The sequence below is a fragment of the Asterias rubens genome, chromosome 17 (assembly GCF_902459465.1).
Source record: "Asterias rubens chromosome 17, eAstRub1.3, whole genome shotgun sequence".
Lineage (NCBI taxonomy): Eukaryota > Metazoa > Echinodermata > Asteroidea > Forcipulatida > Asteriidae > Asterias > Asterias rubens.
Window position 1 is genome coordinate 11,083,720 of NC_047078.1, and position 144,179 is coordinate 11,227,898.

The window sequence follows — 144,179 nt, forward strand, 5'->3', positions numbered from 1 at the left end:
AGGCCATCGTGACCGCACTTGGCACATGCCCTGTCAATCTGAAACCAGACCAGATAAAAAAATGAAATTAAGAAGTGATGAAAAATAACCAAGCATTGAAAAAACAAATTTGTAATAATGCGGCTAAAAGGTAGGGCCATAAGTTTTTTTTTTTTTTTCACTGATTAATGGACAAAATATAGAAAGATGAAATAAAACCGTGAAAGTTTCAGCAAATTAGGTCTAATGGTTCTACTTACTGAGAAAACAGAAAGAAGCAAAACCCTGTCACAGTAGCGATGAATCCATCCGAGGTAAAGATATCGATTGATCAACAAATAACGTTTGCTTTTTTCCCAAACATTAAAAAAAAAACGGCCAGAGGTTTCCTTACGGGTGGCGAACCCTTTGTCATTGATTTTTGCTCCTCTGTTTTCAAAGGTAAAATAGAAAAAATTCTGAAATAAAACGAACCTATTTGTATATCAAAATATTTGGGGGTTTAGTTATTGTTCAAAATTTACCAATGTCAACTTTTAATTTGAAGTGCCGCATTTTTCAATCAAACACAGTTACAAAATTGGCCAGGGGTTTCCTCACGGGTGGCGAACCCTTTGTCACTGAATTTTTGCTGTTTCGTTTCAGAGTTAAAAATATAAAACCAAATATTTGGGGGCTTGTTTTTCAAAACTTACCAAAAGATAAATCACCTAATATGAAGTGGCGCATTTTTCAATTAACAAACACAGTTAAAAAATTGGTCTCCTCATCAGTAAGACATCTCTCTGGCATCAGGACAACTATGTCGTCGTCGTCCTCGGTGGTGATTTCATCTCCTTGTTCCAGTGAGCTCTTGCCTCGAGTTCCTCTCAGTGTAGACTGATCCGAAGATGTTGATTCTCTTCAGGAGTACTCAATCTCTTGATGCTTGTAAATCAAAAAAATTAATAAAAATTACTTTTACATACAAAAATTAACCTTTGACCCTAACCATCCTGGGGTCTATTTCACAAAGAGTTAGGACTGGTCCTAACTTAGGACTGGTCCCAGGAGATATTAAAAACTTAAGGCTAGTCCTAAGTTAAGACGAGTAACTTGTCCTAACTTGAGATAAGACTAGTCTTAACTCTTTGTAAAGTCCACCGTAGATCGCAAAGAAAACAGGGCTGGGTCGCCAAAATTCACTTTGCATTTGCAGCAAGAATGAACCAAGCTTAAGTAGTGATTAACTTACTTGCATGATGGGCAGAAATAGAAGACGGTTTGTCCTTCATCAGTGACAGTGTTTGCCTGGTGTGGAAATGAAGGCCATCGTGACCGCACTTGACACATGCCCTGTCAATCTGAAACCAGACCAGATACAAAAATGAAATTAAGAAGTGATGAAAAATAACCAAGCATTGAAAAAACAAATTTGTAATAATGCGGCTAAAAGGTAGTTTTTGGTTTTTTCACTGATTAATGGACAAAATGTAGAAAGATGAAATAAAACCGTGAAAGTTTCAGCAAAATAGGTCTAATGGTTCTACTTACTGAGAAAACAGAAAGAAGCAAAACCCTGTCACAGTTGCGATGAATCCATCCGATGTAAAGATATCGATTGATCAACAAATAACGTTTGTTTTTTTCCCAAACATTAAAAAAAACGGCCAGAGGTTTCCTTACGGGTGGCGAACCCTTTGTCACTGATTTTTGCTCCTCTGTTTTCGAAGGTAAAATATAAAACCTATGAAATAAAACACACCTACTTGTATATCAAAATATTTGGGGGTTTACGATATTTTTCAAAATTTACCAAATGTCAACTTTTAATTTGAAGTGGCGCAATTATTCAATCAAACACAGTTAAAAAATTGGCCAGGGGTTTCCTCACGGGTTGCAAACCCTTTGTCACTGAACTTTTGCTGTTTCGTTTCAGAGTTAAAAATATAAAACCAAATATTTGGGGGCTTGTTTTTCAAAACTTACCGAATGATAAATCACCTAATATGAAGTGGCGCATTTTTCAATTAACAAACAGTTAAAAAATTGGTCTCCTCATCAGTAAGACATCTCTCTGGCATCAGGACAACTATGTCGTCGTCGTCCTCGGTGGTGATTTCATCTCCTTGTTCCAGTGAGCTATTGCCTTGAGTTCCTCTCAGTGTAGACTGATCCGAAGATGTTGATTCTCTTCAGGAGTACTCAATCTCTTGATGCTTGTAAATCAAAAAAATTAATAAATAAATAAAAATTACTTTTACATACAAAAATTAATCTTTGACCCTAACCATCCTGGGGTCGATTTCACAAAGAGTTAGGACTGGTCCTAACTTAGGACTGGTCCCAGGAGATATTAAAAACTTAAGGCTAGTCCTAAGTTAAGACGAGTAACTTGTTCTAACTTGAGATAAGACTAGTCTTAACTCTTTGTAAAGTCCACCGTAGATCGCAAAGAAAACAGGGCTGTGTCGCCAAAATTCACTTTGCATTTGCAGCAAGAATGAACCAAGCTTAAGTAGTGATTAACTTACTTGCATGATGGGCAGAAATAGAAGACGGTTTGTCCTTCATCAGTGACAGTGTTTGCCTGGTGTGGAAATGAAGGCCATCGTGACCGCACTTGGCACATGCCCTGTCAATCTGAAACCAGACCAGATACAAAAATGAAATTAAGAAGTGATGAAAAATAACCAAGCATTGAAAAAACAAATTTGTAATAATGCGGCTAAAAGGTAGGGCCATAAGTTTATTTTTTTTCACTGATTAATGGACAAAATATAGAAAGATGAAATAAAACCGTGAAAGTTTCAGCAAATTAGGTCTAATGGTTCTACTTACTGAGAAAACAGAAAGAAGCAAAACCCTGTCACAGTAGCGATGAATCCATCCGAGGTAAAGATATCGATTGATCAACAAATTACGTTTGCTTTTTTCCCAAACATTAAAAAAAAAACGGCCAAAGGTTTCCTTACGGGTGGCGAACCCTTTGTCATTGATTTTTGCTCCTCTGTTTTCAAAGGTAAAATAGAAAAAATTCTGAAATAAAACGAACCTATTTGTATATCAAAATATTTGGGGGTTTAGTTATTGTTCAAAATTTACCAATGTCAACTTTTAATTTGAAGTGCCGCATTTTTCAATCATACACAGTTACAAAATTGGCCAGGGGTTTCCTCACGGGTGGCGAACCCTTTGTCACTGAATTTTTGCTGTTTCGTTTCAGAGTTAAAAATATAAAACCAAATATTTGGGGGCTTGTTTTTCAAAACTTACCGAAAGATAAATCACCTAATATGAAGTGGCGCATTTTTCAATTAACAAACACAGTTAAAAAATTGGTCTCCTCATCAGTAAGACATCTCTCTGGCATCAGGACAACTATGTCGTCGTCGTCCTCGGTGGTGATTTCATCTCCTTGTTCCAGTGAGCTCTTGCCTTGAGTTCCTCTCAGTGTAGACCGATCCGAAGATGTTGATTCTCTTCAGGAGTACTCAATCTCTTGATGCTTGTAAATCAAAAAAATTAATAAAAATTACTTTTACATACAAAAATTAACCTTTGACCCTAACCATCCTGGGGTCGATTTCACAAAGAGTTAGGACTGGTCCTAACTTAGGACTAGTCCCAGGAGATATTAAAAACTTAAGGCTAGTCCTAAGTTAAGACGAGTAACTTGTCCTAACTTGAGATAAGACTAGTCTTAACTCTTTGTAAAGTCCACCGTAGATCGCAAAGAAAACAGGGCTGTGTCGCCAAAATTCACTTTGCATTTGCAGCAAGAATGAACCAAGCTTAAGTAGTGATTAACTTACTTGCATGATGGGCAGAAATAGAAGACGGTTTGTCCTTCATCAGTGACAGTGTTTGCCTGGTGTGGAAATGAAGGCCATCGTGACCGCACTTGGCACATGCCCTGTCAATCTGAAACCAGACCAGATACAAAAATGAAATTAAGAAGTGATGAAAAATAACCAAGCATTGAAAAAACAAATTTGTAACAATGCGGCTAAAAGGTAGTTTTTGGTTTTTTCACTGATTAATGGACAAAATGTAGAAAGATGAAATAAAAACGTGAAAGTTTCAGCAAAATAGGTCTAATGGTTCTACTTACTGAGAAAACAGAAAGAAGCAAACCCCTGTCACAGTAGCAATGAAGCCATCCGAGGTAAAGATATCGATTGATCAACAAATTACGTTTGCTTTTTTCCCAAACATTAAAAAAAACGGCCAGAGGTTTCCTTACGGGTGGCGAACCCTTTGTCACTGATTTTTGCTCCTCTGTTTTCGAAGGTAAAATATAAAACCTATGAAATAAAACAAACCTATTTGTATATCAAAATAATTGGGGGTTTACGATATTTTTCAAAATTTACCAAATGTCAACTTTTAATTTGAAGTTGCGCAATTATCAATCAAACACAGTTTAAAAATTGGCCAGGGGTTTCCATACGGGTGACAAACCCTTTGTCACTGACTTTTGCTGCTCTGTTTCACAGGTAATATATAAAACCTCTGAAATAAAACAAACCTATTTGTTTATCAAAATATTTGGGGGGGGGGGTTTACAATATTTTCAAAATTTACCAAATGTCTACTTTTAATTTGAAGTGGCGCAATTTTCAATCAAACACAGTTAAAAATTGACCCGGTGTTTCCTTACAGGTGGTGAACCCATACATGTATCAAATCTATTTTTGCTCGTCTTAAGAGTTAAATATAAAACCTCTGAAATAAAACAAATCTATTTCTAACCAAATAATTCTTTTTTTGGGGGGGGGTTAATTTTCAAAAATTACGAAATTATAAAAAATCACCTTTTAAAATAGAGTGGTACATTTTTCAATTAAACACAGTTAAAGGAATACGTTGCCTTGGATCGGTCGAGTTGGTCTTTGACAAGTGTCCTGTAACCGTTTGTTATAAAATCGATATGGTTAGAAAGATGTTGTAAAAGTAGAATACAATGATCTACACAAATATGCCTCGAAATTGCGTGGTTTTCGTTTTACCTCGTCGGGAAACACAGTCGGCCATTTATGGGAGTCAAAACTTTGACTCCCATAAATGGCCGACCGTGTTAGTTCGCGACGTAAAATGAAAACCGTGCAATTTTGAGTGATACTTGTGTGGATCATTGTTTTAAATGATCTTTCTAACCATATGCATATCATAACAAACGGTTTCAAACGCTTTTCATAGACCAACTCGACCGATCCAAGGCAACATGTTCCTTTAAAACATTGGCCAGAGGTTTCCCTACGCTTGGCAAACCTTTATCACTGATAAAGAAAACCTCTGAAAACAAATAAACTAGTACAAACAAAGAACTTTGGGTTTTTTTTCTTCAAAACAAAGTTGCTAATTTTTCTTTCAAACAATTTCATACATGACCAGAGGTTCCCCTACAGGTGGCAAACCCTTTACACTGATTTGTTTTTGTTTCTTTCCTGAAATAAAATAAAACGGTGAACCTAAATAATTTGGGGGTTATATTCTTCAAAAGAAACCATATGAAATAAATCACCTAATAAATTTCATCTTTTGTGCACCTTTTCACAGATTTTAATTGTACATCTTTTTTAATTCATTCAGAGTTAAATATAAATGGTGAAACCTCTAAAAGAAAAAATGACAAATCAAAATGTTTTGGTGGTTATACTAGTATAGACAATAAAACAATCAATAAAGTACGAACATTTCTGTTTGTAAACACTTTGAAAATGATTCATTGAAAATGAAAAGGTCTGAAAATTCAGTTGATTTGAAATGTCAATATTCCATCATTTGTGTGCAGCACACAACACGAGCGCCCACCGCGAAGTTCCTTTACGGCGGGGGTCAAGGGCCCGCTTAAGGGCCCTTGGAGCTCTGGGTATTGCTGCAGCAGCAAGTGCATTACACGCAAACATTATTGAACCGTACCACTATAAACGAAGCGAGGAATGAGACAAGTTTATACATCTGTCGCTGCTGCACGTATGCGCGATGCCAGGAAGACCACAAGCCGTAAATAGGGCCAGGTGCTGCTGGACGGCAATTTATTGTTTAGGTGATGTTTTTTCATGAACGCCACGTAGATCCGCGATAATAGCAATAACAAAGGTAAACTAACATTGTGTCTGATTAGAGAATAGAGATTCTTAAAAAAGGTAAAAGAGGGAAAAGTCAAAATGTCGGAAGTGGAAAAAAAAGGTCGGATTTCTAAAATTAAAAATTTGAAATTTCGACGAAGGTCGGAAGAATCTCATCCCTGTAAACATCAAGATATAAACCTAATCAATTTGGACATTTCCTAAGACAAAACTCCAGTGTTTCACTCACCAGTGATCCTAGGTCTTTCTGGCTGATGACCTCGTGATGACCTTCAACATTTTTGCGAGAGTTGAGTCGCAGGTATGAATGATTATTGATAGACCACACCATGTAATGCAGCTGTAATGAGAAGGAAGACAAAAAGTGACTTTTCATTCAATAAAAAATATGCTGTCTGTGCTAATGATAGTGATATTAATTATGCGGTCACCCCGGATACAAAGAAATTAAATTCACTGATAAGGCCGAGTAAAAAAAGAAACATGTTTAGCGTCCGGGTTTCTCAAAAAAAGGAAGGTGGAGGGGCTTTTTATTTTTTATTTCAAGATGGCCGCCATTCTTTTTAAAATGTCAAATATCCATTGTTTTTTGTACTGCTCAAACACACAATACATAAATAAAACATTTTGGTCAAGACATTCAGACAAGACATTCAGATTGTTTTAGCTGAGATCGTTTAAAATAACCCTAATAAAAAAAGGAGGTGGCCTGTACAAAGGAAGCAGGCGGTTTCTTATTTTACTAATATTATTAAACTTTACACAAGTGTTACATTTTGTTGAAAATCTGTGAAAGGCAGAAATGAATGTAATTTTAACTTTAAAAAAATTGAAACAATGTGTGTCGGTCGTTTTTGAAATCATGAGTGCCTGGCACCAGCCCAGCAGGTTGCAAAGCACAGACCATGCCTCATCAAGATTTGAAAATCTGAAACATTCATTTCCGAAAAAGACAAGTCAATGGGGATAACTTTCCGTATGGCGCCATCACTTTTTCACTTCATTTTTACAAAGGGATATCCATCGAGGTAAATTAGATACTATAATGGGTGCGTGCGATTAGCTTCCCTGGCTCATCCAAGTGGCGTATTTTATTTTTTTCCAGTCCAAACATGTGCAGATGTTTACCCACACTCCACCTGGCGCATCATCACGTGAAGGCTCACGTGATGATGCGTCTGGTTTTTTTTCAGGTGGAGCGTGGGTAAACATCTGCACACGTTCGTCCTGGAAAATGAAATAGGCGACTTAACCAGGACGAACGTGGGGTAATTATCAGCCCATGTTCGTCCTTGGGAAAAAATAAAATACGCCACTTGGATGAGCACACTGGGGGGTCGACCCAGGGAAGCTAATCGAACGCACCCAATATTTCATATCGAATGAAAAAGGGGTTGCGCAATGGTTGCGCCATGGGTATTTCTTAAAATAAAATTTACAACTAAAAAAGATTTTGATTTTATTTAATATATATATTATTTGTTTTTATAAATTATATAATAACCAGATAACATGACCAAACATGCCAAACAGCGGATGAGCCACCAAAAATGTAATAATTACAAAGAATGATATAAAAGGCAATCATTAATCCTACAGACAGGCCTAGAGTAGTACGTAGTAACTAGTCTGCTAGTAGTAGTAGGCCGATCGATATTGTTAATTACAAAAATTAATATTGAAAACAATTTTATTTATCAAAATTACATTTGTTAACTACGAATTATCAGTCACAGGTCATTTACATCATCAGAGTCGAAGTCATCGAGCTGAATTTGCATTAATGTATAATATTCAAAGTCCATGGTATATTGCGATCATGCATCAGCCACCTCCCCCGACCACCTCCTTGGCCACGTCCCGACCCCGCCTACCCCCTTTTTATAAATAACGCACAAGTCAAGGGGCCATCACACACAACTTTACAAGCCACAGTTTCCACAAAAAATTATATATTCCAAACTTACTTTTTGCATTTACTTTGTAAGGACATGTCTTGCTTTTCATAACTACTGTTCCACTTTCAGGAAAAAGTAAAATGGAGCCACATTGCGGGCAAAATTCTCTCGAAGAAGCAAATGACCACTCTCCGTCCATGTTTTGGGGAAATTCTGATCCAGCATCCAGCGTGCGTTTCTGAATGGGACGCACGTGATTTATCAAGCTAGACTTCATCCTTACGTTCAGCGTTGAATTTGGTTTAGGGTTTCTGACTAGGTAATTAAATAGGAATCGCGCCCTCTGTCGGCGGATTGTAGAGTCTCATCATGCAGCAGGTGCATCTCATTAAGGCCGTGTCCGAAACGACGACTTCGGCTACAGCTACGTCTAGATCAGCGCGTCTACCAGTGTTGAAGAATAGGCAGACGCGCGCGATCTAGCCGTAGCTGTAGCCGAAGTCGCCGTTTCGGACACGGCCTGGGATGCACCTGCTGCATGATAAGGCAGTAGACACTATTGGTAATTACTCAAAATAATTATTAGCATAAAACTTTATGTATATGTTGAGATACACCAAGTGAGAAGACTGGTCTTTGACAATATTATTTATAGTGTCCACTGTCTGCGGTTACAAATAATTATACCAAGCACATAAAAATAACAATCCGCCGACAGAGGGCGCGATTCCTATTGAATTACCTAGTCAGATACCCTAAACCAAATTCAACGCTGAACGTATGGATGAAGTCTAGCTTGATAAATCACGTGCGTCCCATTCAGAAACGCACGCTGCTCTACTGGACCAGAATTTCTCAAAAACATGGACGGGGAGTAGTCATTTGCTTCTTCGAGAGAATTTTGCCCGCAATGTGGCTCCATTTTACCTTTTCCTGAAAGTGCAAGGGTAGTTGTGGGAAGCAAGACATGTCCTTACAAAGTAAATGCAAAAAGTAAGTTTGGAATATGTATATTTTTTGTGGAAACCGTGGGTGGCTTGTAAAGTTGTGTGTGACTGTGATGGCCCCCTTGACTTGTGCGTTATTTATAAAAAGGGGGTAGGCGGGGTCGGGACGTGGCCAAGTAGGCGGTGGGGGAGGTGGCTGATGCATGATCGCACTATACACGTACATGGACTTTGAATATTATACATTCATGCAAATTCAGCTCAATGACTTTGACTCTGATGATGTAAATGACCTGGGACCGATAATTTTTACTGATAATTTAACAACAAAAAATGAATATTTTTTTAATAATTTTTCTTTTAATAGGCCATAATAAAATAGTAGACTTACTTACAGTTACACTAAGTTTTCAATATTAATTTTGTAATTTACATTATATCGGCCCACTACTTCTAGTACTAGGGATGTCAAAACGGGTCACGTGACACGCGTAAAAACGGCGAACTTTTTCACGTCCAGTGTCAATGTTTCATCTTCCAAAAATTATTTTAACAAAATGGAGGAGAATAAAAAAAAATTAAACAAAATGAATGTATTAAGACCACTTTGATGTAGTACTTGATTGAATTTGACACTTACTATAATTTTAGTTTTCTAGAATAGGGCAATTTAAATCCGTACTTTGCGCTGAAAACATCGCTTTTCTGCGTTCCGTCGATTTATTAACTTTTTGTTTCCGAGCGTGATGAAGTTTTTCGTTGTGGTTGTAGTCTCACGAAATATGTCCCAATATTGTCATACTTCCCCTTAAAATGAAGCTTAGAGGTTTATCTTTTCATCTTTAACCCGGGTCAGGGCGATAAACATGATCTTGAATTAATAAAACACCGAACAAATGTAGCGTTTGATTAAACGCAATGAGAGCCTGTCAGCCCGCGACACAGTTGCATACCGTTGGAAAGCCCCATTCGTGATCTAACGAATGACAGCAGTGTCAAAGTTCAAGAACGAGGCAGTTTCCGATGAAAGCGCAATCAACACGAGGGGTTGCTCAAGTTTATGCACCTATCCGGTACAGAGGTTGTGTATACAGCTAGTTGTCTGGTTTCCACCTCTTGTAAAGAGTAACGCATGCAGCACACGGCAAAGCTGTTTACGGGGTGACGTCATTGGGCCGAAACCAGACTATTGTATGCTGGGCAGTGGTTTTGCAAAATGGAGACTACAGCGCCGCGTCCCCCGTGAGAAGGCCGGTTTATAGTCGGTCGCGCGATGGTCGTGCGACGGAAGACTTGCGCGCAATCCTAAGACTGAGGCCTAAAAACCATGTCTTTTTATGATCACGCGTCAAGATTTCCGACGCCCGACCATCGCGCGACCGACTATAACTCAGCCTTGAGTGTGCATTGTTGACGTTTCCAAGGTTAAGATCGGACGTGTGGAAAGTGTCGCAAGTATTGTTTACCAAAATTGAAGAATAACAGCGGGAATTTTAAATTGTTTCTAGAGAAATTTTGGTTGTTTATAGAGTGTATTCGTATTATCTTCGAAAAGCAAACTTTTGAGTTGATTTTTATACTCTTTCAGTGTCATTAGTGTTCAGTTTTCAGAATTCAGTTCTCTTTTTTTTTTCCAATTTTACTAAACTTTAACTGAAACGTCCAGTACAGTCAGTGCACAACCTAGCTTCTGTATAAAACAATTATCAGTCTGTAAGTTGGAGCAAATTAAACACAGTTCAGTTTTTCTTTGATTTTCAATTAACATTTACTTTTATTAATAAAGAACTTTAAGTTCAACACATATTTTCTACAACAACTGCCCTTATTTTGATGAAAATTCTTGAAACAACAATTACACCTAATTTGCATATTTAAAAAAATTAACAAATTAGTTGGTGGATATTGTTTTTGCATACATATCCTAAAGGTATCTTGCTTTCCTATTCCTGGTCCAAAAATGAAGGTGGTGACATATTTACTTTTTGAGATATTCCTTTTTGAAAACGCGAGTTTATTATAGAACGGGATTCAAATAACCACCAATTATGCATAATTTGCATATTTAAGAAACAAAACAATAAATAAGATAATGTTTTTTTTGTTTTTTTGTTAAATTATCTGAAATGAATCTCACTTTCCTATTCCTGCTCCAACAATGAAGGTAGTCAGACATTTACTTTTTGAGATATTCCCTTTTGAAAACACAAGTTTATTCATTGTTTATTTATAAAACTGGGATCAAATTACCCGCAATTAGGCATAATTTGCATATTTAAAAAACAAACAATAAATAAGATAATGGATTGTTATTGTTGTTCTTTATTTTCTTTTGAGGCACCTGACTTTTCTATTAGTGCTCCAAAAATGAACATTGTCAGACATTTACTTTTTGAGATATGTTCCTTTGAAAACATGGGTTTGTTCAATGTTTGTTTGTTTGTTTATTATAGCCGAAAGTCAATATTCACACCTTTCACTAATCCCTCGGGACTTTAGGTCTTTCTTTGAAATTTGTTAATTTAAATTCCTAGCAATCAAATTGTTTTATTTCTTCTATTCTCATAAAACTTTTTGCAAGGAAGTAATATATTTAGGTTTTGTGCGACTTGAAACCTTAGTTTGTTAATTAGGACCCTGATAACATTGTTATTTGTTTGTTTATTGTTTACGTTAGTTGCTATTAGCAACGGCCTTGTTGAACTTGACCTGTAAATTAATCATAACCTTGGAATCCCTTGACCGATTTTCTTCAAACTACCACCTAACAACTCCTATCACTGTGTTCTTTCATTATAGCCACATTGCAAAGCAAAGAAAAAAACATTATAATTTCAACTGACATCCCTACTAGTACTACTCTAGGCCTGTCTGTAGGATTAATGATTTCCTGCCTTTTATATCATCCTTTGTAATGATTGCTTTGGAAAAGTTTCCGTATGGCGCCACCACTTTTTCATTCGATGTGAAATAATAAAGTATCTAATTTACCTCAATGAGATATCCTTTTTTTTTGTAAAAATGAGTGAAAAGGTGGTGGCGCCACACGGAAAGTTATCCTATATATTATATAAAATCAATTTTTTTTTTAGTTGTGGTAAAATAGATCAAAAGAAATACCCATTGCGCAACCACTTTTTCATTCGATATGAAATATTGGGTGCGTTCAATTAGCTTCCCCGATGTGCTCATCCAAGTGGCGTATTTAATTTTTCCAAGGACGAACGTGGGCAGATAATTACCCCTCGTTCATCCTGGAAAAGTCGCCTATTTCGTTTTCCAGACGCATCATCACGTGAGCCTTCCCGTGGTGAACTCAGTGCACCTCGGGCCAGCCCCAAGAGCCCTGCTTGTGGATAGGGTCACTTGACGTCACGACGAGAAGGCTCACGTGATGATGCGTCTGGGGTTTTTCCAGGTGGAGCGTGGGTAAACATCTGCACATGTTCGGACTGGAAAAATAAAAATACGCCACTTGGATGAGCACATCGGGGTCGACCCAGGGAAGCTAATCGAACGCACCCATTATAGTATCTAATTTACCTCGATGGATATCCCTTTGTAAAAATGAGTGAAAAAGTGGTGGCGCCATACGGAAATTTATCCCCATTGACTGTCCGACTTGTCTTTTTTGGAAATGAATGTTTCAGATTTTCAAATCTTGATGAGGCATGGTCTGTGCTTTGCAACCTGCTGTGCTGGTGCCGGGCACTCATGATTTCAAAAACAACCGACACACATTTTTTCATTTTTTTAAAAGTTAAAATTACATTCCTTTCTGCCTTTCACAAATCTGGCCATTTTTAAAATTGGTTTATGAAAAAAAAGATGCACAAAAGATGAAATGTATTAGGTGATTTATTTCATATGGTTTCTTTTGAAGAATATAACCCCCAAAATATTTAGGTTCACCGTTTTATTTTATTTCAGGAAAGAAACAAAAACAAATCAGTGTAAAGGGTTTGCCACCTGTAGGGGAACCTCTGGTCAATTATGAAAATGTTTGAAAGAGAAATGCACAATTTTGTTTTGAATAAAATGTGGTTTTTATCATTTGGTAAATTTTGAAGAAAAAAAACCCAAAGTTCTTTGTTTGTACTTTTTAATTTTTTTTCAGAGGTTTTATTCCTATGAAATCAGTGATAAAGGTTTGCCAACCGTATGGAAACCTCTGGCCAATGTTTTAACTGTTTAATTGAAAAATGTACCACTATATTTTAAAAGGTGATTTTTTATAATTTCGTAATTTTTGAAAATTTGGTTAGAAATAGCTTTGTTTTATTTCAGAGGTTTTATATTTAACTCTTAAGACGAGCAAAATTCAGTGATATGGGTTCGCAACCTGTAAGGAAACCCTTGGTCAATTTTTTAACTGTGTTTGATTGAAAATTGCGCCACTTCAAATTAAAAGTTGACATTTGGTAAATTTTGAAAGATATTGTTAACCCCCCCAAATATTTTGATATACAAATAGGTTTGTTTTATTTCAGAGGTTTTATATTTTACCTGTGAAACAGAACAGCAAAAGTCAATGACAAAGGGTTCGCCACCCGTAAGGAAACCCCTGGCCAATTTCTAAACTGTGTTTGATTGATAATTGCGCCACTTCAAATTAAAAGTCGACATTTGGCAAATTTTAAAAGATATTGTAAACCCCCCCCCCCAATATTTTGATATACAAATAGGTTTGTTTTATTTCAAGGGTTTTATATTTTACCTGTGAAACAGAACAGAAAAAGTCAGTGACAAAGGGTTTGCCACCCGTAACGAAACCCCTGGCCAATTTTTAAACTGTGTTTGATTGATTATTGCGCCACTTCAAATTAAAAGTCAACATTTGGTAGATTTTGAAAAATATTGTAAACCCCCAAATATTTTGATATACAAATAGGTTTGTTTTATCTTGGATGTTTTATATTTTACCTTTGAAAACAGAGGAGCAAAAATCAGTGACGAAGGGTTCGCCACCCGTAAGGAAACCTCTGGCCGCGTTTTTTTTTAATGTTTGGGAAAAATGCAAACGTAATTTGTTGATCAATCGATATCTTTACCTCGGATGGATTCACTGTACTGTGACAGGGTTTTGCTTCTTTCTGTTTTCTCAGCAAGTAGAACCAGTAGACCTATTTTGCTGAAACTTTCACGGTTTTATTTCATCTTTCTATATTTTGTCCATTAATCAGTGACAAAAAACAACAACTTATGGCCCTACCTTTTAGCCGCATAATCACAAATTTATTTTTTCAATGCTTGGTTATTTTTTATCACTTCTTAATTTCATTTTTGTATCTGGTCTGGTTTCAGATTGACAGGGCATGTGCCAAGTGCGGTCACAATGGACTTCATTTCCACACCAGGCAAACACTATCAGCTGATAAAGGACAAACCGTCTTCTATTTCTGCCCATCATGCAAGTAAGTTAATCACTACTTAAGCCTGGTTCATACTTGCTGCAAATGCAAAGTGAATTTTGGCGACACAGCCCTGTTTTCTTTGCGATCTACGGTGGACTTTACAAAGAGTTAAGACTAGTCTTATCTCAAGTTAGGACAAGTTACTCGTCTCAACTTAGGACTAGCCTTAAGTTTTTAATTTCTCCTGGGACTCGTCCTAAGTTAGGACCAGTCCTAACTCTTTGTGAAATAGACCCCAGGATGGTTAGGGTCAAAGGTTCATTTTTTATGTAAAAGTAATTTTTATTTATTTTTTTGATTTACAAGCATCAAGAGATTGAGTACTCCTGAAGAGAATCAACATCTTCGGATCGGTCTACTCTGAGAGGAACTCAAGGCAAGAGCTCACTGGAACAAGGAGATGAAATCACCACCGACGACAACGACGACCACCACCTGATGCCAGAGAGATGTCTTACTGATGAGGAGGCCAATTTTTTAACTGTTTGTTAATTGAAAAATTTGCCACTTTATATTTATTAGGTGATTTATCATTTGGTAAGTTTTAAACAAGCCCCCAAATATTTGGTTTTATATTTTTAACTCTGAAACGAAAGAGCAAAAATTCAGTGACAAAGGGTTCGCCACCCGTAAGGAAACCCCTGGCAATTTTTTTAAACTGTGTTTGATTGAAAATTGTGCCACTTCAAATTAAAAGTTGACATTTGGTAAATTTTGAGAAATAACTAAACCGCCCAAATATTTTGATATACAAATAGGTTCATTTTATTTCAGAGTTTTTTCTATTTTACATGTGAAAACAGAGGAGCAAAAATCAATGACAAAGGGTTCGCCACCCGTAAGGAAACCCCTGGCAATTTTTTTAAACTGTGTTTGATTGAAAATTGTGCCACTTCAAATTAAAAGTTGACATTTGGTAAATTTTGAGAAATAACTAAACCGCCCAAATATTTTGATATACAAATAGGTTCATTTTATTTCAGAGTTTTTTCTATTTTACATGTGAAAACAGAGGAGCAAAAATCAATGACAAAGGGTTCGCCACCCGTGAGGAAACCCCTGGCCAATTTTTTAACTGTGTTTGATTGATAATTGCGCCACTTCAAATTAAAAGTTGACATTTGGTAAATTTTGAAAAATATCGTAAACCCCCAAATATGTTGATATACAAGTAGGTTTGTTTTATTTTATAGGTTTTATATTTTACCTTCGAAAACAGAGGAGCAAAAATCAGTGACAAAGGGTTCGCCACCCGTAAGGAAACTTCTGGCCGTTTTTTTTTAATGTTTGGGAAAAAAGCAAACGTAATTTGTTGATTAATCGATATCTTTACCTCGGATGGATTCATCGCTGCTGTGACAGGGTTTTGCTTCTTTCTGTTTTCTCAGTAAGTAGAACCATTAGACCTATTTTGCTGAAACTTTCACGGTTTTATTTCATCTTTCTACATTTTGTCCATTAATCAGTGAAAAAACCAAAAACTACCTTTTAGCCGCATTATTACAAATTTGTTTTTTCAATGCTTGGTTATTTTTCATCAGTTCTTAATTTCATTTTTGTATCTGGTCTGGTTTCAGATTGACAGGGCATGTGCCAAGTGCGGTCACGATGGCCTTCATTTCCACACCAGGCAAACACTGTCACTGATGAAGGACAAACCGTCTTCTATTTCTGCCCATCATGCAAGTAAGTTAATCACTACTTAAGCTTGGTTCATTCTTGCTGCAAATGCAAAGTGAATTTTGGCGACACAGCCCTGTTTTCTTTGCGATCTACGGTGGACTTTACAAAGAGTTAAGACTAGTCTTATCTCAAGTTAGAACAAGTTACTCGTCTTAACTTAGGACTAGCCTTAAGTTTTTAATATCTCCTGGGACTAGTCCTAAGTTAGGACCAGTCCTAACTCTTTGTGAAATCGACCCCAGGATGGTTAGGGTCAAAGATTAATTTTTGTATGTAAAAGTAATTTTTATTTATTTATTAATTTTTTTGATTTACAAGCATCAAGAGATTGAGTACTCCTGAAGAGAATCAACATCTTCGGATCGGTCTACACTGAGAGGAACTCAAGGCAATAGCTCACTGATACAAGGAGATGAAATCACCACCGAGGACGACGACCACAACGTTGACCTGATGCCAGAGAGATGTCTTACTGATGAGGAGGCCAATTTTTGAACTGTGTTTGTTAATTGAAAAATGCGCCACTTCATATTAGGTGATTTATCATTCGGTAAGTTTTGAAAAACAAGCCCCCAAATATTTGGTTTTATATTTTTAACTCTGAAACGAAACAGCAAAAATTCAGTGACAAAGGGTTTGCAACCCGTGAGGAAACCCCTGGCCAATTTTTTAACTGTGTTTGATTGATAATTGCGCCACTTCAAATTAAAAGTTGACATTTGGTAAATTTTGAAAGATATTGTAAACCCCCCCCCCAATATTTTGATATACAAATAGGTTTGTTTTATTTCAAGGGTTTTATATTTTACCTGTGAAACAGAACAGAAAAAGTCAGTGACAAAGGGTTTGCCACCCGTAACGAAACCCCTGGCCAATTTTTAAACTGTGTTTGATTGATTATTGCGCCACTTCAAATTAAAAGTCAACATTTGGTAGATTTTGAAAAATATTGTAAACCCCCAAATATTTTGATATACAAATAGGTTTGTTTTATCTTGGATGTTTTATATTTTACCTTTGAAAACAGAGGAGCAAAAATCAGTGACGAAGGGTTCGCCACCCGTAAGGAAACCTCTGGCCGCGTTTTTTTTTAATGTTTGGGAAAAATGCAAACGTAATTTGTTGATCAATCGATATCTTTACCTCGGATGGATTCACTGTACTGTGACAGGGTTTTGCTTCTTTCTGTTTTCTCAGCAAGTAGAACCAGTAGACCTATTTTGCTGAAACTTTCACGGTTTTATTTCATCTTTCTATATTTTGTCCATTAATCAGTGACAAAAAACAACAACTTATGGCCCTACCTTTTAGCCGCATAATCACAAATTTATTTTTTCAATGCTTGGTTATTTTTTATCACTTCTTAATTTCATTTTTGTATCTGGTCTGGTTTCAGATTGACAGGGCATGTGCCAAGTGCGGTCACAATGGACTTCATTTCCACACCAGGCAAACACTATCAGCTGATAAAGGACAAACCGTCTTCTATTTCTGCCCATCATGCAAGTAAGTTAATCACTACTTAAGCCTGGTTCATACTTGCTGCAAATGCAAAGTGAATTTTGGCGACACAGCCCTGTTTTCTTTGCGATCTACGGTGGACTTTACAAAGAGTTAAGACTAGTCTTATCTCAAGTTAGGACAAGTTACTCGTCTCAACTTAGGACTAGCCTTAAGTTTTTAATTTCTCCTGGGACTCGTCCTAAGTTAGGACCAGTCCTAACTCTTTGTGAAATAGACCCCAGGATGGTTAGGGTCAAAGGTTCATTTTTTATGTAAAAGTAATTTTTATTTATTTTTTTGATTTACAAGCATCAAGAGATTGAGTACTCCTGAAGAGAATCAACATCTTCGGATCGGTCTACTCTGAGAGGAACTCAAGGCAAGAGCTCACTGGAACAAGGAGATGAAATCACCACCGACGACAACGACGACCACCACCTGATGCCAGAGAGATGTCTTACTGATGAGGAGGCCAATTTTTTAACTGTTTGTTAATTGAAAAATTTGCCACTTTATATTTATTAGGTGATTTATCATTTGGTAAGTTTTAAACAAGCCCCCAAATATTTGGTTTTATATTTTTAACTCTGAAACGAAAGAGCAAAAATTCAGTGACAAAGGGTTCGCCACCCGTAAGGAAACCCCTGGCAATTTTTTTAAACTGTGTTTGATTGAAAATTGTGCCACTTCAAATTAAAAGTTGACATTTGGTAAATTTTGAGAAATAACTAAACCGCCCAAATATTTTGATATACAAATAGGTTCATTTTATTTCAGAGTTTTTTCTATTTTACATGTGAAAACAGAGGAGCAAAAATCAATGACAAAGGGTTCGCCACCCGTAAGGAAACCCCTGGCAATTTTTTTAAACTGTGTTTGATTGAAAATTGTGCCACTTCAAATTAAAAGTTGACATTTGGTAAATTTTGAGAAATAACTAAACCGCCCAAATATTTTGATATACAAATAGGTTCATTTTATTTCAGAGTTTTTTCTATTTTACATGTGAAAACAGAGGAGCAAAAATCAATGACAAAGGGTTCGCCACCCGTGAGGAAACCCCTGGCCAATTTTTTAACTGTGTTTGATTGATAATTGCGCCACTTCAAATTAAAAGTTGACATTTGGTAAATTTTGAAAAATATCGTAAACCCCCAAATATGTTGATATACAAGTAGGTTTGTTTTATTTTATAGGTTTTATATTTTACCTTCGAAAACAGAGGAGCAAAAATCAGTGACAAAGGGTTCGCCACCCGTAAGGAAACTTCTGGCCGTTTTTTTTTAATGTTTGGGAAAAAAGCAAACGTAATTTGTTGATTAATCGATATCTTTACCTCGGATGGATTCATCGCTGCTGTGACAGGGTTTTGCTTCTTTCTGTTTTCTCAGTAAGTAGAACCATTAGACCTATTTTGCTGAAACTTTCACGGTTTTATTTCATCTTTCTACATTTTGTCCATTAATCAGTGAAAAAACCAAAAACTACCTTTTAGCCGCATTATTACAAATTTGTTTTTTCAATGCTTGGTTATTTTTCATCAGTTCTTAATTTCATTTTTGTATCTGGTCTGGTTTCAGATTGACAGGGCATGTGCCAAGTGCGGTCACGATGGCCTTCATTTCCACACCAGGCAAACACTGTCACTGATGAAGGACAAACCGTCTTCTATTTCTGCCCATCATGCAAGTAAGTTAATCACTACTTAAGCTTGGTTCATTCTTGCTGCAAATGCAAAGTGAATTTTGGCGACACAGCCCTGTTTTCTTTGCGATCTACGGTGGACTTTACAAAGAGTTAAGACTAGTCTTATCTCAAGTTAGAACAAGTTACTCGTCTTAACTTAGGACTAGCCTTAAGTTTTTAATATCTCCTGGGACTAGTCCTAAGTTAGGACCAGTCCTAACTCTTTGTGAAATCGACCCCAGGATGGTTAGGGTCAAAGATTAATTTTTGTATGTAAAAGTAATTTTTATTTATTTATTAATTTTTTTGATTTACAAGCATCAAGAGATTGAGTACTCCTGAAGAGAATCAACATCTTCGGATCGGTCTACACTGAGAGGAACTCAAGGCAATAGCTCACTGATACAAGGAGATGAAATCACCACCGAGGACGACGACCACAACGTTGACCTGATGCCAGAGAGATGTCTTACTGATGAGGAGGCCAATTTTTGAACTGTGTTTGTTAATTGAAAAATGCGCCACTTCATATTAGGTGATTTATCATTCGGTAAGTTTTGAAAAACAAGCCCCCAAATATTTGGTTTTATATTTTTAACTCTGAAACGAAACAGCAAAAATTCAGTGACAAAGGGTTTGCAACCCGTGAGGAAACCCCTGGCCAATTTTTTAACTGTGTTTGATTGATAATTGCGCCACTTCAAATTAAAAGTTGACATTTGGTAAATTTTGAAAAATATCGTAAACCCCCAAATATGTTGATATACAAGTAGGTTTGTTTTATTTTATAGGTTTTATATTTTACCTTCGAAAACAGAGGAGCAAAAATCAGTGACAAAGGGTTCGCCACCCGTAAGGAAACTTCTGGCCGTTTTTTTTTAATGTTTGGGAAAAAAGCAAACGTAATTTGTTGATTAATCGATATCTTTACCTCGGATGGATTCATCGCTACTGTGACAGGGTTTTGCTTCTTTCTGTTTTCTCAGTAAGTAGAACCATTAGACCTATTTTGCTGAAACTTTCACGGTTTTATTTCATCTTTCTACATTTTGTCCATTAATCAGTGAAAAAACCAAAAACTACCTTTTAGCCGCATTATTACAAATTTGTTTTTTCAATGCTTGGTTATTTTTCATCAGTTCTTAATTTCATTTTTGTATCTGGTCTGGTTTCAGATTGACAGGGCATGTGCCAAGTGCGGTCACGATGGCCTTCATTTCCACACCAGGCAAACACTGTCACTGATGAAGGACAAACCGTCTTCTATTTCTGCCCATCATGCAAGTAAGTTAATCACTACTTAAGCTTGGTTCATTCTTGCTGCAAATGCAAAGTGAATTTTGGCGACACAGCCCTGTTTTCTTTGCGATCTACGGTGGACTTTACAAAGAGTTAAGACTAGTCTTATCTCAAGTTAGAACAAGTTACTCGTCTTAACTTAGGACTAGCCTTAAGTTTTTAATACCTCCTGGGACTAGTCCTAAGTTAGGACCAGTCCTAACTCTTTGTGAAATCGACCCCAGGATGGTTAGGGTCAAAGATTAATTTTTGTATGTAAAAGTAATTTTTATTTATTTATTAATTTTTTTGATTTACAAGCATCAAGAGATTGAGTACTCCTGAAGAGAATCAACATCTTCGGATCGGTCTACACTGAGAGGAACTCAAGGCAAGAGCTCACTGGAACAAGAAGATAAAATCACCACCGAGGACGACGACCACAACGTTGACCTGATGCCAGAGAGATGTCTTACTGATGAGGAGGCCAATTTTTGAACTGTGTTTGTTAATTGAAAAATGCGCCACTTCATATTAGGTGATTTATCATTCGGTAAGTTTTGAAAAACAAGCCCCCAAATATTTGGTTTTATATTTTTAACTCTGAAACGAAACAGCAAAAATTCAGTGACAAAGGGTTTGCAACCCGTGAGGAAACCCCTGGCCAATTTTTTAACTGTGTTTGATTGATAATTGCGCCACTTCAAATTAAAAGTTGACATTTGGTAAATTTTGAAAAATATCGTAAACCCCCAAATATGTTGATATACAAGTAGGTTTGTTTTATTTTATAGGTTTTATATTTTACCTTCGAAAACAGAGGAGCAAAAATCAGTGACAAAGGGTTCGCCACCCGTAAGGAAACTTCTGGCCGTTTTTTTTAATGTTTGGGAAAAAAGCAAACGTAATTTGTTGATTAATCGATATCTTTACCTCGGATGGATTCATCGCTGCTGTGACAGGGTTTTGCTTCTTTCTGTTTTCTCAGTAAGTAGAACCATTAGACCTATTTTGCTGAAACTTTCACGGTTTTATTTCATCTTTCTACATTTTGTCCATTAATCAGTGAAAAAACCAAAAACTACCTTTTAGCCGCATTATTACAAATTTGTTTTTTCAATGCTTGGTTATTTTTCATCAGTTCTTAATTCCATTTTTGTATCTGGTCTGGTTTCAGATTGACAGGGCATGTGCCAAGTGCGGTCACGATGGCCTTCATTTCCACACCAGGCAAACACTGTCACTGATGAAGGACAAACCGTCTTCTATTTCTGCCCTTCATGCAAGTAAGTTAATCACTACTTAAGCTTGGTTCATTCTTGCTGCAAATGCAAAGTGAATTTTGGCGACACAGCCCTGTTTTCTTTGCGATCTACGGTGGACTTTACAAAGAGTTAAGACTAGTCTTATCTCAAGTTAGGACAAGTTACTCGTCTAAACTTAGGACTAGCCTTAAGTTTTTAATATCTCCTGGGACCAGTTCTAAGTTAGGACCAGTCCTAACTCTTTGTGAAATCGACCCCAGGATGTTTAGGGTCAAAGGTTAATTTTTGTATGTAAAAGTTATTTTTATTTTTTTTTTAATTTTTTTGATTTACAAGCATCAAGAGATTGAGTACTCCTGAAGAGAATCAACATCTTCGGATCGGTCTACACTGAGAGGAACTCAAGGCAATAGCTCACTGATACAAGGAGATGAAATCACCACCGAGGACGACGACCACAACGTTGACCTGATGCCAGAGAGATGTCTTACTGATGAGGAGGCCACTGTTTGTTAATTGAAAAATGCGCCACTTCATATTAGGTGATTTATCATTCGGTAAGTTTTGAAAAACAAGCCCCCAAATATTTGGTTTTATATTTTTAACTCTAAAACGAAACAGCAAAAATTCAGTGACAAAGGGTTTGCAACCCGTGAGGAAACCCCTGGCCAATTTTTTAACTGTGTTTGATTGATAATTGCGCCACTTCAAATTAAAAGTTGACATTTGGTAAATTTTGAAAAATATCGTAAACCCCCAAATATGTTGATATACAAGTAGGTTTGTATTATTTTATAGGTTTTATATTTTACCTTCGAAAACAGAGGAGCAAAAATCAGTGACAAAGGGTTCGCCACCCGTAAGGAAACTTCTGGCCGTTTTTTTTTAATGTTTGGGAAAAAAGCAAACGTAATTTGTTGATTAATCGATATCTTTACCTCGGATGGATTCATCGCAACTGTGACAGGGTTTTGCTTCTTTCTGTTTTCTCAGTAAGTAGAACCATTAGACCTATTTTGCTGAAACTTTCACGGTTTTATTTCATCTTTCTACATTTTGTCCATTAATCAGTGAAAAAACCAAAAACTACCTTTTAGCCGCATTATTACAAATTTGTTTTTTCAATGCTTGGTTATTTTTCATCAGTTCTTAATTTCATTTTTGTTTCTGGTCTGGTTTCAGATTGACAGGGCATGTGCCAAGTGCGGTCACGATGGCCTTCATTTCCACACCAGGCAAACACTGTCACTGATGAAGGACAAACCGTCTTCTATTTCTGCCCATCATGCAAGTAAGTTAATCACTACTTAAGCTTGGTTCATTCTTGCTGCAAATGCAAAGTGAATTTTGGCGACACAGCCCTGTTTTCTTTGCGATCTACGGTGGACTTTACAAAGAGTTAAGACTAGTCTTATCTCAAGTTAGAACAAGTTACTCGTCTTAACTTAGGACTAGCCTTAAGTTTTTAATATCTCCTGGGACTAGTCCTAAGTTAGGACCAGTCCTAACTCTTTGTGAAATCGACCCCAGGATGGTTAGGGTCAAAGATTAATTTTTGTATGTAAAAGTAATTTTTATTTATTTATTAATTTTTTTGATTTACAAGCATCAAGAGATTGAGTACTCCTGAAGAGAATCAACATCTTCGGATCAGTCTACACTGAGAGGAACTCAAGGCAATAGCTCACTGGAACAAGGAGATGAAATCACCACCGAGGACGACGACCACAACGTTGACCTGATGCCAGAGAGATGTCTTACTGATGAGGAGGCCAATTTTTTAACTGTTTGTTAATTGAAAAATGCGCCACTTCATATTAGGTGATTTATCATTCGGTAAGTTTTGAAAAACAAGCCCCCAAATATTTGGTTTTATATTTTTAACTCTGAAACGAAACAGCAAAAATTCAGTGACAAAGGGTTTGCAACCCGTGAGGAAACCCCTGGCCAATTTTTTAACTGTGTTTGATTGATAATTGCGCCACTTCAAATTAAAAGTTGACATTTGGTAAATTTTGAAAAATATCGTAAACCCCCAAATATTTTGATATACAAGTAGGTGTGTTTTATTTCATAGGTTTTATATTTTACCTTCGAAAACAGAGGAGCAAAAATCAGTGACAAAGGGTTCGCCACCCGTAAGGAAACTTCTGGCCGTTTTTTTTAATGTTTGGGAAAAAAACAAACGTTATTTGTTGATCAATCGATATCTTTACATCGGATGGATTCATCGCAACTGTGACAGGGTTTTGCTTCTTTCTGTTTTCTCAGTAAGTAGAACCATTAGACCTATTTTGCTGAAACTTTCACGGTTTTATTTCATCTTTCTATATTTTGTCCATTAATCAGTGAAAAAAAATAAACTTATGGCCCTACCTTTTAGCCGCATTATTACAAATTTGTTTTTTTCAATGCTTGGTTATTTTTCATCACTTCTTAATTTCATTTTTGTATCTGGTCTGGTTTCAGATTGACAGGGCATGTGCCAAGTGCGGTCACGATGGCCTTCATTTCCACACCAGGCAAACACTATCACTGATGAAGGACAAACCGTCTTCTATTTCTGCCCATCATGCAAGTAAGTTAATCACTACTTAAGCTTGGTTCATTCTTGCTGCAAATGCAAAGTGAATTTTGGCGACACAGCCCTGTTTTCTTAGCGAATGTTTCAAAGGGGTTGAACACAGTTCAACTGTTGCGAGTTATTCATTGTGAGTTCGTGACAACCATATTTGCTTCGCATTCGCAGGAAGTATGAACCCGGCTTTAGGCTTGTAGACCCTTTTAGGTTTATCATACAGTTTCCATAGATTGCACAGGGGTTAGTAGGTACCTGTGAGGGCAGAGATGGTTCTTGTGAATTATTTAGCTTGGTCACTACATATTTGGCTGCACAGGCAGTTTTCCAAGGGAGCTGAGTTGGTTTGATGAATGAAATAAATGGCCTAGTGATCAGGGGTAACATTGTTGAAGAGCCACGAGCGTCACTGAATTACGGATTATAGTACAAGCAGAAATTCACTGTTTACATGACATGTGTATACAGCACAATATGGTTACAAATGCAGCATTCAGCAAAACAGATAAAAAACAAACATGCAATTGGATCTTGAAGGATCTACGGTGGACTTTACAAAGAGTTAAGACTAGTCGTATCTCAAGTTAGAACAAGTTACTCGTCTAACTTAGGACTAGCCTTAAGTTTTTAATATTTCCTGGGACTAGTCCTAAAATAGGACCAGTCCTAACTCTTTGTGAAATCAACCCCAGGATGGTTAGGGTCAAAGGTTCATTTTTGTATGTAAAAAAGTAATTTTATTTTTTATTTACAGGCATCAAGATATTGAGTACTCCTGAAGAGAATCAACATCTTCGGATCGGTCTACACTGAGAGGAACTCAAGGCAAGAGCTCACTGGAACAAGGAGTAGAAATAACCACCGACGACGATGACAACGACGACGACCTGATGCCAGAGAGATGTCTTACTGACGAGGAGGCCGATCTTTTAATTGCCTTTATTAATTGAAAAATGCGCCACTTCATATTGGGTGATTTAGCATTTGGTAAGTTTTGAACAAGCCCCCAAATATTTGGATTTATATTTTTAACTCTGAAAACAGAAGAGCAAAAATTCAGTGACAAAGGGTTCGCCACCCGTAAGGAAACCCCTGGCCAATTTTGTAACTGTGTTTGATTGAAAAATGCGCTACTTCAAATTGAAAGTTGACATTGGTAAATTTTGAACAATAACTAAACCCCCAAATATTTTGATATACAAATAGGTTCGTTTTATTTCAGAATTTTTTCTATTTTACCTGTGAAAACAGAGGAGCAAAAATCAATGACAAAGGGTTCGCCACCCGTAAGGAAACCCCTGGCAAATTTTTTTGTTTAATGTTGGGAAAAAGCAAACTTAATTTGTTGATGTATCGAAATCTTTACCTCGGATGGATTCATCGCTACTGTGACAGGGTTTTGCTTCTTTCTGTTTTCTCAGTAAGTAGAACCAGTAGACCTATTTTGCTGAAACTTTCACAGTTTTATTTCATCTTTCTATATTTTCTCCATTAATCATTGACAAAATAACAAACTTATGGCCCAAATATTTAGGCGTATTATCACAAACTGTTTTTTCAATGCTTGGTTATTTTTCATCACTTCTTAATTTCATTTTTGTATCTGGTCTGGTTTCAGATTGACAGGGCATGTGCCAAGTGCGGTCACGATGGACTTCATTTCCACACCAGGCAAACACGATCAGCTGATAAAGAACAAACCGTCTTCTATTTCTGCCCATCATGCAAGTAAGTTAATCACTACTTAAGCCTGGTTCATACTTCCTGCAAATGCAAAGTAAATTTTGGCGACACAGCCCTGTTTTCTTAGCGAATGTTTCAAAGGGGTTGAACACAGTTCAACTGTTGCGAGTTATTCATTGTGAGTTCGTGACAACCAAATTTGCTTCGCATTCGCAGGAAGTATGAACCGGGCTTTAGGACTGTAGACCCTTTTAGGTTTATCATACAGTTTCCATAGATTGCACAGGAATTAGTAGGTACCTGTTTGGGCAGAGATGGTTCTTGTGATTTATTTAGCTTGGTCACTACATATTTGGCTGCACAGGCAGTTTATTCACAAGGGAGCTGAGTTGGTTTGATGAATGAAATAAATGGCCTAGTGATCAGGGGTAACATTGTTGAAGAGCCACGAGCGTCACTGAATTACGGATTTCAGTGCTATAAGAGGATTAGTACAAGCAGAAATTCACTGTTTACATGACATGTGTATACAGCACAATATGGTTACAAGTGCAGCAATCAGCAAAACAGAAACGAACAAAGTATGCAATTGGATCTTGAAGGATCTAAGGTGGACTTTACAAAGAGTTAAGACTAGTTTTATCTCAAGTTAAGACAAGTTACTCGTCTAACTTAGGACTGGCCTTAAGTTTTTAATATCTCCTGGGACTAGTCCTAAGTTAGGACCAGTCCTAACTCTTAGTGAAATCAACCCCAGGATGGTTAGGGTCAAAGGTTTATTTTTTTATGTAAAAGTAATTTTTATTTATTTATTTATTTTTTTATTTACAGGCATCAAGAGATTGAGTACTCCTGAAGAGAATCAACATCTTCGGATCGGTCTACACTGAGAGGAACTTAAGGCAAGAGCTCACTGGAACAAGGAGATGACATCACCACCGACGATGACGACCACCTGATGCCAGAGATATGTCTTACTGATGAGGAGGCCGAGCATCCATCCCTCTGTAGTAATCACAGTATGGGTACTTAAATAAGATCAGGATCCTTTATCACTGACAGTGCCATTAGGATTGTCTCAAGAAACAAAATGAGGCTTGACATCCAAATTTAATCTGTTTCCTTTTGTTAAACTTTGAGAGTTTCGATCGGTACACAGGAACCAGACAAAATGGCCAAACTGTGGTAAAGGTGTTTTTAAACTGTTAGTGTTGCTTACATAAGTTAAACAAAATTAATTAAAAATTAATTGTTTACCTTCATGAGTTGTTATTGATTGATCCTCCCCTTACCCCTGGGGTGGGTTGATCGATTGAAAGAACAAGAAAATTGAGTGAACACCTTATATGAAAGCCTTCCAGCTCTGGTTAGGATCATGGCATACTTAGTAACTTATGGGTCATGACAAGACTTAAATTCTCCTTTTCCTGAGAGTTGGTCATTGCACAAATTGTCATCCTCGATACTGTTACTACGACACGCCTGATACATTACGGAGGCAACGTTGCCCCTGGTCATTGCCTTAGTGCCCCTTGAAATGTTCTTGCAATTATTCCATAGAGGTGCCCTTTACCAAGAAAAACCACCTTGGTTTTCTCTAGCAGTGGCTTACTGTTGTACCACTACCATGGTGCATGACTTCCATCCCTTTATGCTAGGGGTTGGGTCACAGCAAACTTAGTAAAGTTTTCCATTAGTGGCTTACTGTTGTACCACTACCATCATACATGACTTCCATCCCTTTTTGCTAGGGGTTGGGTCACAGCAAACTTAGTAAAGTTTTACATTAGTGGCTTACTGTTGTACCACTACCATCATACATGACTTCCATCCCTTTTTGCTAGGGGTTGGGTCACAGTAAACTTAGTAAAGTTTTACATTAGTGGCTTACTGTTGTACCACTACCATCATACATGACTTCCATCCCTTTATGCTAGGGGTTTGGTCACAGCAAACTTAGTAAAGTTTTAGATTAGTGGCTTACTGTTGTACCACTACCATCATACATGACTTTCATCCCTTTATGCTAGGGATTGGGTCACAGCAAACTTAGTAAAGTTTTACATTAGTGGCTTACTGTTGTACCACTACCATCATACATGACTTTCATCCCTTTATGCTAGGGATTGGGTCACAGCAAACTTAGTAAATTTTTACATTAGTGGCTTACTGTTGTACCACTACCATCATACATGACTTTCATCCCTTTATGCTAGGGGTTGGGTCACAGCAAACTTAGTAAAGTTTTCCATTAGTGGCTTACTGTTGTACCACTACCATCATACATGACTTTCATCCCTTTATGCTAGGGGTTGGGTCACAGCAAACTTAGTAAAGTTTTCCATTAGTGGCTTACTGTTGTACCACTACCATCATACATGACTTTCATCCCTTTATGCTAGGGATTGTGTCACAGCAAACTAAATGTTGAGGTTCATACAACACATGACCTTTGCCCCTTCTTACCTGGGGAAATGACTGGTACTTTATATTAGCCCGCCATGTGACCTCTGACCCTTCCTCTGTGGGGTAAGGTTACTGTAAACCTTTGAGGCTGTATGTCAGAAATGGCCACTGAAATTTTACCACTGCCCCCTTCCCACCTGGGGTATTTGTTGCAAAAACATAATGATAAATCTTGAACCATGTGTTGTGATGGACCCTTCCCATGAAATATGCTAAGCAGACGCGCAATCGCATCTGCGTCACGCACCCATTAGCCGTACATAAAACAGCGCGATATTCCCTCATTTTGCCAACCAAAATTTAAGTGCGCACGCGCTATGTGCAATTTATATTTTTCATGTGAAGGGTCTAGGAAATAGGACATTGTGAAAAGATTTGTCGTTTTTGGTAGTTTGGGTCACAACTGCATAATGTTTGTGTATTTTATCGAGACATTCCCATGAAACGAGTTCACATTACTTTGCATACATTTTTCACATTGAATGTTCGACTTTACTTTCCAAAATACGGAATTTTAAATTATTTTTTTTTCTTCAAAACTCTCTTGGCAAATGTTTTTTTCCCTACTACTTTTAAAACTTTGCTCGCTTTAAAAACCTCTTTTAGATTTTCCCAGAGTTTGAATATCTTGAATCGGTTTAGGAAAGCAAAAATTTCTGTAAAATTTGCTTGTGACTCAAATTGTGGGAGTGCCTCTGGTTCTATATTGATACTTTGATGATTGTGAAGCCAAGTACAACTTACACTCTTCTTGGGACCAATATTCATGACATACGAGTACGTCGTCAATTTAACCAAATTATTCATTTTAGGCATGACATGTTTGGATAAGTGTGACGCACACCTGTCCAAACTCCAAATGAAATTTATTAAAAAGTACAATATCTTTTACGAAACAGCCACAAACTTCATTTGAAAATGTTTTTTTTTCTTCCTTGCATTGCTGTGACAGTAATAATTAACAGTTCTAATTTTCAGAGAAAACTTTTATTTCAACTCAAGGATAGTAAATGTTGTACTTGGCTGTTTTTATAATTTGAAAAATTGTTGTCTTAAATTAATTGGTAACCATTCATTAAATGCTATAGAAAGCACCACTGAACTGTAGAAGCAGCAGAGTTGTGCAAACGTGTGTGCCGGTCGGTGTGGCCTACTACTATCTGGAATGTGTGGCGACCTAATGATCCAAGAGTTAATGGTTGGGTAAGCATTTTATTAAGTGAAATCTTGTTGATGTGGCGCTGGTAGTCTGTTTTACCGGTGTCCTACCTTACATGATTGACAAACTATTTCAACTTCTCGATCTCCAACAAAAAAATTGAAACCTAAGAAAGAAAGGATTTGGTTGCCTGTTGAAGTCTTTGGGGGCCTGTATCAAAAGTGTCAAGGACTGAGGACCATTGCACTTTTTTTCACTTTTTTACCTGATCATTTTGTTATCCTAAGTTGGTACCCGTCTCTCTATACTGTTCCTGTGTAAACGGGTCTACTTTTTGATCAACCTTTTCTACACCGGACATCCTATTCTGATCTGAGGGAGCCTCTGGACCTGACGGATGGCGGAGACTTCTACCCAGATGTTGGTGCGAGGGTCGGAGAAACGAGATTCTGAACATGGCTATTCACATTTCACTCAGGTACTCAGGCTTTTACATTGGTTTCACTTGTGTTAAGAAGTTTTGACTGTATCAAAAGGAGATATCAAAGATGACATTGGGATTGTGTAGGAAGTTAACAGGGTCCTTTATAGAAGAAACATTGTCGCTTAAATAGATGCCGTTGTGCATTAGGTAATTGTAACTGGTTCAATTCTCAGCCACAGTAGGTTGTATGTACACTCCTTCGTCAGTTAGAATAGTGTTTAGATTTTAGATTTAGTTAAAACCCCTGTTGAACTGATTGACAACATTCAGTCTATGACGTTAACTATTGGTCTATTTCAGTGACCAATTAACTAGGTTGTTCATTGTAGGTTTTGAGTGGTCAGCTTTATGACAGATTCTACAGTAGGTATGTTAACGACAATCAGTTGAGGAAATGATTTACAAATGATGTTGACCAATAGACATGGCTTTTTTAACAAATACTGCCACTGTGGTGTGCATGATTTGTATACATTTTTCATAAACGTAGTAATTTAGCTGCAGTAGGTGTTTTCAATCCTTCAGGGTATTAGTTATTGATAATTGTGAAAAGTTTTTACAACTGGTTAACCCTTTTCCAGCTGAACATGGGGACGACACTCAGGCGATTTACAAACACTCACAAAATGTGTTCATCCGCAATGTTTGAATCTTGTTTCTCTAGTTATTTAGGCTGTTAAAGTGACAAAGACACTAATATTTTGACAGGTTCTAAAAAGAGTTGGCAAGTTTAAGATATGTAACCCGTAGAACTGTTGGAAACAAATGCAACCTACTAGTTTTTTGTCAGTACAACAATTGTATTTTTTTTTTAAGATCTCTTTGAAACGAGACAAATTTTGTGCGATGTCCATCAATTATTTTAATTCTTTTATGGTTAACATGAGAATGTCTCAACATGTACAACAGCGAAGTGTATAATGGATCAAACTAGGTGTTTATTAGCAGTATTAGTGTAGGCTTATTCAGTTAAATAACCTGGCTAGGTAGTTATAGGAAGCATAAACACGAGTCCAGTATTAGTGTAGAATTATTAAACAAATAACTCAATTAGTTATTTCTCAATTTGCTTGTTAGCTTGATTTTGTTATGCCAAAAAGACACAGCAGGAATAGGTAATCTAAATAAGACGTCACTTTGTTACTTTAGTCATGCACTGTTTACAGAATCACAGGTGTCTTTCTAGATGGAAAATACACCCAAGTTATCAGCGATCTTATCGTCACTGATAAAACCTTAGTTTTCCGACATCGACGTCAGATTCATTTTTATGCAAAAACATTGCAGTTTATAATTGGTACGAAATCATTAGTTTGCAGTGGTTGGTTTGCAGATTTACATGAAGTTAATCAGTAGGAGTAGTTGTTGATCCTAGATGTTCAATACTTTATTGGGACTTTATCAGCAATTTGTAGTTCCGTAGGATTTGAAACTTTGTTGTACTTAACTTAGGATCTTATCATCAGCGATAAAACCTTAATTTTCCGACATCGATGTCGGACTCATTTTTATGGAAAAACATTGTAATTTAAAATTGGTGCGGAAATCATTAGCATGCAGTTGTTGGTTTGCAGGCTTACATGAAGTTAATCAGTAGGAGTAGTTGTTGATCCTAGATTTTCAATACTTTATTGGGACTTCATTAGCAATTTGTAGTTCCGTAGGAATTGAAACTTTGTTGTACTTAGGAGTTTAGAATTTGTTTAGAGATAGGTTAGGGGTTTTTTTTAAGAGTTTTTTTTTCTCAGTCTAGTTATCCTTCATAAACCCAATGTCATCTACAATATCTCCTGTAATGATACTCAATGCAATGAAGATGCAAATCTGATGTTTGTGTATAACCTCACTTTTGACTTTGAAATTTGACTTCATTTGAACGTGTAATCACACACACTGTTAAAATGTTGCGATGTTTTAACAAATCCAAAACTTATGATTGATTTGAAACAAAATTTATGAAGAAGTGTAGTACTTCTAGTGCAAGTGAAACCAATACATTCCTGAGTATGCTGTTAATTTGGAAAAGAACATGCGTATTTTAGTTCTGTTTTTTGTGCTTGTCACAAAAATTCACAAAATTGTTCAAGTTCAGTCGCCATGTTGGAATCTTGTTTCTCTGATCAGCGCATCATCATCTGGGTTGAAGTCTTCGTTATTCTGATGGTACAGGACTCAATCAGTGATGGAGTGGAAGCGTCCTTTTACACTTCAACCAAAATTCAAACTTGAAACTTTACTCCAAGAACTTAGCGACGTGTTTGCCCGAACAGGGGGAGACGTCCGATGGTACACTTGATACAGATTCATCAAACATTTTAACGGGCAACAGAATCCTTTCCGACTTTTGTTTTGGACTTTGAAAAAAAAAATCTTAAGTTTGTTTTTGGCTTCGGACTTTTAAAAAACAATCTTTTTAGTTGTCAATCATGTAAGGCAGGACATTGGTAAAACAGACTATCAATGAAACATTAACTTGATTTAACTTAATAAAATGCTTTCCTTCCATTAATACTTAGATCATTAAGTCGCTTCACTTTCTAGATAGTAGTTGGCCACATCGATCGGCACACACGTTTGCGCAACTCTGCTGCTTCTACAGTTCAGTGGTGCTTAAAAAAATCAAAAAAATCCCTTAAAAAACGCCTTTTTTATATAGACTAAGTCAGCCAAAAATATTTCTCGTGCCGTTGTACGGTTCGAAATTAACTGCGTAAAAAGTTTGGCCCTACCCCCCCTATTATTAAAATCTTGATCAACCAAGTGCACCCCCTATAGGGGTGCAGAAGAGACTGTATCCCAAAGTAATGTACACCAACAATGTAATCAACTAGAAATTTGCACATGACACTTATACAAGGCGTCAAATTCAAATTACCATTAGATTATATAGCTAGGTACATCAAAATGGAATTCAGCCCCTTATTAAAGGTATCGTCTTATAGCTTGTTGTGACTTTAAATAACAATAAAATGGAGTCCCATTGTGGACTTAGTCATTTTTTGACCAAATCACTAGCCATTGTTTGTACTTAGTCATTTTTTGAGCAGAAACTCATAGTCAATGTTTGTACTTAGTCATTTTTTTGACAAAAACACTTGGTAATTATTGGCTTTCTGTGTCCTTTTGTGGACTTAGTCATTTTTTGACCAAAACACTTGCCATTGTTTGTACTTAGTAATTTTTTGAGCAGAAACCCATAGTCAATGTTTGTACTTAGTCGTTTTTTTGACAAAAACACTTGGTAATTATTGGCTTTCTGTGTCCTTTTGTGGACTTAGTCATTTTTTGACCAAAACACTTGCCATTGTTTGTACTTAGTAATTTTTTGAGCAGAAACCCGTAGTCAATGTTTGTACTTAGTCTTTTTTTTGGACTTAGTCATTTTTTGACAAAAACACTTAGTAGTTATTGACTTTCTGTGTCCCTTTGTGGACTTAGCCATTTTTTGTACTTTCCAAGATTGAGATTATAAAGTCACAGAACAAGCTATAAGATGCGGCCTTTATAGAAGATACAACATTGGTAGTTACGCTATTGTGAATTCAGTTAAATGCGGAAATTTAGTGAACATGCATTACCTTAAATTTTGGTAAGCATGCAAGGAAACATTCATCTAAATGTCCACTTGATGTAAAAACTGTATTGAGTTAAACAATAAATAAAGAAATTTGTTTTGAAACGCTGCAATTTGAGATGTTTTTTATGTCCTAATTTGTGCACTCTATATGCAGTATATGAATACCAATGTTGTACCTTCTTTATAAGTAAGAAATGCAACCTGTAAACCATAAAGGAGTCCAATTTAATTGGATTTGTTTGAAAAGAAAAAGAAAAAAAAAACGCTTTGATTCTGTAAATATTCTGAGTTCTTGTAAGATGAAGCAAAAGCACAAAAAAATATTTTACAAGTTTGCAGACACCAAACAGTTAATTCATGATCATGAGACTAGTTTTTTGTTAGCCATGTGGACTCCTTATTGAAAAAAACAGGTTACATTTCTTCCTTGGTTGATCATTTATATTTCTTAGCTATGATTGTCATTTGCCAGCTGATGTTTCTTCTCGGATAAATGCTTAACTGGTTTTGGGGGTTCAAGTTGAATTTTGAAACTTAAACACACATTTTTAATACTTTTAATAAAAACAAGTATGAATTGAAAGCTGTATTTGATTTTACAAATACAATTTTTGAATTGTGGCACTTGGCATTACAAAAAAGGACATTTTAAAATAATTTCAATGAGGTTTTCAAAAAGTAATTACATCAACTGGCATATTTCGAAGCAACTATCAAATAAATAGTAAGGAAGCAATAAGAGTGCCAAAGCACCCCAAAAAAAAAAATTGTTTTAATTAAAACATACAGGAAACATAACATACAACATAGTCATAATCAAGTTCTTGAGGTTGGGGTGGGTGGGGGTAATGTCTAACAGTGTGGATGCACTAATTGATGTCATTGTTTTCTTTCTTTTCTTTGGAAACCTTTTAAAGTTTGCTCAAATAAAGTCTTGAAAATTCAAATGAACAATCTAGTCTGGTTTACTTATTATTTTCTGATGAATCCTGATATTTGGACAAATTTTGGTTCTATGCAAAGCTTTGATGATCCCCTATTCCCATTCTTAGTGTTGATGAACTAATTAAAAAGTAACTTAAGAAAATAATGAACGTTAGAGATACTTTTGATAATTATCAAACACCAGTCTCCTCACTTGATGTGGTCAATAAATGCATAAATTGTGTGCTTTCAGATGCATGAGAAAGGCTTTCTCAGATTCAAATTTGTTGGGGTGAAAAAAATTACCACTTTCCCTAAAACCACATTCCATGCGTAAAATTGTGTGCTTTCAGATGCATGAGAAAGGCGTCATGCCTGAAGCCTTTCCCTAAAGCTACCACTTTCCCTAAAACTACATTTTACATAGGGTGTTTTTCCAACAACATTTTTTAACATCAACATGATCAGTGCTCTAAAGTTTTCATGGTAATTAATTTTAACTACCAAGAATACCCTGCCTTGGACTACTCAAAATTGATAATCAGAACGATCAGATAAACTGAACTGCTATTTAATAGGATGCATTCAAAATTAAAAAGCTTTTTATTTCAAAATCCTTGGGGGAGGGGGTAGAGTTTGCAAGCACAGAAATACAGTGTAATCGTTCCTTTTGGTGAACTAAAATCAGTTGCAAAAAAAAAAAAAAACTCATTCACAATATTAGGTAATGACCTCAAGGGTAGTTTAGTATCGAACTGACAAAGCTTAGACTGTAATACAGGCATGATGTCTGGCTCTTGAGGGAAAAGTATGAACATTTCATTGGGAAGAAGGGCTGACCTAAATGAAAGTTTTTAATAGAAATTTAACTGATTCTTCGGAGGCCCCACAAAAAAGATGAAGTCATAAATAATGTGGGTCTTATTTTTAGGAGAAAAAAAAGAATGAGAGAAATTTTGGCAAATGTGTTGGTATAAATTATTATGGCCCTACAGCTAGTAATAGAAACATACATTTTGGTTGCCTTACAGAATGGTTGAGGCTTTGTTCATCAGTGGCTGCTGTTGTGGCTGGAAAGACTGATAAGATGCAGGGAGAGGCAACATAATGATCAACATACACTTCTGATGAAAGGGAAACATTCAGATTCCACGAACTCTGAAAAAGAACAAAATTATATTTTTAAGTTTGGATGTAAATTAGTGTTCATACATGTACATAATGAGGGGATATAGAAAGTATAAGGCATTGGGAATTTTTTACTTCAGGACAGCATGCTCATGTGGCCTTTAAATAAATTGTCTCCACATATACATGTACAGTACTTCATGTCGTCAAATCTAATTCCCAACCCAAGAGAAAACACTTCAAAGAAAAATATGTGCGCCCTGTAGTTTCGATGGGTGGGTCAATGTTTCAACGAAAATATCCGTCCCTAACAAAATTCAGTGGTTTAATAAATATTTTAACATAATCTAGTGTTTCTTCGATTTGTCTTGGATATCATAATAATAATAATAACACAGCATTCGTAAAGGCACACTAAGTCTGGTATAAACCATTCAAAGGCGCCGGTCAAGATGGAAAAGTGGGAATTCTCAACTAGCTGACAATAATTTGACTGTATTGCCAAGACAATCTTGCTTAGAAAACCCCCCAACTCTTTTGCACCAACACACGAATCATTTACCTGATTAAGAAGATTCTATGGACATCCGTACAGTTGTCATCGTGGAAGTTGTTGAATTTTGATGTCAGTTTTCGATGTAAAATGTTGCAGAAAATCTGCTTTTTTGCCACACACACGTGGAAGAGTCGCCTTTGAACACACGATGCACGCGCTCAGAAAGAAAATGGCCGCCGGCGGAGTAAAGGGTGCATCAACCTCGTTCCCAGGGGTGATCGATCTTGCCGCGCCATTTTTCCCCAGCATGCCTTGCTCGATGTACATTCGCGTGACGTAGTACGATTGGCCGAAATTTGAAAGAATCATAGGGGGTGAGGCCAGCACTTTTATCAACTTTTGCCTATTTTTTTTAAGGTGCGATGTTGTGCTCTTCATGATGCAGTGGACATTTCTGAAGCCTTTTTATTGATTAGAAGCAAACGATAATATTTAAAGCAATATTAGGAAGTTGTTATTTTTTAATAGATGTTAAATTTGCATCGGGGATAAAGAATATTAATTATTGGTTTTTACCCATATACACCGATGTATGGGTAAAAACCAATAATTAATATTGTTATTTTTTATTTTTACTTGAAAGTTGGGCGAAAAATAGTTGGGGTTAGGACTTCTATGGTGGGGTTAAAGACTTCTATGGTTTGGGTTAGGACTTCTATGGTTGGGGTTGAGACTTCTTAGTTGGTTCGGTTTTAGGCTTCTTTAGTTTGTGTTGACACGTTTATGGTTGGGTGGGGTTTGATACTTCAGGGTTAGGACTCATGTTGGTGTTAGGACTTCTATATTTGGGGTTAGGACTTCTATGGTTGAGGTTAGGACTTTTAAGGTTGGGGTTGGGAGTTCTAAGGTTGGGGGGGTCAAAGCTTCTATTGTCTGGGTTAGCGTACTTAATATGATTTATTCAGTGCTTCAGGGTTAGGACTCATGGTGGGGTTAGGACCTCTAAGGTTACGATTGGTATTTCTATAGGGCTAGTAGTGCATCTAGGGTCCAGTTGGTTGAGCTTGAGTGAAAGGAATTTCATTCAATGTCTACTGTCCAATAAAAAAACGTGTAACAAGTAGTGCCAGTTACATTGTGGTACTTACATGTATAACTCAGTTAGGACATTTACTTACTCTGGAGGCACAAAATTACACAAATACAACATTAATTACCAATATTCAATAATCATTTATTAAGATTCTTTCGAGATCTACAAAATATATAAACATGTTCTTCTCTTATGGATATAAAATACCTTGGGTGTTAAGTGCCAGATATGTTTCAGTCAATTGTCCAACTATTGGGCTGAGATTTGTAAAAAATAACTAGGCGATTATTGGCACCAAGCACCACAGGATAACCCAACATTATAGAAACATACTCACACTTCAAAGAGAACTTGATTTCTTTAGACAACACACTTTGGCCCAAACTGGGAAAAAAAATCACACACTCATTGAAAACTGCCAAAGCCCTTGACACTTTTCACATTTAAATGATATGTTGTTGAACAGAGAAAAAATTACTAGAGTGGGATTTGAACCAACGGCGTCCAGGTTACCAGCAACGCTCTACCACTTCCGACGTACTGCTCCGGTGAGATTCAAACTCACAACCTTTGCAATTCTAGAGCAGTGTCATACCAACTAGACCACCGAGATGGCTCGGTAGCTATGCTTCCAATCCTATTATTTTAACAGTGGGTACTCCAGCAAGGTCGTTGGTTTGAATCCCAACCGAGTAATGTGCATGTGATTTTGTTTTCACAGAAGTCTGGAAAGTTCAGAGTATACTTTGCTAACACACATCAGTGAAAGGGTAAAACCGAAATTAATACCCCTTATCCCCAATGCAAATTTAAAATGGATTAAAAATAATAAGGCTTTGCCTTTCAAATATTGGTAGGCTTAGTTGCTGCAAAGAAAAAAAAAACCTTGGTTATTGCCATTGGGAAAGAGACAATCATCTTACAGCATAGTGTTAGCCAGAGGGGTGTCTGTGTGTCTTTTGGACACCCTGTTTTTAATTTGGACACCCTGTTTCATCTGTCATTTACATGTAAATTTATTGTAAGTGAACAATTTGGACACCCAGTTTTACAATTTCCAGCAAATTTGGACACCCTTTAACCAAATCCTGGCTAAAACCTTGCCTTACTGTATCAACAAAACCATCAATAGTATACAAAATGGATGTGTATAGACGTCACTCGAAAACCATCGCACGCATAACGCTGGGCAAAACCTTTGTGTTTTGGCAGCCAGCTAGAAAGTTTTTGCAATCTTACCATGATTACGCGTCTTTTTGCCCGGCGAAACATGACAAATACAGTGTTATGTCAACAGAGGGCGGTTTGAATGTAAACATAGGTCACATCGTCTATAGGTGCATTGTCGCAGAATATAATCACAAAGTGAAATCTGGACATCTCTATTTCACTTGGCTTTGCCTCAAGACATGAAAAAGGCAAATTTCCCGGGGTGATTGTATTCTGCGACAATGCAAGAAAGAAATATGCCAAGTAATTATGCCTGTGATTTTTTTCACAGAACTCATGAAAGTACACAGGAAACAGTGCTAAAACACATCAGTGAAAGGGTAAAAACCAAAATAACATCCCTGTTCAATTGGATTAGACCATTCCTTATTAAAAAGTTTCAGGTTAGGGTCTTTCTTTGGTTCCGCCATTTTAAAAGTACACTCTCAGTCTGGACTTCGAAAAGCGCAGACGATACCTGAGTCAGAGTTGAGACCTGAGCCGTCAGTTCAGAAATGGCCACAGTTTTGTCAACCTCATAGTCACAGATGTCTTTGATAGAAATGTGTTAAAAATATAAACAGGACAACTTTGCATTCCAGTAATGGCAAAAAACACCGCACAATATTAGTATTTAAAAAAATTAGTATTTGCTTCAAACAATTTAAACTAAATGTACACTATTCACTTTTAAGTGACTCTACACTATATACAAAATTAGAAGTCTGTCAAATATGAATTCAATATAGGAGTACAATATTAAGTGAAGTCATTCTTGCTACTCAGTACTGTACATGGCAACGTTTTAGTGTACACTTATCAAGAGCCAGACTAAATTTGTAACGCTTTTCAATTTTGCACTGCAACATGATTCGCAATATTTGTTAAAGATCAAAAATTTACATATAGCAGTTCTCCTTTCATTCGTACTTCTGGTTTTTACCCCACAGTTTGTAGGACATTTCAGAAATAATTTCTTGGACTCATTTCAATGTGTACATATCTCAGAAAAAAACACTTAAAAGATAAACTTAACTTAAAGTTAAACATTCTGTACTCTTGGTATACAAGTTTTTTCTTTAGTACCTTTTGCAGTACTGGATAAAAAAATACCAAACAGTAAATTTCTTTGGTTTAAAGTGGAAGAATATGTTCTTTTAAAGTTTCATTCTCTACACAGGGTGTAACGTTATGTACAATGGTAAAAAGAATAAAAGCTCATACACTGTGGAATTCTCGCCTCTGGCCAATGTTACCCCTGGTCTTAGCATTGATGCCCCTTCAAGTTTCCCATTGACTTTAAGAACAGAAGTGCCCGTGGCAAAATGAAAATGGCCTTGCCCTTTCAAAGATAAAATCCAGGCTTGAAGCAATATCTTGTCCTTTGGATGGGACATGAAGCCCAATGTTTAACGCAATGCACGTAAACGAAACCAGTTATACTATCAATTAAGAGAGAGGGTTTGCCCTGGTGTTTCTGGCAGTATCTGCTGAATGCAGCACAGCACCTTGTGAAAGGTGCTGTGCTGCATATGCATAAAATAACAAACCTGTGAAAATTTGAACTCAATTGGTCGTCGAAGTTGCGAGATATTAATGAAAGAAAAAAAACACCCTTGTGACACGAAGGTGTGTGCTTTTGGATGCTTGATTCTGAGACCTCAAAGTCTAATTCTGAGGTCTCAAAATCAAATTCGTGGAAAATTACTTCTTTCTCGAAAACTACTTTACTTCAGAGGGAGCTGTTTCTCACAATGTTTTATACCAACAACAGCTTCCCTTTGCTCATCACCAAGTAAGGTTTTATGCTAATGATTATTTTGTGTAATTACCAATAGTGTCCACTGCCTTTAATGACATTCCTAGGTCTATATTTTGACTGATTCCGGGCTGTCCTTACCCAATTTTGCTTACGGGAAAGCCCCATTAAGAAAAATAAAACATCCTTTACCTCTAGCAACTCACACCTGTTATCTCCAAGTAGGTTCTTTTCCAAACAGTGGACTTAATTGGATCATGCACAACCCAGTAGGGCTGCTGACTGGCCTAGGTAGATTAACTGCTCATCCAATAATTTTAATGACCCAAGTGATTCAATGTAAAACACACCCATTCATTGAAAAGGTTGAATACTTTCCGGGTTTTTTGTTGTCAAACTCAAAAATTCTTGAATTAAGCTTTTGGATATGACACGTAATGAGTCAAAGGATACTGCTTAAAAAAAAAAAAAAGAGTTGACACACATGTGTGAGTATACACTATGTAAAATATTTCAAATGTACCTTTTTCGAACACCATGATAAAAATAGCAAAGGCACTGTACAATTACAATTTTTTTTATAATATTGCATAAAAGTTATAAAAGAGTGGAATAATTGTGGTCATGTGCTCTGAGACAAATAAAAAAAGTGCATTTTGATTACAAAAGCGCACCAGAACTGTTGCTATGGCAACATGGTTACCGTGTTTGTTTTCTTCTTAAAACTGTCCCAGAGCTGTTGCTATGGCGATGAATACCATGTTGATCACGATGGCAGCCATGATGGTCGAAGCCTTGCTTGTGGACTTTCCAGTATCTGTGTTAAAAGAAGTAAAAAAACATATCTTAGTTAACTTTCAGTTTAAAGCGTAACCCCTCCTTAAATTAAGAGCAATACAAATTTACTTGGGTTAAAACGCAGCAGGTTTCGATATTATAAGCATTTTGAGAATCATTTCACTTTGAAGTAAAGTGGTTATGGAAAATTTTATCCCCCAAAGTTTGAATTTGAGAAAAGATAACTTTCCGAAAAGTTTAAAAGGGGCTTTCAATCATATCTAGTTGGGAAGTTTAACTGATCAACTGTAAACAAGTTCAACAAATGTTGAAAGCAGTTTCCCAACTTCCTCTCAAACGAGGCCGACAGTAAAACAAAACGAGACCTTCCTTTTTTTTTATGATGAAAGCCCAAGACACTGTCCACGGAGAATAATAAATAACATTTGTATAGAATGATCGACATTCCTTTCGGTGAAACTGTCTTGTCTTAATCCCCTACAATTTGTAATACTTTATTTTCAACCCCCTGCAAATTGTTATATAATAGTTTAAATCCCCTATATGTACCTGCCCTTATTGGTTTGATGCCTCAAGACTGCAATGTCATGAGGCTTCTTTTATTTTATAATAATAATAATAATAATAATAATAATAATAATAATAATAATAATAATAATAATAATAATAATAATAATAATAATAATAATAATAATAATAATAATAATAATAATAATAATAATAATAATAATAATAATAATAATAACAATAATAATAATAATAATAATAAAAAGATCGAGAAGTACCAGGACCTGGCCAGGGAACTTCGTAAGATTTGGCAGGTAAAGGTAAAAGTAGTCCCCGTGGTGGTTGGAGCACTTGGCACCATTACCAAAGCACTAGGGAAACATCTAGATGAAATAGGGACAAATGTGAGGGTAGATCTGTTACAGAAGGCAGCGCTTTTGGGAACAGCGAGGATCCTGAGAAAGACCCTTGAGATCTAAGGCTACGGGACGTAGCCCGACTGAGATCTTTCTTTTGCATGCTGTGATAAAATGAAATAATAATAATAATAATAATAATAATAATAATAATAATAATAATAATAATAATAATAATAATAATAATAATAATAATAATAATAATAATAATAATAACCTTTACTTATATAGCGCTTTTTACAAAAGCAATACAAAGGGATACACATCCTGGAAAGTGTGACATTTATCCCGAACTTTAAGGTAGTTACAGGTTAAAAGGCTTTCTGACTGTCATCAAACACAGATCTTGACAAAATAGGGAGACCTCCAGGATAGGGCTAGAAAGTTCAGTTGGTAGAGTCCAACACATTAATCTGGAAGTCGAAGGTTCAAGTCCCGCTCAAGTCGATGTGTGAAAACTGGTAAACGGAGCTTGTGACGTTTAACAGTTGGGAAAATTAAAATAAGTGCGGAACCCTATCTATGAAGAGTGTATACAGAACTTACCAGGATCAATCTTAACACTCACTAGTGTTGTAAACCAAGCGTCCAAGGATTCAGATTATGCAAAGGAAAGAACAAACAATTTTTTTTTTTAGAGAGGTTAACTCTGATCTGCCAAGAAAACACACACACAAAAAACCAATGCAATGCAATGAAGCCTTTCTAACATTAAGCACGGCGGATTAATAAAGAAGGAATACGACTCGTCCGACACTGTTGTCAACTTTAATGTCGGAAAAGAAAGGTTCTAATAAAGTGACTTGTCCAAACCTCCCTCCCTCCTAAGAAAACCATTCTAGAATTCACATGTTTTGATCATGTAGGCCTATATAACCCAGTCTTAAGAAGCACACATTGGAGGAAATGGCTTTAAGTGACACATCTATCCTCACTTTGCTTTTAATCTGCAACGGTAAAACCATTATTAACCACCTGCGTTCCTACGCGTTTCCGGTCAGCGAACAAGCCGGGCCTAACAATAGCCGACCGGTCGCTCCGCGGAGCTACTAGAATATTTATGTTTAATGACATGTAAATGAGCCGTCCTGGCTGATGACCTGCCCGGTTGCTACGGGTACTTTTTTTATAAAAATTCGCGGACTCCCGCAGAATGCACGCGGAATGGAACAGCTCGGAGGTATTGACAAGGCGCCTAATGATTTTTGTAAGTCGTAAAGTCATTATTCACCAAGAGGCGAAAGAATCTCATTGAATAGGCTACCAGTGGCTGCAGTCACTGCAACAAATCTAAGAAGCACTGTCAGGTTTAAGAGGGATGGCGCTTCAAATCACTTTCAGGACAAACTGAGAGTACCACGACCAATAAGCACAATCTTGACAGCATTTATAAGCACAGAGCACAAATGGATTTGGCAACCCACCCTCTCCAGGACAGCAGCAATGAGCAAGGTCGGCTGAGCAACTACACTGACTGTTCAGAAACTGTGATGCAGCTCTCAAGTTGACCATAGCTCCAGTGCATGGTCGATATAGTCAATCTCTCCGTGCTTTATGGTTTCTGGTTAGTCTTGATGGTCTAGTCACTCACTGCAACTTGCTCAATACTTTAAAGACAGTGGACACTTGGTAATTGTTAAAGACCAGTCTTCTCACTTGCTGTACCTCAACATATGCAAAAGATAACAAACCTGTAAAATTTTGAGCTCAATTGGTCGTCGAAGTTGCGAGATAATAATGAAGAAAAAAAAACACCCTTGTCACACAAAGTTGTGTGCTTTCTATGCTTGATTTCGAGACCTCAAGTTCTAAATCTGAGGTCTCAAAATCAAATTCATGGAAAATCAACTTCTTTCTCGAAAACTACATTACATGTACTTCAGAGGGAGCTGTTTCTCACAATGTTTTTTACCATCAACCTCTCCCCATTACTTGTTACCAAGTAAGTTTTTATGCTAAAAAATATTTTGAGTAATTACCAATAGTGTCCACTGCCTTTAAGGAGAGTACAAAAATTCAAGATTCAAGATTTGAGAGCTAAATCAAATCTGTTTGTATCTCACCTCCCAAGGTAACTCTAGCTTCAGCATTTCCAAGCAAGTTTTCAAACCGACAAGTGTACTCCCCAAGGGTGTCATCATTGACAGTGCCAACCACCAATGTTGAGACCGTCGTCTCTCGGTTGGGGTCCATTTCTAGGTCCAGGTCCAGGCTGATCTGGTAACCATCACTTACGCTAAAATCAAAATAAATAAAAAAAGTGAATTTACTACTTTTAAACCAAAGTGGGTCCCCAAGTGCCTGCCTTACAATATCAATACAGAACTGCAAGAAGTAGAAGAGAATGGCAACTACATGAGGAGGGCTACATCTTATTCTGGATGAACACAGCCTGATGATGAAAGAGGAGAGGGTTTGGCTACTTTTTGTAACACAAAACACCATGTCCAAAGATTTACACTAAACTTACACTTTTTGAAGATAATCATAGTACACATTCCTTAAAATATTAGTTGCTGAGGTGCTGTAGTTTGTGAGAAATGAGTAAAACAATGTCATGAAAATACGTTTTGACATGCTCAAATAATTTTCGTCTCATGATCACTGAGACGAAAATTAATTTCATTACATTGTTTAACTTATTTCTCAAAAACTACAGCACCTCAGCAAATAATATTTTCAGGGAAGCTTTCTACTATCATTATCTTCAAACTGTAAGTTTAGTGTAAATCTGTAGACATTGTGTTTTTTGTCCTACGAAAAGTACACATACCCTTTGAAGGTCAAAGATATTTCATAGAGCTGCTTAGCAGCATTTTTTGTGCTTACAGTGCGATTTCCATTTCGTAGCGCTGCTAACTGTAGTAAGCACAAACAAATGTGTGCTAACCTTCCGGTGCTCACTGCACGAAAAGAAAATGATGTCACAATGCAAATCCAAGGTGAAGGAGCAATAGGTCTATAACCGCAAAATTTTTCTGCTAACCTGTGACATAACCTTTCACCTTAGCATATATTGTTCTGCTACAGTAAGCACCAGATTTGCTTAACATTAAGCAGCACTATGAAATTAGCACTATGAAATAAGGCCTATGGTCCAATTTCATAGAGCTGCTTAAGCAGTAAATTTGCTTTTAAAGCAAAAAAATCATTGCTTAGTAAAATCAGATTACCAGACAAGCTTCCACTCAATTGTTATGCCAAGTAAACAGCTAAATACCAGTCACAAGCATAGTATACGACATGAAATTTTGGCCAGTAACATGCATAATATAAGCAAGCTATTTTTGTGCTTAAGCAATTTTTGTGCGTAAGCAGCTCTATGAAATTGGGCCCAGGTTGGGTGAAGGGGCAAGGAGGAACATGGTGGAGGTGGGGGAAGCACTTACACGACTTGATCGTTTCCTTTAAACCAATTTATATCGTTGATATTTCGTACGGCCGGGAATGCTTTGCAGATACAGACAAGGTTCGCAGATTCCTGACGAGGAGCACTCACAACACCATCTTTTACCTCAACAGTGGGAGCATCTGGGAGTAAACGAATTAAAAGATTAAGTCTTTAAGGCACTGAACACTATTGGTAATTACTAAAAATATTTGTAAGCATAAAATCTTACTTGGTAATGAGCAATGGAGAGCTGATGAGAGTATAAAACATTGTGAGAAATGGCTCCCTCTGAAGTATAATAGTGTTTGAGAAAGAAGTAATTTCTCACTAAAATATTTAAATTTACATGTAACAAGAGACCTCAGCTGAGGTATCGAATTGAAGGCATCTGAAAGCACACAACTTCATGTGACAAGGGTGTTTTTTCTTCTATTAGTCCAAAATAGGGTCACATTATAAACATCGTCCGGCCAAAGCTACGTTCTAGCCAGACCAAACCTGTTTGACTTTTATTTTTAGGATGGTTTCGGACGTTTTGAGTACTAGTTTTGTGTGACCCAACCTCAAGCAGTTCAATGAAATGTGTCCCAGGATACATAGTTCTTCACACTTTGTATTGATTGGTGTTGACATTAAATAAATGTATCTTTTGTAATGACTTGCATATATAAAACAAAATCAATAGAAAACTCACATTCCATTTGCAGAAACACCTGCTCAGTAACCTGGGGTGCGACGCTATTTGAGGCAAGGCATTGATATAGTCCACGCCACTCTCCAGTGATGTCATCAATGACAAGCTCCCTGCCAGTGTAGTACGCCCCACCTAAGGGCTGCGGGAAGATTGGGACTGGTTGCAGTCTTTGCCATTGGATGGTCGGCTCGGGGCTCCCTGTGGCATTACAGGACAGTCTCACTGTTGAACCGGGCATCGGTGACATATTTGGTGTGATGTATTCGATACTGGGTGGTGCTGTGTTTCGGGGAAGGTGAATAAACATATAACAAAATGGTGAGTAAAAAGTTATCAGAAAAGTAAACAGAAATTCACCCGTTAGAGTCGCACCGAACCAAAATACACATGTAGATTAGGAGCGACTCTAAGTCGGCCTTAAAAATTGTTTGTTTCAGACAGGCGAACATAACATTAAAACTGGCTAGAAACAGTCGATCTTTTGCCTTCTTGTCGCTCCCAACAGTTTCATACGTTGAACGTTTCATTTACTTAATTCAGAGTTTGGTTCATACCCATGCATAAATGTACATCCGTATGGACTGTAAAGGGGTTACGGGTAGCCCTGTGTCAGCCCTAGGAGTAGGTGGCAACTGCATTTGAAAAAAAGTTGCTGAATTGTAGCCTACACTTTGAAGTGGCCTTCAGGCTTGTGGGTCAGGAGACTGGCACAGTGTTTTGGTACACTTGTGTCTATCCTGGCCGGTTAAATTGGTTATGTTGGTTCTTGAACCTTTTTTTTTAGATTCTGTTGTTTTTGTCATGATTCTTGTTCACAAATGTCTTCAGCTGGTCTTTCTTATTGTTGTTGTTGTGGTCTTTGATGTGGTTGCTGATTTTTTTTTTTTCTTCTTGTCTCTGGTTTGTCTTTGTTTTTCCCTGTTGTCTTGCTTAGTTGTTCAACCACCCCTCCCTTTCCCACCCTTTTCCTTTAAACTTCTTTTTTACTTATAAAAAGATGTTGTACCAATATTTGTTTATTTTAATAATTTTGCTTTGTATTTGCTATATATACTCCCGTTGTTTACTTGTTTTTCTGCATTTTTGTGAAATTTATTGTCTTTGAATCTTGGCCTACTAAATTATAATAAGAATTACAATAACAATAACAATAACAAACAAACACATAATAAACTTTATAAAACACTCACTGCGCACAACCAGTTTCATTTCTTCCATGACAGCAAGCGGGCTTTGCAACTGGCATCTCCATTTCCCCTGGTCAGACCTTTGGGCATTCTGAATGGTCAGCTTCCACTGGCCAAAGGGGCTTGTGTTCAGCTTGTACCTTGGGTTGACGACAGTTAAAGCATCATTGAAAGAAACTGCAGTGGTTTCATGATACCAAAATAGAATCAGACTGTCCGATTGTCGAGCGCCCCTCAAGATGCAATTCAGAACAACCGTGGCTCCATTGTCGACTTCTTGGTCGTTCAAATTATCCAGTGTGATTTGCGCTAAGGCTGTAAAAAAAGAAGAAGACATTTTTTTTTTTAAACTTGAGTAAACTTGAACCTAAGTCTCGACACTTCTTGGTGAGAGGTCTTTTTCTTCAGCTGACCATGCATCTGGAACTCTGCATCTCTACCACTTAATAATCTTCGATATTGTCGTTATACGAATCCAAATCTCTTCCCAAAACTTAGACCTACATACACGTATGTATGTATGTATGTTTTATTTTATTTTGGTTATGGTTTTTACGGCGCCTTGAACATCCAGCAGGGTAGATATGTGCACACTGCGAGTCTTTATTATATATTTATTATAAACTGACAGAAAATACAATGAAGGGTCACTTTGCAGCTGTCAATGCTGTTGCTCCGATGGTTGTTACTTTTGTAAAAGAAAGGCAGCAGGGCTCAAATTTGTGTGGGGAAAAATCCACAATTGTTAGCGTTAAAACCTACTTGGTAACGGCAGTGCGTGTGCCCTACATGCGTGAACGGCGGGCATCGTAAGCGGACAGCGCGCCCGTCTTGCCGCGTAACACCCCTTCTCCAAAATGGTTTAGTCCAACTTGGCCGTGGCTGACGGTGGCTCGGCAATTCGGCAAGCGAGTGGGCTGGTGCCCACGTATACAGCGCCTATATTACCTCCATCCATGCTCAGGCTCAGCATGCTCAGCTAAGGTCTCGAATCATGCGAATTTTTAAGGCATCTGAAATTTTCTCATGTTAGTTATGCTTAGGTCTTGGGGTGACAGGTATTTCTCTGCAGCAGCCCCACTTTTGTGGAATGCACTTCCCACATACACGTCAAATCTAGCGAAACTACAGAATTGTTCCACAAGCATCTGAAAACATACCTCATGAAGGAATCCAGGGATTAACTGTCATTTCCATACTTGTCATTATTTTGCTAATGACTGTTTCTAGTGGGTTTTTTTCTTGTGCGCCTTGGGTGCCATTTAAGGCAGATATGTGCGCTTTAAAAGCCTTTATAAATCACTGATTATTATCGTAGGAGGTCCTGTTTTCGAGGTGTCCCTAAAATCGTGGCAAATCTTTTACCTCTCTGTGCGCGATGTAAACAGTCCCTAAATAAAAATTGTGTGGTTTTATTTGCCAAGCAAAGAGTCTCCTCTCCCTTGACCAAAACTTAGAAACACGTAAGGCTCCACTGGATATTTGCACTTGTAAATGCAAAAAGTTTGGTATTTTAGGCATGTCTACAAGGTACAAAAATATGTCATAATGTTGAGGCCATATAAAAATATTTGCTCACCGAAAAAGTTTTAATCAAACACTATTTCAATTCACAATTCATGATGATCAAATCATGTGACTGAATATTTTGCTGAGCTTTTTGGAAAAAAATACAGAGGCTTAAAGAAGCCATGTGCATTATTTCATATTCTAATATTTTTGGAGAATTTTGTTTTTTAACCCTCCGATCAATATTATTATTAATATTAAAATTTAAACGATCAGCTTACAAGTTGATTCAATTATCACTGTTTATTTATACGCTTTATTATAAATTTTAAGAGAAACAAAAGGGGAAAAAAAAAATAAATAAATCAGATTTGAAAGCCAATGATTATTCACATTTTTTATTAAATTATTTATTTTTGTTATTTTTTGCAAATTACCATGGTAATTTTAAACTTTAATTAAAAATATTTTGAATAAAACAAAGACAACTGCTGGCTATAGAGTCATACACAGAGTCTCAAAGAACACTTGTGGTCCCTGTAGGGCCTATATGTTTCTTCCATGTATCTTTGTATGGCTTCAAAGGGAAACCATGCTTTCTTGTTTGCCGTGAAAACTGGAAAAACTCAAAACAAATGAAATGGGGCCAGTTGAAGTCATCGAAGATCGGTGTGTAGTGTGAACATTTCAATGTCCATCAAGTTTTAATATATCTTTGCATACTTCATATTAACAAAAGAAGGTAATTAGGGCATTGGTTGATATAAGGCATCATTATTTTTTTCCCAATTCAAAGAAAAGGGCATAATAGCGTGAAAAATGGTAAGTGGAGGATATTATTATTTATTCTATATTGAGATACACCGAGACCGAGTAGGACGACTGGTCTGTGCTTTCGTGCGTTTAAGAGATCCCGACGTCTGAACGGATGCTAACGTCCTTTCCTCCCCCTCTGGTATCTTATATGGAAATAAAGTGAGTTAAACTTCCTAACAGCGAACAAGGCGATTGTGAGTACATTCGGAAACAATTTAATTTGAAATACTTCCCGATTGCCGAGCGAGTAGTTAACTACTACTACTACTACTAGTACTAGGCCTACTACTAGTTGTTCACGTTTATGTTTAGCTTACCAAAACTTGACAGCATAGACAGGCACAAGGCCCAGAACCCTGTTCGCTTCCAACCCATATCTCACTGAAGAATGAACACAAACACTCTAACTTCTGCTTTTGACGAAGGAAAAAGTGTTGACAAAATTGTTTTCTTAATCTGACGTTTTCATCAACAAAAACAGCAATGAGGTGAAGACAGGTGACTGATTAGAATAACAACTATTTTCAGGGAATACGTCATTTGAGAAGTTTGGGTACCATACGTGGTTTGGTTGAGTGGCTGCTGGTTACCAGTCTGTATACATGTTACGCATATCAGCTGGTACTCGGCCATTTACCGTTATGTTTCTCTTAGGTAACTTCGCACCTGCTGAGTACAGTGAACCCTCTAAAGCGGTTTGCGCATTGCAACTATTGTCCTTTCTGTATGATTCAACCATGATTCATCATTGGAATTCAAGCAGTAGCAAGCTGGCTTAGATAGTACTTAAGCTTAAATAATGTATATATATATTTTTTTACTCAAATCTTTTCTCGTGACTCAGACATTTCAGATTAATTCTTGTAAATATTGAGATAGCTGAACGAACCTCTTCTAAAAGTTCTAGGTGGTGAGCACTGTGCGCAGCTCTACTAGCTGCATCTTTTGACATGCATTGGTCCATTGTGCTCGTTAAAATTTGATATGAACTTTCACTTGTATAGGTAATAATTAATAATCACCACACAATTCTTGGTAAAGATACCTGGGCCTACGTGAAGGTTTTCGAGGCCAACAAATATATCTCAGTCTTCCTTGCGGCTTGGAGGACATTTCTCGTTCCAGCATGGTTAACGGTTGGCGACGTCATCAAACGGCATATAGGCCTGTAGCGTCACACTCACTCTTTGGAAATACTTCGTAGACAGTCATGAAATTCATCAGACGTTTTACTCAGATAAAAAAAAACTAACTAAGGGGAAATATTGATAACGAGCAACCTTTTTCCCTCCATATATAGCGAGCGCATGCAACCAGTTGGGCCGGGTGACATGACCACAACAGAGCTTCGTTGAAACCTTGTTTTCGCAAGTATGTTTAGCAAAAGCTGTATTTTCTTCTATTTTGCAAACCTTATCATGTTTAGAACTATGTTTTGCGAATCGTTCCAATGTTTAGAAACATGTTTCAGTCTATAAAGCATACTTTTGGGGGATGTTTTTATCGTCTGACTATATACAAGACGACATGCCACGTGTTTTTTAAAAGCACACCACGCCGACGTTTGGTTAATTTGGACTTTGTGTTTCAAAACCTTATTTTCATCGTAGGAAGTCTTCTGGAATGGGGTTATGTTTAAGCCATCTTGCTATTAATATCCAGATTGGTTTCGTCAACAATGTAAGAAAGCTAAAGGGTCTTTTGGGGCGGTCATTTTTTGTTTTTCAAGTTTGCGCTCACCGTTCGCCATTGTGACTAACTAATCAAAGCTATATACCATGCATGATCTATGGTAATATAACCCTCGTTTACAAAAAGAGTCTTGTACATTCCATCATGGCAAATCGTGGCAGACAAGATACTACACTTTTCAAGAGGGAAGTTTTACATTGTTTCATAATTTCAAAATAACCAGAATAAATTAGTATTTCATTTCTCAACATTTTGCTCAATTGTGGACATCACTTATTATTCCTGGCGCCAAATTCCAGACAACCAACTTTTAAAATTTAACATAGTTCATATAAATATTCTTAAAAATAAAACTATACTGCAATGCATCTTGGGAAACCGAGTACAGTTAACAAAATAGAAGACTGCCAACGTGGACGCCATGATGTATAGTTTCTATGAGGCCAGGGTTTTGTAGTTGCGTACGGAAGCCCATATCTCCTTGCTTCATTATCAGTGTGCCATGATTGTTGCTGGTGTTACTTGCCTTGGCCTTGGAATCATTTGCTCACCAATCATGCACATGCATATTGAACATGGTCTTTTCGAAACCCCGGCTTCGGCTTTGGAAAGTGTTGGATCCAGCGTTGGATCCAGCGTTGGATCAAGCATTTTAAATTTTTGATCCAACGCAAAAAGGGTTAATTCAATAATTTAAGTGTTATTTCAACATTTCTCAAAAATATTCCTTGGAGTTGTTGGATCAGCTTTTTAGCTGGCACTTAAATTGTTGACTAAATACTTCAAAATGCTGGATTTAACATATAAAATGCTGGATTCAACACTTTCAAAGTGTAGTCACTCATCACCGAACTCATGCAAGCGTGGGATTCAACTTTTTAGTTTTTAGAGTGTAGTGATGCTGGTTGTTGAATAGGGGAGTGAACAGAAGACACCAGAGCAAGACACATCAATTTAACATCGATGAAGCATACCATTTTTATATTCAATAATCTCTGCACATACTCATTTACAAATACTAGTAAAATTTGTTCCATAATTGTAACGTTTCAATAAGCTGCCATTAAAATATGACAAATATAACATAACAGAAAAACCAGCCTCCATGTCACAAAAAAGGGTAAACACTAATTCGAGTGTGGTTGAGCAGTTTTTTCTTAAGCTCATAGCTTCGCATCTTTTAGCATTTTAGATAAGTCTGGAAACATTTAACCTCCCAACTCAAAAAGAAGAAAACTCAAGCCACTTTTGGCCTGGGTCAAATTTTAGGAATAATATTAACTTGTTCTTATAGTGCACATATCCTAGTAGCTAGATCAAGGCGATTTACACATTATTAGCCCTGTGTATTGGGCGTACTTGGACCATTCCTCTAACTTTCTTAACTTCCAATAATCAGGGAGCTGAGATGGTTTAAAGGCAGTGGACACTATTGGTAATTACTCAAAATAATTATCAGCATAAAACCGACCTTGGTAACAAGAAATGGGGAGAGGTTGATAGTATAAAACATTGTGAGAAACAGCTCCCTCTGAAGTGACGTAAGAAGTAATTTTCCACGAATTTGATTTCGAGACCTCATGTTTAGAATTTGAGGTCTTGAAATCAAGCATCTGAAAGCACACAACTTCGTGTGACAAGGGTGTTTTTTCTTTCTTTCATAGTTATCTTGCAACTCCGACGACCAATCGAGCTCAAGTTTTCACAGGTTTGTTATTTTATGCATATGTTGAGATACACCAAGTGAGAAGACTGGTCTTTGACAATTACCAATAGTGTCCACTGCCTTTAAGGAATGAAATATGGCCTAAAGTGACCACGTGTAATAATGTTCAAGTGACATGGGTGTCACTTAGTGACGGATTTGAGTGCTATATAAAAATAAACACAATTTGGGTGACCAGCAAAAACAATGCTTTGTCCGATTTTGTCTTCTACAGCAACAGCTGTTGCATAGAGTAACTCTGTGGTCCTTCCATGCTTCTACATGTGGAGATTAAGTGGCAGGAAAATAGCATTTAAAGACCCAGTAAACACTGTAGCTTATTTCAATTGCTGCAAATGAAATAAGCTGGATAGACAAATGCACAATATTCCTGTTAAAACATCACCCGTTGTTCATTGTTTTCTCTTACACATGATCAGCTAATTTGAATAACGTTTCGTGGTTTTGTGTGTGTAATGGCAAAATTGAATAAATTTCTCTTAGAAGAAGAAAATCTCAGTTTAAAGTTGAGTCCTGAGTACTTAATTTCAAAATGCTTTAAAAAAATAAGTAATAACAGTAATAACAGTAATTAACAATAACAAATAAATGAACAAATGTAAATACCACATTAAAAATATCCTCGGCTTGGCAGAAATTGAGGGGGGAGCCAGTCAAAAACTATGTTAATCATATTGAATTTAGCTGGTTATCAGTACAATGTAATGTACCTGCTACCACATTTCAGCACAGTGAACTCGAATGACCATCAACAGATATGTGGCTTATTTACATTAAAGGCAGTGGACACTATTGGTAATTGTCAAAGACCAATCTTCTCTTTTGGTGTATCTCAACATAGTGCATAAAATAATAAACCTGTAAAAATTCGAGCTCCACTGGTCATTGAAGTTGCGAGATTACAATGAAAGAAAAAAAAACCTTGTCACACGAAGTTGTGTGCTTTCTGATGCTTGATAATCGAGACCTCAAATTCTAAATCTGAGGTCTCGAAATCCAATTCGGGGAAAATTACTTCTTTCTCAAAATCTATGCCACTTCAGAGGGAGTTTCTCACAATGTTTTTTACCATCAACCTCTCCCAATTACTCGTTACCAAGTAAGGTTTTATGCTAATTGCTAATAATTATTTCTTAGTAATAGTGTCCACTGCCTTTAAGCTTCATACCACGGACCTTTCAAAAACATTAATCCCCATTGTTCTACATAGAAAAAACTACACCCTTTGAATACTGAATGCTGGTTCCTTTATTTTACAAAATTACCTTTAAATTAACAATTACTGTATGAACTCTGTGGTCTAGAGATTATGAAGAAACCCCTGCTCTAGAATGCATGGGTTGTAGGTTCGATTCCCCCAGAGTCAGAATCCCAGCAGAGACTTATAACCACCACAATGAACAGGACTGCTATCAAGATTTGTCCTCTTTAAAAAGAATGCATTTTCTTAGAAATTTGTACTCGCAATGATTTAACAGGCCAGCTGCCACAAAAGAAGCTAGCGTTAACATTTGAATGATTAGCCCACAAATTCTTAATTTACAAGATAAAAGAGTATACATGTAGCTGCATTTAAAAAGTCCCTCTGGAGGACAAAGATAACAAACAGAACAAGCGTTAAAACCATGTCAGTTGTGAATTAGAAAAGACATCAAAGGCTACACACAAATAGTGTAGAGACACTGCTAGAGGGTGTCGTTTGTTAAAGCCTAGCAGCATACAAAAAGCAGAGAGTGTTGCCTGCATGTGCATGCTTGCATAGCATGTTACTAATAGTCATCAAACTTGCATGCTTGCATGACAGGTTTACACTAGTAACCCAACTTGCATGCTTGCATGACTGGTTTACAAGTAACCCAACTTGCATGCTTGCATGACTGGTTTACTAGTAACCCAACTCGCATGCTTGCATGACTGGTTTACAAGTAGCTCAACTTGCATGCTTGCATGACTGGTTTACTAGTAACCAAACTTGCATGCTTGCACGACTGGTTTACTAGTAACCCAACTTGCATGCTTGCATGACTGGTTTACTAGTAACCTAACTTGCATGCTTGTTTACAAGCAGTCATCCAATTTACATACTTGTATGAGATGTGCACAAGTAGTCACCCCACTTGCATGCTTGCGTGACAAGTTTACTAGTCACCCAACATGCATGCTTGAATGACACGTTTAAGTAGTCAACCAACGTGCATGCTTCCACGACATGTTACAAACCGCCATTCACCTTTACATGCTAGCTTTTAGTAACAGTCGTTCAACTGTCATGACATATTCAAACAAAATTCTTAATAATTGTGATTCATTAATTAAAAACAAAATGTTAAACCAAACAAACTGAGCTAATCTGAGCCTATCCTTTGTCCACAAATTCACTGACATGATCATAAAGCTGTTCCTTGAAGTTCACATAAGTATTTCAGATAAAAAAAAAGAAATTTAATTGGGAAATACACTTTACTAATACATAGACAATATACAGCTTTAAGTAAACAACAGGGCCAACTACATAAGAACTTCAGTGTTTTTTCCAAAACCTTGTCTCTGGCTTCAGGCTTCCTGAAAAATGCACTGCTTCAATGTTGTAACAGTACCCAAGCCAGTGCCAAAGCCGGGGTTTGTAAAAGGCCCAAGCTGTTAGTTCAACTGACATTTTAACCCAAGTTTTCAAAGCACACTAATTCAAAAAGGCTGACGGCCAATGTTGGAGTCTGGTTTTATTATGGTGTCGACTGCTTACATTTAATGCAGAGAATGACAAAACAAACAATTCTTTGGAACCTTTGAAATGTTTAAACATACACATTTGGTATGAGCATATCTACCTTCTGACACAAAGGATATTAACAAAGTGTACCAGATGGTTTGACAACCTGGATACATTGTCAGTCCAAACATTGGTGGAACAACATTGTCAGTCCAAACATTGGTGGAACAAAGAGACATTTTTGATATTTCTGGTCAACAAATGTGTCAACAAATGTTGATTATTTTTTTATCAAAAGCACCAACATCAAATCAAGCCTTGGCGCAGGCAAACCCGCTCAGCGATTTACATTTCTGCTTCGAGCACTTTCTTTGAAGTATCTCTCTGTTTAATTGACCCTACACAAATTTTGCCACTAAATGTTTACTCAAATGACCTTTACGGTGACCTCTGACCTGTACAGTAACCTCTGTACATCCACTGCAATACAAGTGGCGATAAATAAATAGTAGAAAAACAACGGCAGGCTAGATCTGTACAAGGAAACCGTCACATAAAATATGTATGATTACATAATTACAATAATGTACAGTGTATTGCCTCTATCTTATATACACAAATATATGAATAATATATAGGACTTAAGGGTTGACCTTTGACATACATAAATTAGCATAATGAGTGCACCATGGTTTAAATTGTTGCTTAAGTTTATAACGAACCAGGCTTTCTTCTTAGACTTCATGGAAGGAGATGGGAGTTCCGAATCAGAGAACTGTCATAGTCTTACTTAAATGCATTTGAAAAACAATACTTTTCCCCTAAAAGTCACAAGTGCATTTGAATGTTTGAGGCAGTGAATGTAAAATAAACAAATTCAGACCAATAATGGAGGATTGATTTGTATTAATTTTGGAATTTTAGAAGCCTCTGGTTTTGGTTTTATAGGATTTAAACTCACAGCTCTTGCATAGGTTAGCAATGCTACAATATAAAATCAATTCATATAAAAAAAATCAACACCAATATTCCTATCTTAAAATGGCAGTGATAATCTTAACTGGAGGAGATCATTAATATGCATAAGCAAGTTTGCATACATGAATAACCAAATATGCATAAACTCAATAAAATTATTTAAACAAAAACATCACACAAGGAATAGTTAGTGAAATCATGACCCGAAAGAGCAAACAATTTGTCGTGCGTGATTTTTTTGATAAAAACAAAAACAATTGTGCTTTGAAAATCAGAGTGCAAAAATCAAAACCAAAATTTTTCAGGAAAAAAAAAAGAAATAAAATAACAAAAATTCATCAAAAGAGAGTTAACTGAAATCGAAGGCACAAGCAATTCGGTAATGGAGGGATGTCTTTGGGAAGAGATTGATTTACATATTTAAAACAGCTGCTGCATATTCACCAGGTTTTGCTACATATTCATGAGATTTTAGAATCATATTCATGTGATGCATATTTATGAGCTGATCTGAATAATTCCATGAGGCTCATTTGCATATTATTAGATCATGTTTTCTGCATGTACTCACAAGAGTGTATTATTGAACATGTTTTTCAAAAATCATCTGGAAGCTCACTGTTCATTGGTGGGAAGAAGTTCACTTTGAAACAGCCCTTTTGATTGGACAATTTTGCACCAACAATTAATCCGTAAACCAGTTCAAAACATGAAACTTTGCAATTAAAAATCTAGTATTGTTCTTCGAAACGTCTAAAATCAGCCACATTAATATTTATACAGGATATATTTACAAAACATAAAACCCTGAAATTTCTTGTGTAAAAAAAAACTCAACTTAAAAAATAACACCCCTAAAAACAATGTAAGCTCCACTGTTTGACAGTAATATGAAGCGTCCATTTTGGTCTGCAAGGGGTGGGCAGGTTTTTAAAATATTATATACTAAATAAAACCACCCTGTGCAATAAAATACTATATGTCAGAATGTATGACATTTCGACATGAATCGCTTTGTTGTGATTGGCTGAGCGAGTCATGTGACCCTTTATGAGGCTTTGTTGCATTGACGTCATTAGTGGCTGGGTTTGGACTGGATGTCTGTTGACCAGATGAGGGCGCTGTTGATGATGCAACAGGTGCGAAGCTATTCCTTGACGAAGGGACATCGGAACCAACTTCACTGTCTGTGCCTATGTGGTTCAAGGGGGAAAGAGGATGCAAAGAAGATTACATTTTTGTGAGGGGAAAAAAGATGTGTTAAATATTTAAATATTTTAATGAACATCTTGAACAAGAAGGGCAACAAAGAACGGGAACTAGACTGCTCCACCAAGTCAAGCCACAATAACAAAGCAGCCTCACTTGAAGTGTGGCTAGTTTTCTTGTTTATATTCTTTCTTTACCTTCTCGACTTGTCCTGCCCTCTGCCTTCTTCTTCCTCCCGTGCTCCCCCTTGTGATGTCTGCTCGGACAAACCGGCCGATTCCCAGTGCCATATGACCCTTGACCCCCGTAGACCAATCCCCGCTGACCTCCGTCCCGGTCCAAAGAGCTGTGTAGACTCTTAACGCTACCGTTCGCATAGAGGTGCTCTGATGAAACGCTGCTGTGATTGGAGTTTGTGTTCTCGTTCGGCGCAGTGGGTGGCTGGAGGGCGTGGCCTGGGGCGTGGCCGTTTGGGACGGGGGACGTTTGCGGTGAAAGACCCGGGAAGAAGTTTCCTTCGTCCAAGTTGTCCTGTTACAAAGAGAGAAGAGGCTCGGTAAGTGAAAAGGGGACCGGAAACTGCTATATGATATAAAAGTACATAGTTAACCTTCCTATTGTCTGACCATTCTATATCATCAAATATGATTTTGAATGATACACTATGCCAACATGCAATATGATATCGAGGGGTGATTGGATCTACATGTATACAGTACACAGTCATCCCTCCTACAGTATGACCATTTAATGTATCCACTGTGCTTGACTGATAGATAAACTAAACCTGCCGGCAAATTGATATCAAGTGGTGAATGCATCTGTACACGGTCAACCCTTCTACTTGGTGACCATTCAATATCATCCACTTGGTTTAATTGATAAACTAGCCTGCAACTTGATACCAAGTGGTGAATGCATCTAGAAAGTACATAGTTAACCCTCCTACTGTCTGACACTCAATATAGTTTTTGAATCATAAATGAAACATTGCAGCCTGCAATGATATCATGCAGTGAATGCATCTACATAGTACAGAGTCAACCCTCCTACTGTCTGACCATTCAACATCATGAGCGAGCCTGCCTGCAATGTGACATCATGCAGTGAATGCATCTACATAGTACATAGTCAGCCCTCCTACTGTCTGACCATCCAATATCATCCACTGTGGTTTTGAATCACATGTGAAACATGCCAGCAAGCAATATGATATCACGTAGCAAATACATAAATAGTACATAGTCAACCCTCCTACTGTCTGTCCATTCATTATCATCCATGTATATTTACCTGTGGCATGGTATAGAGAGGTCGAGGATCAGCAGACGTAGTCGTCTCCCCATACGGCACATTTTCAATCCCATGGCCAGGTGGCCCGTTCCCATTCATGTAGTGTCCACCAAACTTGTAGGCGTTCCCGTTGGCATGGCGATAAGCCCCATCACAATAATACCCATAATGGAAGTCACCTAAAAATAGAAAGTAAAACATCCGATAAGTTTTATTATTGGTTTTTATTCATTTGTATTGACTCCAATTCTTCGAATTTCAGCACCACAAAAATACTTGCAGCTATAGAGAGCAAACGTGGCAAACAAAATAATCTAGGAAACCAATGAATATACTTACGTGCCATCCTGTTATTGTTGACCTGTTTGGCTCTCCATATACACATGACACCAAACATGATGAGGACTAGAAGCATAGCGCCAAGCACAACGCCGAGAGTGATGTAGAGAATGTCTTCTCCCTGGCCAGCAGCCGCATCGGGCTCGGCATCGTCCGGTAGGTTGGGGATACCTTCTGAGGGGGAGTTGGATGGGTTAGACTCTGGGACGATCAACGGGGGCGGCGGAGTTTCTTGAGCTGCAGATTAGAGGAAAAATACAATATATTCACTTTTATTTGAGTTAATTTCATTTCATGGTTGTAAATAATAGGTAAATAAATAGTAGGGATTCATGTTGTAGTGCACCTCCCAGACGTTACAAAAGGAGTATGTAAATATCACCCCAACAAAAGTTCCCATTTCCTAGAAAGAGTGGACATATGCAACCCTCTAAAACTTACTGTCCATGTGGCATCCAGAGCCTACATACATGTAGCTGATTGGCTAGGTGTGATCCAAGTAACATGGTCACCGCCTTCTAATTTGTTAAGGCACCTAATAGGAAATGCAACTCCAACACAGTGGTTCTCTGTGTTGCTCATTCTTATGTGAGCAGTGAAAGAGTAAACAACCAGTCCACTTTCATCAGCCAACACATACTGGGTTACTGTTCTTGTATATTTGGTTTGCGGTAACACCATGTGTGTATCTACTTGCCAGGTAGAGTTTGTTCTTAGGGAACTGTCTTGCTTTCTTCTACTGCCGCGGAGTAGATAATCGGAGGTTCGGGAGACTTCTCAGTTCTGAAAAGAACTGTCCTGCTTTTTAACTATTACCAGGGCGGATGGTATAGAAATAGACTGGACTACTACTTTAGCTTATAGGATCGTAATTAACTGTACTGCCGCGGAGTCAGTTCTGAATTGGTCTCAACGTTTCGACTAGCTTGCTCTAGTCATCGTCAGGAGACGTTAAGAGTAATGTGTTCTTCCTTTTTGCTCCCTTTATAATCACCTTAAAACCACTCCTTCGCGACTGGCCTTACAATGTCACGCACAAAAACTTAATCAAAACCCTACAACAACTACTGACCTAGAGTTCCTCGGATGACGACATTACTGAAGGGGCTTTCCCCTCCGCTGTTAAACGTCTGCATCTTGATGTCGTAGGTCAACTCTGGCTCCAGGTTGTTGATGTAGTAACGACGGACGTCGATTCCCTTGACCGGAGTGCGGATGTAGTCATTGTCATCGTCGCTGTCCGTGTTGCGAGTGTGGATATAGAAACCGGTCACAGGGATATCGGGATACTCAGGATCAAACTATTGAAAGAATGAAAACACAACTTTGATAATAATCCTTCATTATGAGAGATTGCCTAACAAAACACCAGGGTAGTTTTCCAAAGATGGAATATACAATGTGGCCTCTAAATGGCAACACTCTGTAGATTTTCGAGCAGCGACCATTTGCCATCCACAAGTTAATGTTCCATTGTGACCTATGCAAGAAATACATCCTGAGTAATAACAGACAAAATTGCTCAATGGTCAACAATAGACCCTTGCATTGGCCACCAACTTTGACGAAGCGTGCATGCATGAAAGGCTATCATTGGCTGAGAGTCATGCGCAGTGCATTTCCCATCATAATTTCTGAAAACTGACCTCCCATTCAACGAGGATGGTTGTTGAGCTCAGTGCCCTACAGTCAATGATCCTAGGAGGGTCCAATGGGGGTCGGATTGGAGGGTTGTCTGGAACGTGCATCAAGAAACGATTTGACATTTCGCTGGGTAGGCTCTCTCCATGCTCATTGGCTGCGATGACTAGGAAGCGGTATGTCGCACCTATAGCATGGGGAAGACAGTTCACTATTATTATCTGAAATCATGTGGTGAATGCGTCTATACTATACACAACCTACGGAATGTAAAACCATTAATATGAAGCCTAGTTGATACTTCCTGCGAATGCGAATAAAGCCTGGTTCAAACTTCCTGTGAATGCGAAACAAGTTTTTACCTCACAAACTCACAACGCGTTCAACTCCTACATAACATTTGCTGATAAAACGATTTGCATTCGCAGGAAGTATGAACCAGGTTTTAGTCAGGCAGTACACAGGTGTTACACAAAGGCATGAAGGTTCCATCAGTTTCTAAGTAAGCCAAACAGTTTGATCGGATGGGGAGGGGTGTTAGAAACTTCAGAACCTGACACAGGATTTCGACATCTGGAAGCCTGCTAACAAAGAACACGTCTCCACTTTAGCAGAAATACAGATCTGGGTAGGTCTGCAATAAAAATCTCGCTTAGAGACATAATTGTGTCAAGACCAGGTGCCAATTTCATAGAACTGCTTAAGCAGGAAAATATTGCTGATCAATAGACCGATCGAGTAGGCTCCGCCCACGACGCACGTGTGAGCAAGAACACGTGGGCCTCTCCAATGCCTTTCTGCACAACTCTGCCGCGGGTGCCAAGATACGCGCACACATTTTATCTGTCCGCCTTATTTGTCGAACCTTCGTTGCGTTGTGATTGGTCAATACGCAATGGGGCAGAGCTTAGTGGATCGGTCTATTAGGTGACATGGTAGTTTGGCTGGTAACCTTGCTCTGGTAAGCATACTTTGTTATGCTTAGCTTTCTTTTGTGCCTAAGCAGCTCAATGAAATCGGTCCCAGGACTCTAAACCAACACTCTGCTGATCAGAAACACCAGAGCTTCAGTCCAATGCTCCTGACCTCCCTCCATGCAACGTCCGAATCAATTACCCTTGAATCCCTACCTTTTGTAAGACCCTGCACTTCATAGATTCTGCGGTTCGGTGGTATGACGTTAGAAGCTGTCACCCACCCATCCACCGACGTTACATCCCTGTACTGCACGGTGAAGCTCGTAACAACGATTGTGCCATAATAATTCCACCTCGTCTCGACGGAAGTGTCTGATGTTTTAGTGATGGAAGGCTTCGAGGGGGCGTCAGGCACTGAAATAGGGAGGAAACAACAAACGGGGGGTAAAGCCCGACTCATACTTCCTGCGAATGCGAAGCGAATTTTGACATCACATGGCTAATTTCGCAGCGAATGCTTTGAAGGAGTTGAACAATGCTCAACTGTTGCGAATTTCATCAAGAATATATAAAAAATTGATGGAGGAAAAAGGTCCTGTTTTTGTCAAGCTGCTTTAGGCAGCAAAATATTGCTTAACAATTTTTTGTTCTGCAAAATTAGCTTGATTTGAAACTGATAACCTTTTACCAGTAAGCATTATTTGTCTGTGCTTAGAAACTTTTTGGCTTTAAAGGCACTGGACACATTAAGTAATTGTCAAAGACCAGTATTCTCACATAATGGCAACCAGCATTATGAATAAAATAACAAAACTGTAAACATTTGGGCTAAACTGTTTATTGAAAAATATTGAAAGAAAAACCACTCTGTTGGACAAATTTGACTTTTGAACCCACCTGTGCCTGGCTTATTAGGTTCGTCTGTTGTTTGGGTCGTGATTGTGATGTCATCATTCACTGGAGGATTAAGAACGTGCCTCGTACTCATCTCAGGTGCTGGTGTCGTACTTATTTTTTCTGCAACAAAACAAATAAATCAACAAATAAATAACTTCTGTACAGCCATAGTGTAGTTTCATTTCATTTCATTTTTTTCTGGTTGTGCTGCCAAGGACACTCAGAAAAGCAAAATTAATCACTGTACTAGCCACGAATCTAACAGTAAGAACACAAGGAAGGAAGTTTCAGTTTTAGATGTGGAAGGAAAACCCTAGACAATTATTTTATGGAAAACCCTTGCAGTCAGGTAGGGACTGAAAACCCAATCCACATAGTGCCCCCGGTACGAGTTAAAAAGCAGGACAGTTCTTTACAGAACTGAGAAAGCTCACAAGTTCTCCCAAAGTTCTACTCCGGGGTAGTAGGATATAAAGCAAGACAGTTCTCTTGTAGAGTGTCATGGCCGAGTGGTTAAGAGCATCGAATTCAAGTTCTGGTGCGTTTTCACTGGAGTGAGGGTTCGAATCCCGGTCGTGACACTTGTGTCCTGGAGCAAGATACTTTACTATAATTGCTTCTCTTCACCCAGGGGAATAAATGGGTACCTGCGAGGGTAGAGGTTGATATTGTGAATGAAAAAGCCTTTGGAGCGATATAAACTGTTGCCCAGGTTGTATACTCCCAAGGGAGCTGAGAAACATTAAAAAGGGATGTTATTGGCCCTATGACCAGGGCACTAGTGTAAAGCGCTTAGAGAATTAAGTGTTAGTTATTAGGCGCTATATAAATCGAAAGTTATTATGTTATATTAAAGAACAAAATCTACCTGGCAAGTTGTAACACGCATGGTGTAACCGCAAACCCAATATATACATGTATCAGCTTGTTCTTGTTCTTACCAATGACAGCTAGATAAGCCTTGGAGATGACCTGTCCATGCTTGTTTGATGCATGATATCTACATGTATAAAGCTTGTTCAATTGTTCTTACCAATGACAGCTAGATAAGCCTTGGAGATGACCTGTCCATGCTTGTTTGATGCATGATATCTACATGTATAAAGCTTGTTCTTGTTCTTACCAATGACAGCTAGATAAGCCTTTGAGATGACCTGTCCATGCTTGTTTGATGCATGATATCTACATGTATAAAGCTTGTTCTTGTTCTTACCAATGACAGCTAGATAAGCCTTTGAGATGACCTGTCCATGCTTGTTTGATGCATGATATCTACATGTATAAAGCTTGTTCTTGTTCTTACCAATGACAGCTAGATAAGCCTTGGAGATGACCTGTCCATGCTTGTTTGATGCATGATATCTACATGTATAAAGCTTGTTCTTGTTCTTACCAATGACAGCTAGATAAGCCTTTGAGATGACCTGTCCATGCTTGTTTGATGCATGATATCTACATGTATAAAGCTTGTTCTTGTTCTTACCAATGACAGCTAGATAAGCCTTGGAGATGACCTGTCCATGCTTGTTTGATGCATGATATCTACATGAAAGCTTGTTCAATTGTTCTTACCAATGACAGCTAGATAAGCCTTTGAGATGACCTGTCCATGCTTGTTTGAAGCAATACATCGATACCATCCGACGTCCTCTGGTCCAACTCTGTAAATTGTCAGTCCACCTGAGGAAAGGAATAAAAATTCAAACAACTGTCAAAGCCTGAGAGAGAAAACAAAATAACGTCAGTCCCGAGCCGATATGGCACATCCTATTATCTGAAACGAAAAATTGTATCTCTTTAGTGTGATCCCCTGGTTTCTTTCATAGTTATCTCGCAACTCCGACAACCAATCAAGCTCAAATCTTCACAGGTTTGTTATTTTATGCATATGTTGAGATACAGCAAGTGAAAACACTGGTCTTTGACATTTACCAATAGTGTCCACTGGCTTTAAATTGGAATGTGATCCCTGGCTAAACGGTAGTTAACGGTTGTATGGCTTCTGACTGGCACCCCCCGAACAAAGACATTGACAAAATAGGGAGACGGCCAACATAAGGCTAGATAGCTCAGTTGGTAGAGAGCTGGCACATAGTTCATAGGTCGTTGGTTCGAGTCCCACTCTAGTAACTTTGTCTTATATATATTATATATATATATTTATTGACCAAACCAACAGCGGACGAGCCGCCAATTACAGGAAAGGATACCAAAAAAACAATAAGAAATATTCATATAGCCTATATAAAAACAATCTGATATGTACAAAGTTAACAATTAAAATAGAATCATCTTACGAAAGAAAAATTAAAGCATACATTGAAGATTAAGTAAAACAAAATAGGGAACAGAAACAGACCACCATGAACGACTGTGAAAATATATTTAAAATAAATTATAAACAGAATAAACGATAAAAAAGACAAGGAAAAAAAAAAAAAAAAATGGATGTAAACAATACCAAATAAAATAAAACAAAACACTGTAAATACATGTATACATTAGTTACTGGTCTTGATAAAGACATTGGCAAAAAAGGGAGACCCGCCAACATAGCTAGATAGCTCAGTTGGTAAGCGCTGGCATGTAATCCATAGGTCGCTGGTTCGAGTCCCACTCATTTGTCTTTATTAAACCCCGAATGAATAAAAAAATTCCAGGAAAAAAAAAAATCTCTCTTCAGTCATTGACGAACCTGTTTCTTCTGAGATGAACATACTCGCGGTGTTTCGTACAACATAATCCATCGGGTCATGCCAGCTAACAACTGGCATTGGGTCACCAGTGGTACCACATGCAAGGAGAACATTTTCACCTTCAATGGCCGTCGTGTTGATCGGTGGGTCAGGTATATCGGGAAAACCCTCTGAAAGAGAAAAACAAATTAAGAATTCAATAAGAACTTCTCACACCTTAGACTGTACTTAACCACATTATTGACTTTTATTCCAGTTGCGTGTTTTGGTCAAGCGGTCTAGCACACAAGTGCACTTGACTCGCAACAGTTGACTGGTGCTAAACTCTTGCGAATTATTCGCTGGTAAAACAGTCATGTGACGTCAAAATTTGCTTTACATTCGCATTCTCAGGAAGTATGAACCGGCCTAAGATCTGACTTGATGAGGACAATTGGCACTCTTACCTCTTAACATGAGCCTGGCCGTAGCCTGGGCGCTCCCATGACCAGCTTGGATGAAGCATTGGTAGGGCCCTAAATCAGATCGCAGTACCTCGTGAATAACCAACTCACCATCTGTGAATGAATCCATGAAATAGTTATGAGAAGGAGTAAGGATGAAATCGTAAAAAAGCATAATACAGGATTAGGGTTAGAGAACAAACTTGTTTCATAGGTCTGTAGAATTTGAAACTCTGCGTGGTAAGAGTATAATTAGGTGAGTTTTTTTGCGGTATCACCATGTGTTAATCTCTTTTGAGCAGTGTTGGTTCTGCAAAGAACCTGTGGTTGACAACTCAACGTTTCGATCAGTATGCTCTGATCATCTTTAGGAGAATGCTGGACTCTGTTGCTGGATGCAGCTTAAGAGCTGCTGATGAGATTAACTGGTAGTTTGGGCTTGGCTCGATGGTGCATAAAGGCGGGAACAGGAACAGGATAAGCTGGGCTTAGCGCGGTGAAGCGTTTAGGCTGAAGCTGGGGCCAAACCTAAACTGACACCCACTGAAAGTGGGTAGGGAATGTTTCGCTCGGCCCCAGCGACCAGTCTATCCAGGACCGCTGGGATGGGCTAATCCGCTTGCACAGATTTTTGTTCAGGAAGTACGTCACGTATGCAGTGCATAGAAATATGGTGCAGTGTGAGTGTGATGCATGATGGGACTGCGCGTTATTAAACCAAAGAGCGTGCATGATACGTTTGCCTTTGGTTAGAGCAAGGCGCTGGGGACGAGCGAAAGGGAACGTGTGCTCAATGAGCTGAATCAGTTGTTGACAAGCACAAGGAAGAAGAGTAGGGAATCTGGAGAAGACCGAGGTGGGTTTTATTTATTTTGGTAAGCGAAATTGTTTCATGCTGGGGCAAAATTTTGTTATGCTAAAAGCAGCTTTGTGTAACTGGACAAGTGAACCTCACCAAGGATTTGATGCCGAAAGCTCATCTCAGAGATTCTCTCCCCGTTGAAGAGCCACATTATTTGGTCCTCTCTCACTCCCCGGACGCTGCACTTGAATCGTCCGGTCCCTCCAAGATCCACGTGAGTATTCTTAGGTGCCTTGGAGATAGATACAGCATCTAAGATTTAAAAAAAAAAGAGAATCAGAACAGAAATCAGAAACAGTTAAGAAAGATTCGCAATTTTGCATAGTTGGGTAAAAACAGTCTAGATTTGCTCTACTTATCAGTGGTGCTACTATAGGAGGGGCAGAGGGGTTGACGCACCTCCCCTTGCTAACCCCTGCAATGATGTCGAAAACAAAATAATAAACAGCTCCCTTCCCCTCCCTACCCAAAACTTTGCTTCGCTCCCAATTTTCCTCTCGCTCCCCTAAAATTAAAATACTTAGGCCCAGTTTCATAGAGCTGCTTAAGCAGACAATTTTGTGCTAAGCAAAAGTAAGCAGGATTTTGGTATTGCACTGTTTGACCTTCAATTGTGTTGGTGACTAGCCCACAGGACGAGGTAGCTCTGTTGTTTTTAAACTCCCAGCTTTTTCACTGAAATTTTTTTGATACTCAAAAGGGATGCTTTTTGACAGTGAACTAGCCAGCCAGACCACTTGAAGAAATTTGACTGGTCCTCAGGGCCCAATTTCTCAGAGCTGCTTAAGCAAAGAATTCGCTTAAGCACGAAAATAGCTCGCTTAATTTACACATGTTACCGGCCAAAATTTCATGCCATATACATTGCTTGTGACTGGTATTTAGCTGTGGTTTACTTAGCATAACAATTGAGTGGAGTCTTGGCCGATAATCTGATTTTACTAGGCAATTATTTTTTTGCTTCAGCAACATTTTGTGGTTAAGCAGCTCTATGAAATTGGGCCCTGGTGTTTTAAATAGTGTTTAGCCAGCAGACCATTGTTCAGGGAGAACACTACACTGAAAAGAAATGTGATCTGGTATTTTTGCTGGTAACTACATTCTGGTAAGCATAATTTTGTTGCGCTTAGCTACATTTTGTGCTTTAAAGCAGCTCTACGAAAATGTCCCTGGTGTCACACCCGCTACGTATTTTCCTGACAAAGATACAGAGATGCCAATTGCCTCACCTTTAACCTCTAACGTGACCTCTGACACGTCCGAGTGTTCCTGCCCACTCCACGCCGTACACCTATACACACCAGCATCTCCTTTACTCACTGGGTGGATCTCAAGGCTCGATGGATACTGGATGGCATTGGTAGGCATCTGTCGGTCAACTCTCTCCCACCTCACCTCAGGGAAGGGTACACCGTCTGGTAGACATTCCAAGATGGCGCGCTCGTTGACGTTGGCGACAGCTCCTCTCGCAGTTGTGATGGAAGGAGGGGTCTGAACATCAGAGGCTGTGGTGTGGAGAATTAATAATAATAATAGTGGCTTCTTATATCACGCTGAAATCCATCACTCAGTGACGCTCATGGCGTTTGTACATTATAACCCCTGGTTACTAGGCTATTTATTTAATTTCTTAAACAGTCTCAGCTCCCTTTGGAGTACAGCCTGTGCAACAAATAATATGCACTACTAAGCTAAATCAATCACAAGAACTATATCTGCCCTCACATGTACCCATACCCCTGGGTGAAGAGAAGCATTTACAGTTTTAGTGACTTGCTCATGGACATGTGTCATGACCAGGATACGAACCCACACCCTGATTAACCATAACTGCTTTGTATAAAGTTGGGAAAGTAGTGCATTCTGCTCTGCCAGCCAGGCTTCTAATTGATGATACCCAAGCCTACATCCAGACAGACTGTAAAGAGTGTAACCCTGTTTCAGCGCTGGAATACGTGGCAACATGCCCATGTTGATGTTTTGTTTGGGTCAATATAGCCAAAATAGGTTAAGTGCAGCCCTCACCTGGAAGTTGCTGTCCAGCCTTGTGATGTTAGGCAAGTTCTCATAAAAGAAATTATAAACAAAATCATTGCGTTGACCTACCATCGATGACGATTAACGATGTTCCATTTGCTAGACTATGCGTCTTCGAGAGGAAAGGGTTCGTCGCTGAGCAAGTAAAGTGGCCTTCGTCCGCCTCAGATACATCAAGAATATGTAGATGGCCAGACGGCATTATCCTATAATGATCTGTGAATGATAAATACATGAATAAAAATTTGAAACAGAAACCTCAAACCCAGATTAGACATTATAAGCTTTAACCTTCATACCATTAGAACACTCAATATCATTACTCGATCATCTGCAGGCCTAAATGCTTCGTTTTTGAAAGGGCAAGGGCAGAGGCATTTTCACCTTGGTAAAGGTAACCCTATGAGGAAATTGTAAATTTCTACTTGAGGATTAAGATTAAGGAGGCATAAACTGGGGCAAGGAGACAATGACTAGGGACACCAAGGCACTGACTTGAGGGCATGAAGGCAACTTTGCCTCTGTCTTATCTCGAGTTAGGACAAGTAACTTAGGATTAGCTGCAAGTTTTTAAAAACTCCTAAGACTAGTGGCACTGACTTGAGGGCATGAAGGCAACTTTGCCTCTGTCTTATCTCGAGTTAGGACAAGTAACTTAGGATTAGCTGCAAGTTTTTAAAAACTCCTAAGACTAGTCCTATGTTATAACTTTGTTTGTGAAATGGACCTCTGGTTCTTTGTCTTAGACAATATTTTTAGGGGGATTTGGTTCCAAATCCAGGGACCAAAAGTTGAAAAAATAAATCAACACTAACACTAGACTAACCTAGCAGTCTATTAAATGCCACATCATAGCCAAAAAGAAAACAACTTTGCAACATTGAGACAAACTCCTTGTGTGGTCCCTGTCACAAGAGGGCGCTATACCGACCCCAAAGGTCAGACTGTTGCTACGGTGGGCTTCCACTGGGCCACATGGGGGACATAATGGTGTTTATTTCAATGTGGAAAGTTGATGACTAAACCCTATGGGTTATAACTTTTTGAAAACCTCCGCTCTAAAGAGAACATGAAGTTCCAGACAACGAGGCAACAATAAGACCACCTTGAAGGAGGGTTTAAGACTTCCAAACATCTGACTTTCATTTCTTCAATTCCAACTGACCCTTTTAAACAAATAATAATGTAGACGTCTGTCAACAAGTTCATGGATTACGGTTCTCAAGAATCAGTACATTCTCCTAGAGATAAATGTATCGAAAACAGCTGAGCTGTTCGTAGCCTGACCTGAGTCCAATTTCATAATGCTGTTTAGCAGGGAAAATTGCTTAGCATATATGTTATTGCTTAGCAAAACGGGTGGGGCACCAGTTGGAGCAATGAAAACTCCATGGGTTTATGGCTTGTAACCTTTTTCTTCTTAGAGGACATTCAGAAAAACCAAAGTCAAAAAAACTCTTCTTTTTTTTTGCTCGAAAGTGTTGGTGGGAACCAAAAAAATTATTAAAATCTAAAGTCATATGACAAAATACCCAGCTTGCCAAGATTGCGATTTCATTAAACTTCAAAGTAAAATGTGAGTGTTTGAGCCCGGAAAAACCATTGAAAACTACTGATGTTTGAAAACTTTGATCTCAAATATCTTGTTCTTTTAAGGCATTACTTATTCTTCAGAGTGTAAATTATATTAGGAACCCATTCAATTTTTAACATTGACTATTCGCGATCGCCCCTAAGCATGACTGTTCTGTGCTTAAAGGCAGTGGACACTATTGGTTATTACTCAAAGTAATTATTAGCATAAAACCTTACTTGGTAACAAGTAATGGGGAGCTGTTGATGGTATAAAACACTGTGAGAAACGGCTCCCTCTGAAGTAACGCAGTTTTCGAGAAAGAAGTAATTTTCCACGAATTTGATTTCGAGACCTCAGAATTAGATTTTGAGGTCTCGAACTCAAGCATCTGAAAGTACACAACTTCGTGAGACAAGAGTGTTTTTTTCTTTCTTTATTATCTCGGAACTTCGACGATTAATTGAGCTCAAATTTTCACAGTTTTTTTGTATATGCATATGTTGAGATACACCAAGTGAGAAGAATGATCTTTGACAACTACCAATAGTGTCCAGCGTCATTAAGACCCTCAAACTTTGATGTCAGATTTTTGGGGCTATGTTTGGTTTCAACATTCCGTACTAACCTGATGATCCGGTAATTTGTTGACCCTTAAACTCATACGCCATGACTGCTGGAGGAAGACTGTCCGGTATTGGACATGCTATAACAGCCACGCCTCCTTCATTACCATAAACTGTCGTTGGTAGATGTGTTGGAAAACGTTTTAAATCTGTCCAAGAGAGAAGAGTAACGATTTATAAGCTTATATCAAACATTTCAAATAACCAAAGATTAAAAGGGGCAATCTTTTTTCCAAATCATGAGTGGGTAAAAAAACCTGAGAGGTGTGTAGCCAGGGATCACCTTAAGGCGATGCGACTTCTTAATTTCAGATATCAAAAAATAAACCATGCCATGGAAACTGACTTAGTAACTTTTTAATGATTTGGGGTTGAACAAAGAAAAACTGACTACTCTACTGTTTATAGTAAGGTTTGCGGTAACACCATGTAATGATAATCTATCAATGAGTTGGGGTGGTTCTGAAAAGAACCGTTGGTTTCAACTCGACGTTTTGATCAGTATACTCTGATCGTCTTCTGGAGAAAGCTGCTCTACTATTGTTGTTATCAGGCCTGTAAGCTTTGTTTTTTGAAAGGGCAAGGGCACCAAGGCATTTTTTCCTCCGTAAAGGGCACCCTATGGGGAAATTGTAAATTTCTACTGGAGCATTTTAACAAAAACAAAGCACTAAGCCTTTTTGAGATATGGCGGACACAATGCTACATTACGATAAGGTTTGGGTAAATTTGTGTGTATACACCCAAACCAAACAATACACTCCTATCACGTCTGTCATACCTCAAAAAGGCTTATGACAAGGGGGCATGAAGGCCATCGCCTTTATTGCCTCCGTGAAGTTTCAGGCCTGAAAATTTGTTGTTGTTTTTTTTTTTGACAGAGAAAATGACTTACATGCAGCCTCAACGTGCGCCACTCTACTGAGTACAGTCCCCGTGGCATTCCCCGCTCTGCACTGGTAGTCACCATTATGTGACCTTTGACCTTTGCCCTGAAATGAATTAATAATGAGGTAGTTTGGTGTGACCTCCATGCCTCGACTGGCGGGGTCGCTGATGACTTCACCGTCCAGTAACCACCAGATTTGCGCATCTTTGGGGTCGACCTTGCAACGGAGTTTGACGCGGATGTTGTGCTTGACGATCCTCGATCGCGGTTCCCTGAGAAACGACGGTGGGGAATCTGACGGAAGTTGGAACAAAAAGAACAAGATTTTAATTATTTTAATGATTTCATTATTTGTTTTTGTTATCTTCATCATTATACCCTTCCCAGATCCTTCCATATCCTCATTGGCGATTTGAGGGATACAGAAAGACTGAAGCAGGGCCTAAATGCCCCACACTTTTGATCATGTGAGGGCGCTCTCAATAGTATTTTTATCACTTCCTGGGGGAAAACGTGATTCGTCCTGCACAGCGTTCTGTCACTTTTGTTGCACTGTAGTTTTAAGTTGCTTAAGAGGTCGGTACGGCTCCTTTAAAGGTCTTATTGTCCGTGATGGTTATAAATGATGTCTGTGGTGGTAATGTGTTCCACTGCAGTCTTTAATAACTGTTTTGGGTATTAATGAATATACCCACAAATCTGCAAATATGTTTGAGAAGGCCCTTACGCTATCAAAAATACGGTGCATTGGGGGGGGGGGAGACCTACAAGACACCAGGGGTGGATTTCACAAAGGTAGTCCTAACTTAGGACTCGTCCTAACTTAGGACCAGTCCTATCTCTTAGCATTGCCTAGGACTAGTCCTAAGTAAGGACTACCTTTGTGAAATCCACCCCAGGGCTTGTTCAAGAAGCTCAAAATTTTGTGTACAAGACATGTGAGACCAGAATTAAAATGAGGAGGAAAATAACCTAGTTTAAATATTGAACCACTCGAATTTTAAAAAAAGCACTAAGAGAAGGCACTAACAAAAAAAGGGAACTAAAAGAGTTAATAACAGAAATGAAAAACCTTTGTCAAAACAAAGACATCTTAATTTTATCTGGTAACCCCGCAGGGGTACCGGAAGACCCAGCAATCCTCCCCAGTCAGGTCATCCTTTCGACCCCAAGACCTGAGCAATTAGATTCCGTCGAACTGTTTAAAGGCACTGGACACTATTGGTAATTACTCAAAGAAAATTGTTAGCATTAAAACCTACTTGGTAACGAGAGAGAGCTGTTGACAGTATAAAACAATGTGAGAAACAGCTCTCTGAAGTAATCGTTTTTTGAGAAAGAGGTAATTTTTCACTCAAAAGTTCAAAGACTTCAGGCCTGAAGCCTTTTGTTAGGCATCTGAAAGCATTTGTGCAACAAGGGTCGTTTTCTTTCATTATTCTCTTGAAACTTCAATGATTGAGTCAAAATTTACCATTGTTTTGTGCATATGTTGGAATTCACCAAGTGAGAATACTGGTCTTTGACAATTACCGAATGTGTCGAGGGGTGGATTTCACAAAGACTTAAGACTAGTCTAAGACTAGGACTGGCCGCACATTTTGTATATCTCCTAGGACTAGTCCTAAGTTAGGACTCTTTTTGAAATCAACCCCAGTGCCTTTAAGGACAACTGTTTTTAAAATCCTCCTTATTGTATCGCGGCTCCACCGCGCTCCTTGAAGATGACTCCCTGAGACATCGGGACCGAGCTAACAAGCCGCAGTCAGCTCCCCCTGCCCCGCCCGGCTGGATATTGGATTTTCACTGCTGGGAAGAGATGCCTCACCCCTGGGTCTCAGATTAAGCAAAGGGTCCCGGAAAATCGTTTTCATTTTGGGGGACACTTTTTGATTTGTTGAAGAGCAGGAAGGCATGTGGCTTTGAAGGTGAAACTGTTGCTGGTTCAAGTTTCTGTTAAAGCGGCACTACAATTGAAGTTGTGACCAATATTTTTCATACATGTAGACAATGTAACTCCTGAGAATAGTTTATGTGGGTTTTGAGGCATTGCATAGTGAGGTATTGTTGTATATTCAGTTTGCGGTAACACCATGTGTGTAGCTACCTTATGCTGTGTAGATTTTGTTCTTTTGAGAATTTGTCTAACATGTCATGAGGTACTGGACCAAATTTCATAAAGCTGCTTCAGAAAAAAAACCTTTAGCTGAACTTTTTTTTCTGCTAAGCAAAAGCTGGTGGGAAACCAGTAATAAGTTGTATGAACAAAAAATGAATATGGAGAAATGTTAGCAACACCCGTTTCAGACAGGCGCTCCAGAAATGCGCCGAACCAAATTCTGAATTAAGTACATAAAAAGTTTGACATCGGAAACAGTTGGGAGCGACTTGACGCGCTGTAGAAGTCAAAAGATCTAGAGACGCTAGATCATGTGTGTGGTTTGGCGGGCCTGTCTAAAATGTGAGATATAAAGTACATACCTGCTTTGGTTAGCCCGACATAGGCGAGAACACTACAGAATAACAAATATACAGCAAGATGGCCAAAGACCTCCATCTTGAAATGACCCAAGAATCTTCAGTTGCTCCGTCTTTCGCTGCATCAACTCATCTATGAAAGTTTAATCAACGTCTGAAAAGAGAACAAAGCAAGAATTTGTTTAATCAATCAATCAATCAATCAATCAATCAATCAATCAATCAATCAATCAATCAATCAATCAATCAATCAGTCAATTTTAACCAATCAGCAGGCATGTGTAGAACACTGTTATTCTAGATGCAGGCTACAGCTCGGTTGGTAAAACATCTAGGTTACTACAAAACTTGGGTGATTTTTGGTATTCCACAAGGGGCCGATATGTACCTGCATTTGTAAGAGCTAGCAGGTAAGAGAGGGCCCGCTGTGGACTAAGACGTTGGTAAGACATCTGCTCTAGCAATGCAAAGGCCGTGGGTTCGATCCCACCCGAGTGATTTGCCAGTGGATTTTTGTCATAGAACTCAGGAAAGTACCGAGTATACAGTGCATTATCCACATCAGTGTAATGGTAAAAACAAATTATATACTTCTAGTTGCTTAATGCGCTTAGCAAAGTAAAGAAACTTTGGGACATAACAGATATTCATGAGAAGATGGCAAGTGCAACGGACCAAATGTAATCAGACTCAGACATGTCACAGAGATGGTTCTTGCTTCTCACCAAGGAAGTTTTTTACGGACAAGAATTTTTTTGAGTGATTGCAAATCTATGACACCACCTTTAAGACCATGAACTACTAGCCAATCATTTACAGTAAACAATCAAGCCTTGAACAGCATGTAAATTACACAGGTACATATCTTTTCACACATTACATACCAACAAAGTCAATGTATCTTTTAACACTCGACCCTCATCAATGACCCCCCCCCCCCAACCAACACAACACAAAGACATCACCTCAAAAATATAAACACAGTGCCTCACAGCCAGAATCAACACCCAGACTCCCCCCATAAGCACTTGATAAGCACTTGGCCATCTATCAACACCACCGGACTACTGCCAGGCAATCTCTCTCTCTCTCTGGGTGACCCAACAAGACCCAGTAGTTTGACCTCAAGGAGGCAGACACTTAAAGGGGAACTTTCAATAACTTATTTCTCTCACTCTGAGAAAACAGAATTAGCTGTTGAGAGAGAGGCACATCAGCTGTATGAACCATTTTGAGAAAGGTTTTCATTCGAATGGTTTGTATAATGTTTCACACCAAAACGGTTGAATCTGAGAAATGATACATGCACGTTCTTCTATGAGGCATCTGAAGGCGCACACATTTGTGCACTAAAGATGTCTTTTTGTTTATGTTTTCGCTCATTAGGCCTATTCTCTTGCAACTCCGATGACCAATTGAGTCCAAATTTCCACTGATTAGTTATTTTATGCATTATGTTGGGATACAGCAAGTGTGAATACTAGTCTTTGACAATTACCAAAGGTGTCCGTTGCCTTCAAGCACTGTATACTCAGTACTCGGTCCTGAATTCTGTGAAAACAAAATCCACAGGCAAATCACTCAGGTGGAATTTGAAATTCAAATTAATATTTATAACAAGTTTTCAAGTATTTTGTTTTTTAAATTAATATAACCTTAATCACCACAAGTCTAGTACCCTGTCCCCTCAACCAAATGGAATCCACCAGAGGCTGTTGCTTAATGTTTATTTTTCAAGGGGTTCAGGGCCAGGGCTGTCTGGGAGAGCAATCCTTTATCTGTTTATTTAATCTTTGGGTCAGCTGCACTTTCTGAAGGTAAAAATTCTTGTTTTTTTTTTTCTTCTCTTTTTTTCTTCTTAAAGCAACAACAAAGTGTTTTGAAAGTTTGACAACCTTTGATGTTAACTTTGATTTCTTTAAAGATATGATGTGTAACAATGGAAATGGTAATAAAATAACGAATGTAGCAGTTTGTCAGTGTTCTTCCCTTTAACAGTTTTCTGACTAAATGCATTCTTAAGAAGTATGAACTGGGCTTAAACTGTCATTTCACGAGTCACCACTGTTTTTCACTTGTCCATGTTTCATAATAAAAAATAAAAACACTGGCTGAACCAGTTGGAGAGAATTTTGATTGGTCCTCCCAACACAATTTACATGGTGAAACTTTTTGACTGAGGACCTCAAAATCAAACACTTACCCAACAAATAAGTAACACAAGAACAACCCATGGCAATCAAGTATCCATCTGAAACCACTTTTTTTAATCACTTTCTTGTGGTCAAGCTTAACCCAGTAACATATCCCCACAATTTCCACGAACTCAACGTCCCACAAAACCAACTCCAAGCCCACTCGAACTCAACGTCCCACAAAACCAACTCCAAGCCCACTTACACCAATCTTTAAGGATTTGGGTACTCTTTGTACAACACAAAACACTTATTGCCACAGATTTACTGTAAACTGACAGTCACAAGAATTAAAGATAATGATTGTAAAGTAGAAAGCTTCCCTTAAAATATTATTTGCTGAGGTGCTGTTTGAGAAATGAGTAAAACAATGTCACAACAATAATTTGTTGTCTCAGTGAGATAGTTATTGTAGCAAGTACATGTACACGTACAACTGGTTTATGCAAAAAACTTAAATAATGGGAATCTCCTGAAAACATTGCTCTGTGATTTTCACTTTTTCTTCTTGCTGAAACTTCTTTACTCACAGTAAGTACATTGTCGGGAATCATGTCGCGGCCAAAAATTTGATCTACGAAAGGTATCAAAACCCTTGAAGTTTCTATCGAAAAACCACTTTTTTTAAATACCTTGTTGTGGTCCAATTAGTGGTTTTAAAATGGGAATGTATCCTAATAGCTTCCATGAACTCCACTTCCCACAAAACCATGGAGCCCAAAACCAACTCCTCAGTCGCTCACATCAGTCTTAAAAAAGTTTCCTTGAGGAAAGAGAAACTCTGTGAAGTCAACTTGATCTTGAGCTTTCCCAAAATTAAAACCAATTCCCCAAGAGAGAACAAGAAACAGGTGCTGGCAATAATGAGCGACTTTATGGTTGAATCCCGATGATTTATAAGCATTATTAAGTTGAGCTGCTCCATACTTTTTTTCTTGCTGGTGACATACCGCTTTGTCGGCCTCAGGCATTGAAGACGAAAAAGAAGAGAAAAAAACTGCGTAGAATAAATTTTTCATCAAGGAATAAACGTTTAGGACCCAGGTTGATTTGATCTGAAAGTTTTATTACTGGTCTTGACGACGGTAAATGCTAAGAAATGCAATTCAGCAAGAATTAAACTGGCTGCGATTTAAAGGAATTAGTGACAGAAAAAAAAGACCCAAGAGGAGAAGAAAGAACAACTGTCATTATAGGGACGTGCAACGCCAGTCAAACCAGAAGTTAACAAAAATCAACATTTATCCTATCTTCTGAAGACAATCAGAGCAAACTGATCGAAACGTTGAGTCCTCAACGTTTCAGATTCTTCTTGAAACCACCACAACTCATAAAGAGAGATGATTAAGTAAAACTAGAAGTGAACAAATTCAACACTAATCCTTTTTCCTGAAGACGATCGGAGCATACTGATCGAAACTTTGATTCGCCAAACCACCAGTTCTTCTCCAAACCACCATAACCCATGAAGACTCATAGAATCTCCAAAAACCTAAATCTTAATTCATTCAAAAGAATAAAAAGTCTTTCAAAAGCTTTTAACTACATGGACTCAATAAGGTAAAATAATCCTGAAAATTGCTTCACAATTTGTGGGTAACAATAACTATGCAACCTGAAAAGTTAACACGGTTTTAAAGTCAACACAAACACTTTATATGATAGCTGACAATCCTTGCAAAACAACATCTAGACTGTTCATACTTCTTCAGGCCAATGAGACATGATAGGCAAAACAAGATGTTAGTCAAACAAGCTTTTTGTAACAAAATGTAATTTTACTTGTTCAGTAACTCAAAATTTCAACCATACTAGAAATAAAGCAAATCCTTTCAAACAAACATGAATATACCACCCACCTTAAGACACTAATTCTAAGTGAAATAAAATTCACTTAAATAACTTAATGTGATAATCATATTTCTAATACCAACGCTAAGGAGCAACCAAATTTGCCAACAGCAATTTTCCCGTGACAAAAATTCCCACAATCTTCGATTAAAATCAAGTTTGTTTTGCAGTACTTTCTGATACCCCTCCATTATGGATTCTTGCGGAGTGTTTTATGGCAGAAGTTTCAAAATCAATTGCCTTCAATAGTTTTGCGTGGGTCACTGTGATTTCTTGCTTGCCCTTAGGGGTCAGTCATTCCTTGAACTACGAGAGACAGAGAGTGCCGCGTTTTCGCCCAGCAGCCCGGCCCGGGGGACTGGTGGGAGGTCAAAAATTCAGGGCTCCCTGCAAGTTTTGTGTAATCTGTGGTAAAAAGCAGCTGCAGTGAATGAGGTCTGTTTTAATAACTGTTGCAAATTTGGGGATTTTCGGCTGATAGCTTGAAGGATATGGGGTCAGCAATTCAAGTACAGGGGTGAAAGTCATTGCCAACCAGTTTTGTAGCTACTAGACCAATTTTAGTGAAAAACCACTCGTTTTGTCCGCCATACCACTCTTGCTAAGAGCCACATTGCGGACAACTCTTTTTAGAGTGCAAGACGATATTTTTAGCTCGCTTTAGAGTGAACTTCATTCCAATTTCACTCAAAAAGAGTGACTCAGATTGATTTTCACTCTCAAAAGAGCGAAAGTGATACCACTCGGACAAGAGAGTGAAATTTCACTCTTTTACATTAATAGAGTAGATTCCGTGGAGCTTTTGGGAACAGTATCATCAGTTCTAGAGAAGTAGATCAAAGAGCATGACTTATTTAATTTGGACAAACATACAGCATTGTTTTGTTTACCAGGCAGACTTAAAAAAGTCTGAATTCAGACAAAAGTCTCAAACTGAACACTTTTTTAAATGAAATTTTCACGTGTTAGTTTTAATGAATAAGTTTACATTTTGAAACAATCGAATGGTGCAAAAACCAAAGGTATACTTTGCCTTTAGCTAAGTGTTGGACAGAGGACCGCTGATACATATAAGAGAGAATGAATTGCTAGCTTTCTAAAAGAAAGCAAGACAGTTCTTTTCAGAACTGAGAAGTCTCCTGATTTCAAAAATCTACTTCGCGGTAGTATAGCAAGTAGACACACACATGGTGTTACCGCAAACCAAACATTTATTTCTGAAAGAAGCTTAGCAAAGAAAACACAAGATAATTTATGAATCCACAAAGGGTAGATTACCTCAACCTGGATTTAAAAAACAAGAAAAACTGAACTGAAACCGGGCCAAAGGTAACAACAACCTAAATACAAACACATGGCCAACATCCCAAACAGTTGTTAAAAACGTCAAGTTTACATTTCTACAAATCCCACTTATCAACAGAAAATTCCATCAACGATTATATCTGGGGACATGTGTTTAATGGAATTTTTTCATTTTTGTTCCCCTTCAGAACAAATCACCCAATCAAGCGGTGAACCGGTGAAGACAAGACCATCTGAATACCACCTGTGTAACCCGTCAGAGTGTATCGGTTACCAGTGTTGAACTCAGACCCGATTAAGAAGACCCTTAACACATACTGACATCATAGCTTGTCCCTCTGGCCCAAACAACCATGGCCAACCGAAAGCGCATCAGAAGCGGAATTATAAACCCCCAATCTAAAAATTGAAAAGCCAAGACTGTTAGGCCCCAACATAGTGCCCTGGGGAAGCAATATTAAAAAGCACACCATAAAAACCAAATCTGTACACAAAAAGTGACTTCTACAATGTAGCTTTGTGTTGGTTGGTAGAAGACAAAATGAAAACCCCCAATCTTAAAATTCAAAAGCCAAGACTGTTAGGCCCCAACATAGTGCCCTGGGGAACCAATAGTAAAAAGCACACCATAAAAACCAACTCTGTACAAAAAGGTGACTTTTGGCTGGTAGATTGCAACGAAGGCTGGTGTCCCTAAGGGAAATACACCCTTGGAATATTACGACCACTGAGGGCAATGACCCATAAGGACATCATGATTGGAATGGCATGCTGAATTATGGTCCTAAACTGGACCGGGTTATTTTTCTCAGAGCAATATTTTCAAATATTGGATTTGAGGCACTGCATGGTGAGGTATCATTATATATTTGGTTTGTGGCAACACCATGTGTATATCTAGGAAGATTTTGTCTTGCTACATATTCTACTAATGCGGAGTAGATTTTCGGATTTTCAAGAGAATTATCAGTTCTGAAAAGAACTATCCTCCTTAGTTCGTCTCTACATCATCTGTTTTGTCTCCCTCTTTTTCTCGGTAGGTTTCTTGGAGTCCAAATAGTACTTTGCATGTCCACCTGTTGTTATATGAACCCAGTAAAATATTTTTTGTTTTCCTTTTATAAGAGGACCAGTCAAAGTTAAAACTTATGGTCATTCAGTCCTCCAGCCAAGAAGGAACAACACACAGTGGGGGCTTCTTGTACATACAGACTTTAAGCCCTTGAGGTACAAAAACTCATAAAAAGTAAACTTTCTTGGACCACCATTACTCTCATTCTCACACAACCTACTGGTGTTGTATACAATCTCGAGCATGTAATAGAAATGCCATCGGCCATATCTGGTTTTGATGTACTGTTTCTTTTCACATTGTTGGCAGGTACACGGAGATGGCCCTTATGCTATAGTACAATGACCACTAGGAGGGGCACCGGTTGATTAGCTGGGGCACCAGTTGATGGATTGCCATAATGGCTTAATGTGGTGCTCAGTTTTCTTTTGGGCTCCGAATAAATGTAAATTCCTGCCTCTATTTGCCATAAAGGAAAGACACATGTCTCACTGCCGCTGGGTATTGCCTTGGTGCCCCAAGGAAAAATACCTACAGTAGAACTTGTCCGCATACAACAAGATGTACAACCTAAAAACGACTTTATTCCACAAACTGCATTACTTTGGAACTCCTTGCCTGGTGCATGTTTCCCTCCATCCTACAATCTAGACTGTTTCTTAAGATTAATTTCAATTCCCACCTTCAGCTTCCCCGAGTAATTTTCAAACTAAATTCATTCTCCTGAAGACGAGCAGAGTGTACTGGTCGAAACATCGAGACCACATCGGTTTTTTTCAGAGCCAACACTCCCATGGAAGAGATTTACACATATTGTACCGGCAAGATTACTATTATTTATATATTCTTCAAAACTAGATTTTGTCTTTGTGTCGCCCCATACCCTGAGTGGCTTTTTGCCTTGTTTGGGGCGGACTTGCCGTTAACATAAAATCATAGATCCGTTTCTTATAAACAAAAGCAGGTTGCACCTCAGTGGTGAAGAAAAGCGCACCAGATGGTCTAAAACAACAATCAGCCATCAGTAACACTCATCAAGTACTTAGTATAAGCACTTGACAACACATTCATCCATGCAATAGACCATATCAACACATGTACACTATGCATAGTGCAGCTACTGTGCCAGCTCGCACTTTTTTAGTACACCGCGGCGAGGGGTTTTGTACTGTAACACTGCCAATTCCTATCGTGAAATAACACTATGTTATTAATAACGCAGATATATGCATAAAATGTACATTGGCGGATATTTCAAAAAGGGAAAGAAAGCAAGAATTTTATAACACTGTTATGCACACCTTCCCATTGGAGGATTATATCAAAAAGCATTGCAACGTAGTCTCCTACTCAAAACACGAATTCTTGCTGCGGTGTAAAAAAAATTAAAAATACGCTGCCAGCTCCAACAGTCAGAGACTCCACAACTGGGGAAAAGGAACTGGTTTTCCACAAGAAATGCTAAGAGATTATGTATCATTGTGTTTTTCACTCCTCTTTTTTTCAGTAGGCACACTATTCAAGGAAGCTGTGAAAACTTCAGCAGTTTACCCATGAATAAGAGTGAAAACAATGTACAAGGGTTTATCTGTGAAATTTTTTCAACATTTTCACAAAGTTTCAAACTGAAACAAAACAATTTGTTTTTGACTATTCCAAAATCAGTAATTGTTTCGTTATTTCAGACCGACAACTTCATAGTCTCCTTAATAATGCCTCATAAACAAATATCACTATGCTTCACAAAGATAATAATACACAACATCAAAAACATACAATGCAAAGCAAACATTCCAAAAGAATTCCATTTAAGAAGGAAGAAAATTGAACAAAATCTAACAAACATAACCAAAAAGATATCAAAGATCTACATTCACAAGAATAATCCATTTGTTTTCAAGACTAAATTCCATCTTCACACTTCCAATTATCAAGTACATGTGTTTGGCAGATTCAAATCATGCTCTAGTCAGTTCTTCTTTGTTCAACCCAAATAATATTTTCTTTGTTCAACATTCCTCGACTTCATTCACAACAAAGACCGGAGAGAACTGTTCACAAATCACTGGTGCTGTTTTGTTTTACTTCAAGATCAATCAAGTTCATTTTCCACAAATGGAAGATAATAAAAACAAAACAGTTTGAAAAAAATGAGTTGGGGATGAAAATGTCCAGGATATTTGGCCCTTGGGAAAAAGTAGGAAAATGTTATTGAACACAGGGGGGCAGACCCACTAGTGCACATGCTAGAGACTTTAATGCACTTTTTACACAAATAATCATAATTTGTTTTCTTTATCTGAGGGCGAAATAATCGAAGATCAAACTTAAGTAGGAAGAACATTATGCCTGTAAGTCACATAAGAAAAACATTGCAATTATTTATACTTCAACAAATTGTGTGTTTGTTTGAATTGTCCCACAAGTTGAAAGCCAAAATACTCAAACAATTTACACAACACCAAAGAAGAAAGACAAAGTCCGGTATACGACTTCAAAAATTGGCAAGAACATTTTTCACAAATGGTAGATAAAAACAATAGTTTGAAATCATGGGTTGGGATGAACATGTCATATATAAAAAAAATGTGTTACTTCAAAAATTTGTTTTGTTTGTTTGATTTATCCCACAGGTTGAAATCCAGAGTGCCGAAAAAATGTACACAACACCAAAAAAGAAAGACAAAGTCCTATTTTTTTTTATAAGACTTCAAAATCTGTCAAGATAATTTTCCACAAATGGAAGATTAAAAAAAAATTGAATTCATGGGTTGGGATGAACATGTCATATAGAAAAATGATTTTGTTACTTCAAAAATGTTTTGTTTGTTTGATTTATCCCACGGGTTGAAATTCAGAATCACGAAAAAATTGTACACAACACCAAAGAAGAAAGACAAAGTCCGCTATCTTCCGCCTCCACCAAAGTACAGCACACACCACTGAACCTTCCCCCTTAAGCCATCAACAACAACCACCTTCAACACTCACCAAAGTACCTCAGACAAACTTCTTCTTTCTTCGACTTCCACTTCATAAACATGACCTCCGACCCCGGCATCCGAACCCTCTACAATAACCCATACACAACAACTTACCGATGTTGTCTACTACTAGTATTCCCAACCATCCAGTTGTTGTAACTCCGGAGTTCTTTTACGCTCTCCCTCGGCATGCGACCGATCTCTCCGCCGACTTTCCTTACAAGTAAAACAAACCCAGCCAGTAGCTCACAGCAGGCCTAACTGGAACCCTTGCCCTCTGCTTTATTGAATGACTGTTGCCAATATCTCAGAGTCACAGCCAGCTCTCTCTCTCGGCCAGGGTCTGTCGGGGCTAGCTAGCACTGCTCCACCGAAGCTCAGCCACTGATGACGTGAGCAGCTTTCTCCTGACCCCAAGCGACCCCCTCAGTCTGCTCAAACCATCATCCTCTCCTGCCTATTCAAAACGCTTGTGTATTTTTCAAACAAGGTAGCACGACATGCCGACACAGGCGACTGGCTACCAGTGATTTACAATTTAATCTTCACTTGGGACTCCCACACAAACCAAGAAGAGAAAAAACTCCCTCTCCCCACCCCCCCCCCCCCCCAACCAACCAAAAGACTGATTACTTCTCTGTTATAGCAATGTTTAGAGGAACAGCTAGAACTCCCATCTAATTCAAATCCATACCTATTAATCTTTCTCCCTCCAACCCCCGCCTCCCTCCCTCTTCATGCTCCCACACCATACCAAGAAGGAACCCCCCCCCACCCACAACCCAAAGACTGATTACTGCTCTGTTATAGCATTGTTAAGAGGAACAGTTAGGCGGAGTAAAAAGAATACCAGTTGATCATCCAGGTTTTCTAAAAGAGGAGGATAAGGGCCTTTATATCTTCAATATTTGAATTTTTTTCAAAAGTGGTCGTCAAAGTTACCACCAATTCTTCAGTTTAAAGTCACCACTTACTTAATAAAGTTACAAGATCTCAAATGATTAGTAAGATTAACGAGAAATACAAAGACAATTTGTCTTTTAGAAGAAGGAAAAAAAAGGGAAGAAAAAAAAAAGTTAAAAAAAAACAAGTATGCAGCCTAAAAAAAAAGGATGAGGGAAGGGGACAATCAACTGGTATTTCTTGTTATTTAGCCTTAGTCCGTCCATCTAATTCTAATCCATACCTATTAATCTCTCTCCCTCCAACCCCCCCCCCCACCTTTCCTCCATGACATCTCAAGCCAATCACGATGATTTGTTAAAGTTTACTCTCCGAACAAAAACAAATTTTCCAATCTTTAATCCGCCTGTATTTATATGTCGCGATGCTTGTGATTATTTTTGCTGGTTTTTTAAACGTTAGTCCATCGCTCTCCTCCGTAGGAAAAAACAAGGGAAAAAGAAGACGTTTCCTATCTATGTCATCACGCCTACTCAAAAGGTGATCGTCACGGGTAATGTACTATCACAACCAATAACCTAAACATGGGTAATACGCACACGCTTGCACTTTCATAACTCATTAATTTATTAAGCGGTTTATGTTTTTGACAGGGACAATCAATTCGCAGAGTGTCAATGTGTCAGTCTCAAGACTGTTCGCTACTTGCAAATAATCAAGTGGGGAAATGAACAAATTGATGTTAGTTTTGCATCGGGGGTAAAGAATCAAATTTGTTTTTACTCTTAAGTGTATTAGCGAATGCTGGAGCCAGGGATGTAGCTGGTACCCACTATCACATCAACGCTAAGCATGGATGGATGAAAATCACAATGAGAACTTCAGATTCAAATATTTGTGTGTACCAAAAATTGACTTATAAAAGTTTTTTAGTATTCAATAAATCATCTTTCTTTGTCTTCTCTCTATTGGGTTATTGGCTAATAAAGTGATTTAAAGTTCAATTTTCTTAGAATCTTTTCATGAGAACTAAAACTAGAAATATTAAATGAAACTACTAATAATTAGTGCATTTTGCGTGACCACTTCTCGCAGCATCCCACCCGAGTGTGCTGATTGTGCTGTTTAAACATGTGCAAGTCTTTCACATATTTTTTTTTTAACTGGAAGGAAAGTTTGTCTACAATTGGTGTAAAAAGGGGCTTTCCAGCTCAAATAAGTCTTCTAAGTTGATGTTAGTCAGCCATGTCCTACGCAACTCCTCAACAAATTATCTGACAAGAGCAAAACCTGTACAGAAATTGTTAGCTGCTTTACTGGACCGAGTATAGCCAAAGGTTTATGTGTCATCTAAATACTCATAGATTTATACAAATGCACAATGCGACTTTGAGTTTAAAATTCAGTGACAGCCCCAATTTTAATTAATCAGTTTGACTTCGGGCTTGTAGTAAAACCCATGAGTGAGATCACGGCTGCCGTACGTCAGACGGAGCGTACGATAATGATAAATCACGCGGATCTCCGCAAGTAAACATAGTCCGGGTATAAAAAAGTGCGGTGTACAATCGCACAAGAAGGTGGAGAAAAAAATCGGGGAACCTGCAATTTTGAACAAAAAGGGGAAAAAAGGCACTCGGTTTATACGGGTAGGATCTTGGCTGTCAAACGTCAGTCGCAACCTACGGCGGTTGACAATGATAAATCATGCGGATCTATGCAAGTAAACATACATGTAGTTTGGGTATTAAAAAAGTGTGGTGTACTACCGCAAAATAACGTGTAGCAAAGAGAGAAAAAAATGGGGGGGATGGGGGAGGGGGGGACCTGCAAATTCGTGTAGCAAAGAGGGGAGAAAAAAACCTGCGCTGAGTTTATTATCAACTCATGTCACTTGTCAGTGCTGTGAGATAAAAAACTCCATCTGATCTTGTAGATTGCCGATTTATTTCCGGGAGTGACGCAATAAAACCTTTTGCTGTTAAGACATTTGAATGCCAATCCTAAGCTTGTCATAAACAATCCGGAATTGCCTCTGGGAAGTGAACAGCCAATAATAATGACTTAATCAACCAATAGTAATTAAGGAGTGGTCAATTTATTCATATTATGTAGATTGAGGAGTGGGCGCCACCTTTGGGAAATAAATACTCTGTGACTGTGAGGTTCAATACATGGCCAAAAATATATTAAAATTTTGTATTTTTCCCCCTTTGAACGAGTTTTGACAGATGATACTTATAATTGGGACGAGATTTGTGAATGTGAGAATTCTTGAAAAATATCTTGCAGAGTCAATTGTTGCACCTTATTGAGTTTAGGTCCAAAGATTTACATTAAACATACACGGTTTAAAGCTTCCTTACTTGCTGAGGTGCTGTAGTTTTTTGAAAAATGAGTACATCAATGTCACGTTTCTGAGGGGTGGTGTCCATTCGCGAATACTGCAGCCAGAGATGTGGTTGGTACACGCTGTCACCTCGCTAAAATTGATTTGACAATCTGGACAGTTTTTGCAGTTTTCTCAGCAAAGATCAAAGGTATTCAGCTGAAATTTTCACATGTGACTTGAAACCTTCTTTATAATGTTTCCTATAAATTGACAAAAACCGATCTTTGACCCTATCTTTAAGACAGAGGAAGTGCAAAGAATCGTGAGATAATGTACAATCGCATCGATCAGCGTTTTAGAAAACAACAGCCAGGAACTTGGAGTGAAAATGAGAAACAGCTAAGTACGGAACTACGGAAATAAAAGATCCCCATCTCGTTCCTGCACTCCCGACAAACGATGTTTCGGTAAAAAAAAAAATGTGATAAAATGACAATGCCACATTGAGGGTCAAGAAAGATGAATCATTTCTGAAAAAAGGGGATAAGAGAAAACCGGGCCAAAAAAGAGGAATAGATATCATGCCTATACTTTCAAACACAGAGAGTTAAGAAAATAGAGGCAAATCAAAACCCCAATAGAGGAAACCAGCTTAAAAGAGGAAATCTCATATGCCTGATCTGTCTGTCAGTTTCACAGAATCGCATGTCTGTGAAACCATAGAGAAAAGACCTCAGCAAAACTACCAACCACCAAAAATACTTACACAGAATAAATTGCAATTAATTGCCACACTGACTGACAGTGTCAATGGCAATGGTTTGACAGGCAGGAAGCTGTTTATTTTCCAGTGGGATTGAATTGCATCCTGACCTGTTAGAATTAAATACACAGGAAACTGTAGAAGTTGGATTGGGAGTGAAGCTGACAGGAAACGGGCGCTACAATTACATCTTGCCAGTGAAAGGGGATAAAAGAAATTGTTTGTCAATCTGTTTAGATTGAGATGAAACGATCCATTGAGCGAAGAAAACAAATCTTCTTGTGTAAGAAAGTTGTAAGGAAGTTATTTTTATATTTAAGAGGTAGGGCAAGGGAATACCAAGGAGAATAGATCCGGTTTTAAACTTTAAGGGGTTTGGGTACTCTTTTTTTTTAATGACACAAAACACAAACGTCCACGGATGTACATTAAACTAATAAGGTTTAAAGATAATAATGGTTTTAAAAAAGCCTCCTGAGTATTATTTGCTGACGTGCTGTAGTTTCTGAGAAACAAGTTTAAAAAATCACACACAAAAAGTTTTTGACTCAGTGAGACAAACATTATTTTAGCATACAACAGATTTATGCGACTCTCCTGAAATCATTTCTCAGTGATTTTCACTTTTTTGATCAAAAACATAATGACTAACGAAGCAGAAACTTCTACAGGTACATTTTAACACAGGTACACACATCTTCATTCACAGTGAGTGCGGACTCATGTCATTATGGCCGAAAACTTTGCCTTTAAAACTATGTACAGTGTATGTATTACTTATTTTATTTATTAAAATAATGAGTAGGGTAGATGGCCTTAGCTTTTGATCCAAACCGGACCTTCTTCAGAGGCATAAACAAGTACAAACAAATACATATCCATTTATAGAAAAAAGAGGGGAAAGGGATTAAGGATCCAGAAAAAAGTGGGAAAATTACAGCCAATCAAAGTTTCTATTTCAGAAACAATTGGAGGCTATGAACCAATAGGAGTTAAGTGATGAGGACAAAGGATGTTCAGTTTGAAAGGATGGATTACTGGACCATAAAAGTGGTAAATGCATTGTTCGATAACATTTCCTGGGAATTTAAGGTTCAAAACATAAAAAATAAGCGTCACTAAAAAAGTTGAGCTCTGCTGTAAAACAACATTGCGGCACATTACACAAGCATTGCTTCTATGCATTAATGATCAACTAAGAACAGCTTAGCCTGGTATTCATTTAACAACACCACAGTAGCAGCGTCCTTTCCGCTCTTTAAAACGTCCCGACCACATTTATCCAATAAAAATATCAAACTTGTTTGGTGAAATAATGAGACACAACTCCCGACCTCGATGACTTTTTCCATTTTGTCTGACGCTACCAACATACTGCAATCATTACCAAAAAAAAACAAATCATACTTAAAGGCAACTGGTTACTTTGGTAACTGCCAAAGACTTGTATTCTCACTTGGTCTATCCCAACATATGCATCAACCCTGTGAAAATTTGGGCTCAGTTGGTTATGTAGGTTCAAAAAAGAATAATGAAAGAAAAAGACATCATTTTTGCATTACTTTGTGTGAAGTTTTTTATTATTTGAGTGAGAAAACTATGTTACTTCTCACAATGTTTTATACATGTACTACAAACAGCTCTTCATTGCTCGTTACCAAGTAAGTTTGTATGCTAACAATTATTTTAAGTAGTTACCAATAGTGTCCAGAGCCTTTAAGTCCGATATTCTGTGTACACACACTCGGGCCTAAGAGCAGCCCGTCTCAAAACATAACTATCGATTTATATTTGTCCGAGAAAATTAGGTTAATGCGAGTAAACCCTTTTCTAGAGATGTCTCTCGTGGGAATATTGCGGGAGGCTTGAAGGGAGGATCTGGGGACGTGATGAACTGGAATTAGTAGGGAGTGAATGTTCAGCATCTTCCGTAACTGGAGGGTGAATGTGTGAATGTCCCAGTTTTATGGTATTTGGATCGATATCTACATAAAAATGTACTGCAGCTGCATTAGAACTTGGATCCTGCGTGCGATAGGGTTGGGCGGGCCTTCTGAAATAACGCAAGGGCACTCACAGCAATTGCTGTGGTGCCCCTGTGCTTATGCTGTTGTGCCCTTCCCTCACAGAGTGCTCGTTACCAGAGGCCTTTCTGCATGCGTTAGGGTAGGGCAGGCCTTGGAATAACCCAAGGGCACCCACAGCAATTATTACTGTGGTGCTCTGTCCTTTTGCTGTGGTGCCCTGTGCAAAGTTCCAACACAAATTGACATTTTCCACACAGAATTGCCCCTTACCAGAGGAAAATTGCTGTGCACTTGGTCTTGGATCCTGCGTGCGTTTGGGTAGGGCAGTCTTTGAAATAACCCACGGGCACCCACATCAATTGCTGTGGTGCCCTGTGCTTTAGCTGTGGTACCAAAGTTCCGATACCAGGGGTGAGAGTCAATGCTTCCTAAAATGTCTGAAAACATGCTACAAATTTTAGTAGGTTTGTTGAAATATTGATTTTTGCACATTTTGGTTTCCCTGGAGTTATAGATTTCAAATAAAATAAAAAACCTTTTGACCATAAACAATCCAGACGAACTTATTTAATGAACGCAGAAATCTGTTAATTATTAACAAGTATGCGCCTAAGCAGCTCAGTGAAATTGCTCCCAAGTGGGATCCAAGAACAACATACTGCTAAGAAAACACGAAAACAGCTTACATGAAGATGGAAGTCTGGAATGAAGAGTAACCGGTGACCAAAAACAGAGCAAACTGGACAGGAGATGCTGCTCTACACCCTTACTCAGCCCGAAGAATAAAGATGAGGCACGTGTCTTTTGCACGCTAATAAGGAGCACAAATCGTCTTGTGATCCACCATTAATATTGCAAGTCATCTTCAAGACTAGAACCCCCAGGCAGGTCAACAACGATCTCTTTAATTCTTGAGCTAGGAGCTCATTAAGAACACAGACTGTTCCTGCCTCCTTACTCACCCGACCTAGTTTTGTCTTAGTGTCTCCTATCCCTCAGGATTCTAGAAGTAGTCTTAAAGGGAAAGTATACCTTCAGTTTTTGGAACCGTCCGATTGTTTTCAACCTATATAAATGTAGATGTGTAAAACAGTACGACTTAAGAAGTGAAAACTCCATTTCAAAAGGTGGTCGCATCTTTGGGATATCGCGAAAATCCGCTGAAGGTATTGGTTTGCCAATCACTCTTAAAACAAATGACAATAAAATCCTTGGGTTAGAAAGCCAACAGCAGTTTGTGAAAGTAGAAAGCTTTTTTAAAGAAACATTTCACTTTGAAGTTATGTGGTTATTGTAAAAAAATAAAGCAGCTTTTATGCCCCCAAAAATTTGAATCTGAGCTACACTTCTCAGAGTGTGTATTCCTGTTGGGGAGTATTCTTCCAGCATGGTTATAACCATTCCAGATATTCTACCAGCTTTTGAAATAAAATTTTCACAAATCAGTTTTATTGATATCTCAATTTATTTAGGATTCAAATTATCAAACGGTTCAAATTACCAATTGTTTACTTTGCCTTTAGAGGATTCGGGTACTTTTTCAAAATGTCCACAGATTTACATTAAACTTACAGGGTTTGAAGATAATGATAGTGGAAAGCTTCCCTTCAAATATTACTAACTGAGGTTGTGAAGTTTTTGAGAAATGAGTAAAACAAGTCACAAAATAATTTTCGTCTCAGGAAGACGAAAATTATTTTAGAATGTAAAATCCCTTTAACCAGTTACGATATTATACAAAAACCATAGCATAACTGGTTAATTGTTTTACTCATTTCTCAAAAACTACAGCACATCAGTAAGTAAAATTTCAGGGGAAGCTTTCTACTATCAAAATCTTCAATCTGTGTAAGTTTAATGTAATCTGTGGACATTGAGTTTTGTGTTAGGAAAAAGTACATAGACCCTTTAAATACAACCCCTGCCATTAAAAAAATAATAATAATAATATTTTGGACGCCTCAACTTAAGATTCCTGAATGTTTTTTGCCTGAAGGGAAAAAACTTCCAAACCAAATCATCCGTCGGATGGAGTCATGAGAAATTAAAATCCTAATGCATTATCGACTGATGACAGCCACCCTCAAAATAATATCAGAGACAACACTGAAAAACATGAGTGCCTGAAGCGTCTCAGAACTTTCTCTCTTTCCTCCAAATTTCTTTTTGAAGAAACAAAAAGGAGAAGAGTTTCACCAGCGATAATGTTCTAAATATTTCTTCAGGTATTTCTTTGATACCAACTTCTCGGGAAAAGGTTTGAAGAAGTAAACCATGAAATATTTGGAAGGCATGAGGGCCACAAGCAACAAAAGACATTTTCCCGCCACCATTTATCTACCAAATTAAATTCGTCCAGGGAGTCGGTGAAAATGGCAACGATAGGTAATTTTTGAGACAATGGTTTTATATGGGGCCTTGTCTTCTAGAAAGAAAGTTGGCAGCTCTGACTGAATGTCAATTATGAATTACTACTCTGGTACTTGTGTGGAAACTTTACCGGCCCCCAAAAAGGCAAAGTATACCTTTGTGTTTTGGACATGTTAATTGTTTAAATCCTATAGCATGTTTCCCTTAGTCCCACAATCTAAACTATTGACAAAACATTAATTTATATTTCAGCCTCCCAAGTTATTTTCAGCTAAAACTTGTAGCCCCTTACCAAGAGTGGCTTTTAGCGTACTTTGTTTGAGATAAAATTGCTTTAAAAAAATAATAAATAAATTTAAAAAATGATATTTATAAAATCCTACAAACTACATTTCAGTGTACTTCCTTTCAGTAGTACTTTACTTTTATCCATTAACTCAAGTTTGTTTGCGCCCTCACTTTCAAAACGGAAAAAAAAAAATGCAATTAAAGTACAGAAGTTTACCCTCCTAATCTGTTTTGAAACTTAATTTGAGCAGATATGCATTATTGGTTTAATGTGAAATTCAAGCCGTTCATCTCTAGAGGAAGCTTTTCTAGTTACAGCAGGGGTCCTCAAGGATCAGTATTTGGCCCACCACTTCCTGTGCTGGAGCATTACCTTATGACTCCCTTGCTGTGTGGTCTCACCCAACAATCCCAGCACAGGTTTTTCAAGTACATTTGTAACTCAAATTGGAAATTGTCAAATATGGAAGCGAAGTCGTAGAACTGAGGGCCACCCAGGGATCATTTAGGAAGTACTTTCCCATTAAAAGCACATTGAAAACAGTTTAAACCTCTCTCTCACAACGACTCACGGAAAACAACAAATTTACATTCTTTGCAAATTTTCCACCAATTTTCCACTCAACGGTTCAACCCAACTTTCCATCAGTTAAACAAATGTCTTTGAATTATCTAAAGTGCTTTTGAATTATGAATCTATAAGGGAATGATTAAAGATCTGAACAAAAAAACTGTAAAAACTGTGGAACTTTCTGAAACTACAACAAATATTGGAGGGCATCATAATGTCAGGATTTCAAGAATGCTGGCTCAATCAGAGAAGGATATATTTTTAAAGCAGAATGAATTTTAAATAAATACGGCAATAATAGGAGCCACAAACCCTCCCTAATGTGTTATTTTCATATCCCAGCTGCCATTACCAAGGCACCCCGGCAGTCCAGCAACTCCAAAAACATCTCCCCTGCATGCATCGCCACGGTAACAGCATCCGTTGATGCATTCCCAGCCTGATTCCAGTTGACAAGTAAACTGTAACCATCTCTCTGTGAAGACCTTGCCGACTTGGCAGGGACCTAACAGAAGGTTCCATCAACAGAAAGAAGAAAAAAAAACTCCAGGAGGAATAAACCATTGAATCAGCTGTAATCTAATTTGCATGACGGAGTCGACTTCAGACAACGGGAGGGGGCAAATTATAAGGTGGTAGTGTTTGTTTTTCGGCGGAGTGTTTATGGGTTCTTGTGTCCTGGGATTGGGACAGAACAAATAGTTCATTTCTTAGGGGTCGTTGAAAGGTTGGTCAAAAACAGAGACTGGAAAATGAATGGCAGTGAAAAGTTAAAAAAGTCACGCAATCAAAATTTCTCTCAAACTTTTACATTCGTTGACATGGTGTAATTTTTGCTAAATCAAAATCAATGAAAGTTTCAAATCAATTTTTCAGGTTTTGCCTTCACTTTTTTTTTCAATTACTAGCCAGCATAACCAACCTTCTCACTGGTTCACATTTCATACAAATGTAACACTGAACTTGCCAGCATGGCTTGGCAATGACTGGTCATGGGGTGTTTTAACAAGCATTTTCTTAGAAAACTGATTGTCAGCTGATTGTTAACAAGATTATCCCATCAGGCTTTAAATGATCATCCCAAATCATTTTGGAAAACACTTTTTAAACTTAAAACAAATTACACCAAAAAAAACGCGCTGTCAGCACACTAGTTTCCAAGCAAAATAAAAGCAAGAAGTTATGAACTTTTCCACCAGATTTCGTACACTTTTGTTAGCTCCTATATTGCCAACCTTGGTAATTGTCACAGACCAGTTTTGCAATTTTTGTGTGACCCAACAACATGAGACATAATAATGTTTGATGTCTGATAATATATTGGTTCAGCATATTATATTACAAAGGGGAAAGGAGAAAATCAAATACACAGCTTTTGCTTGGTCCAAGTAAACCACTTTACATCAACCAAATGGTTTTTGACAGACTTTTTATGTGAAGCACAGTTTCATATGACTGGAACATATTTTTTGCAGGCAGCCGGACAACTGACAGAAATATCCACTTAGAGTTAGTATTTATAAATGTAAAGTATTTGGTCTAAAGGCAGTGGACATTATTGGTAATTACTCAAAATAATTATTAGCATAAATCCTTACTTGGTAAAGAGAGATGGGGAGAGGTTGATAGTATAAAACATTGTGAGAAACGTCTCCCTCTGAAGTGACGTATGTAGTTTTCGAGAAAGAACTAATTTTTAACGAATTTGATTTCAAGACCTCAATTTGAGGTATCAAAATCAACCATATAAAAGCGCACAACTTCGTGAGACAAGGATATTTTTTTTACTTCATTATGATTAGTATCTCGCAACTTCGACAACCACATGAGCTCAAATTTTCACAGGTTTGTTATTTTATGCATATGTTGAGATACAGCAAGTGAGAAGACTGGTCTTTTGACAATTACCAATAGTGTCCACTGTCTTTACTGGGCGACTGATATAATCTGAGCATTCTGAGATTCCAATATACCATGGAAGATTATCCAAGGTTCTGCAAGTCACAATGAGTCCCTACTCTCTTAATGTACTCCCTAACTATCTTGTCCGTGTGGTGTCAGTTTCGCTCTGTTGAGAGTGAGGCCGTGTCCGAAACGACGACTTCGGCTACCGCTACGTCTAGATCAGTGCGTCTACCAGTGTTGAAGAATAGGCAGACGCGCGCGATCTAGCCGTAGCTGTAGCCGAAGTCGCCGTTTCGGACACGGCCTGAAAGTCAGTCAGTGTCACTCTTTTGAGAGTGAAAGTACCTATCTTTCACTCTAAAAAGAGTTGTCCGCCATATGGCTCTTTGCAAGAGTGGTATTGCAGACAAAACGAGTGGTTTTTCACTCTTTTACAAAAAAAAAGTGCTCATATATTCTCACAAGACAACATCAAATTCCAGTGCTTATTACAACATATATGAGAAACTTCATCGTCTTTCCTTATCAAATAAGGGTTTCATTTCATTATGGCAACAATATTTCCAAAGAAAAATGATAACTCAAGAAGCTCAAAAAAGTTCTGGAAAACCAATACCATGAGTGGGCATGGAAACATTTCTCATAAAACTGTGTCATGAAACCAGGCCTGATATTTCACTAAAGGCAACAAAGGCGATTGCCTTGATGCCCTTGAAATGCTCCAGTAGAAATTTACAGTATCATCATAGGAAGTGTCTTGGCCGAGCAGTTAAGAGCACCGAATTCAAACACTGGTGTTTCTGATCAGCAGAGTGTGGGTTCGAATCTTGAGTCGTGACACTTGTGTCCTAAAGCAAGACACTTCACCATTGCTTCGTCTTTCGGATGGGAAGTAAAGCCGTTGGTCCCATGTGTTGTGTAACGCATGTAAAAGAACCCAGTGCACTTATTCGAAAGAGCGGTTCGCCCCAATGTTCCTGGCTGTGGCAGCTGTTTGCGCCATATCACCTTGTAAACCCTCAAGGTGCAACATGGGTCTCAGGGTCTCAGAACTCATAACTTTCAATAACATCTCTTTCTGTATAAATGTAAATACTAAGTGCTTTGAGTACCTTGATGGTAGATACATGCGCTATATAAGACTTCGATTCGATATTGGTGCCCTTGAAATGCTCCAGTAGAACTTTACAATACCATCATAGGGTGCCCTTTACCAAGGAAAGAATGACTTGGTGCCTTTGCCGTTTCAAAAACAGGCCTTTGAAATGGTAATCAAATTCACACTTACCGACCTAGTTGGATTTTCGGTTCTTGTTTACACTGAATAGAGTCAGCAGAAGAGTTAGGGTTGTGCAATCATTCAAAAGGTGGAGATTATTGTTCAGAGCTGTTTACGATGAAGAACAATGTTCAGCGAGGAATACTCCAGTTGCAAAAAAAAAGATTTCCTTCAAATCTGTTACAAAATTTATAATCAGACTAAATTCTCCTGGAAGTTTGATGTAGAAAAGTCCACTTAGCTGTCAGAACAAAAAGGAATCCAAATGTTCACATCACAAAATGAAGCTGTCCTGATGCCAAAAAAGACTACAGAATCTCCAGGTGATTTGGGTTCCTCTCCAAGAAGTTTGTATTCGAGAAGTCCAGACTCCAGACATATGTATAGTCTTTCCTCAAGGTGGAGACAGATTGAAGGAAACAATGCAAGATCTCACTCGCAAATCACAGGCAAGGTGATGGTTTCTTACTAAAACATGTTTTTAACATTGTTAGTGGTATTACACATATTTTGAAAACTTGACGACAACTTTGATAAGGAAGTTCAAACTTCTGACTGGTCGAAACAATCAAATCGCCTGTTCAAGCAGCTTAAACTCCCTGCTTTCCTTAAAGCACCTCAAACAGAAACTGATCTTCCTCGAATAAAAACTTAGAACTTAACTTGTAATTTATTTTCATCATATCCCCCGTAAGCTATACAGACCCCAAATGGCCGCTGAATTAATTCTATGAGACAACTCTCAGAAAACTGGTTATGTTGGTTTAAAACAGCTATGCCTTGCAGCTCTAAATCATCGGGCTGTCAACAGAGAGTTTGGTCTCGGTGATCACAACCAGCAGACAGTCAGCGTTGACTCACCTCCGAGTGCCACTACCGCAAGAAAAGACCGAGTGGAGGACGGGGTACAGAGTAAGAAGAAAAAAAAACCTGCCTAAATCCAATCACTGCTCGGCAAACTCCTTAATTGAAAATATAACCACAGTATCAACTTGAGCTCGGCAGGACTGCTGTGGCTGCTGCGTTCTGCCTTCAACCGTGGTCCACGCTGCCAAGAAGAGAAAGTTGAGTTCACTTTATCCCCCAACACCCCAGGGGGACTAGCTATGATGGCATTTTTGGAAAATGCCGCTCCTTCAAAATTGAAAATCCGTGGACATGTTTTTTGGGGGTGGAGGTTTTTTTTTTTTTTGATTTGGCAGTGGCTGTTGAGACTCCAGGGGGTTGGCAGAGTCACATTTTGTTTGTTGGGGTATTTTTGAGAGTGCTTTTCTTCCATTGGAATCCATTGGAAAATGCTGCTCCTACAAGACTGAAAACCCATGGACATGTTTTTTGGGGTGGAGGATTTTCATTTTTGGCAGTGGCTGTTGAGACTCCAGTGGGGTTAACAGAGTCATATTTTGTTTGTTGAGGTGTTTTTAAGAGGGCTTTTCTGTCGTGATAGACTTCAGAGTCACATCTGGGTTTTGGGTGACCCATTGATTTTTATCTTGAAACTTTGAGACGGTGGATAGGGAAATCCTAGCCTCATGAAAATAAACTAAATGTTTTATTAGGTTCAACAGTAGTAATTGCAGTACCACTTGCTGAAACGGGAATTACACCTTTGTTTTTTGAACCGTACACTACAACTAAGATGTGAAAAATTTAAAAGGTGGGCGCGTTCTTGAAGAAATTAGGAATCTGAGAAGTGTTGCAGTAACGCTTCTCACAATCAAATTTGTGGCATCAAAACTGATAGTTTTGCATAACCTCATTACTTCAGAGTGAAATGTTTTTTAAAATGCTTTTTAAACTATTGAAAGCTGCTGTAGGCTTCTATCCAACACTACAGTTGTTAATGCCATTAATTTTAACAGTGATTGCCAAATGTATGCCTTTTCTTCTCCTTTTTTTTTTCAGAGCAATGATTTTAAAATGGGTTTGAAAAAATCGTGAAGATTTTACTTACCAAAACACAATGACAATCTGTTTTGTGTAAGAAATTGTCTGTCAAATCCAAAATAGAAATGACCAAAAGTTAACCCCTTTTTCAAATGGTAGAGTCCATCTAAATCCTTCACTTGTTCTGCCTTACATATTTCTCAATTAAAAAGTAAAAGCCCAGTAAATGATACCGGGTCGATTGATTGATGTTTGCGGGGATGATGAAGAGGTCAAGGTGTGTGGGGGTGATGGTATTTTGCGAGGGAATTATGGCGAGAAAAATAACCAAGGGAGTTATTTGCTTGTAACATGATCTGACCGAGTATAATTAAGGAATTCTGGCGTGGACAAATGTTGGAATAATAATGGAAAATGATTTGGGGAAATTGATTATGGTTTGTGACAGTTTTGTTTTGATGGGTTTTATGTTTTGGCTTTCTATTTTGATGTGAATAAATGAGGTGAACAATTTCTGAACTTGATCTGTCAGTGAAAAAGCAATGTGGAGATTTTTTATTTTGGAATGAGTTGGGGAGAGAGAAAGCTGAAGATGATTCTGACAAATATTAGGCTAACTTTAAAGATCAGGGATGGATTTCACAAAGAGTTAAGACTAGTCTTATCTCAAGGTGGGACAAGTTACTCGTCTTAACTTAGGACTTCAGTGTTTATGACTCCTAAAGAATCCAAGGACTAGTTCTAATTTAGGACTATCTTTGTGAAATCGAACAGCTCTGTGCAAGGATAAACACCTAATGTCGAGTTATTATTATTAACTGGCAGTGACTGGTAAAGAAACCAAGGATGCCTCATAAGTGAACTGAATCACTTTAGCTCACAAGCATAATGTACATGTATTACAAGAAACCTGTAAACAAGGTTGCTTGATTTTAAAAAGTCCCAATTCCTGAACCAGGAGGGGTGAGGGTTCGAATTAGGGTCATGTAGCACATGGTTCAGTTGGATTGAAGGTAAAAGTTGGGGTCAGATTCGGGGTCAGGTTTCAAAACAATTTTAGGGTCAGGTTCAGAATAAAGATCATGTTTTTGGTTTGTAGGGCATGTCAAAGGTTAAAGGTACTTTACCTCAAAGTCAGGCTCACTTTAAATGTCTGTATCCTTTAAACAAAACGAAACAGCTTTGTGTTTCTCACAATCAACTTATGTCTAGTTTAATATTATTACTATACATTTCAGGTAATGAAATCAAAGATGCCATGTAAGTGAGTAAAATGTAGGCATGTGTATCATCCACTAGGAGCCTGGCAGGTAGAGCAAAAAAACACTACCATCCAAACATGGAAATTACATTCCCGAAATTAAAAAACCAAAATCAACTTTTCACTTATTTTCTGACTTACCAGCATTTGTAAAACAAAACAAAAATACCTTTAACAAAATTTTTAAAATTATAAATAGTTCTTAATAGATGCATGGGAATAAAATGTGGATTTCAAATAGAAATGTTATCAAACATTTAAATTACATGCAAAATTGTCAGAACGATTATCAAATTGATAGTTTTCCTGACTACCATCTGATACCCTTTAATGATTCACACCCAAGTATTTTACGCAAATTAATTCCTCTAGGCCGACTTGGAAATCCACTGTGGGGTCAAAAATCTACGCTGGCCTTTCGCGACCTCAATTTAATGCCTTGCAGATTACGCACACATACATGTACAACATTCATAATAAGGTCTTTACCTTTTGCCCCAGATCTGGCGAAATTGCCATCGTCAATCTCCACGCAAACTGGGGATACTTTAAAGGAACATTACAGAATTGTTTAATTTGCTAACAAAACACAGTTGCTGGCAGAGTAAGCACTTTATGTAATCCACCATATTCATAAACCTGTAGAAGTTTGAAATCAATTGGCCATCTGGGTCACGAGAAAATAGCGAAAAACCGATGACACATTTTTGCATGACATCCATTAAAAAAAAATGAATAAAACGCTCACTGAGCAATCAACTCCAAACAGGAAATTAGTTTCATTTATTTCTCATCAAATGACATGTCAGACAGATATATTTCTACTATCGTCATCATCAGACTGTGTAAATTTCATGTACATCTGTGGTCTTTAGACAAGTTTTTTTCTTACCAATTCTGTAACATTCCTTTAAGCAACCCTTCCCCCCATTTTTTCTGATTTTTTTTTTTTAATCAAGAGCAAAACATTCTGCACATTTTTTCACTCAATTCTTATCGTATGTCTGAATATAATTTGGAATGTTCTGCGGGCGACGTGCCAAGTATTTACGGACAAGATTAATGAACAAAAGAAACATCCAAAACGCCCAGGTTTTGTAATTGTTGCTACATGTATAATAAAGAAACAACAAGTACAATTTAACTATGCACTTATGAAGTTCTAGAATCGTCACAAGATTTATTCATAAAGCTATTTGCAAACAAAACGTTGCTTTCAGTAATCACCTTGATATTTTTTTTACAAAACAACAGATTTTTTATTTATTTTTTCTCAAAATTAATTTTAACATAGGACAATGTTTGGAACAAAAAAATTCCAAACACCTAATCACGTATGCAAAGTATAAAATGCACAAAGAGCTAGTAAAAGCCACTCTTAAAAAGCTGAAAGCCACTCTTGGTAAGGGGCTAGAATAAGACAAAATGTTCACTTGAAGCTGAAGGTAGGAATTGATATTCCTCTTAAAACAGTCTAGATTGTAGGATGAAGGGAAACAAGCACCAGGCAGGGAGTTCCAAAGATATGCAGTACATGTTGGATGGCTCCTTGTTTTACATCTCAGCAACAAAGCATAATTGTGTGGATGAGAACACACATTACAATACACTTTTGATTACAACCATGTCGGACAATTTTTTTTTTTTTTCCCCCTACTTTTAGATAACAAATATGGAAAATGAGTACATCACAACACTGAATTTGAACTTATAGTCCCTCTATCACAAGTTACCCCGGTTTTTTTCAACAATAGGAAAGTTTAATCTGTTTTGGCATCACACAAAAATCATTTAAAAACCGATCAGGATTTTAAGTCCACTTTCCAAAGAACCAATTTTAAACTGCCTCCTGGCTTCAAAACTAACATCAATCATCAAACGTCAAACTAATTTTCTTGATCCTTACCTGACGCCAGGATTTTATGATTTTTGTATTTCTTCTTTAGCTACAATGTAGAAGTGTGGTGGAGGAGGGTTGTGTTACGAAAAAAACAAAAACATTTGATCGAGCCATCTGCTTAGGCCTATAGCAACAGGCTTACTGTCACCGCATACAAGGCATGCTTGTCATATTCACTTTACGGGTTGGGACTTCGGAGAAAGTAGGGCGGACAACATAAGTTTCGAGGGCAAAAATGGACGGAGTGAAAACTGGAAAAGTTGTATTTAACGAAAGTGACAACATTTCAGGTAATGTTTGGAGGGAGTTCTGGTTTTTTGATGAGATACAGTCTGCCAATTCAAATGAGTTTCTTTTTAAAAGCTTAAAGGGACACACATTTGTACCTTTCAGGTTTTAGAATCATTCAAGCGTTTGAATCCTATATAGATGTATACAATAAAAACTAAACAAAATTATTTCAAAGGGTGGTCACAATTTTGAGGTACACTGTAATCACCGAAAACCGGAGTGATTTCATCCACGAAAAGAAGAGAAATCTGTAATTGAAATAAACAATCTGAGGAATGGTTCTGACAGAAATGTTTCTCAGATTCAAAGTTTTAGGGGATAAAAACTGATATAACCACATAATATTTGAAAGTGAAATGTTTCTCAAAATGCTTTAAGTGACCGAAAGCTGGTTTATTTGTTTGTTTGTTTGTTTGTTTGTTTGTTTGTTTGTTTGTTTGTTTGTTTGTTTGTTTGTTTGTTTGTCTGTCTGTTTGTTTGTTTCATTTCCATTTGTACAACAACAAAATTACAGGACTTATGGTTACAAGTAAATAAATAAAGATATAAATACTTAGTTAGTACAAATGGGGGTTGCAACCAGAGGAGGTAACCCTCCTGTATTGGGGCACCCAAACTGCTGTAAAATAAATGCTTCACTGGTTCAAGAAATTACAAAGAAAGTTTAAGTATTCCTAAAAACGCACATATTTAGAGAATAACGCATATGTAAGCTTCTACCAAATGGTGCTCTCTGCTGTAATCCTTTTTAACTTCAATCTTACAAAACTTTGCACACCCTTTAAGGGTGGGTATTGATGCCCCATGGATGTTCTGGAATGTTTTACTTTTATTTTTTTGGACAGACCCCAAAAAGTTGGCATGAATCTTGAATAGCCCGAGGAGCAAAGTGACTAGATTTACCGACGCTGCTAAAACCAATTGGAAATTCAAAGAGTTTATGTTCAGAATTTTTGATGGGATCGATGGATAAAAATATGTGCAACATTTTTGTCCATAGGCATGTTCGGCTACAATTACTGATAACATTGATGTTATGCTGGAATGGACATGGAAACCAGACACCATTCTCTGCATACATTTAGTTGGTTAAAGACACTGGACACAATTGGTAATTGTCAAAGACAAGTCTTTTCATTTGGTGTATCTCAACATAAGCAAAAAATAACAAACCTGTGAAAATTTGAGCTTGATTGGTCGTCGGAGTTGCAAGGTAACTAAGAAAGAAAAAAACACCCTTCTCACACTGAGTTGTGTGCTTTAAGATGCTTGATTTCGAGACCTCAAATTCTAAACTTGAGGTCTCAAAATCAAATTCATGGAAAATTACTTCTTTCTCGAAAACTACGTCACTGCAGAGGGAGCCGTTTCTCACAATGTTTTATACTATCAACCTCTCCCCATTACTCATAATTAAGAAAGGTTTTATGATGATTATTATTTTGAGTAATTACCAATAGTGTCCACTGCCTTTAAAGTAGTTTGCCTATGCAAATCAATGCAGCAATGCCAAAACTGGGAGGGTTTAGTCTGGTTCCTTAATATGCAAATCAGTTACTACTACATACATCAGTACATGCAAATTTGTTTTTGCAAAAACAAGAGGAACTGCAAAACACAGGCCTGGTGTTTAGAGGGCAAGGCTATTTTCATTTTGGGAACAGGGGACTTCCACTGGACAATATTTAAGGTTCAATTAATGTTTGTGATCTGTAATTTTAGATAGAGTTAGATAGAATCTTCATGAAAGTGTGGACAAAATTACAAGTCTTCAAACTGAAAATATGAACTAGCTGTTGCAAACTGCTTACCTATGGTATTAATAGACCCGATACTTCGGCAACCAAGCCTTGGTTGAAATGCTCCAGTGCAGTATAAATTTATAATTTCCTCATGATAGGGTCACTGTTGCCCTTTACTAAGGAGAAGTCGCCTTATAATGCCCTTTGCCTTTCAAAAACAACGCATACAGGCAAATCTACAAATTCCTCATAGAAATAGAATGCCATTTACTGAGGAGAACATGCCTTGGTGCCTTTACTTTGTCTTCAATTCTAAATATATCTCACTACTTCCAAGGAGTGCCAGACATCAGCCATGCAAGTCACAAAATATTCTACGAACCCCTAATGATGCAGGTCAACTTTCTTGGAAACTACCGAAGAAGTCATTTATAATTTACATCAAGATAACTACGCAATGTTGGTCTTACCATCTAGGTATAGCCTTTGTGCTCAATTCTTACAATTTCCTCAGTCTCTCTCTAGAAAACTATTAAACAGTTCTGCTCTGCAAAAGAAAGTTTCCAACAAAAAGGGTAAACAATGCTTACTATATGTACAGATAGCTACACAAAGTTTCCAACAAACGAAGTAAACAGTCCTAACTCTACAGGGCTCTTTAGTACAGGTACATCCCACCAATAGATGTCTCATGCATTGCACACAGTAGTACCTTATGGTTCAACCATAGAGAAAGCTCTATGGTTCAACCAGCTTGTACAGGACACACAAGCACACAAATAGGCATTAAATTAAATGGCCACTTATTTTAACAAATGGCCCCTGTCAACTGGTTTGACACATTGACCATTGAGTACTGACCACACCATACCCCTATTCTCTACCCTGGGTAAACAGGCCTCTATAATAACTGGCCTTCTATGCTTGAGTTGGTGTCAGTTGTGAACACCATTGCCAGGGTCCCCAGGTCAAAATTCCAGTTGAACCTAGTTAAGCTGGGTTTGACTGGAACTAGTTGAAAACCAGTTGATAAACTAGTTAAACACAGTTAAAACCAGTTGGTTTAATATGGAAAATGGACAGACACCAACTGGTTTATAATTTCAACCTAGTTGAACACAGTTAACCCTAGTCCAAACCAGTTGGTTAATATGGAAAATGGATGAGTTTGGTCAATATCCAGTTGAACCAGTTGACCCCAGTTAACTAGGTTCAACTGGAATTTTGACCTGGGTCTACATATACATTCATGTATATGACCTTTAATGAAGAGACAATTTGGCAGCATTCCCCCTTAAAGGCAGTGGACACTATTGGTAATTACTCAAAAAAATTATTAGCATAAAACCTTATTTGGTAACGAGTAATGGGGAGCTGTTAGTGGTATAAAACACTGTGAGAAGTGTAGTAACGTAGTTGTTGAGAAAGAAGTAATTTTCCACGAATTTGATTTAGAGAACTCAGATTTAGATTTTGAGGTCTCGAACTCAAGCATGTGAAAGCATACAACCTCGTGTGACAAGGGTGTTTTTTCTTTCATTATTATCTCGCAACTTTGACGACCAATTGAGCTCAAATTTTCACAGGTTTGTTATTTTATGCATGTTGAGATACACAAAGTGAGAAGACTGGTCTTTGACAATTACCAATAGTGGCCAGTGTCTTTAACGGGTTTAGTAGTTTTTGTAGATCAAGTTTTTTTTGCCATGACATGAATCCCTACTTCGACCGGGATTCGAATCTGCTGAAAACACCAGAGCTAAACACGTCATGTCCATTCACTTTTCAATAACTTTCCAATATCTTAAAGATCCATTAGGTGTATTTATATGTACCTGGGACGTGTCTGTCAAGCCGTGTCTCTATCAAACTCAGCCAATATGAGCCCTGCACGCTCCAATGGTGACCGGATCACAATGAGGGGGTAGCGGAATTTGAGAATCACGGCACTCCACGACGAGTGAGATTTAGCGGAAAACTATTTTTACAAAAACAGAAGGGAATGTTTCTTGGTTTTCAATCAATACCTATGGTTGACAGTTGTAATGCAAGCCTTATATTTAGGTAAGAAAGTTGTTTCGTAGTACAGGTATGATTTTTGGTCCTTAGGAAAAAGTAGGTACATTTTAAAGGGTCTGGGTACTTTTTTTCTAACACAAAACACAAAGTCCACAGATTTACATTAAACTTACACAGTTTGACAAACGTTTGAAGATATCGATAGCAGAAATCTTCCCTTCAAATACTACTTACTGAGGTGCTGTAGTTTTTGAGAAATGAGTAAAACAATGTCACAACATATTTAAGCATGTAAAAATGTAATAACCAGTTATGGTATGTTATGGTATAATATACCATACATGTAACTGGTTTAATTTTAAGGTAAGCCTCCTACTATCATTATCTTCAAACGGTGTAAGTTTAATGTAAATCTGTGGACATTTTGTTTTGTGATACAAAAAGTACCCAAATCCTTTAAGTACAAGGGCTGACCTACAAGTACAAACATCCAAGATGTAGACTGTAATAGAATTTTCAGGCATCATTATTAACTATTTTCTCGGATTTGTCTGAGGGCAAAAGCAAATCATGCCTGTAGTGTAAAGTGAAGGGCATCTCCCAGGAAAAATTCTCATAATTTGTTTCTTCTCAAGTTTGAAACTTTCTCAGTGACTGGCCAGCATGACCAGTTAGCTAGTCAATTCAATAGTTGTCAACAGTTCTCAGTAGTTTGTAAATCATATCTATACTTTTAATTTGTTTATTACAAATCCAACATTTTCTTGTATCTTTCTTCTCTTTTTAATTCTGGCCCAGTAAAAGCTTGAGCTCCAATCCCTGTGGTATTGTGGATTTTCCCCCCAATTTTGAGTCCTGACACTGACTGAAGTCAGGCACTGTCAACCCTTGCGCTTATTCCTCACATAATCCAAGACAACAATAAATTCATGAAAAACGCATACAATCAACTTTTTTTTGCAGCGTCCTCTCGCTGGCTTAACTTTCCGCCCGATTTCCTCCGTGAGTTTCAAATTTACGCTTATATCATGCATGACAGCCCCATCACATTCATCAATGTTCTCTTCTTCGGACCCAGCATGCTTCAGAAACCCCAAATCTACCCCCGAAAACATCCACCCCACGTGGTCCCCTCATCTCCCCTCGACCCTCCCAGGTCCATGAAACCCTACCCCATCCCCCACCTCCAATCATCTTCCCCACCGCTAAATCTTGTTTTTGAAAATCCATTCTTTAGTCTCTCCTCTCCCACTCTCTCTGACTTAAGTCTCTAATTTTCTTCTTTCTACATTAATCCCCCCTGGAGGACCTAACTGACTCGGAATGTTCGTCGGAGCGTTCAGGAGCTTGGGTTCCGTAAGTCTTGAGGCTCCAATCCCCTTTTATCCCCAGTACTCGCCCTTTCTCCGTTAGACAAAAGCATGGACAATCAATGAAGGCTGATACCTATTTGGATCCAATGGGAAACCATACAGCTGCCGCATCCATCATAATCCCACATCCAGATATTGGGAGCTTTAGTTGGAAAATACCTTTGTTGTATTCTGCAAATCGCTTTTTAGAAAACCACTTCTTTTTCTTCCCTTCTTTTGTGACTGAAGGTAGAGGGAAAATCTTTGTTTTTTGAGATATCACTTGAGGGATGAGGTTGGATGAATGTAGAACGTCCAGCAAAGGATCACATACCTGGATTCCCTCTGCATCTAGACTCAGAACCGCCTGGATTATACTACATTCAGTATACTTTCCCAAGTTTTGTGGAAAAAATTCATTGGCAAATAACTCGGGTGTGATTCGAACCCACGACTTTTGCATTGCTAGAGCAGTGTCTTACCACTAGACCACCGAGCTAACTTGGTGGCTAAAGAGGCAGTTGGAATCCTATACACCCGTTTGTAAGCGGCGGGTACCGCAATAGTTGCCTCAGGAATTTCATATTGATTGAACCCATTTTAAATGAATTTAAAGACACTAGACACTACAGGTAATTGTCAAAGACCAGTCTTCTCACTTGGTGTATCTCAACATATGCATAAAATAACAAATCTGTGAAAGTTTGAGCTCAATTGGTCATTGAAGTTGTGAGATAACTATGAAAGAAAAAAACACCCTTGTCACACGAAGTTGTGTGCTTTCAAATTCTTGATTTCGAGACCTCAAATTCCAAAACTGAGGTCTCGAAATACGCCACTTCAGAGGGGGCTGTTTCTCACAATGTTTTATACTATCAACCTCTCCCCATTACTCGTAACCAAGAAAGGTTTTATGCTGATAATTATTTTGAGTAATTACCAATAGTGTCCACTGCCTTTAAAGGCAAAAGTTTTCAAAGCGCATGGTACTATCCAAAGCTGCTGTACTTCTTATCAGGTTGCCTTTAATTTTCCGAACCATTACCAAACGTAAACAGGCCCTTTAAACAGCCATATCAAATAGAGCAATGGCCTTAATGTAACACTCTCGTTGTGTATCAAACCGCTTTCCTTTTATTACCATGCACTGCATTCAAGTTCAATTATGTAGTTCACTTAAATGAATTGAACCATTTTTTTTAACTTACCTTACTGGAAAATAGGATTGTCCCTCTTTGGGTCGTGGTTCTCTCATAAATTAAAATGTCTCTCACTCTGAGACTCTCTCCTTAGTCTTGAGGTATGGAAGCGTAAGTTACCTGAGATAATCAAAATAAAACAGATTTCCTGCATGTTAAAAATGTGGTTAAAGGCAGTGGGCACTATTGGTAGTTACTCAGCATAATTATTAGCATAAAAACTCACTTGGTAACGAGTAATGGGGAGAGGTACATGTAGATAGAATAAAAACATTGTGAGAAACGGATCCCTCTGAAGTAACGTACGTGTAGTTATCAAGAAAGAAGAAATTTCCCACACATTTGATTTCCAGACCTCAGAATTAGAATTTGAGGTCCCGAAGTCAAGCATCTGAAATTACACAAGTTTGTTTGACGTGGATGTTTTTTTCTTCCATTACTATCTCGGAACTTTGAGGTGGTGTGACCAATTGAGTTCAAATTTTCACAGGTTTGTTACTTTGTGCATATGCTGAGATACACTAAGTGAGAAGACTGGTCTTTGACAATATTACCAATAGTGTCCAGTGTCTTTAAAGTATTTATAAAAATAGTTTACTAAGCATGTAATTACTTTGTGAAGGCACTGGACACCTGTGGTAAGTGTCAAAGACCAGTATATTCTCACCTGGTGTAACCCAAGTGAACATTTGGTGCTTCTGATCAGTGGAGTGTGGGTTTAAATATTTGGACCTGTTGTATCCCAATATATGCATAAAATAACAAATCTGTGAACATTTTAACTGAATTGGTCATCTGTTGTTACTTATACTCTAAGAATGAAGATAATGTATAGATGAAAAAGAGCCAAATATCTGTGTTTGTCTTATACTCAGTACCAAATTTCACTATGCTGTCATGATCGGTCACAACAGACCTATCAACTAAATGTACCAATGGGGGGAAAAAAAGAGTCCAATGTCTGCATTCTGCTGGTAACCTGTTTACTAAGCATATTTTTCTACGCTAAGCCTTGTCTTGTACTCAGTACCCAATTTCGCAATGCTGTCACGATCGGTCACTATAACACTATGACAAGTCTCGACACTCATGGGGTGACAGGTCTTTTTCCTTCAGCCGTGCCACGCATCTGGAACTCTCTAACACTTAATCTTCGATCTTGTCTCTGTTCATAACAAAGAACAGACGCACCATCATGCAAATAGCCGTACAATTGCCGTACAAAATTTCAAGCTATTGTAATGGTTTGTACATAAACATGGATGCGCCCACACGGCTTCAAAACCTTAGTGCGTGTATAACGGGGTGTTAGAGCTCTAGTCAATATATACAGCTCTATGCTCCAGACCTATCAACTACATGTACCAATGAAAAAGAGCCAAATATCTGTGTTTATGGCATCCTCAACTGCAAACATATTAGCTAAGCGTGAATTTTCTACTCTACACAATGTCCTGTACACTAAGCAAATAGCCATGCTGTCATGATCGGTCACTACAGACCTATCAACTACATGTACCAATGAAAAAAGAGCCAAATATCTGTGTTTATGGCATCCTTAACTGCAAACATATTAGCGAAGCGTGAATTTTCTACTCGAAGTCTAAGCAATGTCCTGTACGCTGAGCAAATAGCCATGCTGTCATGATCGGTCACTACAGACCTATCAACTACATGTACCAATGAAAAAAGAGCCAAACATCTGTGTTTATGGCATCCTTAACTACAAACATATTAGCAAAGCGTGAATTTTCTACTTAAGTCTAAGCAATGTCCTGTACGTTAAGCAAATAGCCATGCTGTCATGATCGGTCACTACAGACCTATCAACTACATAACATGTACATTGTACCAATGAAAAAAGAGCCAAATATCTGTGTTTGTCACATCCAGATCTGCATGGAGTGTTTGTCTCCCTCCAACCTGTCACATCTATTCAGGAATTACTATTAATCGGCCCAAGGACACTCCCTGTACCCCTATCCCCCCCCCCCCCACCATCCCCCTTCAATGCTACCCTCTTCAGGAACCCAAGCATTGTCCCTTGGACAGTCAGGCAATTTTAAATTCCTTAGCGCTATGGGCTGGGCATTGTGGTGGGGATTGTAGCGGTATTATTCCTTCCTTACAATGACAGGATAGAGGAGTTGAGGATGGTTTGGGAATCCGATGATGAGAAACAGTAAACAAGATAGCTTGGAGGATTATCAAAGACTGTGTGTCTTCGCAGAGGACTGCAAAATGTTCCTTCGTCTCGGGAAATCGTAAAATCGGTCCCTTGACAATGTAGAAGGTAAACAGGAGGGTTACAAACGGTAGCGGGCCAGAGGAGACTTTGGAAGTTGGAATGGGTTCATAGCTTTATCAATTAGAATTGTTGAATCCTTAATTGGGCCAGTTATTTACAAAGTCAAGACGTTGGTAAACATAAGTGTTGGAGTGCTTTGAGAAGCACGAAGCAAGCTTTGCTTTGGGTTACAAACGGTGGAGGAGGCATGGCGACTTCTAAAGTTGCAGGATGGCATGGGTTTTAGATTCATCTTATCAATTAGAATTGTTGAGTTGTTAATTCGGGCAGTTACATGAATTACATACTCAAAGTCAAGATGTTGGTAAACGAGTGCTTTGAGAAGCTTGAAGCAAGCTTTGCTTTGAGTTAGAAAATGGTAGTGGACGTAAAGAGACTTCTAAAGTTGCAGGAAGGAATGGGTTCTAGCTTCATATAATCAGTTAGAATTGTTGAGACGTTAATTAGGGCAGTTACATGTACATGTGTTACATTCTCAAAGTCAAGGTGTTGGTAAACATCAGTGTTTAGTTAGAGTGCTTTGGCTTCGCAGGAAGCAAGCTTTGCTTTGGGTTACAAGAGAGTAGGAAAACAAACTTCTAAAATGTCCGGTCTTCTTTGGTACAAAATGGGTTAAAGCTCTAGTATTCAATTGTTGAGTCCTTAATTGGGCAGTTCTTAAAGGCACTGGATACTATTGGTAATTGCTTAAAATAATTGTTAGCATAAAAACTTACTTGTAAGCGATCAATGGAGAGATGTTGATAGTATAAAACATTGTGAGAAACTGCTCCCTCTGAAGTAATGTAGTTTTTGAGAAAGAAGTCATTTCAAAGTAAAATATTTGAATTGACATCGAGACCTCACGCATGATGTCTCGAAATCAAGCTTAAAGCACACAACTTCGTGTAACAAGGGTGTTTCTTCTTCCATTATTATCTCACAACTTCATTGACCAATTGAGTTCACATTTCACAGGTTTGTTATTTTGCGCATGTTGAGATACACCAAGTGAGAAGACTGGTCTTTGACAATTACCAAAGGTGTCCTGTGTCTTTAACATCTTCAAAGTCAAGATGTTGGTAAACTGAAGTGCTTCGAGTTTAATGATGTAGCAAGATTTGCTTTGGGTTACAAATGGTAGTGAACGAAAAGAGACTTCTAAAGTTGCAGGACCTAATTCCACAAAGCTGTCAAAAAATACTACTTAACACATTTCTTTGCTGAGCAAAAAATGAGTGAGGCACCAGTCGCAACAATTTAAACTTGGCTGGTAACCTGTTTTTGCTAAGCAAGATTTTCCTGTGCTGAGCAAGTTTTTGTGCTTACAGTACAAAAGTTGTCTTTAGTACAACATGGGTACAAGCTCTAGTATTTAACTTTTGCGTTCTGGGGTAGTTATTTAAAACTCAAAAACAAGATAAAAACCATAAAGAATGCTCAATATTGCACAGAAGGGCTTTTACACCAAGAAAAACACCAAGTAGAAAACATTCTGAAACCCTTGTTTCAATTCAGCCTCCTTCAGCCAAACTTAAATAAATTTGGGTACAGAATGCCCCCTGCTTTTGGAAAAAAAACCTGGAGAGAACGATTTAGGACACAATAATTGTTTCACTAACACATTAGAGGTGAACTATGACAGAGTATACAACTTGAAGACCCCACTCCGCGTCAGAAAAGTCGTTTTAAATACAGAGACAGTTGCCGTTGGCGGTATGCATGAATTCCACTTTCACACCACCTCAAAACACATTTTTCGCTGACACCCCCTGCCATTTTCAATTGGGATTCTCGGAACATGGAAAGAGCTTTGACAGCACAATGTTTTATTTATTTTTTGGCTTAAAGAAAATTTCAGAACTTTTACACAGTCAAAATAAAGGAGCACAGGGCTTGAATTTGAAGGTAAAAAATTAACAAGATTGCGGAAACAAAAACATTTTTAATAGACCTGAATCCAAGTGCGAAGAACAAAAACTTTCTACAACAGTTTAAAGACACTGGACACTATTGGTAATTGTCAAAGACCAGTGTTCTCACTTGGTCAATCTCAACATATACATAAAATAACAAACCTGTGAAAATTTGAGCTCAATCGGTCATCGAAGTTGCGAGATAATAATGAAAGAAAAAAAAACGTGTCACACGAAGTTGTGTGTGTTTAGATGGTTTATTTCGAGACCTCAAGTTCTAAGTCTGAGGTCTCGAAATCAAACTCTTGGAAAATTACTTCTTTCTCAAAAACTATGTCACTTCAGAGGGAGGCGTTTCTCTCAATGTTTTCTACCATCAACCTCTCCCCATTGCTCTTCACCAAGTAAGGTTGTATGCTAATAATTATTTTGAGTAATTACCAATAGTGTCCACTGCCTTTAACAAGCATTTGATTGTATTTATGTGCAAATATAAAAACAGCTCCTTCAAGTTTATTTATTTATTTATTTGTTTCTATGTTTGTTTGTTTGTTTGTTTGTTTTTTTGCTTGTTTATTTGTTGGCTTAGATATTACTAATTTAAAGAGACAAATTTTACTAAAGGAGTTCAAGAAGAAACACACAAAATTTCACAAGTCAAAGACAGTTTTTCTTTACTTACAACACAAACACTTCCAGCAAAATCCGCTATATAGTTCCTTTAGAACCCGCAGTTCCAGAGTTCCAACTATATCATAAGAACTAGGGTTCCAACGACACTGTAGAAAAAAGTCCCACACACTGATCAGTTTAAGTAAGTTTATATCCAATTGGTATCCGAGACCCCGGTTCCGAGACCACAGTTCTGAGACCTCTCTACAAATCCACAAGTTTCACGAACAGTTATTGAAACTCGTCAGCGGTGTTAATCCAGATTTCTCACCCAAACTCCAAAACATGTCCACAGTCAACAAACGTCTGTCCAAGACTGTGATGCTAGTACCGCTGTCGCCAAAACCCACATAACAAGACGACACTAAACCCTACACCGGTAAACGCTTCTATTCAATGCCTCCAAAACGCAGTCTTCCAGTGGTTAGGACTAGTGGCTTAACTTTCCAATCATGCTGTGTTTGTTCTGGTGCATCCAGCATATGACAATGAGGGAATCCCTTTGACAATAGAAGGCCAGTGACAAGCGCTTTCTATACAGGAAGGGGTCGTGGTTCTAAGGATTGCACCTCTCACTTAATAGGAGAAAATAGAACATCACCCTCATTAATTTTTTGGGGGGCCCCTCAAAAATAATTTTATTCTAGAGAGATTTGAGAGCCCAAGAAAAGGGATACAGTTTAAAAGTTTTACCCAATTGTGCGATGGGGAATGTTGACTTCCAACTTTAGATGATTGTTTTTGGGCCCTCACAAATATTCTATTCAAGACAGATTTGAGAGCCCAAGGAAAGGTATGTGGTGTAAAGATTTTGCCTAACTGTGAGATGGGAAAGGTTGACTTCTTACTTACGGTATTTGTTTTTCGGGCCCTCAAAAATATTCTATTAAAGACAGCTTTGAGAGCCAAAGAAAGGGGATACAGTGTAAAAGCTGTGCCCAACTGTGAGATGGGGATGTTGATTCCATTTTAAGGTGGTTTGGATGGCATTGGTTCCTAACTTAAATGGTCCTATTTGCCGAGCCAGTGAAAAGCTCTGTTTATACAGGAAGGGGTTATGGATCCACACATCTCAATAAATAGCAGAAAACAGAACATCGGCCTCAATACTTTTTTGGGGGCCCTCAACAATTTTCTAGTGGACAGATTTGAAAGCACAAGAAAAGGGATCAAGTGTTTAAATATACGGAGAAATTGGAAGTAGCTGATCCATAGAACAAGGAAAACAAGGAGAAGTGGTAATTGAAATCATTATCGAGATTTGAGATTTGCAGGATTGAATGTTTACGTTGGAGCATGCTTCCTCTGTGGTTGGAGCATGCAGAAAAAACATCCATTCACCATAACCAGTGGAGCACAACAGGACAGAAGTGGCTATCAATCAATTTGTAATTGATACTACCTGCACCATCACCCATCCATCATCCACTGGATGAGAGACCAGGGCCCAAATTCATAGAGCAGTTTCATAGACCTGCTTTAGCAGAAAATGTTGCTTAAAATTCCCTGCTTAGCAATGATGAGCAGAATACTGATGTATACTTGGTACTTTCCCAGAGTCCTGTGAACAAACTCACATGCATATTTACCAGTCACAAATTGTACATGTGACATGGTATTTTGGCTGGTAACCTTACTTTCTGTGCTTAAACAGCTGCTTAACAGGGCCCTGCTTAAGCCAAAAGGGAACTAGTCACAAACTTTGCACATACATGTAACATGATACTTAAATTGGTAACAATTTTCAGTAAGCAACATTGTTTGATGCTTAGTAATGTATGTGCTTTAATAAGCAGCTATATGAAATTTGGCCCAGGCAAGTATCTTAGGAGAATCTTCCCAGGCACTGCTTGCTCATCCAACCCCCCCCCCACCCCTTCTCCCTCCGGCGGTTAAGTCTCCATGAATAGCGGACGAAACTGTTTCAAAACTTGCCAGATCCGGTAGATTGGAGCTCCAAGATAGAAGAAAGATCTTGGCAGAGCACTATTCATCTCTCCTCATTCTTTGCTTCTTTTCTTGTCTCGTTTTGCGAAGCTAATTCCTTCTGATGGCTGACAATTCATGGACATGGAACGCTCCATTGGGGGCAGAGGGGTGTTGGAATGCTTGGGAAGGTTCCCGTTCTTGAAATGTCTTGTATATGTAAGGATCATACCATAGAGAAAGGACTTTCTCGATGATTGTACAAGATCTAAACACTGATGTTGTTAAATGGAGAATAATGAGGAATGATCTTGCATAAGATGAAACTTTCAAACTCAGCTGAGTGGATAGGGGCTACAAGAAGAACAGAGACCCTAACTAAGGACTAGTGCCAACTTAGGACTAGTACTAGGAGTTATTAAAAAAAAGCTTCAGGCAAGTCCTAAGTTGGTTAGAATGAGTAACTCCTCCTAACTCAAGATAAGACAAGATTTAAAAGCAGTGGACACCTTTGGTAATTGTCAAAGACCAGTGTTCCCACTTGGTGTATCCCAACATATGCATCAAATAACAAACCTGTGAAAATGTTGACTCAATTGGTCATCGAACGTGCAAGGAAATAATGAATGAAAGAAAAAACTCACCCTTGTTGCACAATTGTGTGTGCTTTCAGACGCCTGAATAATAGGCTTCAGACCTTTTTCAGATTCAAACATTTTAGCGAGAAATTACCTCCTCAAAAACTAAGTTACTTCAGAGGGAGCCGTTTCTCACAATGTGTTATAATATCAATATCTCTCCATTGCTCGTTACCAACTAAGTTTTTATGCTAACAATTGTCTTGAATAATTACACATAATATCAAGTGCCTATGGCCCAGTGACCAGTGGTTTTTATGTTAAAAGCCATGAGCATGACTGATTGACAGATTTGAGCACCACTATTTATTTTTCTATTTCTATTTATTTTTCTTGTGTTCTCTTGCTTTGTTTTTCCTTGAATCATCTTTTTGCCCTTGACTAGGTTCGTCTGTTTTTTGTAAGGACCCCAATGGAAATAAGTCTAAGTCTAAGGCTTTTTTGGGCTATCCTTGGATAATTTTCTGCAGTATTTCTATCTTGTTTTTTTGTCTTTTCTCCTGTTGTTAAGTACATGTTTGTATTTTGAGTATGTTCTTGCTGTATTTTTATCCGAATAAATTCAATCAATCAATCAATCAATATTATAATTTTCATATTTGTCTCACCCACACACAATTTCTAAAAAGTATCAATTTTTGTCTCTCCATAGTGCTCTAGTCAAGGTTTGGGCCCAAGTAAGTTTCAAAGATGAAGATGAGTCAATCACTCATTCAGTGATTATTAAATAAAGAAAACAGGAAAAAAAAATTGTCCAGCATACAATTCTGTCAGCCGAGCTTGTACTGTATTGATAAAACCGTCACAGTGGTTGTGATAAATTGCTATCGGACAAGCAGTGAGTTTGCTCACGTAGACCAACAATTGTCCAACAATTGTCCACCGAAACATTCAGCCATTGAAAGCCACATTTAGTAACCATAGCAACCTAATCCTATCATCCTATTGGTGTAAGGTGAGACTCGGGAAAACATGGTTTAGTCGTTTATTCTTCTGTGGTATTTTTTTCTTCTTTTTATTTTTTTTTCGAGCGATTATAGAGTTTGAAAAGGGGATTAGGACCGAGGACTGGGCCAGGAAGACAGGAGTCTTTAGATTGTTTTAAGTCGGTCTAAGCACCCTTTTGTTCGCTAAGTAGGCATACAGCAGTTGTAATTGGGTCAGGATTGTACTGGAGGGGTGCTTTGCGGTGGCTTAGACTCGGATTATGGGATGAGAAAGTTGAAAGGGGATTTTATAACGGGCGAGTTTTTTCTTTTGCTCTCAGGGTGGGTTTTCAAAGACTTGTGCTCAATGATAAAAACTTTAGTGGCTTAAAACACATGTACTTTTATCTGCCCCATGTACATCTTCGCAACCACAATCATGGGTGGACATTTTGTTAGGGGTACACTTGTATGAACAACGGTTTGAAAACCATTGATGTAGCAGTTTGGACTTTTAACTCAACAGGCCCAGGGACTTTCCATATAAAACTAAAGGCAGTGGAGACTATTGGTAATTACTTAAAATAATTATTGGCATAAAACCTTTCTTGGTGACGAGTAATGGGGAGAGGTTGATGGTATGAAACATTGTGAGAAACGGCTCCCTCTGAAGTGCCATAGTTTTCGAGAGAGAAGTAAGTTTCCACGAATTTGATTTCGAGACCTCAGATTTAGAACTTGAGGTCTCGAAATCAACCATGTAAACGCACACAACTTCATGTGACAAGGGTGTTTTTTCTTTCATTATTATCTCGCAGCTTCAATGACTGATTGAGCTCAAATTTTCACAGGTTTGTTATAAGATGCATATGTTGAGATACACCAACTGTGAAGGCTAGTCTTTGACAATTACCAATAGTGTCCACTGCCTTTAAGCAGGTGATTAAAGTACAAGATTCAATGAATAATTTTCCCTTACTGTAAAAAAGCTATGAGACTTCTAAGTATTTTTCACGTATTTTTTAATATTAGCATTTTGCACTGTAGGCCTATGCTATGGGAATTTATTTAGTGGGGTAAATAGAGTATTTCCTGGGTGAGCCACAACGACAATGATAAAGCTACTCAAACTGAGGTCCAACCTGAATTGACCTCGGAGAATATATACAATTAAAGGCACTCAATGTTCTAACAAGACTAACTGGAGACCAACAAAAAATGCTGTTGCCTTGCAATACACATCAATTTTAGCAAGCGACGAGCCCACTCCTTTTTCTTTAAGCCATGCCATTCAAATCAGCCCCATTCCCACATTCTTACAATTCCTGTGTTTCCTTCATTGATTCATTTCTAACAAAATCCAACCACATACATTGTAAGGCACCCTGCTCAAGCCGTAATACCGCGACATGGCAATCAGTACAGGTACAAGACTCAAACAATTAATCATCAGGTTGCAGACAAGTATTACGGAATTCGAGACGCAAGCCTCAAACTTTGAAGACCCCAAACTTTTCCTTCAACCACCACCGAGTTAATTGGTTTTATTGAATAAAGACTTACACAGAAGATGGAACGTCATTATGCGGGGGACACAATGCGAGCCATCATTAACAAGTGTATCATGTTTGAATAATTGACCGGTCCGGACAATGGGTGAGTTGGGCGGTCAATTTGCTGACCATTCAGTAATGCTCCCATGTTTTCTTAAGGACGCGGAAGCTCGGGAAGGGAAGAATCGATTATGAATCCCAAAAGAAATATTCAGCAAGCTCTGGTCGGCGGCTAGAACTGTAGTTTCCTAATTTGACGATCTTTCTTAACATGTTGGGTTCGGACAGCATTTCTTGGGATTACAAAGTAACTAACATCTTTTATGAATGGCAGCGGGTTACCAGTTAGTCATGTACGACTTCACATTGAGGGGGTGTCTTTGGTGAACTGAAATTAATGTTGGTGTTTACAACCCTTTTTGACACTAGTTGCGACTTTGACACTAGTCATAACTCATGTTGATTCCCAGGATGCCTTGTGGCATAATGCCTGCCGCAGGCGCAATACAACAAATCTTGCTGGAAGGATTGAGGATTGTGTCACTGATGTCTAAGTTAATTTTGTTGCCGTGAATAGTCGTGAGTGACACAACTAGTTCACCAAACGGGTAGTGGTGACTATTAATGTAGTATAGTAGTCTCGACTATATTTGACCGAGTAGTTAAAAAATTATAACCGCGACTCGACTAAGCAATCATCAATTGTCGCAACTACGACACTAGTCATACTAGTCGCCTACGCTATAGTGTAAAATATCTGTACGCACGCTGACAATTTTGTGGCATGGCCACAATTAGTTCGAACTAGTCGCCCAGGCCTACTCAAGGATTGTTTTCTTAATGTTGGGAAGAGTACTGAAGGCAAATGGCTAACTGTATCTGAGTGAATTCAGGATATCTTTTTTAAGGACAGGCAACACAAAGCACAGATAACCTTGTTGCCTTTAAGGGTATCTGACAGCCTTTACGTGTGCTTTACCCCAAACTCAGCTGAAGAAAGAGACCCTTCCTTCTTAGGAGTAGGTATTGAGACACGAGGGCCTTGGGGTGTGGATCATGTCTCCTTGGTTTTGGGTTTTTTTTTTTTTTTTTTTTTGGGTGGTGTGGGGGGGGGGGGGTTGAAGAAATAACCGATCAGGTTAGCAGTGGTAATGTAACTTTGCCTTCAACCTCTAGGACCCTGGTTCGAATCACGCTGGTGGCACTACGTGGATTGAGTTTTTAGTCCCTACCGGACTGCATGGGTTTTCCCTTGAATATTTCTCTGGAGTTTTCCTGCCGTATCTAACACTGATGAAACTTCCTTCCTTACCTTAGCTACAGTGATTACTTTCGCTTTGATGAAAGTCTCTGGCTTGACAATCCGAATAAATGAAATGGAATGAAACGATATGAAAGGAAGTGACCTACGGCATCCCAGGGATGGGGGAGGAAAACGCCCATATAAGGGATAGGTGGACAAGGGTGGACATACACCCATCCCAGGTATGGGCGAGGGTTGAGTGAGGGATGGGTCGGCAAACACCTATCTAAGGACTGGATGAGCAAACACCTATCCTAGGAAGGGGTGAACACACACCCATCCCAGGTATGGGATGAGTAGAGAAAAACATCCATCTAAGGGATTGGTGGACATGGGTGGCCTTCCCCCGATCCAGGATTGGGTGAGGGTTGAGTGAGGGATGGGTCGGCAAACATCTATCTAAGGACTGGATGGGCATACACCTATCATAGGAAGGGGTAGACATACACCCATCCCAGGTATAGGCAAGGGATGGGTAGAAACACCCATCCAAGGGATGAGTAGAGAAAAACACCCATCTCAGAATAGGTGGACATGGGTAGACACCCATCCCAGGGATGGGTGAGGGGGATGGGTGGACATACATGTACACCCACCCCAGGTATAGGCAAGGGATGGGTAGAAGCACCCATCCAAGGGATGAGTAGAGAAAAACAACCATCTCACACAAGGTGGACATGGGTGGACATACACCCATCCCAGGGATGGGTGAGGGGGATGGGTGGACATACACCCACCCCAGGTATAGGCAAGGGATGGGTAGAAGCACCCATCCAAGGGATGGGTGAGGGGGATGGGTGGACATACACCCACCCCAGGTATAGGCAAGGGATGGGTAGAAGCACCCATCCAAGGGATGAGTAGAGGAAAACACCCATCTCACACAAGGTGGACATGGGTGGACATACACCCATCCCAGGGATGGGTGAGGGGGATGGGTGGACATACACCCACCCCAGGTATAGGCAAGGGATGGGTAGAAGCACCCATCCAAGGGATGAGTAGAGGAAAACACCCATCTCACACAAGGTGGACATGGGTGGACATACACCCACCCCAGGTAGGGGTGAGGGACACCCATCCCAGAGATGGGTGAGGGGGGGGGGGGGATGGGTGGACATACACCCACCCCAGGTATTGGTGAGGGACACCCATCCCAGGGATGGGTGAGGGATACACCCACCCCTTGGCTCCAGGAAAAAAACCTGCACCCCAACTTCAAAGAGCAATTTACGCAGAAACTATTGTCCAACAACTTTCTGCCAAGCAAAACAAAGATCAGGATACCAGTCACAGATGGTTTACATGACAAAGTATTTCACTTGGTAACCTAAATCCAGTAAGCATTAAATTATCATTTATGCTTAGCTACAGGTACTCTCCATGCTTAAGCAGCCCTACAGGAATGGACCCCAGTCTTTAAATCAAATCCTAAGCAGTGGTTGACGTGTTTAGCAAGTGTGTTAAAAACACCACTTAAAGGTGTATGAACAATAAACCAGGTACTTAAGGCATTATTACGTATAACATCCACCACAACCCCCCCCCCTTTTTTATATCCCTCTTAGACACCCTTTCATCTTACTAAAACCCAACTACAAAACACTTTTATTTACTTTTTGAGGCAACTGCTCTTTTTTCCCCTGTTTCCAAACGTCTTTAACCGTTAATCTATCCTTTCACAGGACCTATTCCCTCTTTCCCCTGCCTCACAAATTTATCAAGTAATCTTCCGATTGTTCTGGGGTATTGTTTGAGTTTCGCTTCTCTTGTTTACTTGTCTGTCAGGATGAGTGGATGGGAAATCCGATAAGCAACACACTTCAGACTACTCAGCAACTTTGTATTTTACGTATTTTTTCTTTTATGTTGAATTGTTTTTCTGTCAGAGTAATTATTTTGAGAAGGAGGAGTGCTTATTTTGAGCTGAAGACGGTTTAATATAATAGAATCAGACTTTTATGTTAATAGGGCTCAGAAATATCTCAGTTTGCTCTTCGTCTCAAGTGTGACAGCCTTTGTCTCACTTCATTGCACTGCTACCACATACTGCCCCAGTGGGATTCGACCCGGAGTCTTAGAGGTTGAAGGCAAGGATGCCAACCCGACCACGCCGATTTCTACTCTTTGTCTCAAGTGCAACCACCTTAGCTCCATTTCATGGCACTGCTACAAAACAACAATTATGCCCCGGCAGGATTCGAACCGGGGTCCCAGAGGTGGAATGCGAGAAAAGAAACCACTAAGCCAACCAGACCACACTGATTTCTACACTGCGTCTTAAGTGAAAACGCCTTCGTACCATTTTATGGCACTGCTACAAAACAACAATGCCCCGGCGGGATTCGAACCGGGGTCCCAGAGGTGGAAGACAAGAGAATACCAATATGCCAACCAGACCACACTGATTTCTACACTGCGTCTTAAGTGAAAATGCATTTGCACCATTTTATGGCACTGCTACAAAACAACAATGCCCCGGCGGGATTCGAACCGGGGTCCCAGAGGTGGACTGCGAGGAAAGATACCACTACGTCGACCCAAACACACCGATTTCTACTCATGAATGATCAGTTAAATTGTTTGAAGGCAAAGTGAACCCCATAAAAAATGCTAAGTCAGACAAAATAACTGACAAACAGTCCAGAACAAAAACAGTACATCATGTCTGTCTTTCTAAAAAGTTTAAGGGACTACATGTACATGTACATGTACATCTGTCTCTAGATTACTCAGTTGAGATTCCAACCTGTGAAGCCGCGGTAAACAAATTCTAGTTGGGGGGGGGGGGGTATACTTTTCAATTCTTCAATCAAATCGGATATCCTGCAAATAAATAAGATTAAACAACAAGGGAGGTCTGGTCTCATTTGAGATCAACAAAAATAAATCCCAGTCCCTCTGCATCAAGTAAATCAAATGAAAAAGAAACGACACGTTTTGAAAAAGAATCTCTGTTTGAGGAGAAAGAAGAGGCGAAAAAAAAAATCCTCTGTCCCAACAAACGCTGTTCTGACCTTGCCGTGGGGTGATCAGCTACAGACTAAGATCTACACTCAAAAGACAAAGGCCAATTGTTCAATAACTAATCCCTCCCCCCTTAAAGTGGATGCTATGGAACAATCCATATTGAGATTGATACAGAGTAGGACAATAGCAACGCATTGAAACAACACTGGAGGGTTAATCCATTAATACGAGTAGGGGGGACCTCGCTGTGGGCTCTGGTGGTTTTGGGCGGGCTTACAATAGTGATCCTTATATCTGTACCAAGAAGATTAGTGCAGCTTGAATCCTCTTTACAAAGGGAAATGGTAATCTCAAATAAGTGGGTTCTTATTTTTGTTTAAATACGACGGGCGGCTAATTCCTGAAAAAATGAAAACTGGGTTGAAGGTCACAGTTGTTCGTTAACGATGAGTTAAAGGGAAGGTAAATGTTTGGTAATCACTCTTAAAACCAATGGCAATCAAAACTGACTAGGATAGAAGCACAATTTGTCCAGAAGATAATGAAGAAAATTTCAGTTTTAGACTTGGGAGAAAACCCCCACAGTAAAAACCCTTGCAGCAAGGTAGGGACTATAGCTTTCGATAGTATAAAGCAGAGAAAGATTTGTATAGCAGAGCAAATTGCTACACAAAATGTAGCAATGGGAGACTTTCTGGGACGATAGAGGGCAGCAGACTTACCGGGTAAATCCATTGTTCTCAGAATTATGCGCATGTTCAGAACTACGTAAACAATGGAAACTTACCCGGTATGTCTGCTGCCACCTAGCGTTGGAAAGTCTCCTATTGCGTAATCACCATTTGCTACTCAATATTAGCATCCAGCAGTGTGCACTAAAGAAGCTCAGCCTAAATACTTTGCTATGCAAAATTGCTAAATGAAATCTTAAAGGAACATTACAGCATTGGTGCGAAACAAAATCGTGAAAATCACAGATTTACATAAAACTTCTAATGATGATGATAGTAGAAAACATCCCTTGAAATAATTCTGTCAAAAATTGCATATTTGATGAGAAATAAGTAATCTAATTTCGTGTTTGGAGTTTATCGATCAGTGAGCGTTTTATTTATTTTTGTTTTGCCATCGATGCAATTCAAAATTTGTAATCGGTTTTTCACTAATCTCTCGTGACCTGCAGATGGCTGATCGATCTCAAACTTCTACAGGTTTGTCAGTTTAAATGTATATGGTGGATTACATAAAGTGCTTACACTGCTAGCAACTTTTTTGTTAGCAAAACCAATTCTGTAGTGTTCCTTTAAGCATTTTGAGAAACATTTTACTATGAAGTTTTTATGCCCCAAAATTTGAATCTGAGAAACGTAACTGGTCGATTGTTATTGGTCAGCCTTGATTCAATAGCTGCCTTTGTGCCTGATGGGTAGATAGAAAAAAATGCCCTTTTCCGTTGTCACTTCCAAAGTTGCATTTGGAAGCCAGGATAACCTTGGAAAGCTCCCAAACTGTTGCATCATCAGGCCTGTATGCTTCGTTTTTGAAAGAGCAATGGGCACCAAGGCATTATGTCCTTGGTAAAGGGCACCCCTATTAGGAAATTGTAAATTTCAACTAGATCATTTTAAGGGCAGGAAGGCAACGACCAGGGGGCATGGAGGCAATCGCCTTAGTTGCCACCGCGAAGAATCAAGCCCTGCATTACATAAGTTATTTTAACAACTGTTTAGAATAACAGACTGTCAATATTTAAAAAGCAAAATTTGGGTAGACCAAATTTGGGTAGACCATATTTGGGTAGACCAAATTTGAGTTAAGCCTCACATTTACAGAAGCTGTGTTTTGACCAACACGTGTTGTCGTACAATAACTTCACCACTGACGCTCACAAATTGCGGGTAACTTTTAATTGTTTACAGGCGCTACCAAACGAGTAAATGCATGCACCATGTGTAGACTTCTCGGAATTCTGACACGGAATCAACAAGTGAGATGACAAAACCAGCGACACACTCTGGAAATTTGAGGTGAAACTAAAAAGAATCCACACACGCAAAGTGGTATCGAATCCCCCAGTACAGTGTAGGTCCATTGTGCCTTGAAACGGCCCAGAGTAACGGCAGAGGTCAAAGTCAAGATTAGGGTTCAGAGGGGGTAAGACAACCTGATGGGGTCACCAACCCAAGGGGGACAGACTCCTTCTGATTGGCAGGGTAGTAATTGGAATCTACCATTGCTTTTTCGGGGAGGGTGGGAAAAGATCCGAGGGGAAGGAAGGTCTATGAACTATTTAGGCGCTATACACACATTAGGCTTGCTGTTCTTATCATTTTTTAAATGTACAAAATAATTTAAAAATACCGTTGGCACTGAACAACTTTGGTAATTGTCAAAGACCAGTCTTCGCACTTGGTGTATCTCAACATATGCATAAAATAACAAACCTGTGAAAACTTTCACTCAACTGGTCGCCGAGGTTGCAAGAGAGTAACGCCTAACGGAGGAAGAAAAAATCCTTTTTGCACAAGCTGTGTGCTTTCAAACGCTTGAATTAACGACATCGGCTGAGGTCTCAAAATCAACTCAAATATTTTAGTGGAAAATAACTTCTTTCTCGAAAACTATGTTACTTCAGAGGGAGCCGTTGCTCACAATGTTTTATACTATCAACTTCTTTACTAGCTTTACAAAGTAAGTTTCTATACTACAATCATTTTGAGTAATTACCAAGTGTCCAATGCCTTTAAAGACACTGGACACTATTGGTAACTGTCAGAGACCAGTCTTCTCTCTTGGTGGATCTCAACATATGCATAAAATCACAAACATGTGAAAATTTGAGCTCAATTGGTCATCAAGGTTGCGAGATAATAATGCAAGAAAAAACACCCTTGTCACACAAAGTTGTGTGCTTTCAGATGCTTGATTTCGAGACCTCAAATTCTAAACTTTAGGTCTCGAAATCAAATTCGTGGAAAATTACTTCTTTCTCAAAAACTACATCACTTCAGAGGGAGCCGTTTTTCACAGTGTTTTATACTACCAATCTCTCCCCATTACTCATTACCAAGTCAGGTTTTATGCTAACAATTAGTTTGAGTAATTACCAATAGTGTCCACTGCCTTTAAAGGGTATACCTTTGGTAATTACTCCAAAAAATAATTGCCGTGGGAAGCCTCTCCAAAGGCCAGAGAGTAGTAAAGTAATTGGATCAGATAAGGATTTGAAACTTTGCATGGTGAAAACACAATCAAGTGATGTTTGAGGAGACCATGTCATAAATCTTTACAGATTCCAGCTCAATTGAAACACTGAGTTGTTAAAGCATTGTTTTTACCTAGGGAACCACTAAAGTTCATAGAGAGATTTACTACGTGATGTCTCTATAAACACTCCAAACCTCACTAGATTGGATTGGATAAGTATTGCAGCAGGTACACATGCAACATTCCGGCGGGCCGTAAGGAACGCTCCAATATTCAAAATACCATGAAAATACTAATGCGCCTCTTTGCGAATGTAGAATCAGCACAATGATGCAGTCATGTGACATGATGGCAATTAGAGCTGTGACGCTCACATAATGACAAATTCATACTGATGTTTTCCACCTTAAGCTTTGGCCTTATTAACACCATCGGAGAACCGATCATGATTATAGATAATGCATATAAAACATTTTTTCAAAAACTTGGCGCATGCGCATTCCCAAATAGCATCACCCGACTGAGAATTTAAATCGATTCGACACGGCACAAGCGCGACGTTTGTCACCACATCGTGCAACTGCCGCGTAGCACGGCAGAGCTTGACGTGCTTCACGGCAGTGTCGAACTTAAAAGGCAGTGACACGTTTGGTATTTGTCAAAGACAAATCTACTCACTTGACGTATCTCAACATTATGCATAAAATAACAAACCTGTGAAAATTTGACTTTAATTGGTCGTCAAAGTTGCAAGATAATAATGAAAGTTAAAACACCCTGTTTACACAAAGTTGTGTGCTTTCAGATGCTTGATTTCAAGACCTTAAGTTCTAAATCTGAGGTTTCGAAATCAAATTTGTAGAAAATTACTTCTTTTTCGAAAATTACGTTATTTCAGAGGGAGCTGTTTCTCACAATGTTTTATACTATCAACCTCTCCACATTACTCATTACCAAGTGAGTTTTTAGGCTATTATTATTTTGAGTAATAACCAATAGTGTCCGCTAGTGCCTTTAAATAAAAGTTCATCATTTTCAAATTATTTGAGTTTGACATGGAAAAAGTGCACCTTTAGCACAGACCTAAGAAACGTATGTGACAGTATTGTTTCTCTGATTCAAACTTTGGGGGGAAAAACATTCATGTTCTGATATAAAATCTCCAGTGAAACATTTCTCACATGTTTTGGTGTCAAAAATTATTCAAACCAATAATTTTCGAAGGGAATTCCTTATAAAAATACTTTATACTATCAACAGCTGCAGCTCTTCTCAAGTTTTTACGGTCAATACATTTTGGAGTGTTACATGTACATGTACCAATCTATTACTCAACCTTAAAAAAAAAACATGAGAGATAAAGAAAACAAAACAATGAAAACAATATTGCTTAACCGGTTTCCCAACATTAGGAACCAGCTCCATCTGTTCTCTCCCTGGGTGCCGTGGCTTAATGAAGACCAAAACGACAACCAAGGACTTTAGTAGAGGGGGCGGCAAAATAGTAAAAGGGTGACCCATAGGGGGGTCAGACAGGTCCCCCTTAGGGGTGCAGCCTTAAGGGGCTGATCATGCGGCGGGATTTGGAAATGATTATGCAGATTGGCATCACTGGCAATGGAAACCGTGGAATTAGGGTTGGAGTGGGTACAAGTGCTGGTTGCATATAAATAACTCTCTCTGATTCTGCTCAAAGTTCCCTCAAAACGAACCAATTTCTCCAAGTTTGCAATGAACAAACTTGAAAAAAAATCCCTGATTATGACAACTTTGTCGCTATAGACCTTATCGCACATACTCTGTACTTGCGCTATGGGCTTTGAATGAGGTGCATGGTGGTCTAGCTAGCGCTCAAGTTGGATCCCTAGATAGACCAGCGTGCACCTCATTTAACAGTTAGTGCTTGCGCAATGGGCATTTGCATAGGTTTATTATGTAGAATGTGATTCTAAACATCTCCCTGGTTGTTGTACAAAATCAGCTCTGTTTTGACTCCTCACGTAAGCTTCCGTTAAAAAATATTAGTTGGGCTTCGGATTTGAGAAGCTGTTGATTGGAGACCCACCGCAGTGCCGTCTTTGTCATGCCCGTCAAGGTCACTGTTTGTTGTTCTCGAAAGCAAAACAGACAACAACAACAAAAACAGCACGAGAAAAACAAATAAACACACCCCTTCAGGCCCATTCAGGTGGAGTACTTGTGGAGCATCTTTCCAAAGCTGCTCATGCACGAAAAACCCCATTAATTTCTACCGATCCACCTGGGCTGTCACTGGCGTCTACAAACTATTACCTGCCGGACCGCAAATCATGGGAGTAAAAGTGAGCGGTCAATTAAAACAGCAATTTTGATTTGAATGCCATGGCATTCCGGAGCTTCATTCCGATCCTGGATGACTGAGGAAAAGAAAAAAAGGGAAGGGGGGCCCGGGACACGAAATCAAATAAATGACTGTTGTGCATTGACAGGAAAGCATTGAGTTAAATAGGACACTGGGACATGGTTGCAGTTCCACAGGCTGGCCTTGGATGTAGTGAGGCAGAACTGATGGCCAGTGCTAATAGTTTGTTTATGTCATGTGTTGGTGTCCCCCCCCCCCTCTCCTCTACAGAAAAAAGACCAGTCAGTCTCCAATTCTTGGTAAAGTCATGTGAGTGACAAGTGTTGTCAAAGTGGTTGAAACTGTAGGACTTGCAATCACAAAGTTGTGGGTTCGAATCCGGCCAGGCAAACTGCTGATTTCGCAATGACTAATGTCTAGTTGCTGAACCACAATTTATTAATTTGTAGTTCATAAGTGTTGAGAATAGACCATAGTTTGTATGAGAGCTTGGCGTTTATATCCCCTTGTGGGAGCTTTGCCTTGTTCCCTGGTCCCTTGATGATTACCAGCATATACCAATAGATGGGTTGCAATGCGCGACATTGACCGCCATCTTTGATGAAAACAAAATGAAAAAAGTGCATGCGTGAACGGGCTGCGCGTGACTTTCAGCCAATCATATCTCTTCACGCGTGCACAATTCATCAAATATGACGGCCGATGACGTCTATTGCAATCCATCTTTATTGACAGTAGGCGAAGAACAACAATAGACTGCTGTAGGGACCACTTAGGGGGGCATACATGAAAATATGAGCGCAATACGAGTAAAAACTAAAAGCAGTCAATATTTTTTTTTATACCAGCACGCACACTGTGTCTAGACGTCTAGGTACATGTACAAATAAGCTGATGTTGCTATGGGTATAATACATCAGTTGCTATGGGTATAGTACATAGAGCTGCCTAAGCAGAAAATACTGCTTAAAAATACTTGCTAAGTAAACAGAAACCAGTCACAATTTGTTATGTTTGGCTTATTTTTTGTGCTTAAGCTGCTCTATGAAGTTTGGCCCCAAGATCAAAGCCCCCCCTGAAAAATATTTTTTCCACCAAGTGAGAATCTTGTGTTCCGTAAACAAATTTCGCCGATGATTATTAGCAATAATGCACAGAATGCGTTTAAATTCTGCCTCCCCCGAGGGCCTACAGGTGAGGTGGATTATGGATGTTTGAGGAGCGAACATTGCATGGCCAGAAAGCACACCTGTTATTGTATATTTTAGGACCCACCACGTGAAACTTTAATTTAATTTAGCGACTTTTTAAGGCGGCACGGTTGGATGTGGTTCTTGAGGTGTTGAACTTTGTGGACTGTTTGGTTGACATGATTGCATGACTCCTGTTAGGACAGACCTTGCTATAATAATAGTGTAGACTCATTTCAAGCAAGCCAATCATGGTTTTCTCAATAAATTGTGCAAGTCTCACATGTATCCAAACTGAGAAAACAACTTAAAAGAAGACTACATTTTGCTATGAAGGCATTTGCTTGTCATTGATAACACAATGCCCACCATTGCCAATCTCACATAACAAAATTACACATAAAACAAAGATTCCACATTCCTTAGCCAAGAAACATAGGTACATTCTATTATTTATATAACCAAAGTTACGTGTACAATGTAGAACCAAAGATAGAACCAAAGATAAAACCAAAGATAGAACCAAATACAGAACCAAAGATAGAACCAAAGATAAAACCAAAGATAGAACCAAAGATAGAGCAAAAGATAGAACCAAAGATAGAACCAAAGATAGAACCAAAGATAGAACCAAAGATAGAACCAAAGATAGAACCAAAGATAGAACCAAAGATAAAACCAAAGATAAAACCAAAGATAGAACCAAAGATAGAGCAAAAGATAGAACCAAAGATAGAACCAAAGATAGAACCAAAGATAGAACCAAAGATAAAACCAAAGATAGAACCAAAGATAGAACCAAATACAGAACCAAAGATAGAACCAAAGATAAAACCAAAGATAGAACCAAATACAGAACCAAAGATAGAACCAAAGATAGAACCAAAGATAAAACCAAAGATAAAACCAAAGATAGAACCAAAGATAGAGCAAAAGATAAAACCAAAGATAGAACCAAAGATAGAACCAAAGATAAAACCAAAGACAGAAACCAGTCAGAACAATCACATGTACTGTACATACACAAGTAGGACTCTTCCATATTGTCATTGATAAGTCAACACAGCTCCGCATGAAAATTACTCATGACATAAAACAAAAACTCCACATTCCATAGCTTTCAACCATAGATAACTGTAGAACCAAAGTAACCTAAAACCTGATGACTCTTCTATCATTGAATAAGTCAATACAGCTGATCATTGCCCACTTCACATAAAAAAAATGCCCATAAAACAGAAATTCCACACTGAAAACATAATTCAAGGCCGAACACTTTGTGTTTCAGACCATTTGGAATGGTCCTTCATAAACCCTGTCTGCTAAAGCTATAAAACACCAAGGGCCCAATTTCATAGAGCCATTTAAGAAGAAAATATTAGTTTACAATTGTCTGCTAAGCAGAAAGGGGCTTTTACACTTGGTTTTCTCATTCAAATATTAAAAGACTTCAGGCCCGAGGGTGTTTTTCCTTTCATTTATTTTCTTGGGACCAATTGAGTCCAAATTTTCACAGACTTGTTATTCCATGAATATGTTTTGGGATACACCAAGTGAGAATGCCGGTCTTTGAAAATTACACAAAAGGTATCCGGTGCCTTTACACGTAAGACTCACCTCTATCCATACTAATTTCTATTATCTTCAAGTACGCGCTAATCCTCCAATCAGATTTGCAGAATGGAGTGGTGATACAAACCTGTATTGCACAGCCCATATTATTACCTACATGTACGTCTTGTGTGTTCTTATGTCACCCACAAAATATGCTTGAAGATAAATACGTTATTACAGGCGCGCTCGTGGAAATAAAATAAAAACAGTGCGTCTGCATCCCATATCCAACTCGGCCATTGGATATTCCACTCGCGCTTGTGTGATAACTTATATTAGGAGCGCTATGATGTTGATGGAAAAGCACATTATAAATGATAATTGTTATGTTTTATCAAACACTGCTGACATTTTAACCGTACCAGTCATCCTTGAGGTGTTTTTGTCACATTTCTTCAAAACTTTTCCTTCTCTCTTCCTTTTGTTTTACTTTGTCCACCTATTCCAGATTCCCTTCAGTGTTTGTTCCTCTCCCATTTATTATTCTTTCTCTCCCAAGACTTTGTTTCTTTTCAAGGAACATGGGCACAGCGTGACTAGTTTAGAGTGAAGGTTCTTTTTTGGAGAGAGATGGGGGCTTGCTGGAATGCCCACTGTGTCAATTTTCATTTGGGTTTGATTTGTTCCGTTTTGCTGTCTGTAATGTGATGAGTTTTGTCTTAAACCCAGGCCTAATTGTGTACAGCTGCTCCTCGCTAAGCACCAAATGTCGGGGGACCACTGGTAGACCGTGTACATCGCAGTGCTTTTTAGCTGGTTGTTGCATTTAACTTAGGCAGTTTTGCTTAGCAAAATATTTTGGTGTTTGGTAATGTTTTTGCTTTGTATCTGTGACAATTGGGACTCAATTGATGAGTTGATTGTGTTTTTACTCTACACCGATGTGTATGAAGCACTATACTTTCCCAAGTTCTGTGGAAAAAAAGTTGACAGGCAAATCACTCGTCTTGGATTTTGGTGGGATTCGAACCCACAATTTAGGATGGACCAGGGATAGATTTGACATTCAAGTGAAAATACCCTGACAATAGATAGATAGTAGATACTGTATTCAGCTAAAAATGTCACACTTGACGTTAATTATATCTACCTAAAAAATGCCTATAAATCATCAGTACACTGACAACTTTAAAAAGTTGATAATTGAACAGCCAGATTTTTTTCTCTTTTTCACAACCTTCCCGATTGTGGGAACCGAGAACAATTCCTACAAAATCCTTCAAAAATTACTTTGAAAAAAATGAACAAATCAAGTTTGATTCCGTAAACAAGGCCACTAATATAACTTTTTTAAATAAAAATATTTGAAGTTGTGGAATGTTTCTTTCATTGGATGGGTTCACAGAGTAGACAGGAGTCATAAACGGTATAATGGCAAAACACCCTTCAGCAGAATCTAATTTGACTTCAAGGGCGACGTAAATCATAACTTGGGAATGTGGACAGGGCAAGTACGTCCACAGTCCAGCCGATAACGGATGGTCTAATGAAGGTGGCCATGGGCCAAACCCAAAGGACAAGAAAACAGTGTCAAATGAAGAGAAATCTAATTATGTTTTGGTGGTTTCAGTTTGTCCAGAAATGCTGGCTGTGTGAAAGTGGCATTCTCCGGCAGTAAATTTGTTTAGGAATTTCTGGGAATTAAATCAATGATACAAGGGCAGTTTAAAAACCTCCATGGCATTTTTATATACTCCGAGTTTACACTCAATCCAGAAAGGTGGATTTATCAGAATTTTATCATGACCACAGATCAAGATCTTGAGACTCAAAGCATACCTTTTGTTTTATGACCCGTTACATTGTTTTAAACCTATATAAGTATAGTTATGTACAATCAAACTTATCTGTGGAATTTCATTTCAAAAGGGTGCTCGTGTTTTGGGGATATCGCAAAAAATCTGGAGCAAAAACAAAAAAAAACCTCAATAGGAATACTCTATTTGAGAAACGTTACTGAAAGTAATGCTTCTCAGATTCAATTTTGGAGGCATACAAACTGATGGTATAAACTTTTTATATAACCACGTTACCTTGAAGTGAAGAATAATTCTTCACTGAACATTGATATTAATTTTGACAACACGACCAAGCTGTTTGGTGTCCTTAATAGAAAATGGTCTGCTCTCAATTTAATTCTCATTCTTTGCCGTTTTCATATTTATCGGATGAAGATGAACGACAGAAAGCCCTCATTTGTTCTTATCAAAAAGGAAATAAATCATTATTTTGTAATGGAAAAAATGATCTTTGTTAAGAATAACAACTTGGATAAGTTCAATACCAAATGGGAGCCTTTTGTATTGCTATGTACCAACTAAATGCCTTGTATAATCATCAAACTTCCTGTTTTTGCAATTTGCCATTTCTCTCTTAGTATCGTTCTATAAGTAGTTGGTTTTACCAGTAGTTTGTGTAGCTTTGTACATTGAAGAAACTTGAATAAATTCCCCCCCCCCCCCCCCCCAGGGGGAAAAAAAATAATAATAATAAAAAAAAAATAATAATTCTTCTTTTATAAAGCGTCTAACCAAAAGTTTTTTATCCAATTAATTATGACACTCCAAGTCTGGAGCCTTTCTCAGATTCAAACTTTTGATGGCAATTACCCCTTTCTCTGAAACTACATTACTTAAAAGGGTGTCATTTCCAAAAATGTTTTTATACTATCAACAACTCTCCTGTGTTCTTAACTGAGTAATATGCCTGAGATTTTGTTCACAAACCTCGGAAAAGTACTGAGTATACAGTGCTAACACAAATCGGTGTATATGGGTCAAACCAAAATAAATATTCTTTATCCCCGCTGCAACATCTGCATGTATTAGGTTTTAAAAAGTATTTTTAAGGTATACTTCATTAAACGTATACCTTCCCTTTAAACAGACAAACATAGTCATCAAGTTATTCCCAAGAAACTTCACTCCAGATTCATCATTACGCAAATCACTCATCGAAGAACCATCATTAAGAACTCATTTATCTGGATTTATCATTTAAAACTCATTAAATCCACCCACAGAATTCCTGGTCGTTATCTCCACTAGTCTTTAGTATAAGACATCAGTGGCTTAAACCCAGAACTTCTGTAAGGACACTTCTTGACCTTATAACAATCTCCCGCATACCTCAAGAAAAAAAAAACCTCTTCATCCTTTTCAAAACAAACCCTTTGAAGATGTGGCAATTTCCTATGAATCGCTAACAAGCCTTGTGGAGAAAGAGAGACTCAAAGCAAAGATACCAAGCCTTGATTAGTGTAACTGATAGCATAACAAGGTCATCACTTTTTTTCATCCCCTGAACAACAACAAAATCCCCCCTAGTCTAGACAGATTCCTAAGGAAGCAAGCATTACAAGTGACACTCAAGATGGGGGAAAACAACATAGGTGAGCCCAAAACTTTTCCTTCAAGTTTTTAAAGGCACTGGACACCTTTGGTAATAGTCAAAGACCAGTCTTCTCACTTGGTGTATCTCAGCAAATGCACAAACCTGTGAAAATTTTAACTCAATTTGTCGTCGAAGTTGAGAGATAATAATGAAAGAAAGAAAACCTTTGTCACACAAAGTTGTGTGCTTTCATATGCTTGAATTCAAGACCCCAAAATCAAATTAAAATATTTTAGTGAAAAATTACTTCTTTCTCGAAAACTATTCTACGTAGAAGGAGTCGTTTCTCACACTGCTTTAAACTATCAACAGCTTTCCGTTGCTCGTATACCAAGTAAGTTTTTAATGCAAATAGACAGTTTGGGGTAATTACCAAACGTGTCCAGTGCCTTTAAGGAGGAGGAAGTAGATGTCAGCGAGGATGCGGTTTATGATGAAGGTAAAGAGGACGATAATCATCAGGTTTCCTGAGGTGGATGGGAGGGGTTTGTTTTCTTGAAGCCGAGGAGTTGGGAGTGGTCAGGAAACCAATGACAGCATCAAGTGAACACTTGAGCATCAAAATAAACAGTGCCTAAAATGAGCTGACAGTGTTGAAAACTTGAAGGAATTACTGCCATCATAAAAAGTTAATATAGGCACAGCTGATGGAGGCGTAAATCATTTGTGAGAAGGGTTTTTCCGCCCCATGTCTGCCGACCAAATTGTACAGGTGGTTCAAACATCTTAGAATCAGTCAAAATCAGTGAACACTCTCTCCAAGTTCAAGTCTTTCTAGGTTGTGTTCAGAAGCATTTAGGACTAGTTTGATTGTTTTAAACCCTAAATGTAGATATTAAATTAAAACTAACCTGTGCAAAGGTAATTTTAAAGCTGGTGGAGGCCTCAAAATATTCAATGGCACCCACATCTATTGCCCTGCCGGTGCCCTGTGCTTTTGCGGTGCCCTTTGCTAAGTTCCAATACAAACTTAAATTGTCTTCAAAGAAGTGCCCCTTACCAGAGGAAAATTGCTTTGACCCTTCAAGAATGAAATTTAAGGCCAGGTGGTGCTAGCATTTTTTTATCTAAAATCTTGAAAATTATATCACATTAAAACCTATGTTAAACTTGAGTATTTGAAGAAACAGAATTGCTCACACATAGAACTCAATAACAGTTGGGACCAAATTGGTCTCGGAATATGTTTGAATATGCGCAAGACTTCTAAAGTATATTGGGGTAGTCTGATTTTTGAACTTTGAACATTTATACCCGCGTTTCTCCTTGACCTACATAAAGTGGTAATGACCTGACCTTTGACCCGGTATAGAGTCTTCCTCAAACTTACAATACAGCACACACATTATCTGGGTTTTTATTCTTCAAAGGTCAGGGCTTGGGATAGCACTGAATTTTTACCGAGCTGATGGTAATACTCTCACATTACAATGAATCCTAGGTGTTCTAATGATAAGGTATAACAATAACAAAGTTCTATTGTATTAGGTCAAAGTTCTAGGTACAAGATGTCAAAGTTTTAGGTACAAGGTACAGCAAGGTACATGTACAATGTTAAGGGTACGGCCTACATTGGGTGCGTTCGATAAGCTTCCCTGGGTCGACCCCGGTCTGCCCCGGTACGTTCGAATAGCTTTGACGGGGCTCACCCGGGTCAGCCCCCAGTGCCCTGCTTGTGGAGTGACCTGAGGTGCATGCCGTCACGAGAGGGCGAGTGTGAGCGTTGGAATAGCTCTTGTCAGGGGCTCACCCGAGTGAGCACTGCGGGGTCGACCCAGAGAAGCTAAACGAACGCACCCAGTGGTAAAAAGTAGGGCACTACAAGGTAAAAAATCAAGGTACAAATTACAAGATACTGTACACAACGCACACATTTGTACAATGTACAAAATACAAAGGTACAGGTTCAAGGTATAAAGTCATAGGTACAAGGTATATCAAGGTATATTATTATAAGGTACAAGGTTCTTCATGTACATGATACATAATACACAAATAAACACATGTATTAAGTGTCTACCCCTTGATACCAAGGACTTAAGAAACAGGATCCAGGCATGTTGACAGTTACGTGGATGTCCTCACTTCACTTCAGTATACAAACAACTAGAAAACAAAGACAAGTCCTCAATTTGGGGTCAAGAAACATCATGTACATGTCCAATGTACAATGTCGTGTAGTAAAACACTAGGGGTTGAATCAATAAAGGCACTGAACACCTTTGGTATTATTGTCAAAGACCAGCAGCCGATTTCACGAACACTAGGATTAATCCTATCTCGAGTTAGGACGAGTAACCCATCCTAACTAAGGATGGGTTTAATGTGTCCTAACAAATAAGGATATGGAACTTAAACTTGTCCTAATCCTAAGTTAGGATCAGATTGGTGAAATCGACGGCAGTCTTCTCACTTGGTGTATCCCAACATACAGTGTGTGTATATTCAGAGGGAGCCGTTCCTCACAATGTTTTACACTATCAACAGCTCTCCATTGCTTATTACCAAGTCAGTTTTTACAATTATTTTGAGTAATTACCAATAGTGTCCAGTGCCTTTAACCACATTTGATGAAGCCATAACCTTACCTTAATGAAATAAGTCACATCAGTCTCCAGTCCTGTTCCCCAAAAAGTAGATTTTCAATCACCAACCGCCATGGCTTCCCTCTAGTACAATATTCACCATGCCACAGCAAAACAACAACCACATACCACCATAGAGCAAGGAGCAGAACACCAGCGCTATAAATCCCCCAGCACCACTACAAAACCCCAAGCCAAGTTCTGCTGTCTGGTAGTGGTGGTAGTGCTAGTGCCCATGCAATGCCGGCCTAGCAGCCTAACTCAATAACATGGTTTAGGGGACTTGGTACAGTTGCAATCCTAATTCGCAAGGCCAGCGCTTCGGCCCAACCTCCAGCTGTTGCACAGCAGAGAGCCCAATGACATCCTGGAAGTTACTTCAAGAGCCCTTGGTTAGCCATAACTCCTCTACACACACACCGTGGGTAAGCTCCCAGGCAGGACTTGCTGGGAGAGATTTGCCCAGTCCTTGCTAGAGCCTTCTAATTCACATAACTCTATGGGTTGACCCAACCGCACTCAATAAGCTTCCCTTACCAACCAGGGTGATGCGATAAAGAGAAAATGAGTTGTTGGAAATGTTATTTAAGAGAAACAAGTCAAGCCAGTACAAAAACAACAGTTGGCAAAATAAAATAAAACAAAACAATTTTTTTGTTTAAATGCTAAAATATACATTATTTTATATTGGCAACTTCCTTGAAAGAGAATGTGCCGAAAACAGTGGTGACATTTTCAAAAACAATTTTGTTTATGTTTAATATGCTGAAATATATCTTATTTTATATAAATATTGAAGTTACTTCAATAGCCCTTGGTTAGCCATAACTCCTCCACACACACCATGGGTAAGCTTCTAGGTAAGACTTGGGGAGAGCCTTTCTGGATCCAATGCTCTATGCTAGGAAAGAAGAATCTGATTCATATAACTCTAGGGGTTCCCATACAAACAAATGTGAAAGTCTTTTCACTTGGTGTATGCCAACATAATGCATACAATAACAACCCTGTGAAAATTAAAACTCAATTGGTCAGCAGAGTTGCAAGACAGTAATGAAACAAACAACACCATTGTTGCTCAAATTTGTGTGCTTTCAGATGCCTGATGAAAGGCTTTAGGCATGAAGTCTTTAAAATATTTGAGTGAGAAATTATCTCTTTCTAAAAAATGTTTTTTAAATTGCTTCAAAGGGTGTCGTAAGGCAGTAGAATAAAGCAGTAGAATAAAGCAAGACAGTTCTCTAAGAACAAACTCTACCTGGCAAGTAGATACACACATGGTGTTACCACAAACCAAATATTATACACATAATGAATGTTTATGAGTGCAATGGTGCGAATATGTTCATGAGTTGAAAGATGGAATGTTCTATTCAACGAGGCGGAGCCGAGTTGAATGGAACATTCCAGCTTTCAACGAATGAACATTTTCGCACCATTGCACAAATGAAAAACATTCATTATTTGTTTTATATAACATCCAAGTAGATCTTTGTCATTTTGATTGAAAGATACAACTTTCAAAACAAACAAAGCGTAGGCCTACAATTTTTAATTGTAGAAGCCGAATGCTAGTAATTTTACTAATATGCCTAGCCTTGCAGTAACACTGCTGCGTTACGACACGCGCACGCAGTGATGTTTTTACTCAGCTTTTTCGTTCCATCCGAAAAGTACCATTGCACGCTGGCAGCGTGCAATGGTACTTTTCGGATGGAACGAAAAAGCACGGTGAGTGACTCAGCGTGTATTGGTACTTTTATTTGCTATCACGTGAAGGACAATCCTCCAATCAAATGGCAAGGATCTGCTTGGGTGTTATATAAACATTGATACCTCACCATGCAATGCCTCAAATCCTATATGTGTCGTAAGTTGTTATGCTAACAATTATTTTGAGTATTTACCAGTAAGTGTCCAGTGCCTTTAATACATATCTTTGTAGAGGTCCACAAGTTGAACTGGGCCACATTTCTGGAGTATTCTAGCGTCACTCAATCATCGATGTTCATTGTCAAATCTGACAACCATCAAACCAAAGCCCTCCATCTCTGTCTAAAGAAACTCTAGCCTCCTTCAGGGGTTTATTAAAGGGTTTTTGTTGATCAAGTTTTTGGCCATGACATGAATCCCTACTCACTGTGAATGAAGGTGTACATGTGTGTAATATAATTTACCTGAAGAAGTTTCAGCTTCATAAGATGTCAAGTTTTGGAGGAAAAAGAAAAAATGAAAATCACAGAGCAATGTCTTCTGGAGTGTCTCGTAAATACTTGTAAATGATAAAATAATGTTCATCTCCTGAGACAAAGTTTGTTTTTGTGAATTTCTTTTACTCATTCCTCACAAATCCACAGCACCTCAGCAAGTAATATTTTAAGGGAAGCTTTCTACCATCATTGTCTTCAAGCCATGTAAGTTGATGTAAATCTGTGGCCATTGTATTTTGTGTCCTGCAAAAAGTACCCAACATACGATTTTCTGTGGGCTAATTGCTACACAAATGATCAGTTGCTACTCAAAAGTCGCCATTTGCTACTCAATATTGGCATTCAGTCTGCACAAAATAAGTTCATGCCAATGTTTTGCTCAGCAAAATTTGTTTTGCTAATCAAAATATCCCAAACCCTTTAAGCAATTCTGGCCTCCTTCAGGGGCTTTATTAACGGAGCCAGATCTCCCAGACTACCCTCCCCAGTTAATCTTGGCCTTGGCTTCGGTGAAGATCGAGAGCGAAGGAGAGGGGAGGGTCAGAGCCTTGCAAGACGTAGTTTCTAGCTCAGGGGCTGTCTGTGGTGCTGGTATTAATCTTAGGAACTCATTGCTGATGTTTTGCAGGCTCTTGTTTCTTAACAGTTGGAGGGTTCAAGTCAGTTCGTTATTAAAGGCAATGTATACACACATGTACCTTTGGTTTTTGGAACTGTTGAAATATCTGTGAACATTTCATTTCAAAAGGTGGTTGGGTTTTTGAGATATGTTTCTCAGATAAAATTGTCGGTCTTGCGACATACATATATTAACAATATTACTTCGATAGATGTAAAACTTGCAAAGGGGATAAAGATTTGCTGGAACGCCTGTGCTGGAACTTCAGAATCTGACAGAAGAACATTATTGGGGAACTTGTTGCTCTGAAACCTCTGATTTGTTAACTGTGGAAAACAGAATTTTACTCCTTACTCACTGGCATGTTAGCACTGTATCTCAGTACTTTCCAGAGTTCTCAAAAAAAATCACGTACATCTTACTCGGGTGGGTTATTACTAATGAAAGCTACTGTAGGCTTCAAACACATGAGTTTTTGTTGCCATTTATTGTAAGTTTGTTAACCAAACGTTTACCTTCCCTTTTTTCAAATTAACAACCTATAACAATCCATATAGTTTAAAAACCTTTGAAAAAACACAGTTTTTAACTGTTTTTTTTTTTCAAAGGCAGCATTCTTGAGATATCGCCAAAAAATCTGGAGCCGTTATGTCCACGCAGGAATAATAGTTCATAATTGGAAACTAGTTTCAAGGTTTGTTATTTATACCAAATAGAAAACCACAAGGGAAACTGACTGGGTAGACAAATTTTGAAATTAACTGTGCTTGAACAAAGAGAAAAATACTAGAGCGGGATTCGGCGACCAGATTAATGTGCCAGTGTCCCTATTAAACTATTAATAGTATTAAACCAATTAACATGAACTCTTTTGCTGTCAAAAGGAATATCTTCCAAATATTATAATTACTTGGCAAGCGAAACTCACCCCTGTTTCTGTGACAGGCACCAATTCTATGTTTCTTCAGCAGAGGGCAGTTGGCTCCACACTTTCACCAAAGCCAGGCTACAATAATCGCTCGACTTCTTCTGAAGATTTTGCTCAAAAAAAGTTACGCCAGTTGGTTCGGATCCTCAAAGCACCAGCAAGAAGCAAAGTTACAAGTCCGGAATTTAGTTGAATAGGCCTCAAGTTTAACAACTTCAAATGTTGTTCAAACTTTTGTTTGACCACAAGTCACAGCAATGATGTTCCTTCTTACAATCGACAAGTCAGACACTAAGGAAGTTGAACAAGTTCCTAAAAAATGTTCTGTCAGTTTCTAGAAGTTCCGACACAGATGTTCTTCTTACCGATAACAAATCAGAGATTAAGGAAGATAATGAAGTTCCCCTAAAACAGTCCTCCAAAGTTCTGGCACACAAGTTCAGGCCAAGAGGTTTTCTTCACAATCCATAAGTCAGAGATTAAGGAAGTTGAACAAGTTCCACAGAAATTCTGTCAGTTTCTAGAAGTTCCGACACAGAAATTCTGTTTTCCACAGTTAACAAATCAGAGGTTTCAGAGAAACAAGTTCCCCAATAATGTTCTTCTGTCAGATTCTGAAGTTCCAGCACAGGTGTTCCAGCACAGAAGTTTTCTTCACAGTCAACGAATCAGCAATGGAGCAAATTACCAAGAAATATTACTCTCAAAGTCACCTACGTGTAATTATGAACAACCGTTACAGCTCTATACACACCCAAAGTCAACCCACACTCCTTTCCAATGACTTTTTAATAAGTTGACAAGTCGTATTTGCACAGCAAAATCTCACAGCGTTTATAACCAGCAGGCATGGGGAATTTCAAGAAGTCGCGCTTCAAATTATTTTTGTGCACTCATAACAGTCCAGTTCGAATCCTGGTAACGAAGTTTCCCTCTAGCTACGGCAGGCCTGGAGGAAATGACTCCATTCAGTCACAGCCCAAGCTACTTGTACATGAAGTTCCCACTTAAAAGCAATCAATCCTTCAAACTTTCCAAGGTCCTTCAAACTCAGCTCAGCACACAAGGTAATGACAGGAAGCAACTGGACCCTGCACCAGGAGCAACTTTGACAACTCCTCTGTCCTTAATAGCCTTATTGCTTCAGCTAAACAAACATCCACTGATACTTGTTAACATGCTACCTTTGTGTGGAGTAATCCTGACTCAGTCCTGGCAATCACCTTGACAGTCAAACACACAGGCTGTGAGTACAACCAATGACAACGGCCCGCTACATCACTGAACAGACAAAACCCACACCACTGCTTCCCTCTGAACACCCCCCCCCCTCAACCCAATCACCCCACCCCCCCCCCCCCAATATCTTGCTACATCACTGAACAGACAAAACCCATACAGTGTATCACTGCTTTCCTCTGAACCCCCCCCCCCCCTTACTCCCACAACCACTTCTGAGTAAACCAGCCTCTGATTGGTCAAACCGTTAATTGTCTGGCCCTCCTGGCCAATCACTGCCGCTGTTACAGAGACACTTAAGGCTGCCCTAGGAGCTGGCATAATCTAATGTGAAGAACACATGTATCCAATTTAATTTGAGACAGACAGAGCCTGGCTGGGCCAAACACCCAAATGTGGTTAGCACTGAAACAAAGCCTAGCAGAAATGCTTACCAATACCATACATTCCATAACTTGTTTACGATGGATTCTGATCTGCACACATGTGCAACGTTCACTTTATTTGAATGGCAAGGCTCCACTAATATCTCAAGGAACTTTGGCTTTAGTGGGTCGAGGGGACTTCTCGTTATTAAAAGTAGGAAAAGTAATAGTAGTCTCAGCCGATTTCATACTCTCTACATGCAAAAGAGTGAAAAAGCACTCCTTGAAGATTGAAGTTTGCACTTTTCGAGTGATTTGTTCACTCTGTCATGGGGTAAAACCCCTCTAAAAGATTGAATAACCACCACTCTTGCGGGAGAGCCATTTGCGGGACCGCTCGAAATGTAAAGAGTGATGTTTTCACTCTTTTACATTTAGAGAGTAACTACTGCCCAGGTACATGTACATGTAGTAGTTAAAAAGCAGGACAGTTCTTTTCAGAACTTAGAAATTTCCAGAATTCTGAAGAATCTACTTCGCAACAGTAGAATACAAAGCTACACAAATTCTACCCAGCAAGTAGATACATAATGGTGCTACCGCAACCAAATATGTTGTCTTCTTGTTATAATAATTCTGTCTCCCGAATTCTGAAATCCAAGACCTGCATGTAGTTCACAAAGAACAAAAACTACAACTCAAAGTATAGATACACATGGTGTTACCACAAATTGAATATATAATACACACTGATACCTTACCATGCAATGCCTCAAAATAAATTCATGTAACCCCTCAACAAGAGTGGCTTAAAGCCATTGGACACTTCCGGTAAACAGTATTGTCCAAAGGCCCACACTTCGTGTATCACAACTCCTGTGAAAATTTAGGCTCAATCGGTCATCGGAGTCGGGAGAAAATAACGGGAAAACCCACCCTTGTTTCCGCACGTTTCGCCGGGTCATGACATGTGTTTAAAATAAACCCGTCGAGAATCGATCATTGGTTTAATGTTTTCTCAAAAAGTAAAGCATCTCATGGAATAATATTTCAATAGAAGACTTTCACCATTACCTTCTGTAACCCCAGGTGGTAAACCCTTTAAGTTATTTGTAAATCTGTGATCTTTTATTTTTTGTTTTCTGTTCGGAAAGTGTATAATGGCTTTAATTGTGGCAAACTTGCAGTAAACATTTCTTAAAAGAATTGATCATTTGAGAATCACAAGACCAAACATCGGGCTTTGCCTGCTGTTAGTTTACTGGCCCAGTTTTAAAATCACCGACCTTGGCCCTGTGATCCAATGCAAAACTCAAGCCCTGATGTTGACAAATAATGCTCACTACAAGTAACCCTCTGTCTACGATACAGGAACGAAAGAACCATTTGCACTTCATCCATAAATTCAACTACCATCGTCAGCAGTCCGAGCCAAAGGGGAGAACAAAATATGAAATCAACCCTGGCCCTACTCCCAAGTCCATATGGAAACTATCGTCCCAAAAAAAAAAGTTTGCCATACAAAAAAATGTTATGTTAATTTTATTAGCAGCTTGCCAGCAATTCCTTAATTCCATAGGGCTGTGACCCAAATCTCTGTCGGAGTGTTGGTGTATTACTGTATGAGTTTACCCCTTGAGAAAAAAAACAGCCCAAGTCACCTGGAAAATCACTGCATTGGAATGATACCTTAAAGTTGCATGGACAGACAATTTTGGCAAGGTGATGGTAAACAAAACGATGGTAAACAAAATGGGGGTAAACAGGAGGTATATTTGTAGGGTAGGCCCTACCTACTTTCAATTAGTGGGGGATTTTACAGAGTTTCATTTCTAAAGGCAAAGTCTATGTTTTGTATAATTGGTTTTAATCCTACATAATAATAAAATAATAATATCAAAGTCTCATATATTGTATAGCGCACGTATCTACCAACAAGGTACTTACCGCGATTAGATATATTTATACAGAAAGATAGGTTATTGAAAGTTATGAATTCTAAGACCCAATTATTTAGCACCCTATAAGGGTTTAGCAGCCACAGCTGCCAGCGTGCAATGGTACTTTTCGGATGGAACGAAAAAGCACGGCGAGTGACTCAGCGTGCAATGGTACTTTTATTTGCTATCACGTGACGGACAATCCTCCAATCAAATGGCAAGGATCTGCTTGGGTGTTATATAAAGAATACTAA

At 38.4% G+C, this 144,179-nt stretch overlaps 2 protein-coding genes, 1 non-coding gene and 1 pseudogene across 5 annotated transcripts; all 4 read right to left on the reverse strand.

Annotated features, from left to right (window-relative positions):
• The window catches only part of LOC117301807, a 10,308-nt pseudogene extending 2,158 nt beyond the window's left edge, over nt 1-8,150 (reverse strand).
• Nucleotides 8,151-38,579: 30,429 nt separating this feature from the next.
• Nucleotides 38,580-50,094, reverse strand: LOC117301311 (lachesin-like). 2 transcript variants are annotated; one of them, XM_033785205.1, is made up of 7 exons: nt 49,919-50,094; nt 47,280-47,591; nt 46,090-46,368; nt 45,394-45,535; nt 44,068-44,240; nt 42,551-42,571; nt 40,308-41,100 (listed from the first exon to the last, which is right to left on the reverse strand). In XM_033785205.1, the coding sequence occupies exons 1-7, from the start codon at nt 49,974-49,976 to the stop codon at nt 41,003-41,005; spliced, it is 1,083 nt and encodes a 360-aa protein (XP_033641096.1). In that variant the 5' UTR covers nt 49,977-50,094; the 3' UTR covers nt 40,308-41,002. The 2 variants fall into 2 exon arrangements, with proteins under 2 accessions (XP_033641097.1, XP_033641096.1); XM_033785206.1 differs by lacking the exons at nt 40,308-41,100; nt 42,551-42,571 and adding an exon at nt 38,580-39,112 and having other exon boundaries at nt 44,052-44,240.
• A 4,017-nt stretch (nt 50,095-54,111) lies between these two features.
• Nucleotides 54,112-97,625, reverse strand: LOC117301310 (cell adhesion molecule-related/down-regulated by oncogenes-like). 2 transcript variants are annotated; one of them, XM_033785203.1, is made up of 18 exons: nt 96,466-97,625; nt 74,611-74,761; nt 72,136-72,423; nt 71,243-71,389; nt 69,111-69,257; nt 68,234-68,509; nt 67,098-67,256; nt 66,146-66,256; nt 65,699-65,869; nt 64,576-64,683; nt 63,004-63,123; nt 62,320-62,520; nt 61,195-61,376; nt 60,621-60,849; nt 59,549-59,785; nt 59,210-59,388; nt 58,114-58,447; nt 54,112-57,900 (listed from the first exon to the last, which is right to left on the reverse strand). In XM_033785203.1, exons 2-18 carry the CDS (start codon nt 74,684-74,686, stop codon nt 57,683-57,685), a joined length of 3,183 nt encoding a protein of 1,060 aa, XP_033641094.1. In that variant the 5' UTR covers nt 74,687-74,761; nt 96,466-97,625; the 3' UTR covers nt 54,112-57,682. The 2 variants fall into 2 exon arrangements, with proteins under 2 accessions (XP_033641094.1, XP_033641093.1); XM_033785202.1 differs by lacking the exon at nt 96,466-97,625 and adding an exon at nt 84,129-84,207.
• A 9,706-nt stretch (nt 97,626-107,331) lies between these two features.
• On the reverse strand, nt 107,332-107,403 carry Trnaa-agc. The gene has a single exon. It is a non-coding gene; the product is annotated as a tRNA-Ala (tRNA).
• Nucleotides 107,404-144,179: the final 36,776 nt, after the last annotated feature.

What these genes read in the sequence shown, in the direction of transcription:
- LOC117301311 (XM_033785205.1), bottom strand. Translation starts at nt 49,976, where the DNA reads ATGGGTTGGAAGCGAACAGGGTTCTGGGCCTTGTGCCTGTCTATGCTG. An exon ending in GTCTATGCTGTCAAGTTTTG is followed by an intron (nt 47,592 to 49,918) that starts GTAAGCTAAACA and finishes CTTTTTTTACAG; the next exon opens with CCTTAGCGCAAATCACACTG. An exon ending in AGCTAGAGTTACCTTGGGAG is followed by an intron (nt 42,572 to 44,067) that starts GTGAGATACAAA and finishes TTACAACACTAG; the next exon opens with TGAGTGTTAAGATTGATCCT.
- LOC117301310 (XM_033785203.1), bottom strand. Translation starts at nt 74,686, where the DNA reads ATGGAGGTCTTTGGCCATCTTGCTGTATATTTGTTATTCTGTAGTGTT. An exon ending in TGTCGGGCTAACCAAAGCAG is followed by an intron (nt 72,424 to 74,610) that starts GTATGTACTTTA and finishes AACTTCCGTCAG; the next exon opens with ATTCCCCACCGTCGTTTCTC. An exon ending in GGGCAGGACAAGTCGAGAAG is followed by an intron (nt 57,901 to 58,113) that starts GTAAAGAAAGAA and finishes TGAACCACATAG; the next exon opens with GCACAGACAGTGAAGTTGGT.